The sequence below is a fragment of the Malaya genurostris genome, chromosome 1 (assembly GCF_030247185.1).
Source record: "Malaya genurostris strain Urasoe2022 chromosome 1, Malgen_1.1, whole genome shotgun sequence".
Taxonomy (NCBI): domain Eukaryota; kingdom Metazoa; phylum Arthropoda; class Insecta; order Diptera; family Culicidae; genus Malaya; species Malaya genurostris.
In genome coordinates, this window is record NC_080570.1 from 125542650 (window position 1) to 125643656 (window position 101007).

Below are 101007 nucleotides of genomic sequence, written 5' to 3' on the forward strand. Positions count from 1 at the left end.
ATATATATATATATATATATATATATATATATATATATATATATATATATATATATATATATATATATATATATATATATATATATATATATATATATATATATATATATATATATATATATATATATATATATATATATATATATAACAGGGCTGAAAAGTCACCACTTGTGGCTGAACACCCAATTTAAATCTTAATAATTTAATTTTAACTCATATTCCAATAAATAGTTATTTTAAAAAAAAAAAAAAAAAAAAAAAAACAAGTGGCAAGTGAACATTACTAATTATGAAATCATCCAGCATTCAATGGTAGTGTAATTGTGCGAAATAGTGATCTTGTTTTGAGACGAATCGAATTGTAAATCTTGAGACGAAAATGTGTCCTAAATTGAAAAGTGAGTTTATTTTGAATGAAAAACAAAACGATCACCGAAGAATTTAAAACCATTTCTTTCGATGGAAAAGTGTGACAACAGCTTTTATAATCATTTTAAAACATTTCACAGTTTGGTTCAGGTAGGTTGTAAAATATTACTCATGTTCAAAGTGAAGGGATGAGATGGAAATAGGACCTCAGATGAAATAGGGAGCCGTTACCCTATAACAATTCCCGGTTGATTTTTCAGAAGGCCATAAGAGCAAGTGACAGTTTCTCTTCGTTCACTCTCTCTTTCGATTATTGTGATGTGATTTAAAAAGATTTTCTTGGATTTCACAGTTCAGTTTGAAAGTCTAATTCAGGGGTTCCCAAACTATTTTGGGTCATGGACCCCTTTACTAAAATTAACTTAGGCCTCAGACCCCCATTAACAACTTCCTTTGAAAATTCAATTTCTTACTTTTTAATATTGATGTAAAATACTTACCAATTTCTACGGATGGTCGAATGAACACAACTTTTTTAGCATGAATATTTCAAATAACAACTTATATCAAACAATAGGGAGTCGATTTCTAGACCTCGTCGACCCTCATAGCCAGTTTTCGTTTACGTCGACCCCCGTAAAAAGGATGTCGACCCCTAGGGGTCTATATCGACCACTTTGGGAACCCCTGGTCTAAAGTTTCGAGCATCATTCTATGCAAAGAGACAGGTAAAACCGCTTGGTAATTAATAGAAGAGAAAGTAAACAAAGAGAAACTGTCACTTGCTCTTACGGTCTTCTGAAAAATCCACCGAGAATTTTGAAATTTATACAGGATTTTGAAAAAAAAGGTTTGAGCCTATATATCTTTCGTCTGTGATGATACGATAAAACGAAATTTCTTATAATCTGCTCTGTTTTGGCTGTTTGAATTCGGCACTACGAAATTTATAACAATATTAAAATAAAAGCATTTTATGAGGTTCATGATAACCGATCGGGTTCATCAAGGCATAAAGTTGAAGTGTATTGTTATGAAAAGCCCAATTATTACTATTCCTGTTGTCTATGGAACTATCATGTATTAAAGTATAAGTTTTCAAAGAATTACATAGATGTGTAGGTCATCAGTCGACCACAACAAGTATCTTGCCACTTGAGCCAATTAATTCTGTTTCCTGACTCATTCATTACATGTTTAATTGAAACGCAGTCAATTCGTTGACCTGTTATTTGAGTCATACAAATGCAATGTTCAAATTCATCATAAATTTGTTTAAATTTGAAAAATCCAAACTAATCGTTTGTGATCATCTAGGATTTCTAAATTTTAGTAGAAAAAAACCATAAACTCACTTTCATCATACTGCTTGATCTAGTTAGTTAAAATTTGAAAATTCTAAAACTATAAATTGTTGATATCTACTCGCCAAGCGTGAACATAAAGTATCTCTCATTCTTTTAAAAAGTCATGAGAAATGGTAAAATATTGTTCATTTATACTTTACAAACTAGATATTTTTGGTGAATATCTTACAAGTTAGTTGTAAATCCTTATAAGATAGGTCTGACAGTTCGCTTTCACATCTCATCCAAGTCAGTCGATAAAACAAAACCGCTTACGTTCGGGACAGAAGAAACCAAGTACAGTATTGTGTAGTGAACAATATAACGACCTCGAAATGAGTGAACCAAACGAACAAAAGCACACGAAAGAATACAATTGTTGTTGACTTCAAGCAGTGCAAAATTCGACCTTTGATACGAGAACTTGAAGGTTTGCTTATGAAGCAAATGCATATTGACATTAAACGTGTGCATTTACTTCAATGCAATAAGACAAATAATGTTGTTTACATCCATTTTTATAGAGTTGGATGCAATTCGATTCGCAAAAGACAATAATAATGTACACTATGTTAAGCATGAAAATATCAAGTACAAAATTCCAGTATATATGGAAGATATATATTATATTCGCAAAACTATGTCCCAATACGGAGAGATTCTCTCTATCGAAAAAGAAAAGTGGAAGAATTTTTTTCCCGGTATTCTAAATGGCGTACGTTTGTTACGCATGCGCTTGAAGAGGCCTATACCTTCTTATGTGACTTCCGGCCAGGAAACAAGAATTCCGTGCAAATCACTTGTTACCTTGTATATGCCTCTCAATTCTCCCAGGAGGAAAATGGAAGCTCCTCTCCCCTTAGAAAAAGGGTGACAACGAGATCCAACTCAAAAAAAAAAATATCTAAAAAATCGGCTCAATCGGCCATGTAAAGCTTGTACGCAAATAGGCCTGAATAAAAATATCCTTTAAATAAAAAAAAAGATAGGTCTGAGTATTATTCAGTTCTTTCATAAATGATAGTTGCAATCAGCTAGGTAAAAGATTGTAATCATGCCAAAGGTTTTGATCTGGAACAATGAACAATCTCGCAATAAGCGAGAAAATTAATTATAAGAGCAGTTTGCCCCTCTGCACTCAACCACTGAAAATATTTCGAATTTCTATGTGTCGCTTTTGCACGATACCAAACACTGTCAGCTTAAAGCGAAATCAATTTTCAGTTCAGCAACGCCATCGCACGGTATCATATTCAACATATCATGTCAATCGTATGGGTGCGAAGTGCTACTAGTTTGACGCTGACAAATTTGACATATCTCTCCCCCAATTCTATGTATGAGATTCGATGCGGACTCGCCTGAGGGCGCCATGCGCGCAAATAGAATGTTGCCAATGATTTGTTCGGGAAATGTGAGAGCTGGTTATCTTGTTAATATGATGTTTTTGACGATACGCTTTGTGCGACGATTCGTTTAATTCATTCGGTTGAAAATTCGCGCACCTTATTTTGGCACTGCATTTCACCTAAATGCTCGTTCATACCAAACAAATGTTCAATTTTGAGCTATTTGTGGCTATTTCATAACACTGAAAATTTTATCATAAATTGCTGACCTAATTTTTGATGACATGGAGAAAAAATTATGTTGCTATTCGCGATTAAGTTCTACCCATTCTTGTACAGGGTAAATTTTGAAAAATTACGACAAAAAATGTTGAAATTATAACTAACGACCAAATGCACCAGAATGAAACATAATCAACCATGGTTTCAAACACAGTCCGAATATATTTCGAACTCGTACAGATTATTTCGGGAACCTTTTCGAATGTTTGATTTTGCAAACGTCAGTTTTTCCTCACTCTCAGTCGGATACTTTCCTGAAACAGCAGGCCACATTAGTCAGCCATTCTCTCGCGAACGGTGCCACGGATCGGATTGAAGAAAACTGTGAAACACTGCATCCTTCACAAGTAAAAATCTCAAGCAAACAGTATATGTGTACTGTGTACTGCAATGTGGCTTTCAATCGGACTAGACACAGAACAGATAAAAAAGCTGGATTTTCCATCGTGATTCTTCTTTCAGTATAGTTCATATTGTTTTCAAAGCTTGCAATTGCCTAATCATCCGAACAAGTGCGAAAAGTATTTCTGTTTGTGCTTGATAGTGAAGCAATGTTGAGGGAGTGACAAACAATGGATGGACAGTGGATAAGCAATCAATATTGTGCATTTGTTTCGTAATCCGGTTCTATAGGACATTTCAAACGCCATTGTGAGGATTTTCAATGTTTTCTTCTTAGTGGTTTCATCGCATCCTTTTTACGACTCACTACTACACTGTTTGGGAGGGAGAGTGCAAAAGGGATAAAGTTTGGAAGGAATCCGAAACATTTGTAGTAAGGGCTGGATAAGACTGAGAGAGCCGATAAGTGTAAAAGCAAAAGGCGAAGAGAAAGCGCAGAACAGTGAGAGTGTAGTTCTTCGTGCTAAAAGGGTGGTGGGTGGTAACTGATGATGTTCGTTCGAATGGGATAACAATTCCAGAAACGGGAGAGAGTGATTATTTTCCTTGGTTACAACTCACCGAAACTCGTGTGTGTGTTTCAGTGCTGCCAGATTTTCACCCGATGTTTGCGCTTCGGGCTCAGTGTCATTAGACTCGTACCACTAACCATACAATTGACCTGTATCCTAAGTTCTTTTCCCATTGAAAACACTCGGTTCGGGCTCTTTTCGTGCAGTCGAGCATTCGAGCGTGCAAACCAATAACAGATTAAACTTTACAAAACTATTTCAATGATCAAATTTCAGTGCAAATATCAATATCGGGAAATTGTCTTAACATTAATGATTATTCGAGCTAGCGACATTCGATTTTGTGCTGCTTTACACCATTTTTATGATGAAATAATGTGGATAAGTAACTTGAAATCGAACACGGAAAAGTTAAGCAAGTTTGAAAGTATCACAAAAATTATCGACTCAATGGGAAAGCCTTATATACCATTCGAAATTCCAATGTGTAATTACCGAAATATCTGAAATAATTTTTGTAGATATAATCGAAAGCTCACCCAGCTCTATAGCCTATAATTCAATTTTTCTGACCCGACTTGAGTAACGCTTGCATTAAAAAATGGACTTTTTTCGGATGGTGATTGAAAAAGCTTTTCCATTTTACATGGAAGGCAAACATTTAAGCTTACTTGCAAAAAAACGCTCTTGTGAGCGCCTTCCGGCAGTTAACCAGAACATTCGCCATGGCATGTTTTTGAGTTTTTCCTTCGGTTTATTTATCAATTTCTCCTCAGGTTCAGTGGCAAAATTGTTGGAGTATATCTTACGCTTCAGGTTGACTTCCGGCAAGCATTTCGTACAATAAATCTCCCCGTTCATGGCCAATCCAGCGTGAAAAAAGATTGGCATTGACATCCATTTCTCGCTGATTGTCAGCCGCCTCATTAAACATAACTCAAAATTGAGTGACACACCACTCAAACTCATAAAAAATGCACGTACTCTAAACTTGAGTTATCACCTATCTACTCATTTTTTAAGTGAAGGGACGAAGCTGTTAAAATTTGAATATATTTTACTTGCAATAAGAAAAAAATATTTTTAATTAATTTCACACAGTTCACAATTTGAGTTCCTTGCACTCATAATAAAGACGTTTATGTTTACATACAAAGTCATTCCACAAACGAATTTCCAGACATGACAGTCACGATCTTTTTTTGGCGCACATCTACGGTCCTCCGTGAAGTGAGTTCCCATCATCACATTCATAATGCAACTGTCAAACCGTGAGAACCCTTTCGATTCGTTATTCATTTGTATATATTGAGATTTTATGGCACACTTTGGTTGAGATGATAACGATGCAATTAATCTCGCGCTCAAACAAGCGGTGAGTGCGGTCATTTAAGAAAGTACCGGGAACGAACCAGATTTTGTTTTAATATTTGTAGGCACATACATGTCTTTATTATTTATCTTTGGTCATTCTTCTTTCTTTTGGGAATGGGAGGCCAAAAAAAGTGATTGAAACCGTTTCCTTTTGACTGGTTTGGAGTCGAAATAGAACGATTCGGATATTCTTATGTTGGACTTCTCGCTTAGTACAATTGAAACCAAAAAAATCTATTGAAAACATCTATGACTGATGATTTATGGTTTCAAAACCCCCAAATTCAAATTGAAAACTCAAAGCTCACTCTAATGTATGAATAAATGCGAGAGAAATCATGGCTTGAACAAATTTTACTCAAATCCATCCTCAAATTTTGACAAATTGTTCCCGTTTATGAATTTGAGTAGTCGCCAGTCACGTACCCAGAGGGGAGGGGGGGGGGGGTGTTCGAGGGGCCCTGGCCCTTCCCGAAATCAAAAACAGATATATGATTATCTAGAAGATCTCAGACATGTGTTACAGAAATAACAAGACAGTAAACGTAAAGAAATGTAATACAATAACAGTTCCAGTGGAAAAGTTTAAAGTGTCTGTTAAAAACATCCGTAAAAGGCACACACAGCTATATATTTTGTCGTGAATACGACTTACTTTACTATGGGGCGCCTTTTCAAAATTAGCCATATGGAAGAATGGGCAGAACTTAATCGTGAATATCTCGACTTGTATTAATGGTAGCAACATAATTCTTTCACCATTTCATCAAAAATATGATCAGGAATTCAGGATAATATTTTGAACAGTGTGCGATAACCACAAACAACTCAAAAATTAAGTTTTCTTAAAATTTGAAAACAACGCGGAAAACTCTTTACTTTCGCTTGGGTTTTTCGCGCAAGGACGACGATTTTGAGGTAGTCAGGCACATATCTTCAACTGAATGCGTATAAAAGGGGAACCGTGGTCGAAAATCGATAATTTCTTCTTGTGCGTTGGATGGAAGCAGACGTCGTGGGACCAGCAGCTTCGGAGAGTGCACCTTCTGCGTGGTTAAAAACCTCAAACGCTCAGGTCGCATCTCTCATTCGCTTGCTGGCCATCAAGGCGAGAACCAGCAGCGACTGAAACTGGATTCTGAGTCTGTTATTGGATCTAAATTTAGGTCCTGAACTCAGGGTCCAGTTCTCTATTCCAGACTTCTATTCGGTTCTTCTTAAAACCATAATAATACTCCTAAAGAATTATGCGGAATTTACTTTACTGTACCTCTACACAACCCATTTTTGTCGTGAATACGACTTACTTTACTATGGGGTGCCTTTTCAAAATTTACCCTCTGAGAGAGTGATAAGTTTCTGATCGTGAATATCTATTGTTGTATCTAATGAATCAACATAATACTTGCGACATGCCGACATGGAAATATGATCACAATTTTATGATAAAATTTTCAGTTTTGTGACATAGTCTCAAATAATTCAAAATTAAACTTTTCTGAAATGTTTGGTATAAACGAGTATCAAAGAGGATAATTCATAAGGCGCGTTTGCCTTTCTCGTATTTTTAAAGCTCATAGCTCAGTGATCTGTGAAAGGATTTATATAATCTAACTACCAATAGAATCGAAATTTTTCAATTTAAACGTGTATTGCAAAAGCATTGAAGTATTTCAATAGTACACTATTGAAAAACCTGTCTCATTTGCTCCATGTCAACACCAGCCAATCAGAACGCGTTCCAAGGAAGAGAACAAAATATCTGCTGCTGTACAACAAATCGTCCGGGAAAAATGTTCCGAAAAGTGGTGAATATCGCAGTGAGTTCCTCAATTTGGTCCTTGTGAATGCTAGAAACGAATCCCTACAGCATATTGATAGTTTCTTTCAATAAATTATGCAAATCCGAAATGAAATAATCGACAATAAAATTCTGTATGCGGCTATTTTTATAGCCGTTCGGACCGCCCATTAGTGAAAAAGCTACAAACGAAATCACATAAAAGGAAATCTCTTAACAAAAATTCAATCAGTTTGGATTCAATCGCCACTGCGAGCAGATGTGTTTTGTGTCGTCTGCACGCTTTCGACAAGAGCGATTACGTCACAGCTGCCAGTCATTAGCATTGGGAAAAAACAACGGTGGAGAGCATTGCACAATATCAGCCGTTCTAATGGCTCTAAAAGTTTTCTAAAGAACTATTAGGATTTGTTGTTCGAAAATCGTAGGGAAATATCCTCAGTTTACGGCAAATCAAGAACAGTTTGCTTAGATTTGTGCACTTTTCGCTGTGTGAAACTCACAGTAATCGAGATCAAGTGAAGCCTTCTTTGTTTTTGCGAAAAATGTTCCAGAGTTTAATGTCGTAGAGAATTACGCAATTTGACCTTTCTGAATGCTAGAAACGAGTCCCTCCAGCATATTGATAGTTTCTTTCAATAAATTATGCAAATCCGAAATGAAATAATCGACATTAAAATTCTGTATGCGGCTATTTTTATAGCCGTTAGGACCGCCCATTAGTGAAAAAGCTACAAACGAAATCACATAAAAGGAAATCTCTTAACAAAAATTCAATCAGTTTGGATTCTATCGCCCCTGCGAGCAGATGTGTTTTGTGTCGTCTGCACAGCTAGTTTCGCTTCCGACAAGAGCGATTACGTCACAGCTGCCAGTCATTTGCATTGGGAAAAAACAACGGTGGAGAGCATTGCACAATATCAGCCGTTCTAATGGCTCTAAAAGTTTTCTAAAGAACTATTAGGATTTGTTGTTTGCAAATCGTAGGGAAATATCCTCAGTTTACTGCAAATCAAGAACAGTTTGCTTAGATTTGTGCACTTTTCGCTGTGTGAAATTCACAGTAATCGAGATCAAGTGAAGCGTTCTTTGTTTTTGCGAAAAATGTGAAAAAGGGGAATGCGTACATAATTCATACAATTGATATTCGGAAGTGTTAAGGAACATGTCAGTTGTTTTCGTATTCACGACATCCAGTTATGTCTCTGACATTACCCACCCGCCTTTTTATCTTTGGGCCCCACCTGAAACGAAATCCTGGGTACGGGCCTGGTAGTCGCAACTCAAGCCATGAGTTATGTTCAAAGAGCGTGCTGAGTTGCTTCATTGTTTTTGCCAGCATGGTTAGGGCATGTTCAGGAGTTTTCTAGTTCTAGATGCATAGTTTATGCCAGTTACAAAATTTAAATCTGAATTTTATAACAAGAAAAACTGGCAGCCCCAGCAGTGTTTTACTCGTGTTTCAAATATACAAAAAATATAACGGCATCGTAGACCAGTTTTAAATTTGACAGAAGAACTGGTCGAAGAAATAAAACTAGAACGGCTTGCTGGGGATACGTTTGTTCCAGTTTCTGCTCTATTATAGATCTTCTATATAGAACTTCTAGCTGCTGAATTTGCTCTTAGAGTTTGATTGATATAGCTGTCAAATTTTGTCTGCTATCTCATGGGTTACTATGATTGTTGCTGCATAGGTAGCTTCGTCAGCAGTGATGCCACTTTTCCCTGAGTTCAAATCCGTAGATTTGCTCTATTGAGGCGAACTTTCCGTGTGGAACTCTTTCGACTGACAAATCATCCTTCCCAATAGAGACAACACAATTCACTGAATGCGTTTACATGTTTAGAATGAAAATTAGTAAATACCAAATATAAAAAACAAATCAAAATGTACGTAAAATTAACAGTTTAAAATTCTATGCGATAAAGACAGACCAAAGATAAATAATAAAGACATGTATGTGCTTATAAATGTTTTTGAAAAATGTGGTTCGTTCCCGGTACCTTCTGAAATGACCGCACTCACCGCTTGGTGGAGCGCGAGATTAATTGCATTGTTATCATTTCAATCAAAGTGTGCCATAAAATCTCAATATATACAAATGAGCTACCGAATCGAAAGGGTTCTCACGGTTTGACATTTGCATTATGAATGTATGATGGGAACTTAGCAGTGCAACCAATTTATCACCATTGGTGCCAGTTTCGCGGAGGACCGTAGATGTGCGCCAAAAAAAGATCGTGACTGTCATGTCTGGAAATTCGTTTGTGGACAGACTTCCAAAAATGAGTAATCGGCGACGATAGATGTTTGATAATTAGACACGAGAAAAAAAATATCGCTAACAACGATGTGACATTATTTTATTATTTTAAATAATAAAAAAATAATAAAATAATAAAAATAAATAATAAAAAATGAATAGCCAATAATTTTTTGAAGAAATTATGTCCTTTCCATAATGAACTGATTCCAAATCCGACTAAAACAGCACTAAATTACGATGTTTTCGAATCAGGGGAGTAGCATTCCTGAGCGTAAACATACGCTATCGTCGTATCTGTTGTCCAAAAAACGGACTCTTTGCTCGATCGATGGTAATCTTGGAGGTTCCCAGCGTTTTGGCCACATTTCGTACGGAAACACTCCTTTCTGCGCAAAAATAGAGTTTGTTCAGTTCACTTCGGGGGTTGGCGGTTCAATGCATAGGGCGCTGGTCTTACGAACCCGTTGTCGTATGTTCGAGCCCCGACCTGGAAGGATTCGTAGTGTCAGTAGAATTGTAGCACTAACCATTCACTGGTTCTGTACACTCTGCATCGGCTGCGAAGTCTGTTGAAACAGAAGGTCAAATTCCACTACAGGAATGTAATACCAAGGGTTAGGCTCAGTTCACTTGTGCCAACGTTTTTTTCTAATCCTCGAAATAGTTGTTAAAGTCAATTTCCGGAATAACCTTCACTGCGTGTAGCGGTTCACGTTTGATATCTTCAATCGACTAAAAACGATTTCCCCGGAGCCAGTGGCGTATCAAAGAAGGGGGGCTTCACGAATAGCTTCGCGCAAATGACGCATAACACTCAAATATTATTACTTGTTGACAGTTTTGCCGATCGGAAGGAATTCGGAGTGCACCACATCTCGATAATGAAAGAAAATTGTCAACATTACGTCAACGCGCTCTTGACCCTCATTGAACAACTTGTACCAATCAAAAACACTTGCTCGCAACATACAATTATCACCGAAGGCCTTTTGCCACGGCCGTTCTGAACGTTTCGGCACCACAAATTTGATCCACAAAATTTAATGGAACTTTTTTGTTGAATAATTTCACTCATTGTAAAAATCGCCGATTGCACTTTTAATACTTCAGAAAGACAGACGTATACCGAATACTTTGACGTGACAGTTGGTACAGATGTCACTGACAGTCATACCTAAAAAAGGCGGGTGGGTAATGTCAGAGACATAACTGGATGTCGTGAATACGAAAACAACTGACATGTTCCTTAACACTTCCGAATATCAATTGTATGAATTATGTACGCATTCCCCTTTTTCACATTTTTCGCAAAAACAAAGAACGCTTCACTTGATCTCGATTACTGTGAATTTCACACAGCGAAAAGTGCACAAATCTAAGCAAACTGTTCTTGATTTGCAGTAAACTGAGGATATTTCCCTACGATTTGCAAACAACAAATCCTAATAGTTCTTTAGAAAACTTTTAGAGCCATTAGAACGGCTGATATTGTGCAATGCTCTCCACCGTTGTTTTTTCCCAATGCAAATGACTGGCAGCTGTGACGTAATCGCTCTTGTCGGAAGCGAAACTAGCTGTGCAGACGACACAAAACACATCTGCTCGCAGGGGCGATAGAATCCAAACTGATTGAATTTTTGTTAAGAGATTTCCTTTTATGTGATTTCGTTTGTAGCTTTTTCACTAATGGGCGGTCCTAACGGCTATAAAAATAGCCGCATACAGAATTTTAATGTCGATTATTTCATTTCGGATTTGCATAATTTATTGAAAGAAACTATCAATATGCTGGAGGGACTCGTTTCTAGCATTCAGAAAGGTCAAATTGCGTAATTCTCTACGACATTAAACTCTGGAACATTTTTCGCAAAAACAAAGAAGGCTTCACTTGATCTCGATTACTGTGAGTTTCACACAGCGAAAAGTGCACAAATCTAAGCAAACTGTTCTTGATTTGCCGTAAACTGAGGATATTTCCCTACGATTTTCGAACAACAAATCCTAATAGTTCTTTAGAAAACTTTTAGAGCCATTAGAACGGCTGATATTGTGCAATGCTCTCCACCGTTGTTTTTTCCCAATGCTAATGACTGGCAGCTGTGACGTAATCGCTCTTGTCGAAAGCGTGCAGACGACACAAAACACATCTGCTCGCAGTGGCGATTGAATCCAAACTGATTGAATTTTTGTTAAGAGATTTCCTTTTATGTGATTTCGTTTGTAGCTTTTTCACTAATGGGCGGTCCGAACGGCTATAAAAATAGCCGCATACAGAATTTTATTGTCGATTATTTCATTTCGGATTTGCATAATTTATTGAAAGAAACTATCAATATGCTGTAGGGATTCGTTTCTAGCATTCACAAGGACCAAATTGAGGAACTCACTGCGATATTCACCACTTTTCGGAACATTTTTCCCGGACGATTTGTTGTACAGCAGCAGATATTTTGTTCTCTTCCTTGGAACGCGTTCTGATTGGCTGGTGTTGACATGGAGCAAATGAGACAGGTTTTTCAATAGTGTACTATTGAAATACTTCAATGCTTTTGCAATACACGTTTAAATTGAAAAATTTCGATTCTATTGGTAGTTAGATTATATAAATCCTTTCACAGATCACTGAGCTATGAGCTTTAAAAATACGAGAAAGGCAAACGCGCCTTATGAATTATCCTCTTTGATACTCGTTTATACCAAACATTTCAGAAAAGTTTAATTTTGAATTATTTGAGACTATGTCACAAAACTGAAAATTTTATCATAAAATTGTGATCATATTTCCATGTCGGCATGTCGCAAGTATTATGTTGATTCATTAGATACAACAATAGATATTCACGATCAGAAACTTATCACTCTCTCAGAGGGTAAATTTTGAAAAGGCACCCCATAGTAAAGTAAGTCGTATTCACGACAAAAATGGGTTGTGTAGAGGTACAGTAAAGTAAATTCCGCATAATTCTTTAGGAGTATTATTATGGTTTTAAGAAGAACCGAATAGAAGTCTGGAATAGAGAACTGGACCCTGAGTTCAGGACCTAAATTTAGATCCAATAACAGACTCAGAATCCAGTTTCAGTCGCTGCTGGTTCTCGCCTTGATGGCCAGCAAGCGAATGAGAGATGCGACCTGAGCGTTTGAGGTTTTTAACCACGCAGAAGGTGCACTCTCCGAAGCTGCTGGTCCCACGACGTCTGCTTCCATCCAACGCACAAGAAGAAATTATCGATTTTCGACCACGGTTCCCCTTTTATACGCATTCAGTTGAAGATATGTGCCTGACTACCTCAAAATCGTCGTCCTTGCGCGAAAAACCCAAGCGAAAGTAAAGAGTTTTCCGCGTTGTTTTCAAATTTTAAGAAAACTTAATTTTTGAGTTGTTTGTGGTTATCGCACACTGTTCAAAATATTATCCTGAATTCCTGATCATATTTTTGATGAAATGGTGAAAGAATTATGTTGCTACCATTAATACAAGTCGAGATATTCACGATTAAGTTCTGCCCATTCTTCCATATGGCTAATTTTGAAAAGGCGCCCCATAGTAAAGTAAGTCGTATTCACGACAAAAAAATATTTCGACGAATAAGGTTTCCGAGCGAAATATAATTCAAAGTACTTTTTGCCCACAGTAGTACGAACTGTTCTGATGATCACACCTTCCGTTTTGACCAACTGATTTAGTGAAACGTTAGAAATAGTTCATAATTCGTGCACAATTTTCTTACAATTATCTGGAAAAAGTAAATGCATCAACACTTGAGACACACAGATTTTTAGATTGAAATGTAAACAATAATACACACTAACCATAAGTTGCAATGTTGTATTAAAAAAACAAAGGCGCATCAAAATCGTGCTTAGATTTTCTGGAATTTGACTATAGTAACGATTTGGACCTAAAATCTCCTTTTAATTTGATAGCCCGACTCGTCTTTAGCTTAATGTACGGTTGTAGACGACTCTCCCAACTTGCTTGAACAAAAAAAAACTCTTTTGATGTTTTTACAGGTTCCGGCTTTTGATTTCAGCCCAAATCAGTCTTCCTGTCTGTCAGCAAACGTACACATTTAGAAAATTTCGCAGAATTCAGTCATTTTTTTACCGAATTTTCAACAGCTGAACGTTCGGTAATCAGTTCGGTAATTGAATTGATTACCGATCGTACGGTTATTGCTGAACTGTCAAACAACTACCGTAAACTGTAAGCCAAATGGATATAACTGATTGCTCCTTCGGTATTTTTTGTGTTTGTTCTCTTTTGGTTGAAACTCTGGACTTAAGGATTTCAAAATTTTCAACTTACCATTAGGTTTTTCGGATTCGGATTCCGTTTTTCGCAGAAACGAATGCATAGAACTCCAACCTGTTGTGGAATTATGAACGCCTTCCAAAACAATGCGCAATCCATCGAGTCCACCAGAAATTATCCTCGAACGATTTTTGTTGGCAGCTACTTCAATCCATTCGATGAACCGTTTAAGATTTTTTTCGTTTGGTTAATAAAAAGACACTTACTGAAAACTTTACTAACTGTTTGACAGTTAGTTTCACAACAATAATTTTTCACAAAAGTTCTGACAGTATGATTTTGACCGTACTCGGCGACTATTTGAATAGACCGTATGAATTGTATATCTATCTATAGAATTCTGTATTGAAAATTTACGTAAAACTGATCGTCTGGTAAAAATTTGAATAATTATTATAAAATAAAACTCATGTACCGAAATATAGGCTATTTCTATTGATTACCGAAAGTTCTTGTCAAATATATTACCTAACAAAGGAATTAAATCTTAGTGTGTAACACTTCTATTGCAGTACCAGGATTTAGCATTTTATAGTACAAAACAAAAACAATACTTGAATTGTCCTGGCATGCTGAGATGCCATATAAAAATGTTGTCTAGTCAATTCAATTACAAATCTAGCAGCACAGTTCACCACCCACCCACCACCACCACCACCACCACCACCACCGCAACCATTCCAACGGTGATCAATTCACTACTGGCGGGAAACGAGTGTGCGACCCCTCGGAAAGCAACTCTCACCCATCTCTGAACTTCCTCGCTCTCTCCCTCGCTAAAGGACTGTGTTTCCGTGCAGCATAAATACTTGAGGGGGTTGGTTGGTTGGTTAGCATACTCGACCGGAGCCAACAGGATGGATACCCGTATATATCTATCTGTACATAGCAGAAATATCGGTGACCGAGGGAAGCAGGGGCAGGCAGCCAACATATTCGCAGGCTGGCACCACACTGATGGTGGTCTGGCACGGTTTGGTACCGTATTTGTTGAACCAGTTGTATGCCAGAAAGAGAACAAGTGAGATCAGCAGCAGCAGGGACTTTCTGCATGCTTAATAAAAAGTTCAAATATCGATTTTTCAATTCCATATCCTAGTCTTTTTTTTCGGTCGGTTAATGTGCTCAATCGTTGATTTTACAGATTGCAGTGAATCGTGATGGTTTTGGAATAGGCCAACTGAACTTGTGCGGAAAAAAATAGAAACATAAAAGTGTCATCTTAGTGAGCTCTGAAAATGTGCAACAAGGGCCAGTCTGTAGACCATTCAAACTAGTTGGATATCTGGTGGGGTGGACCTACGAATGACAAACAGTAACTCCGTAGTTCAGTGATTAGGGACTCTCGGACAGAAACAGTAACAGTGAACGTAAAAAACGTAAATCAAACCCGTGTCGAGTCGTCATATTCGAGGATCCGTCTGGTGAAAATGATGAAAGCTGTAATGGTGGATTCCGAAAAGTATAACTAACACCACTACCGAAGTTTTCGCGTATAATGGGGCTCCAAAGTCCAAGGAAAAACAGCATCGAAAACAGTACGGTGTTAAGTGAAAATTCGTCGAAAACTGTCGGCAAATGTGCAGTGTAGGATATCTACGGAAGGCGAACAGTGTTGTGACTCTTTCGGGGAGCCCCGCCAACACGAGCTCCCTGGGACCGTCCTGAAAAAAAACTGTATATATCCTTACAACAGTATTATTTTTTACATGCGGAGTTATATTTTCTGGTGCAATGTGCATATGCTTGAAAATTATTCACACATGCTTGTGTGCTTTTTCGACCCATTCGACACTTGATTCAATCGTAACGACGTGAACTAATTTTCTCTCGGGAACTAATCTATTGATTTTTTTTTGTTTTCCGACTTTTTACTACCATAAATCATCTGTTTGCAGCAGAAAGAACTGCTTGGAAGGCTCACTTTCAGTTACAAAAATTACTCACTCTCGAATGTTCTTGCATTTCAATGACGCATTAGAACTTGTGGGTTTGAAATTTAATATGCTAAAGAAAAAAGTGAACTGCAAGTAAATTTACTTCCCAAATAATGTCGGTTGTTAGTTGCATCAAAATACAGCAACTTCTCGATCGCGAATTACACTTTAACGGCTTTAGAAAATAAAACAAACAAACGCTTACTCGAGAAAGCAAATGAGTAGTTTGCTTATTCAAACTATTGCCGTTTGCTAACAACACTTTTTCCTCATCTCAATGACAGTTTGTGAAATTTTCTCCAAAAGTAAATTAGCCTCCTTTGATTCGAAGAAAGAATCGACCCATTTGCTCACTGAGGACAGATCTCAACGACGCAAATAACGCGTCGGTCAAAACGATCCCGAGCTGACGAAGAAAACAAAACTGTTTTTTGCCAAATTTTATTCAGCAATCTATTGTTTTTGAAGAACAATACAATCGCCCCAACGAAGTGAACATTTCTACTCCACTTTTGTAAAGGTGTTTTTAGGAGGTTACTCTATTGTCTAAAAGTTGTTTTGACGGTTGTAAAGTGATGTCTCTACTCAGTTTTGTTTGGCACATCATCATCACATAAAGAGTGTATCGAAAAGTAGTTAGCTACATTGAATATTGAATAGAAAGCGAAAAAAACATATTTTGACATCAGTTTTCGATATATTGTAGAAAAATTACATTTTTATGCATTTCACTGATTATATTGAAGAGAATCCTTGTTTCTGTGAAACGCTCGCACTTTGGAATTGACATTCTCCATTAAATTCTGCACAGTTACTTTTGTGACTTTCCTGGTGGCAGCTGTCCTGTTTTTTTTTTAACTCCTGCATGTTTTGGGACACTGTACTCTCCTTCCGAAAGTGCCGCTTGACAATTGCCCAATACCTTTCAATTGGCCGAAGATCCGGACAGTTCGGTGGGTTGATGTCCTTTTCCACGAATTGTACATTATTTTTTGACCACCACTGTAGAACGGAGCGTAGTGGGCTGAAGCCAAATCCGGCCAGAATAGATGAGGAGCCTTATGCTTTCTGTACAGTGGCAGCATTCTCTTCTTCAAACATTCTTCCTCGTACACCTTGGCCTTAATTGTGCCCTTCTTGAAGAAAATCGACGACCGCAAACCACAGGTACAAATTGCTTGCCAAACCAACAACTTCTGCCCAAACTTTTCCATCGCCACCGTGGTGTCAGCATCGTCCAGGTCCTGGTACACCGATTTCATTTACTATTGCGGTCCGGGCAGCGCTCGAGAGTCTTCCTTGGCGTAGGTTTCGTCGTCGATTAGGATGCATCCGTCTTTATTCTGTAGATTCCGGTTATACAGTTTTCGCGCTCTTGTTTTGGCCAGAACTTGCTGTACCAGGGACTTTTTCGACACCTTCTGCTTTTGTACGTTTTCAGGGAGTTCCGAACTTTGATCCGTTGAATCATCCCGATGCTGGTGTTGAACTGCTTGGTCAAAACCCGCGTCGACGCCGATGGGTTTTTCCTGATGTACTCAACCACTTTTAAGTCCCGGCCGGACTGGCTGGGACCCGTTTTCCTACCGGATCGGGGCAAATCCTTCATGGAAAGGGTCTTACCGAACTTGTCGATAATATTTTTGACACTGGTGTGGTGCACTTTCACCCGTTTTGCAATTTCGTTGTACGTGACATCACTTTCTGAGCACCAAGTGTGCAGAATTTTCTTTCGCGTTTCCGGATCAATTCGACTCATCATTGAAACGATAAACCGTACCGAAACCAATCGATTGCGCAGCTGTTATTGACATGTAAACAAACATGTCACCGCAAAACACACTGCAAAAATTTTACATTTCAGAGTAATAACTGTTTGAATGTTGCTAACTACTTATCGATACACTCCTTACAAAAGAAAATATTTCTGTCGTTCAGTGTGGATGCACCTAGAAATAAATACTAATGTGGTACAGCGAAAGTTAATACATAAATAATCACGAATTTGATTATATTTCTTAGCAAATACGAGCAAATCACAATCTTGTCAATTTTATTTATCCAGAACTGGTTAAATAGTATCTCAATAATTAATCTAAACTCAGAGTTCGTGCACTTTTATTTGATCCTGGGAGCATTTTACTAAGAATTCAATAAAAGTGCAGAAAACTCAGAGTTTGGGTAAATTATTGAGATATTTTTTTACCCAGATATGGGTAGAAGAGATTACCAACAAAGTTATTCGCTCTTATTTTCCTGTAAGCTTCATAAAATTATAGATAATTTTCCTATCAACTTTCCGAGTACTTCAGAAGTATTTATTTCTCGGTGCATCTAGATTACCGTGTATGGGTTGGTAGAATAATCGGTTATTATTTCTTTAAAAATGAAGAAAGGACGACGCGTTACCGTGAATGGAAATCGATACAGAACCATGATCAATAAATTTTTGTTGCCAAATCTTCAAGATATGGATGTGAACGAAATATGATTTCAACAGGGTGGTGCCACTTGTCATACTGCGGCCGTACAAATCAACTTATTAAAAGAAGATTTCAACGACAACATTATTTCGAGAAATGAACCGGTAAATTGGTCTCCGCGTTCGTTTGATTTGACGCCATTCGATTAAACGATTCAACGTGTATTTGCTGAAATACGCTCTCGAATGCTTGAAAAGGTGGTCGAAAATTTAACCCCTAGAATGACCTTTGTGAAAAATAGCCGTGGTGGCCATGTGCCCGAAATCATGTTTTAATGTTAAAACCAAGAAATTATCTGCCAAATAAAAAACAATGGCCATTTCAAATCGTCTGTTTTATTAAAATTTCAAATCAGCAAGCTATTGAAAAAAACACCCTTTACTAAAAATTTCTCCTTATCCTTAAAAACGCTTCAATCGCAGGGATCGCTTCATCAGTCGATGCAAATCTTTTTTTCCTATAATCTTCTTCTTTAATTCTGACAAGAGTAAATGATGGCTGGGGGCTATTTCTGGTGAAAATGGTGTATGCAGTAGCAATTCGAATTTCCTTTCATGGAATTTGATTAGCTCGACGATTTTCTTGCTGCCTTTCGTTCAAGCCATGTGGTACCCATTTTTGCATCTTTGCATGCACTTTTCTCATGGCTATCAAGTGATCAGAAATCACTGGTTGTGACACATTCAATATCTCAATTAATTATTTTTTTTTTGAGTTGGCGTGCAATTTTGGGTTTGGAAATTTTTTCGACCATCTAGTCGTTGTTTATAACTAAATCACGATGGGTGTTCAAACATTGAATTCTGTCGGACGATAGAGGGTATGCTAATTCAAACTTAGACGAACCACTCTTGAGGGGAATTCACTCCCAAAAGTAGCAATGCTTCGATACAATCGTGCTGTTTGATTTCCAAAGTTTAGAACATACGGTTTTCGAATATCAAAGGTTACATTGTCGCAGATATATACTTCACTTCTGCCTCTTGAAAACGTCGTTATATAATGTTCACGAGTGGGATTTACCTGGAAAAGATTGAGTATTATTCTGTCGGTCACGGACTCACTAATTTCGGAATAATGATCATATTTCGATCTATCGAGGCATACGTAGACAAAAGTCGACAGAATACAACATTCAAATGCGGAATTAAGCCTTCTGTTTAAATTTCGCAAGCGAAAAAGTCAGTGTATAGGAAAGATGTATTATTAATACCTACGCTTCTTCTGACGCAAAGAAACCTTACAGATCGTTTCGATATTTAGTTTCTGAATATAAGTATAAAATTATAAATAACCTTTGTAAGTTTGTGTCCTTATCGATGATAGAAAGGGGAAGCACCGAAAGGCTCTCACTTGCTAGTACGTAACTTTTATTGCAGTATACTTGTTTTACTCCGTTACTGTAGTGGCGCTGCATGTCCCTTATTAACTTAGATTGAAAGCATTCAAAAATGAAAAGTTTAGATACTATAAAGTTAAAACGGCTTGAAATGGCAATGCCCAGCCACATTCGAGAGCAAACCAGGGCTTAAAGACTGTACTGCTAATTCATAAAGTATCAATGTTCTGTTTAAAAAAATGACTATAGGATATTTAAAGACTATGAAATATCCTTTTCGGTGAAAATTATCTCACTATATGTTAAATAAAAGCGAGGTTGCTGTTAAAAAATAATGACAATAGGTTTTTTCGTCTAGATTAGCTCATTCATTGTTACATTGGTAAGCAATTTTTCATGGATTCCAATGCATTAAATTTTTGCGTTTCATTTTTCCCTTTCCAGTCGCTAAACGCTCGAGACTCCGGTGTTTTGAGTCGTAGTTTTCTTGTAGAATTCAACTCTTGTAGTTCACAAATGAACCATTGCTTGGCAGGTGGTAAAATCTTTAAATAGAGTCACTTAGTCTGTAAAACCAACAAAGCTCCGAACCCCTTCTTCGAGAAGAACCTTCAAAAATTGTCCTTAACGAGCATGTTTTACAGCTCGTTGAAGCGATCTCTAAGTGAAGGATATCCAGGAGTGTTTGATGGTCGGGAGTTTGCCAAAGATTCATCTGGTAACTTTTCAAAATACTCCAATATTTCAATTAATTTACAAACAAATGCTAATCCGTCTATATGTTGACACCTTTGGCTTTTACTTTTACAGTAACTTTACGCACAATCAAAGTTGGATTCTTCAAAAAAAAATATTTATTCCTCTTTCTCATCATTTTACTTGCAGCACTTTGCTTACGAACTGCTATGACTTTCGCAAATACTTCGCAATATTTGCTTGCATTAATTTTTTTGCTTCCTCGTGCAAACAGAGAAAGAAATTGATTACCACTATTTTACGTCATTTTACCTTCTAAAGTCCACAGTATCTGAAAAAAATTCATTAGTTTTAGATTAGTATGTCGTATCTTGGGTTCGTACACTTGAGACAACTCTTCAAATAAATTTTATATGTTACTTGAGTGTATCAGAACTCAACTTCAGACGATATGGCGTGAATGTGAAGACGACTTTTTTAAATCCAGCCTCAGGAGATACTCAATAGGTCTGCCGTTTTGATATTTTTTTTATATAAAAAATGTGTTTCCTATCGCCAAACGATCTCTAGGACGAGCAAAACAAATGCTTTTGCCGCTCATCTAAAAACATGCGGGTACTGAACATGTTCGGAACGAACTTTTGGTAACTTGGGTTGTCAAGTTTTGTCATGGGATTATGCCAAATCCGACCAAAACTGCACTGTATCATGTTCACTCGAGAAACCTGGCGCTGGCTCAGGTTGGTTTCTTCAAACAGATAATTCTTTCGAAACTGAGTTAGCATCGACTTCAAACAATCGGTTTGATAGCGAAAAAGGATGGAAAATGAGTTAGGAGACTATTGTTTAAAATTTGGGTTCTAGTCGGCAGCTCGAGGTTCCACCAAATTATTGTCACATTATGAATTTTCGAAAGTACTAATAGGCGAAAGAACACTTGAAATTGACATATTGTAATCGGGTAAAACTTTTGATCTGTAACTTATCTGAAAGCTTCATTGAGCTAGGTTTCGTAGTTCACCAGAAGCAGCCGTACAATTTACGTGTACGTATTCTGGTTTCTACATTCTGCTTTTTCGTCATCGGTTGGTGGGAAGTACGAAATGATCTGAAGTACGAAGCTCATAGGAGCTTCCACGGAAAATACGACGGCTGTCACCATTTTCTTGGGACGTATGCCACAACCTGCACACTGATTTTCTCTTGATTGAGTTCAACTGATGTAATATTTTACAGTAACTTATCTATTTCTTTACACACTGAAATGATTAGCTTAAACATCACATTAAACAAGAGATCCTTTGTATCGGAAACACGTTTGGTTATTCAGCTGTCTCTGCTGGGCACGCTTCCATTTAGTTAACGACTGAGATATTAATTAACCTTGAAGCGTTGGTGTTAGTGAGTATGGCACGTTGATCAAGCTATAGTTGAAGAATTGGTCTTTGGCCTGCAACGTGCAGGTACCTGGAACTGTTTTACAATCTTATGACAACATATACAAAAGAGCTAGAATTCTATCCAAAGGATTCCCACAACGCTATTCGCCTTCCTATATACTGCCGCCACCTGCACTGCCGCTGTCACATTCAATCGGAACAACATAAACAAACAATTGATCATTTCCAGATAACTTTCCTGTTTTGTTGGGATTGCGAGGAAAACTCCCGATCCAAATTCAAGAGAAGTGACTTCACGTTCATCTATTACTTTGCACACTAAAATGGTCAGTTCAACCATCACACTAGACAAGAAATCATCGTCATCATCCTCATCAACAGCAGCTACAACAGCAACGGCACAGGCTTCCGCCGATCAGAGCAGTAATAGTATCATATCCATACCACTAAACGCCAACACAAGCACCAACGGCACCTCCAGCGGTGGCAACGATTGCACACCGGTATCGGCATTGAATCTAAGTGAACAAAAAATTTCGATTCTGTTTCCGAAATGCAAACCCAGGAGTGCTGAGCACTATCAAATGACATCTACCAATACCACCAGTGCTATCAACAATAACACTAATACTAATATGAGCACAATTACCAACAACAGCAAATCAGATATCACAGGTACATCGTCTTCACTGACCACGCCTACTTCGCTAACATCATCGTCTTACGCGTTCAACACCAAATCGTACGGAATGGAATCCAACTCGATCCGTGGTTCTTCGAGCAATAGCCTATCAACGGCGGGTATGGGATATGACCTACTAGCCGGAAAATCGGACCTAAGCTCGCGAATGAACAACAATCACTATGACGGCAGCAGTCGTATCCCAAGCAGGCATACCAGTTCAATGGACAAATACAATTTCTACTACAACAGTCAACCTCCGCCATTATCAACGTCTCCAACGGAGAACAATGCCAATACTGGCGGATGCAATAGTCAATTTCTTCCGTCGGACGAAGACGATGGCGAGGAAGATCCGCGAAAAGGCAGCTATCAACGCCACAGCTACTACGGCGGTCGTCAATCACACTACTACAATCTTCCAAAACAAGATCCCGGGACGCCAAGTAATACGTCTCGCTACCACTGGGATTTGTCACCAAGCAGTGCGCTGCCCTACTCGGCACCGATAGTATCGTCTGGTGCAAAACGTTCGTCAGTGAAACCGTCCTACACCCAGGTTCTACAATCTCCTCTGGAAGACGAAAGCGACGTCGAGGATCGACTGAAGTATTTTAACTATCAGAACGAAATGCACAACAGTAGGACGAACGCAATCAAAACTAGTCTCAGCGAGAAACCAAGTCACGCAAGTGGGATTTACTGCAATTACAAGACTAACGAAATGATCGTTTTCAACGATATCGATGACGAACGACGGCGCGTTCATCCGCAGCAAACGCAGCACGAAACATCAGCTGGAGCAGGACTTCGTGTGGCCGCTGCCGACGATTCGGACCCAGGCACAACCTTCCATCGGTATCCCATGACAGTGGACAGTAGTGCCGGAAATGGCAGTGGAAACAACAATAGCAGTAATCTGACAACCGTCAAGCTACTGGAAAGTGGTTCCCATAAGCAGCAGGCAGATGCTCCGGCTAGTTCAGGATCGAATATCATTGGTGAGTAAATTTCATATTGATATTAGTTAAGGGAAACGATACTTATGGTTTATATAAATGAATTGTTGTGTATACGTCCAATTTGACTATTCAGTATTTCTGCGAACGTGTCATTTTTACTAAAGTATCAATGATTTGTTTGAATTTCACTTAATTTTGTCTCAATGTCTTATTTCGTTGGCTTCTTTCATTGTTGTCTTCACTATACGTCGCCGGGTGTAAATTGAAAATTGGAAAACTGTGTACATTAAAAATTAGAACCGGATTTGTATAATTTAACAAACAATCGATTCAGAAACATTTATGGCAATGTTGTTTCAGTATTTCAATAGCATACTATTGAAAAATTGGTTTGAATCGAGATATGTTTTCGTGAGCCAATCACAGCATGCTATCATGATGTCATCCGTTTAAATTCTCTCGCTCGGCCGACGTTTTCGATCGTTGTTTAGTCCTCGAATTTCTTTTAGTAACAATTCTGCTTCGATCGGTATGGGGAGGATTTACGTCATGCAAGAAAAAGTATCGCTCCCTTCTGCATCGTATGAACCTTCGCACAAAAAGGGAATCTATAAGTATATGCTATCCTTCAATTTATGTTTCAGTTTTCTCAAGCAAAAACTGCATGAAAGTTACATTCATTCGCTCTCTGGATATTCGCTTTTGTATGTGTGCGGTGTGCTGATGTCGTATTCACTTGAGTATATTGAATATCAATCAACAGCATCTTCGGTAGCTAGCCGGCTAATTTGGAACTATCAGCAATAGATTCTTCGTACCTAATTTATAGCGCTTGTATCTCGGTGATTTGTTGATGGATTTGCCACATTTAGCTTTAGTCGAAAGCAGAGCTCATAAAAGTCATTTTCATTGACCTAAATAGACGAAAATGACAAGAAATTAATGTCACTCTCAGCTTCGCCCTTTCAGTCATTTGCTGTTTTCAGTGAAAATCCCCTAGTATGCAGTGTCGATATACAGCCGAAGCTTTAAGAATCGAAAATGACAGAAAAAGGTTTCACAATGACTTTTACCTGTTGCTCCACGAATTTTGAGTAGTATTGGTTTCCAAAGAGGTTCTGGAATGTAATTACTTCGATTTGTCATATTTTAGTCACTCTTTATAGCCAAGCGTCACATATTTTCAATACATCGGTGAAAGAATGAGAATTGAAATTCTGCTGATGCTCCCTGCACACGTTAGTTTGGTTTCGTCTTGTCGTAGAGAAGAGAGTGCCGTTGGCAATTATACTCTCTCATTTTTTGAATGAGAAACGAAAATACTTCGTCTCTCTTCGCTTGTTCTGGTGTCGGTCATTTACGAATGAGACAGTAAAATATTGAAAATGAGGTTGTTGAAATGGTTTCTTTCGTTGAGAATGCATGACAATATTAAGCTCTGGTCGAAAGCATTGCTTCAATATTGTACGCTTAAAAATGGGCTGATTTTTCGTGATCATACTGGAATCGATATTTACGAGCGAAACGGTGGCTTGTAATTGAATTCAGTTCAAAGTGTAGATACTTCTTTTTCATTACACGTGGTTAAACACATTGAACTATCTTTCAGGTTTAAAATTTGATGTTTTAAGTCACTTTTGAACCCCAATTGACGACATCCATTTTATCGAGGTTGTTGGAAGCTTTTGTCATATTATTAAAAATGGATCGTCATGTACTACTTACTTTTACGAGACAAACGCCGTTCATCAAAAAGTTTATATTGGTGTCAATTAGATTGTAGATATATGTTAAAGAATACCGGTGAAAATATTCTACTTTTATTCGACATTAAAAAAGTATATGATAAAAATAGAATAATTCTCAATTTCAATTTTCTATAGCTTGCTAAAGAAATAAACCAAAATACATAAGTTCTATGAAGTAATAGATCCGTAGAAAAGTATAAATCCGTAGATATGCATCAGCGTTGAACATTTTCATGTAGGCTTTTCGGAAACACCAATCTGTGAAGACTTATTATTATTCAACGTATCCCAATAGCATGTATCAAACACAGACAAACTGGATATCATTACTGGATCAGACAAACTGGATACTTCAGTTAATAATATATCATCATAAAGGACGTTCAGGAAATATTCAGGAATATTTCCTGAACGTCCTTTCTGATGATATATTATTAACTGAAGTTTAAAGCTTCCTAAAACTAGCTTTAGGATCTGTAACCATTGTTACCATTAAAATTGCAAAATATCTGGTTTTGGGTAAAATAATGATAGATAACGATAATGGATAGGAGTAAATTTTTAAATATATCGTTGCTATAAAAAAAATAAATATGTATATACAAATACAACCCTGTTGGGTCAGTTCTCCTGATTGGTAGGAGTAGGGCTTAGGGAACTGAGTTGTCGCGGTGCAAATACGAGGGCGGAAATCGTGCAAGAACTGGGACAGTCGAAAAGTGGAATGAATGGTTGGTGATAGGAGAGATCTCGAATTACAGCTCTCTTGGGTTCTGAGCGTGGAAGTGAAAAGGTGGCTACGAGTACAGTTCGATAGTAGCATATAAAGTTCTCGAGTAAAGTGTGTGATTGCGGACGGTCGAACCGGCTAGGAAAGCCCCGATCACTGGGTCCCTATCCGACACCAGTTAACTGTTAAGGATCGGCAAAGCGCCTGTTCTCGCCCTGTCTGGTTTTCTCCAGCACGGCTAACCGTAAAAGAGCCCGGCAGGCTGTCGTCGCGGGTCCGTCTGTCAAGCAACAAACTTCACTCCGCCCGCTAATCCTCAAGGACGACCGTGGGGTCGTACACCCACCCGTGTTGAAACTGACATATGCCCGTGTGCGGCAGAGGACTATCTAGCCACAAGGTTTCGTCATCGCCCGGAGCCATCAGAATTCGTCGATCATCTATCGAACCATCACGTTCCATGTGCGCAAGGAATATCGCTACCGGTACCGCCCTAACCTCACCTTTTAACCATACGATAGGAGCAGTCTAGAGTTAGGCGAATCACGTGGGTAATTATATTATTGTTAACTGCACATTATCATCTTTGCCTGAACCCAGATCCGAAAGCTCCTCCAAACAACTCATATACGACCCTGGGACCCGAGGACCTAAAAAGAGGCCATGTGTTCCCACCCCGGAACGTGCATACCAGACGTTGGGGCTTAGAACCCGTTCTCCTCCAGAACAGGTTAACTTCATCCTCGGGGGCTAAGAGCAGCCGCGTCCCAAGAAGGTAACAGATCCTAGACAGTATTTCACAAATTATTAGCCTATTTTTCAAATTTCAATCTGTTGATGAGAGAGTTTCAAAATTGCATTTTTAATGTCATTATGATCGGTCGTGTCTCGTACACAACCCTGTTATTTTTTTTCGGATTTACAGACTTTTGCAATCCTGTCTGAAGATATTCCGAATTTTTACCAAAACAAAACCAGTCTCCCAGTTGCAACGTCAACGTCAACGTTGCAAAGAAAACAGAGGAGCTGCCACTTGTTCAAACGACCATTTGAAAACTGCCGAGAATTAGATTTTTTATCTTGACGTCATAAATGAACAAGAATTCATTCTTGACAGTTCGGCGGTACTGTTAACGAACTTTAAAGCTTTAAGAAATCGAGGAACACATCTCAAACGATCATCTTTGCACATCGCAACTAATCACCAGAGAAGCCAGATCTGCAGATTTGTGTGTAAATCTGCAGATCTCGTACATAGTGCTGCAGACATTTTTCGTTGTGCAGACTTTTGAAAATCGAGGTTTTTGCACTTTCGTAAAAATTTACAGACTTTTGAAATTGTCGCGACCGTATTTTTTTTCGGATATACAGACATTTGCAACCCAGTTTGAAGATTTTTGAAATTTTTACCTGGCATCTCTGCTAACCACTTTTATTCAGGCTGTGAACCATTTCGCGGTTAATTTTAACTTTTGGTTGAAATATGACACTTGAGCGGTTATTTTGTGTCGAATACTTAAATTTAACTAAAACTGCGACCCGTTTTAAAATTTGACGGATGGAAAATTATTTGGGTTTATTTTCCACTGGAAATAATTTCAACTAAGGAATCAATATTAGGATTTTTATTGCACGTTTTTTTTCGGTGTCAGAAAATAACCATCGACCTGTCAAAAATAATCATGCTCTCCAGCAGGGTTATTTTTGACAACATCAAACTAAGCGTTCGAGTGTCAGATTTGAACCAAAAGTTAAAATTAACCGCGAAGTGGTTCACAGCCTTAATAAAATTTCAAAACAAACCGAATCCAATCGTCAACAAATGTTTTTAAACTCTTTTTAAGCGAGATGGACTGTGAATGGTTATTATTATAAATTTCATTTATTTTACCCCGGTTTTAACTTTTTGGTCATACACCGGGGTTTTTTCAATGCACGCACCTGGAAATCCACCTCCCTGGAGGTGGAGCCCTAAATTTTTAAGAAACATTTTCGACAAAATTTTGTACGGAAGAGTCTGTCTTCAATCGATATATAAGCCACCATTTTCAGTGTAAGTTCGAATTCAAAATTAACAAGAACTTTCTAAGATGGTGGCTGAACCGTCTTACTCCGTCCTATGTTGAAAGTTTCTTCTTCAACATTTCCTATATCCGAGGATTTATCATCTATTGTTATGTGATATTAAGGAAATTTACCATACATTTCTGTACTGGAATTCAAACTAAATCTTTTGAAACATAGGCAAGGGTTACCGTGCCCATAATCATCATATGATTTTAAATTACAGGGTCCGGCACTCGAAGTGTAACCAATTACAAAGGCCATAAATTCAGTTTGGAAAATTACTTTTACTTAATTCAAAGTACAAAATGTGTAAAAATAATACAAAATTCAGAATCAATTCACTTTTGCTCGATATGACCACCTTTTGCCTTGACTTGATGACTTGAGAGAGCGAAGGAGTTGCTTCGTTTGGCCGAAAGCGGTCAATTTCCAAATATTGTATTTTCTGACGAGAAAATTTTTCCAATTGAGCAATTCGTAAACTCTCAAAACGATAGGGTTTACTTGACCGACCGTTCATACGAGAATTTGAGTCATCGATTGGCCACCAGGAGGCAGCACCCGCAACAGATAATGGTTTGGGCCGCTGTAACCGCAGATGGGCGCTCTCCAATCGTTTTCATCGAGCCTGGCGTCAAGGTAAATGCGACATATTATCGGGAAAGTATTCTGGAGGTTGCTTTGAAGCCGTGGGCAGACAAACATCTCGGTGGTAGACCATGGACGTTTCAGCAGGACTCGGCACCGTCTCACAAAGCTCGAGTGAACCAAGAATGACTGAAAAACAACGTTCCGAACTTCATCACGTCCACACAATGGCTCTCGAATTCACTAGATGCGAATCCAACGGATTATTCTCTTTGGGCCATTTTGGAGAGCAAAGTCCGAACTAAAAGATACACCAGTCTCGAGGCGCTGAAAAAAGTTATTGTCCGCGAGTGGGCAAAAATACCTGCAAGTCACATTCGGCCAAACGAAGCAACTCCTTCGCTCTCTCAAGTCATCAAGTCAAGGCAAAAGGTGGTCATATCGAGCAAAAGTGAATTGATTCTGAATTTTGTATTATTTTTACACATTTTTTACTTTGAATTAAGTAAAAGTAATTTTCCAAACTGAATTTATGGCCTTTTTAACTTGTTACACTTCGAGTGCCGGACCCTGTAATCTTTATTTATTGTGAGATCTGTCTCTTCTGTCATCTCTTTTCAATATATTAGTTTATTGTAAAAATATACTAAATACTTGCGTCGCTATAACAAAGCTACGGCACATTTCTCACACTAAATTTTTCCTATGGCCAAAGGAAAGATATTGGACCCGTGATTCGCAACGGCATAAAAAGATCAATGCGACAGTCCCACGACAAAAGAGCCTAACTGCAACCCTTTGTTTACTTTTCCTTTCACGATTTGCCGCACTGATTTTATATTTGACGCATTACTTTTCGCAAAATTATCAAATTAAAACCACAAGGTTTCGATTTATATTAGAAACTTTCGAGAAATTGCAGTAATGACTCTGTAATAATCAAAAGAGAAAGTAAACAAAGAGAGGCTCTAATTTACAGTTCGAATGGTGAAAAATCATCCCGAAGCTACATTGGATAGCATGAAAAGCGGAGAGTTAGGCGTGAACATTTCATAAGGTTTGCTTACTTTCCCTTCTGTTAATAACTCCTTAATCTTCACGTTTACTTACTAAATATTCGTGTAGAATGAAAGAAAATATATTAATTTTGAATTTTGACCAGATTTGTGTGATAACCATGATAATGCAGATATAGTCGAAAGACAAGCTTATCAAGGAGAATCTGTCAATTGCTTTTAGGTCCTTTTGAAATGTTTACATCGAGTTATTCGATGATGACTGAATAAACATATCTCTTTCAGGATGGTCAAAAATAATAAATTTATCGAATCCATCCGACAAATCAGTTCTAAAAACTCAATTGAGAAACCAATTGAAAAATGCTCAATACACTTTAATGGTTAATAATTAACTCATAAACGTCGTCACATTTATTGTTAACATAGCAGTTTTTACCAGTTTAACTGACATATTATTAGCGGCCCTTACACGAGTCATTAAAAATGTCATTACTAAAAAATAATATCATTTTAATGAACGTGTAATGGTGCACTAATGACGAGATTTATAACAAATTTGAAATAAAGGGTGATTTTTTAAGAGCTTGAGAACTTTTTTAAACAATAAAACGCATAAAATTTGCAAAATCTCATCGGTTCTTTATTTTAAACGTTAGATTGGTACATGACATTTACTTTTTGAAGATAATTTCATTTAAATGTTGACCGCGGCTGCGTCTTAGGTGGTCCATTCGGAAAGTCCAATTTTGGGCAACTTTTTCGAGCATTTCGGCCGGAATAGCCCGAATTTCTTCGGAAATGTTGTCTTCCAAAGCTGGAATAGTTACTGGCTTATTTCTGTAGACTTTAGACTTGACGTAGCCCCACAAAAAATAGTCTAAAGGCGTCAAATCGCATGATCTTGGTAGCCAACTTACCGGTCCATTTCTTGAGATGAATTGTTCTCCGAAGTTTTCCCTCAAAATGGCCATAGAATCGCGAGCTGTGTGGCATGTAGCGCCATCTTGTTGAAACCACATGTCAACCAAGTTCAGTTCTTCCATTTTTGGCAACAAAAAGTTTGTTAGCATCGAACGATAGCGATCGCCATTCACTGTAACGTTGCGTCCAACAGCATCTTTGAAAAAATACGGTCCAATGATTCCACCAGCGTACAAACCACACCAAACAGTGCATTTTTCGGGATGCATGGGCAGTTCTTGAACGGCTTCTGGTTGCTCTTCACTCCAAATGCGGCAATTTTGCTTATTTACGTAGCCATTCAACCAGAAATGAGCCTCATCGCTGAACAAAATTTGTCGATAAAAAAGCGGATTTTCCGAATGGACCACCTAAGACGCAGCCGCGGTCAACATTTAAATGAAATTATCTTCAAAAAGTAAATGTCATGTACCAATCTAACGTTTAAAATAAAGAACCGATGAGATTTTGCAAATTTTATGCGTTTTATTGTTTAAAAAAGTTCTCAAGCTCTTAAAAAATCACCCTTTACATCATTACTTAGTCATCATTTAAAATGACATTTTTAATACTCGTGTAAGGGCCGCTATTTGATCAACCATTGCGAGAAACGATTGCAGTAAGCGTGCGCGTCAGACCTGACAAATTTTCACTCCCGTCGAAATTTTTCGGAAATCGACTTTTTCTCATTTATATAGAAAATGTAATGAACGTAGTCTTTGTGAATGTGAATCCTAAGTAAAAATGAGTTCTAGTTTAGTTTTCGTGTGGAGACGTGTGATTCGAATTACGGAACCAATGTTGTACTCATACAGGCTGTATTGCCATTATTACCGATTTTCTGTGTGTTAAATTATCAATTATGTTACATGAAAATAGTGATCATGGAAATAGTACTCCCGACTTGTCAGGAATAGTGTAGCCGGTGAGATTGTTCTAATTTTTATTTAATTTTGTAGCACTTTATGATGAAAACCAACTTTTCATTCTTGATTCCAACTTATACCATGGTCGTATCGCTAGCTTAGAGCGAATCATAGACCTCATACCTACCTAAATCTCCAACTCCGCCACACCTACAGAAGAGAATGATGAGTCGTCGTCTTTCCGGAAAGTAGGTGAAGCAATAACGATGGAGATGGGGACGGCTGGCAATGTATATCATGCTGTGTAGATACTTGAATAAAGTAGAAGATTTTGAGCCCACGAGAGAAGGACTGTCAATTACCTTAATACCTTAGTTGAGATATTTCATGGAACATATAAAAAATGAATGCTGTTCATAAGCAACCTTAATCTGAATAGTAAGAGAAAAGAGCTTGTTTTACCTTTTTTTATATATATAAAAAATAGGTATAGAATTCGCTCAAACTTTCGAAAATTTTTCCGAGGCCCGGAGGGCCGAATGACATATACCAATCGATTCAGCTCGACGAACTGAGCAAATGTCTGTGTGTGTGTGTGTTGTCAACTAAGAGGTCGAGATCTCAGAGATGCCTGGACCGATTTTGATCAAACTAGTCGCAAATGAAAGGTCTCCTCGTCACCCAAAACGCTATTGAATGGTTTTGGGATCGGATGTTTACTTTTTGAGTTATACGAAGTTTTATGTCAAAATTTTTAGTTTTTTGACAGTATCTGTCACAATTGACCTTGAAAACAGAATATGTTTTCAGACTTATGTCGTTTTCGTTTTTAAATTGCACTACACTGGTGTAGCGAAAGCTGCACTGAAACCGTTCGTTTTTACCAATTGCACCACACCAGTGCTACACTTTTTCTGCACCGATACCACTGGTGTAGCACTCATCAAAAGTTTGGTGTAGCTCTGTGCAATGGAATCGTTTATTGTAGTCAATGGTTACTGTTTATGTTTTCGTCATTTTTGTTCGTTTATTCATGCCTCAGTGTAGCACTGCACCGGTGTAGTGCAAATTAAAAACGAAAACGCCATTAGATTCTGCACGGCAATACCTATCCAACAAGCCATAGATTGCTATAATCCATCCATTTTTAACGGAGATATCGAAATTTTTGTGTAAACGACTTTTTCCCATATTCCAGCAGTAGGAGTTTTGAGCGCTGTATGACAAAGAAATGCTTGGGAGCAACGGAAAACACGTTTTTTTATACTGTTACATACAATTGTTTCTAAGTACCAAAAAGACTGTGTACAGCATCTTTTTTCATGGAATTTAGCCTCGGACCGATTTTAGCACGGTTCGTTTTTGGCAACATAATAGTTCGAATATGACATAAATAAACCAGATGATGGCAGATTTTTTTTTAATTAAATTGTTTTAAACTACTTACAGCAATAAATGCTGGAAGAACATAACACCCATATACCATTCGAATCAGTTCGTCGAGATCAGCAAATGCGTGTGTGACAAATAATTTCACTCAATTTTTTTCGGAGACGACTCAACCGTTTTCTACAAACTCGGATTCATACGAAAAGTCATATGCTCCCAAACAAAGTTCCTGAATTATGTTTGGTTCCGACCTCTGGTTCCGGAACTACAGGATGATATGTGAAATGAAATTAAAATTGTGTAACTTATTCTTCTCGTAGATGGCTGAACCGATCTAAGATTCAAATGAAATCTAAGAATCATCTGAAATTCAAATGAAAAGTTTCAAGATTCTATAAATATCTTGCTCTTCAGTCAGATCCAACTTCCGGTTTCGGGGATACATGGTGATCAATATAACAATGTCCATTTCACATACATTAATGAGGTTTATCGGGTTAGCAGATTTGGATAGTCGATAAAAAAAAAATAATTTTTTTTCAGTTTTAGTGGTATTCAGTTGTCGATTCAGAAGACATCTAAAAATTCAATTCGTGCTATGATTTCTCAAAGATGTCTTCTCTGATTTTCAAATATTTTGAAACAAATGTAAACTATGCAGTAACTCAGGTGAATTTATCTGACTTCGGCCATACCGATTTTAGAATACCGGTTCCAGAATAAAATCGTTTCTCAAAGCTCAATCGTTTTCTCAAAAAAAAAAACCCAATCAAATTTCAGAAACAAAAATTCAAATTAAAATAAACTTACATACAAAAATTAATTAATTTTATCCAATTGTGACTTCCGGTTCTCGAATTACATGATGATGAATTTTTAAAATTCAAACCGATATAGAAGATCACAATCCCGAAAACCTTCAAAGTTGGACTCAAAACTGTTGTAATTTATTCGTCATATGGTCATACGAATCGGTTTGGGTTATGCTGGTTCCTGAATACCGGCTCTGGAAGTACCTTAAATTACCGTAAACTCTAAAGTGGAACTTACATATCATGGCATGTTTAATCGATTATCACACTTCTAGATTCAAATTCGATCCGAATTGCAGTTTCGACATTACAGAGTAATGAGTGATTAAAATCTCAAATTGTCGCTTAAAACTACATTAAAATAATGTCATGAAAACACCGAAGAATATTCATGCAAAAAACACATGCGGATTGATAAAAAAAAGGTATCATCTCACTGCTAGGTGGATTAAACACGTTTTTTTTAAAAAAATCGCCTGCTAACCCTATGCCAGTCTAAATACTAACAAAATTCAACTTTGCTCGTTTAAGCCGGTGCAATCCCTCGAGTACTGTTAATTACGACGTCAACGACGACGACGACGACGACGACAACGTTGACGCGCTCGCTCGAACCTCTACTGAATAAACAGCCTGCCGGGCCAGGTGCAGCGAACAAAAAAACGAAATCCTGACTCTTCCGAGCCTTTCACGTAATGCTATCTTTCCCTGGGGGTAGATTATGCGACGACCGGACGGACTTAAAGCGTCTGCGGTTTTCATTGTTTTCCATTTTCAGACGTATTCACCCTAGCGAACGATTACACATGTAGGCCTATCGAGGGTAAACGAACTTTGCGGATTCCATGGTGGGCTTCTTTGTAGGCATTTTGCACCTAATAATAACAACAATAAAAAATAGCGATAGGCTTCCTTTCTCTATGGTACATTAACTCGATCAAGTCAAACATAACAGATCGGACTAAACAAAATTGACACAAGGGAACAAACAATATCAAGAGAAGAATGACTTGTAAACAACATTTTGGTTCCTAATTAGAATCTTCACTCCCTTGTCCAAAGACTTTCAAACGTTGGTGGGTGCTCTGCCGTTATCGATCGAGTTCGAAACTAACCCAACTGCTGTCATATCAAGCATTTCGATAGTCCAACGACAAAAGGGCCTAACTGCAAATGAGAGCCTCTCTTTGTTTACTTTCTCTTGCAAATTTTCTGAAGTTTCTAATATAAATCGAAAGCTTGTAGTTTTACCTTGAAAGTTTTGCAAAGAGTAAAGCGTCAAATATAAAGTCTGTTCGGTAAATCGTGGAAGAAAAAGTAAACAAAGAGAACAAAGGCCCTTTTGTCGTGGGACGGTCGATTTTACAGCAGTTGAAGTCGAAACCGACACACTTCTATGAGTATTGTTCACTGACGTCTACGATTTTCAATGCAGTAAAGTTAAGCTGCATTCACACAAAACATCAAGCCACTCCTAACTTTACTAATAGAGATTGCGCATCCGACATTCATTCAAGAAATCAAAAATAGCTATAAGAATGCAAACATGAATTTTGTCGTATTTTTCAACCCCCACTTGGAAATTGGAAGGATACTTTTAGTTTCAGTGTAATCTTAGCACTAGCCATGTAAATGCCTTGTACTCTTTCGAATTGTGATAGTGGTTTCCAATTCACAAAAAAAACTTACGAATTTCACTTCACTTTTTTAGTGTGAAGAAAAACAAATGCTGTTAACGTTCAATCCTTCGAACAGAATGTGTATAAACTGAACACTTATTTATCAAATGTCTAATCAAAAGTGATTGAGTGATTTGTCTTGTCAGAAACGCAATAAAATTCGAAAATGGAATAAAGCCTAATGTCACTCACAGAAATCGTTACAACGAAAAAGGGTAATATTGAGGAATGACGTCGCTTCAATAACCTCTACTTCAACTTGGAAGTATTTGTTTTACCTTTCATTTTATATATTATCCCCGAACACAAAATTTCAATTCACAACCTTCATAGTTTCTCTTCAGCCAGTAGTAAGGTGAAGGACACCTACAATTTTAAGGGTAGGCTTGTACCTAACCGAAGATAAACATTCATCCATGGTTTGAAACGTAGCCCTGGAGCTATTTGATAATGTTGCAGAGTTTCCTTTCCCTCTTTCATAAGGGGGATTTGTCGTCGGAGATTTCCTACTTTTCAAGATTTTCCATTCGTTTAGGTACCGATCTGCAGATTCTATGAGCGAATGGTTTGAACATTTGAGCCCACCAGTGAAATTAGATAAATTTGAAAAAATCGTATCTATTTAGTATGAGGGAACTACAGGCAGGCTACAAAAATCAAGATGCCAGGTTCACATTCTAAAGCGGCTCATACACGTTCAGTTTTCCGGACAGTTTTTCATGTGAGACGTCATGACTGAACGACTAACTGAAGTGACCGAAGAGTTCATCCGGCCAAACGTCTGGTTTTTCGAGCTCAGTTTCATCCGATTAACTGATCAGTTCAGTCCGTCAGTTTTCTTTTGATCAGAATAATGTGCCTTCATTAAAAAAAACTGATGAAACTGACATGAAGACAAAAATCAAAACAGACCTGACGCCAAACAAGCTCAGTTAAGATGATCGTTCAGTTTTTTATTCCGTCCAAGGTTCATTTGAACTTTCCGGAAAACTGAAGGTGTATGGGCCGCTTAACACTCGCCCTTAACTCACGATGGACAAAAAATGGGTGATCACATTTTTCATGTAAGATGAGCGGTTGTCTTCTAATTGTTAATAGATATGTAAACAAGCCACTGATAGCTGTCAAAACATGAACTTGAGATTCATCGACAGTTATTTCGTGTCGTCATCGTGCAAACCCTAATATGCTGAGCGATTTTGATGGGCACAGAGTATGAATCTGGAATTGGATTTCTGTTCGACACTGTGCATCAGTTGAAGTCGAAGAATTTTCATATTATTTTGAAATGTGAATACAAATTGATACCCGTTGAAATTTCGTTGCATTGTCGGCTTCAAGCCCTTTGTATGTCGATGACAATCATGCCACCAGATATTGAGTGACCACCAGTTCATTTTACATCGTGCCTTGAACTCGTATGTCGGTTTTTTCTTGAGAAACATGAAACAACCCCAGTGTTCAAAACTGACTTTAATTTCAGTTCAATGACGTTCGAAACTTCAATTTTATTTTTTCAAACTTGAATAAAATTAAAAACTTTCTTTGGTATAAACTACCATCACATTCCCAATTTGTAAATAATTATGTCAAGTTAATATAGATTTAAATGTGGCAACCGTGCAAGCTATACCAAATTGAATAAAGCACGCTGTGTGCTAGGCGGGTGCGTTTTCTTCTTCACGTACCGATTTTGCATCACTTTGTATGACAGTTTGAAAGTTTTGCTACTCATCGCCCTATAATTTCGGAACTGGAAGTCGTATCTGGATGAAATGGCACAGCATCCGTCAAGACAATAAGAGCTTTATTTTGAATCATGATTCGTGAAAATCGGTTCAACCGTTGCTGAGAAATCGAAGTGAGTTCCGTTTTTGGAGCTTTTCTTCACTATTGACGTATCCAGATATGAACTTCGCCGCTGAACACAATTTCTCGATAAAAAGTGGATTGCTTAATCTCTTAACCGAGCATGAATTTTGATAGTAAAATTTGCAAGCATTGTTCGTCCGTAAGTCGATTCATAATTAAATTATAGACCAAACTGAACAAGTCCTGGCATTACATTCCTTTTGACTAACAACAAAATCACCTTTTATACAATGAGAACATTTCTTTGGAAGCTGCAAAGGCATCAATGACCAGGTTCAATTGTATAGTTACTAATGCCGTTTTTCATTGAAAAACACTGGTGGCGTGGATTCGAGCAGAAATGCAATATTCTGACGGTGTTTCATTGCCATTTCTGCTCGAAAGTGCAAAATCAGAGCAATCCACGCCACCAGTGTTTTTCAATGAAAAAACGCCATAATACTTTCGCTTCTAAAAATATTACCGCATAAGCGACGTAAGTGTTACTTTTGTAAATTACCCGAACCAATCTGGAAATTATTGAATCTACCTAAATTTGTGACAATGTGCTTTTCGTAAAAAAATGGTATCGATTTATTGGTCCTAGAAAGAACCGATTCGTTAAACTTCTCTGATGATAAACTTCTGAACTTCTGTAAATGTTAAAATCTACATCGAATCATAGACAATCAGTTGAATTACTCTGACTCTCATTTTATAAATTGTACCCATTGTTGCGACTATGCTTTTTCGTTGCTATTATTAGCAACTAGTGGCATAAATACACTGTCGTAACGTTCCGTTCCATTTCCCACACTGAAACAAATGATTTGCTACTTTCCCCAACAAATGTTCCGGATCTGATTTAGTCTCGTTCAACTTATTCAAATCTGGACCACACTAGCGTCGAAAAACAACTTCATTAGCAGATCATAATTCGTTTACCCTCTACAGGGACCCTAACAGGCATCGTCGTCGACTGGTTGACCTATAAACAAAAGGATAGATTGAGGGCAGGCTTCCACTCCACTGGTTAGATGTTTTACAACTCTTACACCCGTCCACGTCCCAAGGCGAGCAAATTAACTTTTACGCCTAGTTTGTATGGAAAACGCCTGTACCTTCCCATTCATCCGAGTGGTGATATTTATGTTTAGTATATGCCCTAAATCGTAGATGGGCAGTATAACGCATCAACGACACTCTTCTGTCATAACAAACGCCGTCAGCTATAGTTAGTTGCTCCGAGACCGTTTGCCATAAACAGCCGTAACATTCAAGACGGACGCATTTTTGTTGAAAATAAAGCCATCATAACAGAACGATTATCATATATTTACCATGAAATAGTTTGTAATCACGCCATACTGGAGCACAATTTATTCAAACGTTGCATTTTTTTTGGCAGAATTTCAATCGATCGCAAGTTTTCCGTACGAAGTATTAACATATAAATATGGTAAGGAGGGGGACACTGTTTGGGTTTGTTCACAGCAAACAATTTACCTCTAACCTTTTTTATCCTTAGCACGAAGTCAGCACTGTCTCTCTGTCAGAAGAAAAAAAATACTGGGAACGTTGTGCGGAAATATCTTGTCACATTTTGTTTCGTAATATCTGGTTATTGTAAGAACACAAAGAAAAGTCCGACAGCTGTGTTTCGAAATCGTTCTATGTTGATTCGATAAAGGTTTTGAGCAGTTTGTAATTTTATATAAAAATTGGACAATTATCCGGGAAAGACGACAATCCGTGATTTTATGCTATAATAATTTTGTTATGACCTATCTTGAATGGATTTGTCAAAATACTATTCATAATTTCAAGAGGTTTTAAAAATCAAAAATTTTAAAAATACTACTGTTGCTTTCGCTTGATGCCAAACCTAATCCAGTTTCCACCCTAGCTGCTGTCAAACCGTTTGTTTGAAGCTAGTTTCGAACCTAGGTTCAACGTTGTTGAACTGAAAATCGAGTCAGTTTCGAACCTGGTTTTTATATGAGGTTTGCTCAAATCCCGGTTGCTAAGTGAGAAACCAACATAGTTTCGTGAATTGTTTGTGTTTGATGAAACTACCCTAGGTCAGTTTCAGTTTGCTCAAGCGAGAACGACATACGTGAGTTTTTGAAAAAATCAAAACAAAACATAGATATTGTTGCCAAATTAGGTTGAACAAAAATTGAAATGTAAATGGTTGCCAGATTATTCGATTTAATTTTTTTATTCGATTGATTTTATTGGATTGTAACAGAATTTCTGCAAGCTTACTAGAATCGACAAGAATAGAGAAAAACTCGACGGGAAGAGAAAATGTCAAGCAGTAGTATTGTGCAAATAGCTGAAATTCGTTCCACTCGAAATTATCAGTATAAATAAATAATATAAAATATTATCAGTATTGCTTATCTCTAAACTCACCACTTAGGCAGAGCATGCAATCCCCGCAGAGTTGGCTGGATTCGTCAATAGGCGAAATCCGTACGTATCAAAATACAATAAATTGAGCTAAAGTCGTGTAGTTCGCCAGATTTCCAGTTACAGTTTGCTTAAAAGGTAATAATTTCAATGTTTTTAATAAGAAAAATTTGGTGCGCAAGTTTAAAATGTCGTTTTTTTATCAAAAATAATCAAGCATTGAAGAACGACAATGAAATTTCGTGTATTCAAAGTATTGGCGCTCTTTGGCAATTAAAGGATACCATCTCAAAGATATCTTTATCTTTCTTTCACATCCATTCATCGTACAATTTTCGTTCATCCTCGAAAGTCTGAAAGTGCTGCTCAGTCAGTGCGCGTCCCATAAATGAAAAGAGATGATAATTAGAATGTGCCAGATCTGGTGAATTTAGTGTGTGCGCTAGAAGATCTCAATCAAACGAAGAAATTGTATCTCAGACGACTTTAGCCAAATGTGAAGGAGCATTGTAATGCAACAGAATGATTATTGCGTCGTTCAAATTTAATATGTTTTTCTCAGGACGACGGTAACTGTTTCTTCGGGTTCCACAAGCTCGCCAGTATTCTACTCCCTTCTGATCCCATCACACATAGCATTGTCCTTTTCGCAAAAAGATTCTGTCTTTTTTCTCATAAATACGTTTATTTTATAGGCACACATAAGTTTTTCTTCGCCGTGACATCCACAATACATAGTACTTTAAACCTAATACATTTCGAATATCGTATTAGTATGTTGGTATTCATTAGTTAATCTAAGCACTGTTTTTATCAAGCGATTTGCTATTGTAAATTACATTAAATAAAATACATTTATTTTGTACATGATCTTATAACTATTTCAGGTTTGTTTGTATCAGTTCATCACTTTTAATAAATGTCATATAGTTGGCTATTGGTTGAACTCATGGAAGAGAAAACAGTCTAACATAAAATAGAACTTAAATTGGAACTCCAATAGACTTAATCAAATGATAAAGAAGTTTCATGTATGTAAGGTCACGACAAGCAAGAATGTCGCGAACTAGGACATTGGATAGTCTACCTTGAGTACACAAGGAATTTATTAGTTGAGATCTGACATCACGATACTCCACGCATGTCCAAACGACATGATCAATATCGCGATAACCTTTGCCACAAGCACAATGATTAGTTTCGGAAAGTCCAATTCGAAGGAGATGTGCATCTAATGTGTAGTGATTGGACATGAGTCTGGACATCACACGAATGAAGTCCCTACTCACATCCAGTCCCCTGAACCATGGCTTAGTCGATATTTTAGGAATAATTGAGTGCATCCATCGACCCAGATCATCTTTATCCCAAGAAGCTTGTCAGCTGGCAAGTGTTCTTTGGCCAGACGCGCTATAGAATTCGTTGAAAGCAATCGGTCTCTCATAAATTTCACCTTCAATAGCACCACGTTTGGCTAAAATATCGGCTCTTTCATTGCCTGGAATGGAGCAATGTGCCGGGACCCAAACTATTGTGATTTGATAATTATTGTTCAATATGTCGTTCAGGCCCTGTTTTATTTTTTGCCCAATAAAAACGGTTCATTTTTGCCAGCAGCATTTGAACGAATTTCAATTGCACTCAGACTTCAATTGCACTCAGACTATCTGTGAAAGATTCGGTCTGGCACTACATGTTGATGGTTGTTTTATTGTTACTCATGATTTTTTGCGCTTTGGGTTCAAACATTATATTCATTTTTCGTTGTCGGTTGCAATTCAGACTGAGCTAATCGTTTCAATATGTCTTACGTTCAATTTGTGTTGAACCGATTTACCAAACTCTCAGGTAATCGGGAAGGGTTTGCCGCGTAACATTCAATTCCTTCACCATCATTTGTCGCCAATAATTTTCGCGTTCTTCCTCAATAGCACTGACATCGCCTTTTACAAATCGCCTTAGAAACCAGCGATCACAAGTTTTATTGATTTGAGCAAGATCTTAACTAAGAATTATATGCTATTCCAATGCTTTATTTCTTTTATTGAACGAAAAAATCATCACATTTCGCAAATGCCCAAAATTCGACATACTTAATTCGAAATAGAAGTATCTTTTTAATAGTTCGTAATCAAGTAAACAATTATGACAAACTACATTTAAAACTGGCACCAAGACTAATACATCAAAAGTCCATCCAAATCCGCACCAGTATAGTCTAATACGCGTCCGAAGTGCATTTAAGTTCGCGTTTTGATGCAGAGTCAGCTTGCGCGATTCCTTGTGACAATCTTTCATCTACTGAATCTCGCCCAATATAGCGCTCAGTATAAATCATTGCGACATTTCCTTCCTCGCGCACTTTCACTTGGTAACCGTATCGGAAGGCCTGCCGCTGTGGAATTTCGGCCAACCCGAAACTCTTGAAACGAAATATTCCATGGTGCAATCTGAAGGAGCAATTGCTCAGAAAAACAATTTTTCAAAACGAAAATTGTTCTCTTCATGCCCAACTCCTAAACAAAATCAAAATCCAAAACAAAATAAAAGACATATCAACTAAATTGCTTCCTTTGTTTTTTTTTTTTGTTGTTTTGACGTAGGACTATGTCTTCGTTTTCTATATAGGGAAGCAAATTTTCAAATAGAGAAATATACCCACACAAACAGTTGTTTTGAGCAATTAGACTTATTTTCAACAGCCTTTAATTGAGTATTTTTTCCCTGTTTTCAAGCCATTTTTATGGATTCCCCTTACAGAGACGACAATTTCGTATTCATAAGTTCGCTTTGTATTTCGCATAGCGCAAACACATGCAATTTTCACCCTATGCGGTTCGTTAATGACGTGGAGAAGGTTGCTATGCGCATCAGAAAGTAAACCTTCTGCGGATTTATTTCATGCGCCGTTCGCTTCGCACGAAGAACAATGATTTTCATAACAATTCCGCTCTTCAATACAGCAGTTTTTTCGTAATTTTTGCAAGCAGTTTTTTAAGCCATTTTCCAACTATTTTTGTTTGGCAGATTTAGAAAGCAGTTTTTTAACAGTTCATTCGAGTGTTGTAAACAGAGTTACCATGTTATTTTTTGAAAAATCTGTCTCTGACTCAAAAACTTATCTGGATTTGTTTGTGTCTAACTATGTACAGGAAAATTTTGAGCAGACTCATCGTCTAGAGCCCAAAGGGTAAAGATCTGGTGAGCTCTGACAAAATCTGACTTGCACTCTGTGCTAATTAACAGGTTGATATTCTGAAGATTTATTCTATGTGCCGTTCGACAAGAATAGAGAAAAACTCGACGGGAAGAGAAAATGTCAAGCAGTAGTATTGTGCAAATAGCTGAAATTCGTTCCACTCGAAATTATCAGTATAAATAAATAATATAAAATATTATCAGTATTGCTTATCTCTAAACTCACCACTTAGGCAGAGCATGCAATCCCCGCAGAGTTGGCTGGATTCGTCAATAGGCGAAATCCGTACGTATCAAAATACAATAAATTGAGCTAAAGTCGTGTAGTTCGCCAGATTTCCAGTTACAGTTTGCTTAAAAGGTAATAATTTCAATGTTTTTAATAAGAAAAATTTGGTGCGCAAGTTTAAAATGTCGTTTTTTTATCAAAAATAATCAAGCATTGAAGAACGACAATGAAATTTCGTGTATTCAAAGTATTGGCGCTCTTTGGCAATTAAAGGATACCATCTCAAAGATATCTTTATCTTTCTTTCACATCCATTCATCGTACAATTTTCGTTCATCCTCGAAAGTCTGAAAGTGCTGCTCAGTCAGTGCGCGTCCCATAAATGAAAAGAGATGATAATTAGAATGTGCCAGATCTGGTGAATTTAGTGTGTGCGCTAGAAGATCTCAATCAAACGAAGAAATTGTATCTCAGACGACTTTAGCCAAATGTGAAGGAGCATTGTAATGCAACAGAATGATTATTGCGTCGTTCAAATTTAATATGTTTTTCTCTGGACGACGGTAACTGTTTCTTCGGGTTCCACAAGCTCGCCAGTATTCTACTCCCTTCTGATCCCATCACACATAGCATTGTCCTTTTCGCAAAAAGATTCTGTCTTTTTTCTCATAAATACGTTTATTTTATAGGCACACATAAGTTTTTCTTCGCCGTGACATCCACAATACATAGTACTTTAAACCTAATACATTTCGAATATCGTATTAGTATGTTGGTATTCATTAGTTAATCTAAGCACTGTTTTTATCAAGCGATTTGCTATTGTAAATTACATTAAATAAAATACATTTATTTTGTACATGATCTTATAACTATTTCAGGTTTGTTTGTATCAGTTCATCACTTTTAATAAATGTCATATAGTTGGCTATTGGTTGAACTCATGGAAGAGAAAACAGTCTAACATAAAATAGAACTTAAATTGGAACTCCAATAGACTTAATCAAATGATAAAGAAGTTTCATGTATGTAAGGTCACGACAAGCAAGAATGTCGCGAACTAGGACATTGGATAGTCTACCTTGAGTACACAAGGAATTTATTAGTTGAGATCTGACATCACGATACTCCACGCATGTCCAAACGACATGATCAATATCGCGATAACCTTTGCCACAAGCACAATGATTAGTTTCGGAAAGTCCAATTCGAAGGAGATGTGCATCTAATGTGTAGTGATTGGACATGAGTCTGGACATCACACGAATGAAGTCCCTACTCACATCCAGTCCCCTGAACCATGGCTTAGTCGATATTTTAGGAATAATTGAGTGCATCCATCGACCCAGATCATCTTTATCCCAAGAAGCTTGTCAGCTGGCAAGTGTTCTTTGGCCAGACGCGCTATAGAATTCGTTGAAAGCAATCGGTCTCTCATAAATTTCACCTTCAATAGCACCACGTTTGGCTAAAATATCGGCTCTTTCATTGCCTGGAATGGAGCAATGTGCCGGGACCCAAACTATTGTGATTTGATAATTATTGTTCAATATGTCGTTCAGGCCCTGTTTTATTTTTTGCCCAATAAAAACGGTTCATTTTTGCCAGCAGCATTTGAACGAATTTCAATTGCACTCAGACTTCAATTGCACTCAGACTATCTGTGAAAGATTCGGTCTGGCACTACATGTTGATGGTTGTTTTATTGTTACTCATGATTTTTTGCGCTTTGGGTTCAAACATTATATTCATTTTTCGTTGTCGGTTGCAATTCAGACTGAGCTAATCGTTTCAATATGTCTTACGTTCAATTTGTGTTGAACCGATTTACCAAACTCTCAGGTAATCGGGAAGGGTTTGCCGCGTAACATTCAATTCCTTCACCATCATTTGTCGCCAATAATTTTCGCGTTCTTCCTCAATAGCACTGACATCGCCTTTTACAAATCGCCTTAGAAACCAGCGATCACAAGTTTTATTGATTTGAGCAAGATCTTAACTAAGAATTATATGCTATTCCAATGCTTTATTTCTTTTATTGAACGAAAAAATCATCACATTTCGCAAATGCCCAAAATTCGACATACTTAATTCGAAATAGAAGTATCTTTTTAATAGTTCGTAATCAAGTAAACAATTATGACAAACTACATTTAAAACTGGCACCAAGACTAATACATCAAAAGTCCATCCAAATCCGCACCAGTATAGTCTAATACGCGTCCGAAGTGCATTTAAGTTCGCGTTTTGATGCAGAGTCAGCTTGCGCGATTCCTTGTGACAATCTTTCATCTACTGAATCTCGCCCAATATAGCGCTCAGTATAAATCATTGCGACATTTCCTTCCTCGCGCACTTTCACTTGGTAACCGTATCGGAAGGCCTGCCGCTGTGGAATTTCGGCCAACCCGAAACTCTTGAAACGAAATATTCCATGGTGCAATCTGAAGGAGCAATTGCTCAGAAAAACAATTTTTCAAAACGAAAATTGTTCTCTTCATGCCCAACTCCTAAACAAAATCAAAATCCAAAACAAAATAAAAGACATATCAACTAAATTGCTTCCTTTGTTTTTTTTTTTGTTGTTTTGACGTAGGACTATGTCTTCGTTTTCTATATAGGGAAGCAAATTTTCAAATAGAGAAATATACCCACACAAACAGTTGTTTTGAGCAATTAGACTTATTTTCAACAGCCTTTAATTGAGTATTTTTTCCCTGTTTTCAAGCCATTTTTATGGATTCCCCTTACAGAGACGACAATTTCGTATTCATAAGTTCGCTTTGTATTTCGCATAGCGCAAACACATGCAATTTTCACCCTATGCGGTTCGTTAATGACGTGGAGAAGGTTGCTATGCGCATCAGAAAGTAAACCTTCTGCGGATTTATTTCATGCGCCGTTCGCTTCGCACGAAGGACAATGATTTTCATAACAATTCCGCTCTTCAATACAGCAGTTTTTTCGTAATTTTTGCAAGCAGTTTTTTAAGCCATTTTCCAACTATTTTTGTTTGGCAGATTTAGAAAGCAGTTTTTTAACAGTTCATTCGAGTGTTGTAAACAGAGTTACCATGTTATTTTTTGAAAAATCTGTCTCTGACTCAAAAACTTATCTGGATTTGTTTGTGTCTAACTATGTACAGGAAAATTTTGAGCAGACTCATCGTCTAGAGCCCAAAGGGTAAAGATCTGGTGAGCTCTGACAAAATCTGACTTGCACTCTGTGCTAATTAACAGGTTGATATTCTGAAGATTTATTCTATGTGCCGTTCGCCGAGAGGCAATAATTTTCACTTGGATTCTATTAATTTTTCGCATTCTAGGGAAATTCTTAACGATCTTCGCCATCGAGTGCTTGATGATCTTGATCAGCACATTCCATCACTAACACCAAAAAATAAAACGGTCGTTTTCAAGACATCCAAAATCCTCAAGTATATTTCGCATAGGTACAAATAAGTATTTGTGGAAAAAACACTAAAACAAAACCGCAGCCTAAACATTAACAAAAAACTAAGAGTGATTCGATAGTTACGAATTGTTACTCTATTAATTTTACTATAATGGTTTTAACAACGGGAAACAATGAGTTTCCATACGCCATGCCATCTGTGAAATATTTGCATTACATTAAGGGGTTTCGTTTTTGGTTCAGAATAACATGGATATCGAATAAAATATGCATTTAATGATACTGAAAACAGCCGAAAATGGCAAATGAAATCTCTAACTTGGAGATCAATTTCTGACTTCGAAATAATACACATACCACAGTGGACAACGGCATAGGAAGTAGAGATCCATAAAATTTTTACTACCTCCAGCAGAATTCTTCCAGATTGGAACGTGTGCGTGTTTGCACCTATTGACGTCAATTCCACCTTTTCATAGCCATTAGCACGGAAGTAACTACCATTCCTTTTTCAATGTGTTTTGGCTTAATGTGAAAGAAAACATCCTGTTGTCTGTTTTTATTGACCGCAACTGACAACAACTTGTTCATTCAAAAATTTAAAAATTGAAATTTTCCATTTAAATGTTATCCGAACACTTTCTAATCATCAGGGTGGCGCTAATAGTCGCTTCTACAAAATTCTTCAACCACGTTCCGTACAAGTTACGCCTTTCACAACTGGGTCAGCAATTAGGAAATGGACCGACAAACTCGATGGTGCCATTTTTTTCATTGGATTGTTTAACGACTCCACATTTTCACCCACCACAAGGATTTCCACTAATCCTCACAGGATTAGGGCTCTATTACAGTGTTTATTAAGGGTATATATTTGCGTCACGTGATTAAAACCAGACTCCCAATTTCAACCCCTATCGAGGGTTTTTTTGCTTTGTCTAATGCCCAGAGTACAGCCCAACCCGAGGACAGTGTGCTTTTTGCGACCAGCATGTTATGCTACTCGAATGAAGTTGAGATAGAGAGAAAGAGGAGTACTGCTTTTGTCGCAGGTTTTTTGTCAGTGCGAAGATAATTTATTCAATATCCAGTCAAATTGGCGGCCTTTTATTCAAATTGCCAGCGCAGTGTTGTTGCTTCTAGAGGATCTGAAAATGGAATAGATTTACCCGTATTCGACATTTACTGTACAGTGAACATTTGCTACAAAATGCACCGAATGAAACGCCTAAAACTGTATAAATCCAATCATAAATAAATGGCAATTCCAAAAAATTGGACTCCCAGTTGCATCTTCGTGAAAAAATGGAAACCTTCACTCGATTATCGTTTTCTGATGAAAGATTCCAAATGAATATTCATTTTAGCAGTTGACTGTAGGCCCTACAATGCCTACTACAGGTTCAATGTAGTTTTCCTCGGAAGCCCAACCGGGACTCAACGGGATAGGCATTTAATTTGAAAATGAAATTGGAAACAGACGGAAAATAATTGAAAATGACTGCACTGTACCGTACGAATGTGCAAAGCTACGTATATACAAAGTAACAAATAACTGCATGACAAATTTCATCACAGCAGGCCTGCTTGTTATCGCTGTCGTTCCGCTGCATTGTGTTTTGGTTGTCACTGCTAAAATGCACCCGAAAAGTGATTCGAAACGGCCTACGAAATTTGTTCGTCGTTCGGCGCAAACGGTGTTGCACAAAAAACACCACCGCATTGGTTCGCAAACTTGTCCAGTTGGTGGAATTGTCATCTTTTCCGGATACATGATCATGTAAAATTTAAATGACCAGTCAGTCAAGCCTTAGTTCTCTTCAATTAACTGTCGTTTCTGTGTACGATGGCATGCATGCCGTGGAACTATTGTTTTTTTTTTCTCTGCAGAATTCAAATCACAGTTCGGATTCGGACTTTGTCATGCACAATGACAGGCTGTGCGTGGCTGATTCGTTTGCTGCTGGTTCCATTGTGTGAGTTAAAACTGAGCGAGGTATTAACTGAACAATTAAAATTTCACGGGGCAACAATTATTCTAAAAGAGCATTGGAAAGACATTTTACAGAGCAACTAGAATCCTATTACCTCGCTTTCATTCTAGAGTATCTGGTGTTGACTTATTTTTACTTAGTTAAAAATAGGGTAGTAAGACTATTTTCGATTATGTTAGGAATAATCTAAAGGCTGACTAAATTGGAACGCACAAAAAGACCTGCAATTCGTGATTCAATAAGTTTAAAATGTCCATCATTGGTTGCTTCACCGTACTTTTATTGACACTTCAAAGTTACAGCATTAGTTCGTTACATTTCTCCAGTTCGAACGAAATCTCAAATCTTCCTCATGTTGGCGCCCGCATTTGCTAGAGGTCCTTGACTATCCCGTCACCTCGTCGAAATCGCTGCAATGAAATTGCTCAGTATTTTTCGATTGGTCGAAATTCCAGACCATTTGGAGGATTCATTTTTCTTGCGGACAAAATCGATCTTGTTGGTAGTAGAGTGCCTATAACCAGAGTGACGACATCTCATCCGTAATTTTGGCAACAATTCAAAACATTCCATTAGCTTTACATTGAATTGACAGGTCGTTTGCTCGTTTGGAACTGGGAGCTGTCATTCCAAACGAACAGCTGTCGCCACTCTGATTATAGTCACTCTAGTTGGTAGTTTACCACTCCAGAACCACCTTGTAGTAATGGCAACTGGTCAAGTCAGGCCAAATGACGAGATAATATATGATTTTTCAGACATTCATCGATGTAAACTTGGGATATCATCGTCGAGGTTGTGACGAATGATTTCGTTTTAGGCCACAACTGCAATTCGCTTGCTAAATCATGGCCTTCTTCGTGAGCTTGTCGGCCAACACGAACTTGAATTTTCCCGGCACACGTCCAGTTGCGATGTAAAACTTTTGACCGAAAAGTTGCTTCAAATCGAGTTTGACGTATGTTTCGTCCATCGATCAAAGTGTGCCTTCGCAAGAAGAAAGTCGCTTAAAGACTATTCCAGAAAGTATGGACGCACTTTGATTTCGCTGTAAATAATTCACAATTGTAAGATATTCAAATTTTATTCGATATACTGATAGTATTAGACTACAATAATAGAACATTATTCTCAACATTTGCTACTTAGCCATTGTAGGCTGTCTGGCGCACCTTCTTGCGAACGTTCCTCATTAAATTCCGTACAGATTTCTTGGCGACAAGTTTTGACACTTTTTTCCAATCTTTTTCGAACATGTTTCCTAAGATGTGCCTTCGTGAATGCCTAAAATTCCTCAATTGGTCGAAGTTGTGGGCAATTCGGTGGATTCATGTGATTTGGGACGAAAGTGACATTTTTGGTAGTATACCATTCTACCGTTGATTTCGAGTAGTGGCAAGAAGCAAGATCTTGCCAGAAGACAACAGGATCCTTGTGGCTTCGAATCATGGGTAGAAGTCGTTTTTGTAAACATTCCTTGATGTACATTTCGCTGTTCATTGAAGCAGTGGTGATGAAGGGTTTCGAAATCTTATCGCAGCTACAAATTGCTTGCCAGACCATAGCTTTCTTACCAAATTTTTCGACTTCAATCGATGTCTCGGACTAGTTTAACACTTGCCCTTCTCGCACCGTATAATATTGTGGTCCCAGCAAGGATTTGTAATCGAGTTTCACGTAGGTTTCGTCCTCCATAATTATGCAGCTCAAATTTCCAGCAAGAATCGTATTTTACAGCTTTCGAACCCTATGCCTGATCGATGCTTCTTGTTTCGGACTAAATTTTGGTTGTTTCTGATCCTTATAGGTTCGAAGATTCAAACGTTCTTTACCACGAAGAACATTTGACTTCGAAGTACCCACTTTTTTGGCCACATCTCGAACTGAAACCTCCTTCTTTTGCTCGAACGCCTTCAGTAAACGTTTATCTAACTGAGGGTTAGCAGGATCTTTTTTTCGACCCGTTTTCGGTTTATCCTCAAAGGTGTTATCCTCACCGAACTTCCTGTGCAGCGCCCTTGGCAAATTATCCTTCGAATTTGCTAATATTGTAGAAAAAGTAGGAAATTGTGAAGGAAACTCTCATATCAGCGTAGCTGCAACCTTCAAGTATAAAATTTGTTATTGAAGCGTGCACATTTTCGAGCATTAGTCATCGCAACGATGTTTAAGAAATTTTGTTATAAAACCATAGACAGTTCCGTCAGCGCAGCAATGTTGTAAAACAAAAACTATTGTTATAAAACCATAGACAGTTCCAAGCATTAGTCAGCGCAGCAATGTTGTAAAAACAAAGTTATATTTTTTTACGGACACTGCCTCTGGCCTAGCGACAGTGGTTTCGGCTTTCGGTAGAACTTCGGGAGAAAGTCGGATGAACTTTCTACTTGAAATCACAAGCTCGGCTTGTACTAAAATCTTCGGGCTTCACCCGAAAGTAAATGTTAGGAGCTTAAAAACCCATAGTTGGGAAGAGTTAGGAACCAGTTCAGTCTCAGAGTGCGCGGAAAATATACGTTAGTCTCGGGCGTCGGCCCGTAGACAAGTTAGGAGCAGTTCAGTTTTACAGAGTGCGGTAACTAGGCGCTAGTCACGGGAGTCGACCCGTGGACAAATTAGGTAGTCTTGCTTCGAGTATTCGGGTTAGTTCAGTTCGGAGTGTAATACAGTAGCCGTAGGAATATGCGTGCATAGGTGAGGTTTGAGTATCAAGTGACCTCAAAATCAAGTAAGAAATATTGTTTATAATGGGATATATATTAGATTTCGGAAGGCACCTAAAGAATTGAGTGAAAGATTGCTGTAATGAGTGAAGATTTAACAGTTTCATGTGCAGGTTTGATATTCACATGCAAAAGAAAAATAGTTAGACACAGCCATTGTTCGTGTTAGGGTAGTGTTGATAATATACGACAACAAAAATATGTGTTGAAGAATAACTTATTTTATTAATGTAAACAAGTAAATGTGGAGACATATATCCGACGAGTTCACCATGAAGTGTTGTGAATAGTTGAAACTCAGAAAAGGTGAATTTCGTGATATTAATCTCAAATACGCGGATGAATCAATACAATGACATAAAAGAGAAACCGAATTGGAGAGTGTTACTCCGTATAGAACTGAAAGAAACATCCTTCTTCGTTATTCCTCTTCCGCCACCGCTCGGCCGGGAGATTGCAAGTGGTGACAGCGATACGTGCTATAGCAGCAAGGACACGCCAGGACTACGAGCGAGGATTTCGGAATTGAGGATGTTGGGCGAAGTTGTATTAGTATGGTGAGTCTCTATTATTTTACTTATTTTTTTTTCTCGTAGTTTTGATTACGTAATGTTGCTACTTATTGTGAGCGCTAAATCATAAAAAAATAAAGATGGCATTAGCGCGAAAATTTTTCTGATTTGTTTAGCTCGCGCTCGCAAGGACCAATATTATTTTTCTAACTACATTACTCACAATCCATCAACTGGTAAACGATATCAGAACTCTTTCTCATGCCTACAGCGGGTTTCTAGAACAGTTATATACATTCCGTTGTTGAGTCATTTGGCAAGCAATAAATTTGTTCAAGTTTCCTTGAAAACTGCGGACGTATAGATTACGCTCACAGTTGATTTGTTTACGTTTTGACCACGGTCAATACGAGCGCAGGTGTTGAAGAAAAAAAAAAACAACACCGCGATAATACTTACAAAAGTGGCCACACTAGCATAAAGGCCTAAGAAGTTTTTTTTCTGCCTTCGTTGAAAAAAAACACGAATATCACGACCAGCGGAACAGTTAGCACTGGTGTAATGATTGTAAGGTCAAGGTGACTATCCGAAACCAACGCGTATGAGCGAAGGAATCGGCAATCTGACGCATCATTTTGCAAATAAGCAAAGGTAGCCGTCTGACATAACAAAACAAGTCAGCGAGCTAGGCACCAAGAGTGCATGCCACGAAGTAGATATTCAAAACGGTGGTGAACCAACCCGTATGGGCGGAGCCTATAGCAAAATGCGTTGCTAGGTAACACACCAAAAACAATCGCGGCCATATTTGCGGCTAAAAGTCGGGCAACCGAAATAAGAACATAGCACGAAAAAAAACGGTATATGACAATAATAATAATAAACCGACATTGACTTTGAGTCGCGTACGGTAAACTATAATGTTAAACCACGAGTATGATACGATGCGCTGTTGAAGCCTATGCCGTCGACCCTTATAACGGAATTAACAAAGACAGTTTGGTTTGCGCACACGGCGGGCATGACAAATTTGAGAGCACCGAGTTGGGCTGGCTCGATAATAAACAAAAAAAATGCCAATGCGAACGAAATTCGACCACGCAGGGCTCGTAGCAGTTAAAGCTTCATATTATACAATGACCAGTAATTTAAAACTAGGTCAAGTTTGTTTACGTGAATGAATGTCGACCATAACCACGGTCAAGAATCAAGATTGTAATTATTTACAGCAAAAATGAATATCGTCCAGGGGGATTCATTTCAGCATTTTCTAAACATACGGCAAGCCAAATAATAATTTTGAGGCTTGACAGAGATATCATAGTACGAGAATCAAATTCAAACAAGCATGGAATTTCAATTCCCTAAAGCGGAAGCACTGCAGTGCATTCCGGAGTTCGATGGAACTACCGAACAGTTAGATTCGTTCATCTATCATATTGAACATTTCGAAAAACAATTCCCAGAAGAGACATCTAGAGACGATCTGATCTACGTAATATTATTGAAGTTAAAAAAAGAAGCAGCAGCTAGATTACTGCACATAAAAGCCGAAAATTGGCCTAAAATCAAAGAAAATCTTATTCGCAAATTTGGAGAAATCGAAAGAATCGAAGACGTTGTTTTAAAAATAGAAACTTTGCGGCAAGAACCCAATGAACCATTCAAAAATTACAAAAAGCGCATAATGAAAATTAAAGAGCAGTTGGACAATTACAATGAAGGGTGCTTTGCTCGGGAATCGCCAATGGAAGTCAGTCTAAGACTACATTGCTTAGCAGGCTTATACAACGACGAATTGAAACGAATGGCACAAGGCCACAAAAAAAGACATTGTATGAGTTACTGGAGTATTTAGAAGAAATTGATATGGAACGAAAACATATCAAAGTACTTGAACATAGACTTCAAGCAACAGAGCTGGGCTATAGAGTCCTTATGAGGAATCAAAAGTTTAGAACTAACGAAGGGTACCAATATGAAAACAATGAGTATCAGCAAAACTACGATTTAATAAATCGGTATGATAATAGAAAACACTACGAAAATAATGTGAAACAATTATGGGTAAACTGCATGACATACAGTAATAGAAAAATATTTCGAAGATTTGATCATAATATCAGGACCAGAAATATGCCTGATCAAATGAGATATGGAGCATCAAGAACTCCGAATGCAAATTTAGCCAAGCAAACACGTAAAATGTAAAATTGGGATCGATACGGGGAGAATGAAAATGGCGATAACAGAAAACCAATGAAGAATGATGTGTACAAAAAACGAAAAGAAGGGATATGGGTCAAATTACATAAGACGAAAGACAACGAATTTATGATGTTGTTGAGATCGGCAAACGAACCAAATAACGAGATGCGGTTGCTGGTAGACACTGGAGCACCTGGCAACTTGATAAGTAGACGAAATGCAGAGTACATGGGAGCATATACAATTAATGAAAACGAAATCATAGAATATTCCGGGGTAACAGGTACTGTTAGAAAAACATTAGGTACCGTAGAACTAAACTTCATCATCGCAGGAAGACTTTTCCAAACGAAGTTTGACGTAGTGGAGAATTTGACTCAAGGGGGTATTTTGGGAATGACATTTATGAATAAGTATGTGACTAGCATACACAATGACCAAGGTTGGATACGCTTACGGAAAATACCTCTAACCTTTGAAACAGAATCATATGAAGCTCATCAGAAACAGGAGAAGAGAGTCGAAAAATATGAGGCAGAGAACAATGTCAAAATACAGGAAAAATACCAAGCGTATGATCAATCCAAGCTTAGTCCACAGGGTACGCAGTGTACAGAAACGACTAAAAATTATAAAGACGTTATTGTGAATTACAAAACAAATAAAAATTTAAATAAGAAACAAATTTATTACTTTTCTGACTGTGGAAAAAGACCCATCCCCTTTTCGTTATTCTTCTTCCGCCACCGCTCGGCCGGGAGATTGCAAGCGTATTGTCGACAGACGGGTTGTCGACCTGTATCTACGGGTTAAAAAAAGGTGCGCGGTACCTCAACAAAAAAATATATAAGTAAACATAAAAACCTCTCGATTAATGGAAAAGTACACGAGATAACATATAGACGAATAAATATATCGCAGAAACACTTAAATGCATAGGAAAAAAAACATAGATTCAATTAATTGAAAGAACATGTATGATATCGAAAAAAAAATTTACGAAGCACAATGCGATTATGGAAAAAAAAATATATACAAATAATAACAATCATAGAATAGACAATAGATCACGTAATGCGTATATAAAAATAATAATGATAATAACAATCATAGAATAGAAAAATGATTACACTAAAGGCACAGAATCATACAAAATGAATAAAAGTTTTTTTTTTGGAGTCCCGAACTGTGTGTGTGCCCGAAAATAGTCGTCGCAGAAGGAAGGATGTCAGTAGCTTAGCCAAGCTACCTAAGAGAACGAGAGGGTGTGATCGGATGCGGTGGCAAGTTGAAGACAAAGGGAACCGGGGAATCACCAAGATGTCAGAAGGAAGAACAGCAGAGCTGAAAAAAAAAATCGAGGCCGGAATTGCGAAAAAATTTAACATGGAAGACGTAATAACAAATCAAAATAATGGCAACGCTACAAATTGCCACATCAACAAGTACAAATGATAACAAAACAAGAAGGAAGTAAATGCAGTCAACACAGTTAAAGATGACTTGCATGGGTATGCCACAACGTTACAAATTGCTACCCCATATTTTACTCAGTGAGCATCGTCAAAAGCTCAACTGAGTACCATAAACCAATATATGAAAATCAAGGTTTATTAATACGTGAAAATTTAAACAATTGGTTGTTTAAAAATACACTACGAAGAAAATAACCACGAAATCAAATGAAATGCATAAAAGCTGCTAGGAGCCGCAACACATTGTATCCAACGAGAAGCCATGATGCGAAGCAACAATACAGAATACCAATATATGAATAATCATCAAAGAAGCTTCATCACATATATTTTTACGGAACTATTATTACTACTGGCAGTAATCTCAATGAGGCCCAAAACGCAAAGGAGTCAATGATCAATTTTCAACTATGCCCAATGAAGCGAGTACATTAACAACGAGAAGCCCTAACACGTATCACCAACACAGAAGAAAAGCTATTAGGAACGAGAACGACACGGAACCCAGAGTCCGAGACTAGCAACCGTTCGATCACCCCACAGATAAAGTAACTATAGAAGCATACCATGGGACAGGATGGCATCAGAGGAGAGCACACACACACGGACCACCGTAAGGTTAGGAAATTTAATTTGCGTATAGCCAAAACATGTAAACAAGTCCGGCAATAGTAATTAGAAACACAGAAATTTGTGATCCAGCTACAAACCTTAATGTTATAAACCAGCGCATTCGACTTGATGTCAACCCTTCAGGTAACATCAAGCTCAGTAAGTAAGGGGGCATGCAGCGCCCTTAGCAAATTATCCTTCGAATTTGCTAATATTGTAGAAAAAGTAGGAAATTGTGAAGGAAACTCTCATATCAGCGTAGCTGCAACCTTCAAGTATAAAATTTGTTATTGAAGCGTGCACATTTTCGAGCATTAGTCATCGCAACGATGTTTAAGAAATTTTGTTATAAAACCATAGACAGTTCCGTCAGCGCAGCAATGTTGTAAAACAAAAACTATTGTTATAAAACCATAGACAGTTCCAAGCATTAGTCAGCGCAGCAATGTTGTAAAAACAAAGTTATATTTTTTTACGGACACTGCCTCTGGCCTAGCGACAGTGGTTTCGGCTTTCGGTAGAACTTCGGGAGAAAGTCGGATGAACTTTCTACTTGAAATCACAAGCTCGGCTTGTACTAAAATCTTCGGGCTTCACCCGAAAGTAAATGTTAGGAGCTTAAAAACCCATAGTTGGGAAGAGTTAGGAACCAGTTCAGTCTCAGAGTGCGCGGAAAATATACGTTAGTCTCGGGCGTCGGCCCGTAGACAAGTTAGGAGCAGTTCAGTTTTACAGAGTGCGGTAACTAGGCGCTAGTCACGGGAGTCGACCCGTGGACAAATTAGGTAGTCTTGCTTCGAGTATTCGGTTAGTTCAGTTGTAAAGAGCGCGCGGTAAATGGCCGGTAGTCTCGTAGATTCGACTCGCAGATAAGTTAGGCCGCCGCGTCCGAGTTCTCGTGTTAATAAACGTTTTCTTTAGTGATATCAATTCGGGTATAAAATCGTTGCAAAGAAGAGAATTCGCAGAATATGTGTGGCAGAAACAGTTTCTGAATAGTGATAAATAGAATCAAATATCGAAGTTGTAAGCTGACTCTAAGGAATAAGATAGATTGTGTGAACAAAACATATAGCACAAGAAGCATAGACCAGTACAGACCCACTGTAGTGACATCGAGAAAAGATAACGAGTGGTAACAGTTTTGCGAAAAATTTGCTACAAGACGTTATTGTGAATTACAAAACAAATAAAAATTTAAATAAGAAACAAATTTATTACTTTTCTGACTGTGGAAAAAGACCCATCCCCTTTTCGTTATTCTTCTTCCGCCACCGCTCGGCCGGGAGATTGCACCTGATTGCATTTCGCACAACTTTTTCACTTACTCCTTCCATTTTTGCTATCTTTCTCAGTGACAGTCCGCGTTCTGTGCACCATTTGTACACAATTTTTCGACGTTGTTCTGCTGAAAGTCCACGCATTTCGAAACAAACTAATGAAAACGAATAAACAACTGCACAAGTGGTTAGAGAAGAGTGTAAACAACAGGACGCAGCCATAAAAATTGACAGATTCTGAACCATTGCGAAATGGCAGCGGTTTTTGGTTGCGTCCATACTTTCTAAGACAGTCTTTAGATGGTTTGACGTTTGGTCAATTCACGTAAACCTTATTTGGTGACTATTCATTCTAGGGGATGTTCGTATAACATTCATTTTCGTCACATAAAATATTCAATTTGACATTTGAAACCATTTTACGTGATTTTTCAAGTAAATCGAACGTGAATGTTGATTTGAGTGTAGTTTTAGTTGCATGTATTCAGAACAAATTCAGCAGTTAAAAGTTCTGTATGGAAGATCTATAATAGAACAGAAACTGGAACAATCGTGTCCCCTGCAAGCCGTTCTAGTTTTATTTATTCGACCAGTTCTTTTGTCAAATTTAAAACTGGTCTACGATGCCGTTCTATTTTTTGTATATTTGAAACACGAGTAAAACACTGCTGGGGTTACCAGTTTTTCTTGTTATAAAATCCAGATTTAAATTTTGTAACTGACATAAATTATGCATCTAGGACTAAAACACTCCTGAACATGCCCTTATTGTTATAGCGTTGAGTTCCGCTTGCGATTCTGTGTCGCTCTATGGTTTTACCAGTATACGATTTCGTTGCAAGCCGTAAAAATTTTGTTATTGTAAAACGGCTTTCTGTAATTGAAACTGAATATTAATCTTATTCAGTACTGTTCTAGTTCTTGATGCATAATTTATATCAGTTACAAAATTTAAATCTGGATTTTTCAACAAGAAAAACTGGCAGCCCCAGCAGTGTTTTACTCGTGTTTCAAATATACAAAAAACAGAACGGCATCGTAGACCAGTTTTAAATTTGACAGAAGAACTGGTCGAATAAATAAAACTAGAACGGTTTGCTATGGGGGTACAACATACCAGAACTAGTTTTAATCCTTCCCATTCCCAAGCTTATTTAACATCAGCAGACGAATGTGAGCAAATTACATTTGATCAAAGTAAGCCTGTCAGAGCATCCAATCGGTTTGTATCTCTTCTCGTGCCGGGCTGCAACCTTCCTCTGACATGTTTCATGTTTGAGAGTGAAGCGTTAGCAATCATTTTGTTCATATGCATTGGCAATATAACGCCGAGCTAATTTAACCTAATGCGCCTCTCTTCGAAATCATCTAAAACAGCCTGTCAGCTGTCACCTGCACGGTAAAGTGTGATTCCAGTCTGAGCTCACAATAATGATCTGACAGTGCTGCATCCGGTGGAGATACTAGTGAGACCCATTAACAAAATTTGTTTAATTAGATCTCAGTTTTCCTAGAGTAAAACATGTTCAAATAATTGTATGCAATTGCATGGCTCAAATTCTGTGCATATTTTCATATCCTCGAAAGAAGTATTTTTTTATGCGTGTGTGAGAGTCACCCTATCAAACACACTTCCACTATCCGTTCCATTCGCAGGAACTCTCAGGCTTCACCGCAGAAGGAATGGCGGGATGCGAATAGGATACATTGTTTGCACTCGCCTTTTAAATTGGATTTCGATATCATTTCTCATTTCCATCGCACCGGCAAGGGTTTGACGCTTGAAGTTGAAGTCGAAGGAAATTTGATATCCTCTCTAACCTCTCCAGCAGTTGCCACTTGAATCTTGGACTAGAGTTTCCGTGATGATGGCAGAGGCAAAAATTACATTTGACGTCAACATCAACGCGTGTCCATTTATCGTCGTAGGGTTGCTATGATTGCTGCCAAGACTGCTAGACTTCAGAACAAATAAGCCGCCTTCGATTGTATAGCTTAATCAAATAAATTACGAAATTCAAAACGATACAAACGTGAATGGAAGGGGTAAATTGATGCGAATAAAAGTTTTTTTTCCCGTATTTCAGAATTCTCAGTAGAAATTAAGATCTTCCGAGTGACGAGCGAACGAAATACCATGCGGCATCTTCAACCCAAACACCGATGTAGATACTGCATCGGTGTTCTTAGAAGGTTGATCCCCTCCTATTAAATTCTAAGTGTGGGAACCCTATCCTAGCCACGAGGCAGTATATTTGCGATTGGGAAAACGAATAATATACTCAATAGGTTGAGGGGGAAAAAGTGAGTCATGTAACTGGAACTACATCCCCTTTCAGAAAAACTAATGTTTCACTGAAATAATACAGTCCACAAGCAAATGGGATTCCCCCTCCCCAAATTGTTACAGGAAAAAAACAAACCATTCACACACTGAACTAATGTTGCAAATATGTTTCTCTTTCCCCTTCCCTACAGAATATGAAGGATCCCCGCGACGTTTCGGATTAAGTCTGAACGAGGATAGTCCGTCGTACTACATTCCGTCAAATTTCAAGCTCAACTTGACTTCCCCATCGCTACTGACACCGCCGCGTCCTGGTTTTCCGCAGCGGGTGATACCGCCGTCGTCGGTAAATAATAATAACACTAGCAGTACGAGTGCGGAAACAACTTCCACGTCAACGAGTAATACCAACAGCACCGTGCACCAGTACCATCCGACGCGGTCACCGACGCTACTTGAGCAGGTCAGTTCGGGGCTCAATGGTTCGGTAACGTTCGACGCCAATGCATTTCTGAGTGAGTTCGACGCCAAACGGGCCGCCATCAGTGCCAGCACAATCGACGTGTCCAGCAGTGGCACTTCGGCTGTAACCTCAGGTGGTCACGAGATCAACAAACTGAACGTGATACGACTGGAGAACGATTACGGCGGTAAGGAGTTGGTAGAGCCTCCGGCAGATGTTCCTACGAAAAGGGCCACCCCCGATATTAAGCCGACGCTGGGACTTACCTGCACCACGGCTGACGATAATCCGACGTTGGGTGCCGGTTCGTTCACCACACCGCTCACTGCCTCGTCTACCTTTGACTATCTGTATGAGTTTTCCGAAACGCGAAAAGTGCTGGAAGAGTTTTTCAAGTGTCCCACCACCGAGGATGTGGAAAAGGCTTTCGAGAAGTTTAGCGACTACAACGAGAGTGGAGATGACGTCGAGAGTCTGGTAAGTGTACAGAGCGTTTTCCCGAGTTACATAGATTGTGCGAAACATTGTCAGCGAGTAACTGGCAGATTTTCGAATTGCTGTTTGCGGACGACGCCCTCGAGTGGCATTTAAATAGACTTGGTAGAAAGCCGTAATAGTTGAAAGCGGCAGCTCGTTAAAATGTCGGAAAATTTTCTGTGTCAGATATTTTTTTTCGCTAGATATGTTTCAGTTGTGATTGTACTTGTAATTTAGTCGAATTGATTGCACTGATTGATATTACTGTAAAACTTCTAAATTGTCTAAATGTTTTTCAAACAATTGACTAAGTCAAACTTTAAGTAGAACGCGAATTATTCGAACTTTTGTTAAAATCTGACAGTTCATTGGCTATTTCCTCGGTTGTAAAATTAAAAGTAAAACATGTTTTTAAAAACAGAGCGGTATATTCAGAACTTTTGAAAATTGGCTTCTGTGCAGTTTGTTTTTATAATCCATAGTCAAAGTGATTACCTTAACAAAAAGTTGTTAAGTTGTTGCCGAACCACAAGCAGAAGCCTTCAAATATAGCTAAATAAAAATACTATATGTTAGAAATTATTCTGTCAACTTAATTTCAAAGGTTTCACAGTTTCGTAGCCTCCCAATAAATTTTATCCGTATCCGACTTCCGGATTCGGAATAACGGAGTAAAATTTACAAAAGGAATTTCAATAAAAGTAGCAATGAAAGAATGAAATTCTAAAGTGTGCACACAAATTTCTAATTATCAGAGACAACTGAACCAATTTTATAAAATTCCTGGATTCAATTCTGATCCGATCTCCGGTTCCGGAATTACAGAATGAAGAGTATTGGAAATTTCAAACTGAGCGGCAATGCAAAACTCGGAGAACTATTTCAAAACTGAGCTTAAATCAATCCAAACGGCAGTACCAATTCCCGGCTTCCATAAACATCGGACACCGTAATAGTTCCGGCTCCAGAATTACAGGGTGAATAGTGTTTGTTGCGGATACTACTTCCAGTTTCGAGACTACAAGGTGTTTTTATTTGTAGATTTGGCTAGTTTACGCCCGAGCAAACTTTTCTGTTTCTACTCAATGAACAAGTATACTTTAGCATTCTCCAGTAATATTTATGATGGTATGACATTAAAACAGGTTTTTTATGAAATTAAAAAGACTGCTATGAAATTTTATCCAAATTCAATTTCTGGTTCCGGAATAGTATGGTAAAGTGTGCCTTAAAATATGCACTTGATTTCCTTAAATACTGCTGTACCAACTCGCAAGCTTAGATTAATATAAAAGAACTCATAGTCTCATAGGCTGCTATTGTATTATGCCCTAACTTCCGGCTTCGGAGTAACGAGGTACAATGTGATCAAAAGCAAAAAAAGTGCCTACGATTTTTTCGGGAAGCGCTGGACCAATATTCGCATACTAAGATTAAAATTAAAGGTAACATGAACTGCTATTGAATTATATACAAACCCAGCTTCCCGTTCCGATGCAAAAGAATGATAAAAATTCGCTCCATTTCCGCGAACACCGATGAACCGATTCATTCAAATTTTTTTTAAATGTTAGGTCTTATGGTGACATAGTTTACTGAAAAATTTTATACGGAACCGACTTCCAGTTTCGGAAATATAAGATTCAACCCGTCATTGATACAGTGCTAAAAACTTTCAATATTGTAAGTGTTGTTTCACGATTTAACTAAAATATCTGTTGATTTCGAAATAACCATTTAAGCAAACGAAATTGCTGTATTCAAAGGCTGTCATTTGGTGAAGAACATAGACGGCAAAACGCAGAACAAAAAGCCTCTCCATTTCACCAGAAACGGTTTTAATTGAAAATTTTCAATGGCAAATGAACGTCATTCATGTCAGTTACGTAGTGGCCATTTCATGTAAGTGAAAGTATTCAGAAGAATATAAGAGTTAATTGTAAAACACGTTCTCCATATATTAAATAGATATTCCCACATTATAAATGTTTTAATTTCATCTGCGTGTAATGTATTTTAAAACAATTCATGTTAATGTAAACGCTTAGCTCTGCTGAAGTGAAGTCGTACTACAGTTTCATTTCTATACACGGAACGACCGGAATCAGCATTTTCGCGAAAAATTTAGTTGATTTGCTGATTTTCGTTAGTTATTTTTTGAGACAACTAAAAAAATCTTACTTTTGCTAATTTAGATTTTTTATTCTCATTTCCTTAATAATAATAAAATATTTGCTGAAATGACTATTTTTTTTAGTTGAATTCACAAATTAAACGTGCTGTCATTTCTTAGCTAAGGCACATTTCATTTCCATTCAACTAATTTTTTAGTTGAATTAAAGAAATAAAATGTTGTTTTCAACCAATATGAATGGTTGAATTGGCTTCTGCAATCTGCAGCTATATGGCGCACTGTCACCGAAACGCTAACACCGTAATGACTACTAGCCACTAGATGGCACACTACTGCCGAAAAAATTTCAGACGCGGTTGTCTTTTCTATATTGGCAGGTACAAATACGATGTTGTATTGGAGAAAAAGACATAAGCGAAACATAAACATCTTTTTGAATTTTTTTCTTCTAAATCACTGTTTTCTTCATTCTCACTGAAAACTTTGAGCACTCGGAAAACAAAAACCGAATACAAGTAGTACACCGGACGGCGCAGCTCGGAAGGTTTGAAGATACAAAAAAAACTTCGTCACAATTAGAGTGAAATATTCGAAATTCACTTCACTGTTCCGCTTAAAAACATTATTACGCACAATCGCTTCAAGTGCGCACAAATTCTGAATAAATACGATTTCCACTAACAGTTTACGACATTTTTACATATCGGTTTAGAAATTTAAATAAAAATATATCGAACACATGCGAAAAACATCAAAACAATTTTCAAGCAGTTTCAATAAAACTGTCCTTTTTAGCTTTTTAATGGATTGTTTTGCTTTGACACTTCTCATGAGTTTTTGGCTAATAAACTTGTTAATAATACCCATTTCAGTTTTGTTTTCTTTGTGCTGTCCTTCAGTAATGATGGTGATAGATAAATAGAAACAAATTTTCTGATTTTAATAACAAAATTAGTTGTCAATGAGAATTTCGTGTTGGATTGAAATATTGCTGGTTTGTGTCCAGGATATTCACCAACTAAACACATTCTCTAAAAATAAGAGTTTTTTCAGCAAGGTAAATTCTCAATTTTAACTAATTTCATAGTTATTTTGGAAATTTTGTTGTTAAAATCAACTAATTCAAAAACAGTAATACGAATTAGGCGCAGAGCTAATTTCGGTCGTTCCGTGTATAATCTGTGAGTTTAACGATAAAGCTATAAACAGCTACTTAGGCCAAATTTCGTTGTTCACGCAGTGAACGAATAGCCCCCGGAAGAAACTAGTAGTAAAAAATGTTTATTGCAATAGGCGTCTTAAGTTCCAATAACTGAATAATTGATTAGAACAACTGAGACATTTTTTACTTTCATGCATACAGGTAACTTTGCTGGAATTGTGTCATTATTAAGTTGCACGAGTGACACCTCATTGAATCGTTTCATTTTCCGCTCAGTGTGTATGTCATTGCTGAACTGTAACGATTCATTGCTTGTTTGTGGTGCGTCTCTTTGATGGATATCTTTGCTAAACTGCCAGCACGATAAATCAAAAATGACAGTTTAATTAAAACAACAAAAGATTAGTTGTCTCAAATTTTAACCAATCAAATTCAGAAAAACTACTAACAGTTTAGTTGTTTTGCGATCGCTGGCTGTTCCGTGTACATTCTTGAAAACGGAATTAGAAATTCTCTTCAGCAAGCCATTCTGCACATGAAAGAAAAATTTCCTAATGCCCTGTGAATATTTTGCTGGTGAATTCTCTCTTTCGGGAATTCAAATCTTTTGTTGTATTTTTATATCATTTGTGAGTTTAGTGTTAAAGCTATGAGCAACAACTTAGGAAACATTTCGTAGTTTAAATTGTGAACAATTAGCTGCCCCCGAATAGACTAACAGTGTAAAAATATTTATTATAATATTTATTGAGAATAACAGTGAAAAAATATGTATAATAGTTATGCCAAATTTAAAAAAATCGAATTCAGAAAAACAACTGACATTTTAGTTGTTTTGCGATCGCCCATGTATTTTGAATTGTAGTCGTTTTCATTTTAATTTCATACGGATCCGACTTTCAGTTCTCGAATTACAGTGTGATGAGTGAAAAAACTGCAAATTTAAAAAGTTGCCTTCATAGAGCGAAGATGATCTGATTTATCAAACATAGTAAATTAATTCCTCTAGTTTATAGATTTTGTAAGTTGAAGACTACACAAACTCACATCGAATATATTGGTTCCCGGAATCCAGTTTCGGAAGTACCGAAAATAGCGATAAAAAACATCAAAATGGAACTAACTCACTTTTCTTCGCGACGGCTGATCCGATGTTCTCAAATTTTGAATCAAATGAAAGGACTGACGGTTCTTTATACACATTTCGAAAAAATCTTATGATTTTACATCTTATATGATGCACATAAATGGAGCGTCGTATTTCAAATTTATATCCAAGAACATGTAAAATTGTGTGATTCGAAAATTACATGACTTGAAATCGAATGAAATGAAAAAAATAAAACATCGATAGCAATGGCACGACTTGAACCGAGAAACATTAGATCACAGAGCACGCCAGTTAATCGACTGAGCCACAGAAACACATATCTGCCTAATGAATAATTGATACATATAAATTCATACAGCGGCACTTGGTAGCTGAGTGCAAATTACACTCGGAGACTATGAAACTCTGTACGAATGGAATATTTGACAAGTTAAGTAGTTATGAATTGTATCGTTTGTAGAATTATGTCACCTGTAAAGTGCAAAATTTTTTCTGTACTCAGCAATATTGATGAAAATACAAGTCACGTGATAAAGACATCATTACACCACTTAGTAGATTAAAGCAGGTTTACCTTACCCAATGTTTTCAAATTTTCGGCTGATGGCGAAATTCCATTCGGATTATTTTGGTGTACTGGAGTCCGCATTCATGCGGAATTTTCGTTATTATTTTATTCGAAATTCATAATGAATTGTGCAAGGAATTTCAAACGAAATGTTTTCGTTCGTTTCGTTTAGGTTCGATACTCATTCCGAACTGGATATGTGCCCAGGAAAAATTAAATTAACACGGTAATGTGAAATAAGCACCAATTGAATAAAAGAAAATTGACACTCAAAATAATAATCACGTTATAGTTACGTGAAAAGTTGTGTGAATATTTACCACCCTACTTTTTACGTAGTGGACTGGCATTTAATAGCTGTTTAATGCATAATCCAGTAAAAGTGACATGTTTCATAGGTAAAAGGTAATGTGCTGGAATGGTCCGGTCGATGTAGTAAAAACTGTAATTAAATACACGGAACGACCGAAATCAGCATTTTCGCGAAAAATTTAGTTGATTTGCTGATTTTAGTTAGTTATTTTTTGAGACAACTAAAAAAATCTTACTTTTGCTGATTTAGATTTTTTATTCTCATTCCCTTAATAATAATAAAATATTTGTTGAAATGACTATTTTTTTTAGTTGAATTCACAAATTCAACGTACTGTCATTTCTTAGCTAAGGCACACTTCATACCCAGCCAACTAATTTTTTAGTTGAATTAAAGAAATATAATATTGTTTTCAACCAATATGAATGATTGAATTGGCTTCTGCAATCTGCAGCTATATGGCGCCCTGTCACCGAAACGGTAACACCTTAATGACTACTAGCCACTAGATGGCACACTACTGCCGAAAAAAATTCAGACGCGGTTGTCTTTTCTATATTGGCAGGTATAAATACGATGTTGTGTTGGAGAAAAAGACATAAACGAAACGTAAACATCTTTTTGAATTTTTTTTCTTCTAAATCACTGTTTTCTTCATTCTCACTGAAAACTTTGAGCACTCGGAAAATAAAAACCGAATACAAATAGTACACCGGACGGCGCAGCTCGGAAGGTTTGAAGATACAAAAAAACTTCATCACAATTAGAGTGAAACATTCGAAATTCACTTCACTGTTCCGCGTAAAAACATTATTACGCACAATCGCTTCAAGTGCGCACAAATTCTGAATAAATACGATTTCCACTAACAGTTTACGACATTTTTACATATCGGTTTAGAAATTTAAATAAAGATATATCGAACACATGCGAAAAACATCAAAACAATGTTCAAGCAGTTTCAATAAGACTGTCCTTTTTAGCTTTTTAATGGATTGTTTTGCTTTGACACTTCTCATGAGTTTTTGGCTAATAAACTTGTTAATAATACCCATTTCAGTTTTGGTTTTTTTGTGCTGTCCTTCAGTAATGATGGTGATAGATAAATAGAAACAAATTTTCTGATTTTAATAACAAAATTAGTTGTCAATGAGAATTTCGTGTTGGATTGAAATATTGCTGGTTTGAGTCCAGGATATTCACCAACTAAACACATTCTCTAAAAATAAGAGTTTTTTCAGCAAAGTAAATTCTCAATTTTAACTAATTTAATAGTTATTTTGGAAATTTGTTGTTAAAATCAACTAATTCAAAAACAGTAATACGAATTAGGCGCAGAGCTAATTTCGGTCGTTCCGTGTAACATTTCTCGCAAATAATTACACTACTCACACTTTGAGGGCCACTGTTCGCCATTTACAAAATCGAGTTTTTCACACCGGAAATTCACGTAAACCTAATGTGATGACTACTCTATTCATTTTAGGGGATGTTCGTATAACATTCATTTATTTCAAGTAAAATATTCAATTTGACATTCTTCATTAAATTCTGCACAGTTACTTTTGTGACTTTCCTGGTGGCAGCTGCCCAGTTTTTTTTAACTCCTGCATGTTTTGGGACACTGTACCTTCCTTCCGAAAGTTCCGCTTGACAATTGCCCAATACCTTTCAATTGGCCGAAGATCCGGGCAGTTCGGTGGGTTGACGTTCTTTTCCACGAATTGTACATTATTTTTTGACAACCACTGTAGAACGGAGTTGGCGTAGTGGGCTCAAGCCAAATCCGGCCAGAAGAGAGAAGGAGGCTTATGCTTTCTGTACAGTGGCAGCATTCTCTTCTTCAAACATTCTTCCTCGTACACCTTGGCGTTAATTGTGCCCTTCGTGAAGAAAATCGACGACCGCAAACCACAGGTACAAATTGCTTGCCAGACCAACACCTTCTGCCCAAACTTTTCCATCGCCACCGTGGTGTCAGCGTCGTCCTGGTCCTGGTACACCGATTTTGTATAATATTGCGGACCGGGCAGCGCTCGAAAGTCTTCCTTGGCGTAGGTTTCGTTCTCGATCAGGATGCATCCTTCTTTATTCTGTAGAATCCGGTTATACAGTTTTCGCGCTCTTGTTTTGGCCTGAACTTGCTGTATCAGGGATTTTTTCGGCACCTTCTGTTTCTTGTACGTTTTAAGGGAATTCCGAACTTTGATCCGTTAAATCATCCCGATGCTAGTGTTGGTGATGGCTTTTTTCTGAAGTACTCAACCACTTTTAAGTCCCGGCCGGGCCGGCTGGGACCCGTTTTCCTACCGGATCGGGGCAAATCCTTCATGGAAAGGGTCTTAGCGAACTTCTCGATAATATTTTTGACACTGGTGTGGTGCACTTTCATCCGATTTGCAATTTCGTTGTACGTGACACCACTTTCTGAGCACCAAGTGTGTAGAATTTTCTTTCGCGTTTCCGGATCAATTCGACTCATCATTGAAACGATAAACCGTACCGAAACCAATCGATTGCGCATCTGTTATTGACATTTAAACAAATATGTCACCGCAAAACACGCTGCAAAAAATTAAGCCTTTTCAGAGTAATAACTGTTTGAATGTTGCTAACTACTTATCGATACACTCCTTAGAGTGCCTATAACCAGAGTGACGACAGCTGTTTGTGTGGAATGACAGCTCCAAACGGGAACACGACCTGTCAAATACAACATAAAGCTAACGAAACTGCCATCATTTTGGATTAAATGTTTTGAATTGTTGTAAACATTTACGGATGAGATGTCGTCACTCTGGTTTCTACGATGATTTGAGAATTCAATTCAAATGCTTATGTATTCTTCGTATTCTGTCGGTTATAGAAAAAAGAGCCAAGCTGACGGTCTCCCGCAGAGCTGAAGAAGTTCTTGGGAGTTGTTTCGAATTAGATTTGCAGTTTTTTTTTTCTCGGGAAGCAGGAATCGTCGTTTATTGTTCGAAAGATGATGAAAAATTCGGACATAGTACCGAAATATTTCTGTTGCTCAACAGTGCGTTTTCCGCGCAGTTCCCTAGTTTTTAGTTTTTACATACGTGCTAAAAAAAATACTTATTTGAACTTCTGATTGCAGTTTTGTAGCTTTGCTCAAGCTAGATATGTTAAGTATACCTATTGCATGATGTGATAGGCTGGAAGTATAAATGGGAAGTTCTAAATGTATTTCTCCCTACTAGGCAAGAAATGCGTTCATGATGACACTATACTCGAAACAGTGCATACAATAATTAAAATTATAGACTTCGTTAAGGCCAAATTGAGAATACTTTCGAAGGTTCATTCTCACGAACAATAGTTGAAATAATGACATACATCTTGATAACTTGAAAACACATTAAAAGGTTATTCACCATTTGCCAACCATAAATCCATTCGGGATTTCCCATTTCCCACTGATTATTAACCTAAATTTCCGTTTCCTCTTTCTCACTTCCGCCACGCAGGATATCCACTATGAATACCCGGCTGAGTTGGACAGCAGCGCATTGGAAACGACCTACATCGGAGGAGCCGGTTCAGAACTGCAGTCGCAGCAGCAGCAGCAGCATCTACAGCAACAACCAATACTGGCAACAACACCGACCGGTGTTGTTAACCCCGGCAGCAAACAGCAGCGTGACCATACAGCTTTACCCACTGTTGCAGTTTGCCACTCGCCAATTAATAATAATAATAGCGAGGACGATGAGGACGGTGCGGACGAGGATGAAGTGGATGACGGTGAGGAAGATGGTGACGAAGATGAGGAGGACGATGATGACAATTTGGGGGTTGGTGGCATCGGAAACAACCTGAAATATATGATCAATGTGAATAATGAACCTAGGATCAAAAACGGATACAGTAGCTTCCGGAAGAAAAAACAGGAGAAAAAATTAGCAGTAACGAATGTGTCCCCGGAGCACTATCCCAATGGAGCGAATAATAATGCAAACGTTGACGGTGAGGATGAGGAAGAAGTTGACGTCTATAGTGCGAATCAGCATCATCGTGGCTACCATCATCAGCAACAACAGCAACCACATCGATTACAGCAACAAGCTCAGGAACAGCACCATCCGAATCCGGGAAGCGCACGCCAGCAAGCACTCCTGCAACAACAACAACAACAACAACAACAGCAGCAGCAGCAGCACTATTCAGGACAGTATCAAGATCACGAGCGACAGTTCAGTTTGTACTTGGATCCCGGAAGTCGTGCCAGCAGCTGTGATGTGATTAACGAGAGCAGCATCGACACGGCACAGTTCATTCCGAACGGAAATGGGAAAAAGCTTAAGGAAAGCGGTAACGGTAACGGCAACGGAAAGAAACCGTTAACTCATAGACACAGTAAAAATTTCAACTACTCGCCGGATACGACCGACTATGAAAGTAACTGCGGAGATTACGATAGCGAAATTTCGCTGAAATATGGCAGTGAGTATGGTATGATGGCTAATGGTGGCAGCGGAATGATTTGTGACGATCTCAACAACGGTGTAATCACAACTTCCACGGGAGTGAATTCCTCTTCGGTAATGATCAACGATGGCTATAACAGTGTCCAAACTTCGATGGGCGGTGGAGGCGGCGGAGGAGGAGGAGGAGTGAACAACTACTGCCGGTATTACACAAGCATGCCGGTTCTGGAGGACGGTCTATCCAGTGGGCACGTTTCGGACACGGAAAATAATAATCCTGTTGCATTGCCGACACCGGATTTGATCAACAGCAGCCACAAACTGCAACAGGTGCCTAATTCGTACAATCTGCTGGCTTCACCCACGAATCACACAATGAAATCGACGAACTCGTCACCGGTAATAGCGACCCAAAATAGCAACATGGACAATCTGTACGGATGCAATGGAATCAGACTAAACGGTACGCTGAACTCGAGCAATCTGCAGAACAACAAGATCTTCAAGAACCGCGATCCGGAATTGGAGTCCTTGTATACCATAAGTGAGTATATTATTGAGTTATATCTATAATTGTTAGTTTGTACACCCTCATTGAACATAACCCAAAATTGAGTGACACACCACTCAAATTCATAAAAAGTGCACCTTTCTACTATCTACTCATTTTCGAGTTAAGGGACGAAGCCGTCAAAATTTGAGTATTTTTTACTTAAAATCAGAAAAAAATATTTATTTTTTGAATTTGAGTGAGTTTAACTCAAAATTTGAGTTCCTTGCACTCAAAATAAAAAAAATTCTTCGTTAATGTTTATACATAAAGCCACCTTTCTTTAAAATGGGAAACGCAAAAAAGTGATTCGAAACCGTTTACTTTTGACCTGTTTGGCGTCAAAATCGAACGATTTATTTATGATTGATGATTCCTGGTTTCAACAACCGGATCTGGAAACGGCAATTAAAGACTGTCCCAGAAAGTATGGAAAGCACTTTGATTTCGCTGTAAATAATTCACAAGTGTTAGATATTCAAATTTTATTCGATATACTGATAATATTAGACTACAACAACAGAATATTATTCTCAACATTTGCTACTTAGCCATTGTAGACTCGCTGGCGCACCTTCTTGCGTTCCTCATTAATTTCCGTATAGACTTCCTGGTGACAAGTTTTGACACTTTTTCCAATCTTTTCCGACCTGTTGAATGGTTTCATCTGCCGAGACATTTTTCCTAAGATGTGCCTTCGTTAATGCCCAAAATTCCTCAATTGGTCGAAGTTGTGGGCAATTTGGTGGATTCATGTCTTTTGGGACGAAAGTGACATTTTTGGTAGTATACCATTCTACCGTTGATTTCGAGTAGTGGCAAGAAGCAAGATCTAGCCAGAAGACAACAGGATCCTTGTGGCTTCGAATCATGGGTAGAAGTCGTTTTTGTAAACATTCCTTGATGTATATTTCGCTGTTCATTGAAGCAGTGGTGATAAAGGGTTTCGAAATCTTACCGCAACTACAGATTGCTTGCCAGACCATAGCTTTCTTACCGAATTTTTCGACTTGAATCGATGTCTCGGACTGGTTTAACACTTGCCCTTCTCGCACCGTATAATATTGTGGTCTCGGCAAGGATTTGTAATCGAGTTTCACGTAGGTTTCGTCGTCTATGATTATGCAGTTCAAATTTCCATCAAGAATCGTATTGTACAGCTTTCGAACCCTCGGCTTGCTCGATGCTTCTTGTTTCGGACTACGTTTTGGTTGTTTCTGCTTCTTATAGGTTCGAAGATTCAAACGTTTTTTAGCACGAAGAACATTTGACTTTGAAGTGCCCACTTTTTTGGCCACATCCCGAACTGAAACCTCCTTTCTTTGCTCGAACGCCTTCAGTATACGTTTATCCAACTGAGGGTTAGCAGGACCTTTTTTTCGACCCGTTTTCGGTTTATCCTCAAAGGTGTTATCCTCACCGAACTTCCTGATTGCATTTCGCACGGCTTTTTCACTTACTCCTTCCATTTTTGCTATCTTTCTCAGTGACAGTCCGCGTACACAACTTTTTTCTGCTGAAAGTCCACGCATTTCGAAACAAACTAATGAACACGAATAAAGAACTGCACAAGTGGTTAGAGAAGAGTGTAAGCAACAGAACGCAGCCATAAAAATCGACAGATTCTGAACCATTGCGAAATGGGAGCGGTTTTTGGTTGCGTCCATACTTTCTGGGACAGTCTTTAAAAACGACGTATTCTTACATTCTCATATGCGGTAAGAATATTCCGAGACTGAAAACGCATTGAACTGCAAGACATATTTTTTCCACTCAAATGTTTGAAAACTCAACGCTTAACTAATGTATGAATAAATGCGAGAACTCATGGCCTCAGTAATTTTACTCAAATCCATACTCAAATTTTGACATATTGTTCCAGTTGAGGGAGAAAAGAGAGCGTGTAAATAAAGAATATAAGGTTACCATCTGCACGAGTCTCGAAGTAGCTTCCGGACTTACAAAATATCATCTACTGGGCCGCAGCACGATCGTCGACTTTTAAAGATTCATATCGTTTCAACGAGATACGCTTACCTATCGTACCCTGAAAAAGGTGAAAAGGTCAACTCAGAGATGTCCTAGTTGAACTTTGTGTGATCTTGAACCTCTGTATTCTATATTGCATTCAGACTTATCCTTAAATTCGCATATCTTCTTCTGGCATTGATAGTATTGGATAAGGATCAAACTGAACGGCTGAAAGCAAAACTCGGATAAGTGCAACTCAGTTTGCAAAACTCGTTTAAATATGTTTAAATGCAAAAATCGGATAAAACCATTGAGGGCAAAAATCGTACACTTATTTTGCAAATGCAAGAATCGTTTAAAAACACTTTTTTTTGCAAAAACCGGACAAAAACTTCACCGGTTCTTCCTAATCAAAAGTATTTATCCGGTTTTTGCATTCAAAGTTTTTACCAACTGCCACTGTGGAAGCGCAGCATAGGTCAAGTTGCCCGTAACATACATACGTAACATCCATGTCCGGTTTTTGCTCTTAATGTTCTCATCCGGTTTTCGCATTAAAAAAATACTTAAACAGGTTTTTTAAACTAAAATGTACTTATCCCAAAGATAAACTCAAGATTACAATGTCGCATACAATTAATTGAAAAATGTTGGGTCAGTAATCGTGAACCAGTTGGTTCAGTAATAATGTAATTTTATTAACCCTCCGTTAACAAGCGTCGACTAGTTCCGACAAAATGCCATGGAAACAATACAAGTTAGAAAGGGAGCAAACATATGTTTACATTCAGCACATCATGATTTCTTGCCACAACTGACTTTGATCTTTCATTGGATGAGGCAATAACAAACTAAATAAATTCTAGGTAATGGTAAGTAGTAGTTTTCACTTTCTTATTGTAAGAATCACTGGATATAAAGCAAAATTACTTAATATCGTTCATACTGTAACTTGATATTTTTCCAAACATAAATAATCATTGTCATAGTTACGACACATTTAGTGATCAGAGGCTTGTTCTTTGCTTCAAAAGACTGAAACTGACAGTGAACCGAGCTCATCGAGGGGTCCTATTCAAATGATACAAAAGAAATCGCAGTCTACTCTATTTTGGGTTTATCTTTGATTATCCGACTTTTGCATTCAGTCGTTCAAATATTATTTGAACTTTCTTCAACGCGTATTTTTTTGCACTCACTCCAATTACACGGTTCTGCAAAAAAAGTAATACACCCGAGAAATGACATCGTGAAGGTCGAACCCGTAGCTAACTCCTAACCGGGGAAATTATTTTACCAATTAAACTACCCTGAAGAGAAAGTCAAATTGATTGGACGAAACTTCGAGTCCCGTCTCTGCGGTAACATTTTCACGGTTTTCATTACATCATTATTTTCATATGTCAGTTTTTCAATCTGTTTCTCCGTTAGATACGGATAATATTAAAACTATTCAAACGCTACGAGGCAGAACGAATTGTGATTTTCTTCAAACTAACGCAGGTTAAAGTTGGATGGTCTTATAAGTTAATGATTTGAAATCATAAAGAGTGTAGTCGGGTTTGCATATACAAACATAAATAAAATTGATATAAGCTGTTTGAAAGGGTTATAAGGTTGGAGATGGTTTTCCCAAAATTTTACCCTTTAATTGCCCTATTTGTGGTTTTCATTTCATTTAAATTTTTTAAAACCTCTAGCAAAAAAATTGAAAAAATCAGGAATATTCTAGATGTTATGGGAAACCTTTCTGATTTGTTTCAGCTTTTTTCAAAATTTATTTCATGCTAAAAATATTCAAAACTAACTAACAATTTTGGTACCATTTTAGATTTTACATCAAAAATAAATCATTTATGCGTAAATTACGCTATATTATTTTCAGATTTTAAAAAAATGTGAACGGATATTATATCGGGAGCGGGTCATTTCGCAGAAAGCCATTTCGCCGAAAGTTGTTTCGCCGAAAGGGTCATTTCGCCGAAAGGGTCATGTCTCCTGTATGTTATGTCTCCTGTACAACTGATGTGGCGCAGCCTCATAACCGAAGCCAAGATGGCTCGGCGGCAGCCTCCGAGCCGACGCCAGCTCTTGCATACAAACCTGTAACCGCCTCATTTGCCCGGTCTACTCAAAACTAGGTTTCTTTGTTTGAGTTGGGTCCGAACGACCGTTAGCGAGGTCGGACAGCACTTGAACCAAAACGATGTGGCGTAGCCGCATTAGATATTTTTTTCATTCTACCCTAATAAACGGAAAATAACACATACATTTGCCTGGTATATAGAAATTGTTTTGATGCTTAGTAGCTAATAGTCAACAAGTTTTCTTGAGAACTCCGTTCTAAGGTTCATGAATCAAGAGTACAAGAATCAATTTTTATTCAAGAAGTACAATTGTAAGTCAACAAACCTGGCGTTAACGCTATCATATTTCATTTGTCTTTATTTTAAATAAATTCTAATTACGATTTTAAGACGATTTCAGGATTCGGCGAAATGACCCATTCGGCGAAATTGCTTTCGGCTAAACTGCTTTCGGCGAAATGGTATTCGGCGAAGTGGCCCATTCGGCGAAATGGCTTTCGGCGAAACGGCTTTCGGCGAATCGGATTTCGGGGAAATGGCTTTCGGCAAAATGATCCTGATCCATTATAACAGACTTTAAAAAAAATCAATCGAAAAGCCATGCGTCTCCATAAATTTATCATCAGATGGAGCCGCATGGTATTTATTTCTGAAATCATTCACGACTCGCCTTCAGAACTACATACGATGCGTTTTCATCTACACCTTGAGTTCAGGTGTTGGGTATTGAAGTAATTATTAATTATTAGCAATAATGTAGGAAATGCACTAGTGAACATGTGACTGCCAGATGACGGTTGTAATTCATAAGGAATCAGTGAGGACATGAATCAAAACCTATGAATTGACAAATATCGCGCACAAATATTACCATCACTGAAATGATTTTGTAAATACTGTTGCGCTTGTGTTGTCGACTGAACATAATTCCCATTATCACAATTTTCGAGTGGGGTTGAGAATATTTTTTGAAAAATCAGCAAATCGTTTAAATTCGTATCAGAATATTTAAAAAAAAATCAACATTTTACTTTTTTTATTTATTCGACTAGTTTTGTATTACTTTAAAACATATCCAACTTCAGTGTAAATTTAAACTGAATACGCACTAGTTTTGTGTGACTAAGAAACAAGAATCCTTCTTTATTTCATCAAAGTCTTAATTTATAGTCTGTCTTCTCCTGAGCTAGCTAGTTATTTTATTTACTTTACAATTAGTGAGAATCTAGGTGGGAGGAGTTAGAACGCGCAGTGTAAGTCAGGTTTAACCAATGGGATCAGTTGTATAACGTCGGGCATCGTATGTTTTGTGAGTAAGAGAGAAAATAAGCTTCTTGATGAGAGTGAGCGGGTGTGATACGGAGAGGAACGGGCGATAGCATGTTGGGTTATTCTCGTGAGTGTCGGTTTGAGTGAGTGTGTGTTCTTGAGTTACTTGTCGTTCTAGTTCTTGCCGGTTGGTATTCAATTGTGGGCATGAGGGGTGTCAAGGAAAGGGGAAGTGTCACAGTAGGTCAGGTCTGTTTATTTTCAATGCAGCTTAATGCTTCCTCATTTCGGTCGTCGAAATTTATGTCTACGTAGCTCCTTTCTTTGGGTCAGCGTAACGTGCCTTCATGTAGGTTGCCTTCATGTAGGTAATGTATTTGTTTTATGTAGGTTTTTGGGTTTTCGTGGAATGGTGTCGAGTGGAAATTTGTCAAGTGCGTGTTTTATGGAAATTTGTCAAGTGCGTGTGGTCTGGGGTGTGAGAAAGATTTAGTCTTGAATATTTTACATGGTCTGAAATGTGTGAGAAGATTTAGTGTTAAATGCTCATATTACATAAAGTTTTTGGAGAGCCCCATCGAATTCTTGCAACTTCATCAAACACATTTTTGTACAGGATGCAACATATACATTAATTCTTTTTTTTTATTAGTCTTAAGTTCGATGCAAAAAAAATGGTTTGTGCGAAAAACACATATTTTCCATTTATCTGGAGAGTAAAATAAAGTTACGAGAGTGATATAGATTTATTTTTGTTTCGATTATTAAATATTCAGTTTTTTGTGTTACACATATTCTTATTTGTTCCTAAGCGAAATATTATTTGAGAAATTCGGATGCCTTGAAAAGGATAGTTTACAGTTTAAAGTTGACCGAGCTGCGGGTGTTCAAAACTTGAACACTGTTTATACGATCTTATTACCCGTATTTTAAATAAAGAGAACCAAGACGTATTCCTACGTCAAAAACCCTTCATCAAGCCCTGCCGACTCCTTTATTTCTACTAAGTTATAACACTAATCAACTGTTTCTCATGATATTTGCGATACCACCAAGTACACCAAGTACGAGAGGGAGTACAATAATCAGAACTGGTATCGATTCAGATTCATGAATCATTGTTACTTCAAAGTTGTAGAATTTGGTATATTTAAATAAATTATATAATAAGAAGTAGTCCCAAAGATTCAAAATACCACAATCATGTTTCCTAATATTCCACAGATACCATCCAATCAACGCCACCTCCACCGGCACCCGCACCTCACCGGAAGTCCTCATTAGACTGTGACACCCAGTCGAACCTACAACAGATGCACACAAGCCAGCAGAACGCTTCCGATGTGCAGTCAGCTCTCAAGGACATACGGACATGTCTGCAACGCACTAAAGTTTCGGCATCTCCAACACAACCTCACCTTGGCTGTCAATCTTTATCACAACAACAACAACAACAGCAGCAGCAGCAACAACAACAACAACCCATAGTTAAAAATTACGAGAAGCATTCTATGGTAGCTCCTGATAAGCTGGACTCACCGGTTCCATCCATCTCTCCCGTCTGGATTCCCCGTCCACGCGATAGTAAACTCGTAAACAATGCATCGGTTGGACTGCTCCTACCCACGACGCCAACCACGGGTGGAGCAACGGAACGATCGGCCAATATGGCTTCCGAGAAGGACTCCCTACTGCATGGGACTAGTGCAAAGAATCTGAGCGCTCTTGAAGACGACGAGGACCCCGATACGGACTTAGAGACTGACCGACTACTAGGTCACCAGCGTTTAGATGATCAAGGCTTCTACGATGATAACAGCAATAGTTGGGCCGATCGCAGAGCACGATCTCTATTGCATAAACTGTCGCCTAAGCAACAAACCGGAACGGGAGCACCATCTGGTGGAACTGCACTGTACAGCAGTAAATCCAACAGCAATCAAGGTTCTCTTCTACGGCAAGGCCTTTCGACACTGCTTTCGCCTACGAGTGCTGTTCCGGCAACATCACAGCCAGGTCAGTCTCTACCGGAAATCGTTACCTCTACCAAGACATCGCCGGCATTACTCAGCGGTCCGAATGGCCCGAGTCTTAACAGTAGCAGCCTGAACAGCAGCAGCAACAGTGGAAATCTAATTAATCTGAACGGGCCAAACGATACGGTAAGTGCGCTGACTCCGGATCACAGTCGGCAGACTTCACCGAACAAACTGGACAGCAAAGCCAACGAGAGCGCGAGTCCAGCCGGTTCCAACAATTCCAAATCGGATACGGACAAAAAGAAGAAAGGCAAAAATAAGGAAGGTGAGTTAGTGATACTCGATCAAGAGCACATAACATATATGGAAACTCAAACAAACACTGATAAATTTTGTACCTATTCGTTTTATTTTTGCGAACTATCCAAAAACTGATTAGTTGAAAAAGGATTGGAGATGTCGGTGAAGATTGACTGAGATCAACTGAAGATTAATTTCTAATCAAACAAAGCTCGACTTTAAATATTTGTTTTTTTTTCTCGGTATATTTTTCGTTTATCTCTTAATGAGAAATCAAACATTTTGCAACTTAGCTCGTTTCAACACTCGGTAAACGGCTATTTGAAGTAAAGTTTTCATCATAAAAATCATTACTTTTGGACAGAATTTTCCATATATGTTGTGCGTTTTAGTAACTTTTTCTGAAGCGATAATTTAACATTCATACCAAAAAATGCTTTCCCGGATAATACTTAATTAAAACCGATTCCCATCGTAAGTAATAATGTTAAAGTTAGATAAGTTGTGAAATGCTGAGTTATTTTTTTCTCAGAATTCCAACAGTACTCATCGAAGGAGTTCTATTCCGTGCTCGATATCTGGGCTCGACGCAGCTGGTGTGCGAAGGTCAGCCGACTAAATCGACACGAATGATGCAAGCCGAAGAGGCAGTTTCCAGAATAAAGGTAACAAGCCCATGATTTTCAAAGTTTTCGATTATGTAACTTTTTCTTTCTCTTTCAACGGAAACGTGACACTATTTCAAATTATAGGCCTTGGTAAGTTAATTTCTTTGTACCTTAGCCAGAGCCATTAAACCTAATTCTGTCTATTCTACCTTTTTTTCAGTCACCAGATGGCGAACCTCAACCGAGTACCGAGGTGGATCTGTTTATATCGACCGAAAAGATCATGGTTTTGAACACGGACCTGAAGGAAATCATGATGGACCATGCGCTCCGTACCATCTCCTACATTGCGGACATCGGTGATCTGGTCGTGTTGATGGCACGGCGTCGGTTCGTACCGCAGGACGTGGATTCCGGTGATTCCGGTGGAGGTGGAAACACGACCCAAACCGGCAATCAACCGCTGGGATCGAATCCAACGGGGACAACGCCCCCGCAAAAGAGTATCGCCGGACCGAAGGGTAATCGTACGCCGAAAATGATTTGTCACGTGTTCGAAAGCGAGGAAGCACAATTCATTGCTCAATCGATTGGACAAGCGTTTCAAGTAGCCTACATGGAGTTCCTGAAGGCCAATGGAATTGAAGATCATAGTTTTATGAAGGAGATGGACTACCAGGAAGTGCTCAACAGTCAGGAAATTTTTGGTGACGAGTTGGAGATTTTTGCCAAAAAGGAACTTCAGAAGGAGGTGGTTGTTCCTAAAGCAAAAGGGGAGATTCTGGGAGTGGTCATCGTAGAGTCCGGCTGGGGATCAATGCTTCCGACTGTAGTTATAGCGAATCTAGCATCGTCTGGCGCAGCGGCACGATGTGGTCAACTGAACATCGGTGATCAAATAATTGCCATCAATGGACTGAGTTTAGTAGGATTGCCCCTTTCGACCTGCCAGAGCTACATCAAAAACACCAAGAACCAAACGGTCGTCAAGTTCACGGTGGTTCCCTGCGCTCCGGTTGTCGAGGTTAAAATTAAACGACCTAACACAAAGTACCAGCTTGGGTTTAGCGTCCAGAATGGAGTGGTGAGTAGCATTATTTTACTTTCCCGCGGTGAAACGAATATGTTCATGTTCAATTTTCATCCGTTTTCACAGATTTGTAGTTTACTTCGCGGAGGAATTGCCGAACGAGGGGGCGTTCGAGTGGGCCATAGGATTATCGAAATCAACAATCAGAGCGTTGTTGCTGTCCCACATGAGAAGATAGTGAATCTACTGGCGACGTCAGTGGGAGAGGTAAGATCATAATATTCATAATCGGTTCTATTTCCCAAGAAGTTTTGTGAAAGTGTGCTCCAACTGCATCTTAATCTTTAATATACGACTTACAAGAAGTTTTCAATTAATGACACACCCATTGAACTGGAACTGAATGCTGCGAATACTTCGGGATTTCGTTGCTAAAACTAGTGATTTCCATAGTGCCGTGTATTAGAATTATACCGCAGTCAGTGTAAGGTATAATTCTACTGGTTGAATGGAGTGTGTATTTTTTTTTTCAACTATCAACGGAATGAATGAACGGATGGGACCAATCGGTCTGAATGATTCTTTTCTGCTTAGTATTCACTTCAACTAGTTCAGTCATGTTTAATAGTTTGCGTTTAGCGTGCACCCAGAAGTGAAATGCTAAAAATAATTGAGCATGGTGCCCACATATCCCGAAAGTAAATATCGCCTATAAATAATGTATAATTACGCTCTTTTAGACCTATCGTCTTCACATTCAAGAGTTATGAAGTAGTATTTAACTTTGCTCATGAATGTTATGAATAGTGCTGAAAATACGAAACCTATAGGCTGTGAAGGCAATGTTTGACAGATCACTTCTGATATATAGAACAAAATTAAAATGAAATGAACGGTGTATTAAAAGTTACTTTGATTGCGATATTTTTTTCATTGCGTTCATGACAATGAATTTAAATTAGCTGCACATTATCTTTTCTCTCCGGGAAAGTTAGAATGTAAAAGAAAATTATCATTTTTATAAATGGTCTATGAATTAAAAGTGCATATACTAAGCGATCTGCCCCTTGCTGTGAACTGTTTTGCGAATAGTTTAAACTTTTAGTCAAAATTTGAAATTTCGATATTTATTTTCTTAAAAGTAATTGAATTTCATTGAACAGACCAAAATTCGACAAATAGAAAGTTTGTATAGCACTGAAAAATGTTAATAAATAATATGATAAGTGCAATACAGTAAGCAAAAGAACAAGTTACTTATTTCTTAGCTCTCGTTGAGGCGAATTACAGTTTATTCATATACTAAATTGTTTTGTTATGAAGCATTTATTTATTTATTAAACAACCTGATATTGTATATTTATAGCACCGAAACCGTAATATTTCAAATCAAGAAATTGTAGTACATAATTCGGAAATGTTGGTAATATTCTAGAACTAAAATTAATAATTTGTTTAGTTCTGCGTGCACATTTCACACACATTCATATAAATATATATGTTCTCATCCGAGTTAGTATCAGATTGCAATTCTAAACCGTATTTTCAGCTTATTTTTTCGTGCAGTGTATATCGAGAAATGTTCCATATATTTGGATTTGTTTGGTTCAGTGTACTGATTGGGAAAACTATCACATGTGCATTAAAAAATTTGTAGTGTATTAGTAACCTTATTTGCCACCGCACTTTACGGGGTGTCTCTCGTGAATCGCAAGAGTGATCCATATTGATATATAGTATATTTGCTATAAATTGCCAAATAAACTATAAATTACCATCGAAAGTCCAAAACTTCTGGGCCAGCATTCAGGGACAACAATGCGAAAATCCCTCTCACTTCTTGAATAAAACAATCTCATGGCATCTGATTTTTTTTATTGTCACAAGAAACCTCATTTCAGTAGGACTGTTTACATCCTCGTAAGGCAACTTGGTTCACAATTAGGCAAAAGTAAGGCAAAGTATATGTAAACAGTTCTACGGAACTGACAAGGACGAGCCTAAGTTAATTTGTGTCGTCGCGATAAAAAATATGAGAAAGGCAAAAAAAGTTACTTGAATACAAATAAACATTTTCACAGCAATAAATGCAATTTCCATTCAAACACTTGATCTATTTTTGAGACCTCGATGCGGGATCGATTTTAGACATTTCGTCCGGAATGATGTATTCGAAGCAAACGTGGACCGTAGCTCGGCAACTTACGGGATTTTCATTGCGACCGCACACAATTGCTTTTGAATTTGCTCTTCTTTCAACGCCACCTTCTGTGCCTTAATATTATATTATATTATTGAATAAAAAAAAAACGCCACCTTCGATGTAAAAGCTTGTAGTATTACTAAGAACTGATTTTATACAATGAACTACATACGTTTGGTCATTTAAGTGTTAGCCAACTTTTGTGCTAGGGCACATAACCGTTTTTATTATTTTTACTTTTCGTCTTTGACTCATCAGTGCAGAGCAGTTCAAATTGAACTGCTTAATGCTAAACTCGGTAGTTCAATTTGAACCACTAAGCAGACGTAAAGTTTAGAGTAAGAGTTTAGTATTAAGCAGTTTAATTTGAACTGCTCTGCACTGATGAGTCAAAGACGAAACGCAAAAATAACACATACGTTTATCAGTTTGAGAATTTTTTCACGCGTTGACCAGAGTATTTCCAGAGATTCAGAGGGGTGTTCAGATTTGGTCGCGAACAAGTGAACCAACTTGATTATTCACCGCAATTTTGCAAAACGTTCAACTTCGTTCCGCAAAAGTAACAAAGTTGGGTTGCCTATTACAGAAATTCTCCAACAACGGCGATTGGAATATTAAAATTTTACAGTTTTTTCAGCTCATGTACTCTAGGCTCTATTTCATCTGTGCTCCTATTTCCACCTCGGGTTGGCGGTTCAATGCATAGGGCGCTGGTCTTACAAACCAGTTGTCGTATGTTCGAGTCCCGACCTGGAAGGATTCGTGGTGTCAGTAGAATCGTAGTACTAACCATGCAATGGTTCTGTACACTCTGAATCGGCTGCGAAGTCTGTTGAAATGAAACAGAAGGTCAAATTCCACTACAGGAATGTGTAATACCAAAGCTTTCCCGGGTAGGTGTAAATAGCAAACAAAGGTCAAAATAATAACAAATTTTACCATCATATCTTGGCTTGATGTTTCTGTGTTGTCAGAGCGATACTTGATATTTTCGTGATATTTTATCAAGGGATCAAGACATTATACAATATCTGTTCAACATCAAAATTAGTTATAATATCTTATTTCGTTATTGATGAGCTATTTCAAATAATTTGACCCAGTAGTATTATCTTCAAATAAAATACCATTGAATAAACTGCATCAGAATCAGATAAGAGAAATACTTAAGATATTACTCTATTCTAAATGCTAGAATATAAAATAATTAACAAATTCATCTTCTATAAATATTTTGTTCTTGGTTTGATATTACAATGACAGAAGTTTTTATTTTGTTGCTATTTTCTCATGCAGGCTTTGTTATGATTTTTGATATTTTAACTCTTATTTCAAACTAAATAATGTTAATTTCTACCATTGAGATGTTTGATTTTAATGACAGAATTTGTTATTGGTTTGCAAATCACTTCTACCCGGGTTCCTATTTCCATCTCATCTCTTCATCTCATAACTTTGAACATGAACAATAGGGTAACAGAGGTATGTTGGCCCACTTTGAGATTGATTTTATTTTGGCCCACTTTGTAAAAATATCCACCAAATGCAGTAATATCTTCGAAAAACCCTTCCGCAATAGGTAATTTAATGTGATTAGCTTCAAATTGATGCAACATGGGGTACTTAACATCGATTAAATCCATACAGTTTGTTAGGTGGGCCAAAATATATGAAGTGGTCAAAATACCTCTGTTATCCTATCTTTCAATGTACATGAACCAAACTGTCAAATGATTTAAAATGTTTATTTAAGTTTCTGTCGCACTTTTCCATTGAAAAAATGATTTTAAATCCTTCAGCGATCGTTTTTTCCATTTCAAATAAACTCAATTTTCAATTTTGGAAACGTTTTCGTCTCAAGTTTTACAGTTCATCATGTTTCTGAATATTTACTAATCGATTCGTCTCAAAACATGATCACTATTTCACACAATTACACCACTATTGAATGTTAGATGACTTCATAAATAGTAATGTTCACTTGCCACTTTGTTTTCATCTCCTTTAGTATCGCAAGGTTGCCAAGTTTTCTCATAATGTTATACAACAGATTTTATTTTTCTTACTTTAAATTGTCATCAAATATTTGGTATACGTGACATTAGTTTAATTATATTATTGATATTTCTATTTCAATAAAACTGTTTCGGCTTCGAATATTACTAGAAAGTGCGTGTTAAATACTAAAGAAAGTAGCACTGGTTTTATTCCGATCTGTGTATCATCGACTGTGCATCTGATATTTTCATATTTTTAAAATGGCCAATCCAGATTAACCTTACGGTAAAATTTTGAAAAGTCCATTTAGATGAAATTAGGAACATTTAAGAAGTGCTTTTAAGTGTTTTTTTTTAATATAAGTTTAATTTCCCAGAAATGTGAATCGATTTTCAACGTTTGGCAAGGCAGAAATATGAGATAATTATAGTGATTTTAGTGGCTAAATCAGGTTTTTGAGGTAACATCCTTACAAATGTGATGAAATAGGGAGCCGTTACCCCATAGGTAACAAATGCGTGTGTAAACTACTCGAAAAGTGCAAGATAAAAATTCCGATGTAAAATTTCAATTTGTTTCGACAGGAACGGACAATTTTGACGTGAACATTTTAAAATGTCACATAAACAAATGAGAGTTTCTCTTTGTATGATTGCCCTTTTGTTAACAACTGATTATTTCTCAAATTTACTTACTCCAATATTCGGGTTGAATGACACCCAAAATTTTCATTTCGCTATTGGATAGGTAATAGACATAATGGATAATGGAGAGAAAGTAAGCAAATAGAATCTGTCATTTGCTTATGGGCCATTTTGAAATGATCACATCAAATTGAATGGCTAATGCACCGCTCTTACGAGAGATGCCATTTATACAGAATTATCTGTATTTTACAGATTTTTACATACGCATACAGAATACAGATTTGATACAGATTTCCTAAATTTAATACGAATCTCCCAAGAAGCAAAATTAAAACTTTTTCGTATGAGCAATCTATTAGTATTTGATTGCAGTGACGAGAAGCAAAGTCTTGGTCTCATTGAATCTACCATTCTACAGCCATGTTGGAATAACATCTTTCAACATCATTGTATTGTTGAAATTTAATTTTATTAGTGAATACTGATAAATACAGATTTTTTATAGAGAGTAATACAGATTTCCTATGAAAATATCTGGCATCTCTGGCTCTTACTGATTTTTGCTCGAAATAAAACCCAATCCAGTTTCGACCCCAACTGCTGTCAAATATATAGATTTGACAGTAATTGGGGTTGGAGCCAGTGCTGTCAACTGTTTTTTCCAAAAATCTGTATTTGGCGGAAAAATCTATCTGTACAATATCTTTCTCGAAAAATCAAACATCGATTGAGTGCGGAAACTGATTTTGCGACCAAAAAAAAAAAGATCACTCGACCTGGTTTACCCCTATGGAATCCAACACAAAAACTGAAAATCGGTATTTATCTGTATGAGATTTTGAGAGAGCATATCTGTATTCCTGTATCGAGTCCAAAAATCGGTATAAATACCGAGAAATCGGTAAAGTTGGCAGCGCTGGTTGGAGCTGGGTTAATTTTGGCTTCAAGCAAAATCGACACTTTCATGGTTGGGGTTCAAACAAAGACAGACTGTTGCCCCGGTTACACTTATGCTGGTCGCCAGCCTACTGAGGCAGGTAGACTATGGAACCAGCACACTACCAGCATAATGTAAACACTTACCAGCAGCTGGTTGTTGCCAGCATGGAAATGTCTGATGGATCTGAATTCAAAATGGCGACGAAATGAAAATATTCTACTTCTTGTGCGTATTTCATGATTTTTCTCAATTTAAAGCATTCGCTCGCGTAAAGTGAGTTAATATTAAAATTAGGAAAGACGATTTTTCAGAACATGTTTATCAATTTCCACATGTAAGGAAATTGATTTCCACATGTATGGGAATTGACTTAAATATCTAAAGAAAAGAGTTTACATAATATAGGGGAGACTGGGACTAAATCGGACACTTTTGGAAAATTTAAAAAAACATCCATTAGAATCCATCCGGTTTTAAGCGTTGTGTAGATTCAGACTTCAGTTACAATTCCCAAGTCGTGCAGAACTGACCAATGTAAAATTCAATAATTCTGGAACCGCGGGGCTAAACTGGACTCGTTATGAGCAAAACCAGGCTATAAAGCTTTACACAAACATAAGAAAGGAATACAATGGAGTGCCAAATCTCGAGATACCTATATTTTAACCCTTCGTGAGACTGACGTCCCAACCTCCAGCAAACTGACGTCTGTCTGTCACATGAAAGCGCGTTTAACATGTCCACCCCTGGATCGAAATGTTTGCAGATTTATAAGATATTTCAGCTACCCGGTCTAGCCCCGGTCTTACCTAATAATTTCTTGAGTTTCGTGAGGGGGAGGGTGTACTGAAGTTTTCTAAAATGTTTGGTATGAGCGAGCATTAGGGTGAAATTCAGTGCCAAAATAAGACTACATGAATTGAACGAATCATCGCACGAAGCATATCTTGCAAAACCGCTCACTAGTAAAACTGGTACTAATGATTATAAACCATGAGTTCCACTATACGGGGCCGGGTGTCAATTAAAAAAATCGAGACTAGCCTTTTTCTGCCATAATTTTTAACATAATAATATAATTTAACTACCAATAGATTCAGAATGGATTTAACTTAAACACGTACTGTGTACAAGTGTCGTTTTATGATTTCAATAGTACACTATTGAAAAATCGGTTTGAATCGGCTTATTAAGTTTTCACGAGCCAATCACAACATGCCATAATGATGTCATCCTCTTGATTTCTCTAACCAGGGATTTCGGAAGAAAGACAAGATTCTTTTCTTAGCACATGTCATCCCTGTTTTTTAGCACATGTCAATCCCACAATATTTTAATTGATATATTCAAATAGAACTGAGTAAACGGGTATTTCATAGCCATAGAATTTGAAAATCTTGTGAAATCTGCAAAATCTGGCAAAAGATCTGGTGTGTTAGAGCGTTTGTCGAAATGAGAAAAATCTGGCATATGCCAGCAGAGATGGCATTTCACCAGAGTTATACACGCTAGAGTCAGATTTTTGCCACACCGAGGATGAAAAAAACGAAGCACCGCACAAAGAGGAAAGCGCACTTCTTCTCAGTGTCGAATAGACAGCATTTGAGTGTGTGCTTGTGGTTAAAGCAGCTGGCGCGAGTGAAACACATTCTCTTCGCATGAATCGCTCACACGCGCTCTCGTCTAAATATACCCAAGTGACCACTGGCGCGTGAGGGTGAGCGAACACTTCTGTGAACTTCAATTGATAGAGAGTAGATCTGGCCTTGCTATGAAAAATTTGCAAGGAAAACCGAAAATTTTACGATAAATTGTTTTATTTTGCTGATTTTGCGTGTCCACGCTTCATCTACGAAAACCATACAGCAGAGTGCTCACCGGCGTGTACACCTCTGTGAAAGTATCTGCATCCACCTCAGCGAATTTATTAGCTAATGCTCTAGCACTTTGGTGCGATTCAGTGGAAGAGGTAAAAGGAAATAAACAAACGCACTCATGATGCGTGCACACTTACACAACAGTGGTGTATAAATGTGAAAGAGAAGAGCTCTCGTTGAAATTGCCAGTGCGAGGGGAGAAATTTTGCTTGCTCTTCGTCACACAGAGGAGATAGACATCTCTGTATGCCAGATATATTGACAATTGAATAAGATTGGCAACTTTGCCTCTATCACAGTCGACGTTTTTGATCGTTGCTTCACACCTAGCATTACATTCAGTAGCTGTTCTGCTTCGGCTGGTATAGAGAAGCTAGTATAGTAACTAAATACTACCATAAATAACGACTCAACGAGTAGGTTCCCAAAAGTGATCGTTCAACATAATTCAAATCCCAAGATAGCTGTAAATTTGGCTCCGGTTTGCCCATTTTTTTTTTTTTTTTTTCAAATTTCTACATATGGACATTTTGGAACGAGTTTGACGAGTAGGTCTTTAAAAATGATGTATCAAATGACTGTTTAACACAAGATGGCTTCCACTTTATCAAGCTTATTACAAATTCTTACAATATTGATAGTTTTAGAACGAGTATGACGAATAGATGTCAAAAAGTGATGTATTAATTTTCAAATCCAAGATGGCGTTTCCGGGGTTGTCAAGTAGGGTTTGAAAATAGATATTTTTGAGTATTTTAAAAACCAAGGTGGTGATTTCCGGCTTGTCAATATTCTTTAAAAATCTCACATTAGGTTTGACCCAAGTATTGGTTGATATTATATACAAACATTTGATATCTCAAGTTAATTACTAAAAATAATCTACATTCCAACAACAAGTGGTAATGGTAGCGATCACGAATAATATTCTGCACAGAATATTTCCAGTGCTTTGTAAAACAATTCTAGTTTAAAAGTTTTTTTGTTTTGGATGCGGTCTTATAATGAATTATTTCTTTTATTTTCTTTACTTTCGTTGTGTGTTATCATATTTGATATTGGATTTTCCATTACTATATGTTTTCTATTTAGCCTTAATTTTAACCCGTATTTGTCATTCGCTGGAGTTGATATCGTGCTATATAAAAGCACCGTTTCATTTTCAGCGAACCAGTGTTATTTGTATTCACGTCAATCCGGTTATGCTTCTGACATTATGCACCCGTTTTCTTTTTTTGACCGACCGTTAATGGTACCGGTTGCTATGCTTGCTGAATTTATCACCTGACCTCCAAGTACTCCTTGACAAATTTGTCGAACTTCTTCGAAACACGCAAGGCTGGACTTGCGACGAAAAACTGTAGACCGGGAAATTCCTGAATTGGCAGTCAAAAAGAAAAACACAAATCGTTTTTTTGCCGATTTCAACTAATTCAAATTTGAATTGAGAAACAGCTTTTTGTGTCCTCATTCAAGATGGTAGAAACATATTATTTGAGGGAATGTACAGAAAAAAATATATAGAATATAGAATAAACCCAGGAAAATAGATTTAGAAATACTTTTAGCTTCTGTAGTCCTTTTAAAAGTAGCATTGTTTTAACAGCTTATTTTTGCAAATAAGTACAAAATATGACCATAAAATTTATGATTTAACGGACTTTCTTTCAATTCCTTGATTACTAAAGTACAAACACCCATTTGCATTTTTTCGATTTACTACTTATGCAGAATGTTCGATTTACATAGTTCTTTTCGCCAATTGTTATCATAGACTCACGGACACGAGATAGAAATTTGTCAAAATACATTTAACTGAACGTTTGACGATAGAATTATGCTGCATTGAAAATTACTGATGAACGATACGTTATTTATACAATCAGCACTTGAAATTGTCATACACTGACATTGACATTCGGTTTCTTCTGCATTGACAAAGAGTCACTTTGCTCGAAACGATAACATAGTAACCATTGCTTTTTCTTTTGCAGATTCTAATGAAAACCATGCCGACATCGATGTTCCGTTTGTTGACCGGCCAGGAGAATCCCGTTTACATCTAAGGCAACAAACATTCCACAAATGCTACTGCATACTATATCAGCTTATGTTTCCTGTCATGTAATAAATTCAAACGTTATTTCACTACTATTATCTACACACACAAGCTACTGAATTATAACAGCAGAACAGCCAAGTCCTACTACTATTACACTGTGAAATGCTACTGAATCGAAGATCGAGTAAAATGTGGATCTGACCGATCTGACAGATAAGGGAAATAAAAACTTATTGGAATTTACTCACGCCTTGGCCTTGCAGTTGTAATTGATAAAATTAAAGAAAAAGAGACACATACAAACACACACACACACACAATGAGCACAAGAGAAGCGTTTCACTGCAATTGATATTAACTAAGTGCATGGCTTTTGTACCGGAACGTGTGGGTGTCAGCGCATCCATTATGAGAACACTACGGAACGTAACGCAACACGCTATAACCAAAGAAAAGTATCGGCGGGAAGCAATGTAAAGAAAAAAAACCCGCGAAATTGAAACAAAAGAAAATAAAAACAAAACAAATGAAATGTAAAATACAATATATTTTTTGACGGTGTTTAACGATAAGCTAAACAAAAAACTAAAAAAGCACGAGGCAATTTGTGGGAGGCTTAAGTCTGTAACATTGACATCGCATAATACTAATGTCAGCAACGTAAAAGTATCAGCATGTAAAAATGCATGTACGTATTCAAAAGCTAACCTCGGGCGTACAACAGTCCGGAAGGTGAGGTTGATGTAGATGAAAAGTCTTCAATTTGACGTGGTCAACATGCTTCTCCGCTATACACTTAAAAAAAACTTTTCTCTATAGTTGACAGGGTCCTGTTATATTTTTCTAAGTGATTTGAATCGCTCCATCCATTTTCGTTCGAACTAACAACAGAAGAAACAACAACAAAATAAACAACAGGGGAAAACATGGCTACGAACATGAATCCGCTGAATGAACAAAAAAATGTAGTCAGTTTTGCATTGTATATTGACTTTACACTGTTACGGATCAGAAAAGCAGAACAAATTGAAGCTTTTTATATATAGGTTATGAGAATATACACAATAATATGTAGATAGGTTTGCTGAATCCCGAAATTGAATAGCCAAAAATGATTGGACCGTCCTTAAGATGTAATCAGGATAACAACAAAAAAAAACTCTGAGAGTCATTTCCAAGTTAGAAGAATTCATACAAAGGAGTCGAGCTAGAATCAAAACGACAGGTTTTATTCCCAAGATTTTCTGTTCGTTTCCAAGGTTACATAAACAACCATATTGTTTTGTAGACATATCAACTGTTTATCGCACTGGTTTTTTTGTTTTGTTCTATACAACAGAGATGGATTTTTCCTCCATGTATTCACATCTTAGTATAATCGTTTTTATGAAACATAAGTTTCGAAACCTGACATAAGTATTGCATCAGTAAATGAAATTTAAAACTAATCTTCTAATTTTCTACTACCCTGAAAAGAATACAAGCTTTGCCTGATAATCAACTAAACCAAACATAGCCACTATTAGTACTTGCACCTGTGTATAACAAATAAAATGCTTATTTTTCTGTTAACGTGCATAAGTGTCAATGTGAGAGTGTCCTTCATTTAACCATCATTGAATGATCTAAATGTCCTTCTCTAAGAGCGTTTTGTTACAAACTTGAACGGAATAGTCGTATTATAGTGTTCCGACAGATTTTTGTGAAAATCCATGCATATAAATATTTTGTAAACAAAGTAGCATTAAAACCCGTGCAGCAGAACAGGAAGGTCGTCCTTCGTTAAGAAAGCATATATATAAATAATAACAAAATAAAAAAAAGAAACCCTTAACCAGAAAATGCACTTTTTATGCGCCACTCACCCGCCCGCCATAGGATCAATGACAGCCAGTAATAATTCCTTAAACAAACTCTAGTCGATAGTAATGCATAGTTTATCAAGTATTTATTCCAGTAACGAGCAAGAAGAAAGTAAACACAAATTGAACTAGTCTGCTAATACGAACAAAAAAAAACATATTTACAATACATTCGAGGCATGTAAAATCAACAACAGAAAGGAAGCGATATTTTCAGTAAGCAAAAAAAATTGTAAACATTTAAAAAACGGCCCAACCAGATTTAACCCTGAACCCTGATGATGAGGGTGAGGAACACGGACAGAACGAGTAAATTCATGTTATCTTCGGTCTACATGGCAGGACAGGATACATTAGAGCGTCACTCAAGCAAGCAACGGTAAGAAGAAAAAAACCAATGCAAAAAAAATGTGCGGAAAAAAACCGGCACCTTAACGTAATAACTGCTAATTGAACTATAACAACTACTACGGAAAATGTATATTTATTCCAAAGCAAAACAAATATATAAAATTTTGTGATGTAAAATTCTCAAACGTGTGTATTATTTGGTATTATCCAATTGTCATGAGTAAAAAATCATGAAATAAATCATTTCATCTGCTCATGAAATCATGACTATAATTTATAATTTTACGATAACTCTTTTTCCAAGAAAATGGTCGCACGACACGACGGATATCACTTAGAACCTTCTGAATCAAATAATCATGTGCGAGTTAGTGTGGTAGATTAATTGAAAGATTAAAAGCAGATATAGTAATACAAACACTACTTAAACTGGGTACCTGATTTTGAGAAATACTTCTTTTTTTATTAGTTTGAAATTATTGATTCATCGAGTGATAACGAATTAACTTCACATATGGTCATGAACGGACTAAGCACGACATCGTCACTCGAAATAAAGGAGTGTAGTTTTAATTACACTTCACTCCGTAACCGAAAGTCGGATCCAGATACAATTCGAAGGCAGCTGATTTCGAACGTGAGACCTTTCGTTTGAATCTAAGTTTGCGAAATTCAGTTTAGGCGTGTTTGATAAGAAGAAAACAGTTTCAGTTTTGGAAATTTTCGATCATTATTTCTTACACTTCGGGAAGCGGGAACTTGAAACTTGGAATCAGTTCATTTGGCAAGCAAACAAATAAAACACTAGTTTTTTTATATATTTAGAAGAATTTTTTCGTTTTTTTTTTGCGCGGTCACTTTAAATAATGGTGTACCATAATTTTAACTATCTTTCATTTGAATCTTAGTTTACGAAATTCGGTTTAGGCGTCTTTGAGACAAAAAAAGTTAGTTCCATTTTAGAGTTATTTATAAATCGCTACAGCCGAAATCGGTTCGTTTGGCTAGCAACTAAATCAAACTATAATTTGAAACAGTGTTGACCCAAATTTAGAAGAATTTTTCCGTATATAGCATCGTCACTCTAAATAACGGTATGAGATTTTAAACACACTTCACCCTGTAATTCCGGAACCGAATGCATTTCAACAGTAGTCTATACAACCATACATTCTTTCATTTGAGCCTAAATTTGTTAAAAAATGATTAGGCATGTCTAAAAAAATGAAATAATGTTTTTGACCACTATTTCCGGTAGTTTTTTTTACTTATCATCCTGTAATTGCGAACCCTCAGCTCGAATCAAGATAAAATAACGGCCTCATAAGGCCTTTCATTTGAATTTAAGTTCGTTAAAATCGATTCAGTTATCTCTGAGAAAATTGAGTGCATATTTAATGCAATTTATCGCATATATCATCATATAATTCTGGAACTGGAAGTCGGATTCGCATAGAATTCAATAGCATTCTATGGGAAAAAAGACCACATATATATTGTACACTCACTGACATTTTGCTATCTCGATGAACTGATTAGAATGATATACGGGTCTCTGTATAAAAGTCAATTATCACAGTGACTAAGTGAATTTCTATCTTAGAAATGCGTTCATAATAACATTTCATTCCATATTTGAAATCATTTGTTATTTCAAGACACAATACCCGAATTTATACTGAAAGGAAGACCAAAGATAAATAATAAAGACATGTACGTGCATATAAATATTTTTAAAAAATGTGGTTCGCTCCCTGTACCTTCTGAAATGACCGCACTCACCGCTTGGTGGAGCATTGCATTGTTATCATTTCAACCGAAGTGTGCCATAAAACTCCAATATATACATATGAGCTACCGAATCGAAAGGGTTCTCACGGTTTGACATTTGCATTATGAATGTATGATGGGAACTCAGATATTTTGTGTCGAGTAGTTAAATTCAGCTAAAACTGCGGCCCATTTCAAAGTTTGACGGATGGAACGTCATTTGGATTTATTTTGCACTGGAAATAATTTTGACTAAGGAATTGATGTTAGAATTTTCTTTGCAAGATTTTTTTCAGTGTCAGAAAATAACCATCGATCTGTCAGAAATAACCATGCTTTCGAGCAGGGTTATTTTTGACAACATCAAAATAACCAGATTTCAACAAAATCTTAAAATTAACCACAAAATGGTTCGCAGCCGAAAACAAATTCATTTCATATTTCTCAAAATCAGCGCAGTTCTCGCAAAATTACATTCAAAAAGATGTAAAATTATGCATTTTGAAAATTACAAGGCTCAAATCCAACTCTCGGTTCCGAGATTACACGGTGCAAAAAAATGAGAATATATACACTAACTTTTCGCAATACTAAACCGATTTTAACAAACCGAGATTCGAGAGGAAGGACTTGTGGTTTCATACAGAGTTCCAGAATTTTATTCGAATCCAACTTTTGATTCTGAGTTTGGAGGGTGATACGCACACCTAGAAATAATCGAGTAAATTTACGTCTTCTGAGTCCCGGGTTGGCGGTTCAATGCATTGGACGCTGGTCTTACAAGCCAGTTGTCGTATGTTCGAGCCCCGACCTGGAAGGATTCTTAGTGTTAGTAGGATCCATAGTACTAGCCATGCACTGGTTCTGTACACTACGAATCGGCTGCGAAGTCTGTTGAAACAGAAATGCCAAATTCCACAAAAGGAATGTAATACCAGGACTTTGCTTTTGAGACCGACATATATGAGCCTCAAAAATAACTCAATTTTACAGTAAATATAACTTATATAACATTGAATTCGTTCTGACATACTTTTAAGTGTTAAAACATGTAAATTTACACATTTGCATGAAATATGGGCGTATATTTAAATCATTCTGGTAACATTCAGTCGTTTCACGGATTACGTTCTATGAATTGTGTCATATATAGATTTGCTTTACCTGTGAATCTCATAATTTTTTACTGTGCACACTTAAAAAATGTTACATCTTTATAGATGCACATAAAAGGAGCGTCGCGATTTACTTACATTCACAATACAAAGCATTTAAAGATAAGTCATATCATTAACTTCACAGTTGTTTTAGCTGAAACTCACATCGATACAGACGCAAAATATATGTTTACATGTTAGTAGATGTAATATTGTGTCATCACCGAAGAAACTACGGCATACTTGAATTTACGTCAAGAGTAAATTTCATTTTTTCTAAGAGTGTGCGTACAATAAACATAAAAATATGTGCACTAACTTTCTCGGAGATCGCTGAACCAACAAACTTAGATTCAAATGAAAGGTATTAAATGCCATAAAAAATTCCTGAATTTGATCTTTATACGTTATCCGATTCCGAAATAAAAGGGTGATTAGTGAAAAAAATGAATCTAATGATGTTTTTTCATAAATGATTATGTACAAAAATTTCTCTTAAATCTCTCCAATTTATATATGTATCTTGTTGGAAAATGTCCAAATAGTCTCTCTTCAGTTATTCCGTTCCCCATATGAATTACAAGGTGATTATGGCTTAAATTTTGAGAGCGCTGTTTGAGAGCGACAAAGCGAAAAACGGGGCAAAAAAAAATCTTCTAAATTTGCCAAAACACTGTTTACAACGATTTATTTTAGTCTTTGTTAATACGTAGAGCCGTCTTGAGCTAGTTTTAATACGATCAGTATCTACACGTCACATCATTATGTTCATATGTCAGTTTTTCCATCTGTTTCCCCGTTAGATACTGATCGTATTAAAACTGTTTACAAATTAAAAAAGTTTTATGCCCAAATATTCAAGATTCATTGCAAAGCGTTTTGTAGAATCCTCTTGTAATAAATAAAAAAAGGCCATCAACGCCATTAAATCATGCAGGTTTTTTATTTAATTTAGATTCGACTCTTGGATCCAGAGTTACAAAGTGTTAAATGCAAAGATTTTATTGGAGGAGGGCCATGCAAAAAGAATCGGATTCTTCAGAACTAATTAGCAAAATCATCTAGATAGCAGATCTTGTTTGTTGGTGACCAACACTTCGATTTGAAGGAGACGGTTAGACCTGTTAGACTCTTGGAAATCATGGAATGTTTTCGAATTTTCTTGGGATTCGACTTTCAATTTCGACATTATAAGATTAGAAATAATGAAAACTTCCAACCGTTACGATGCAAGGGACGTAGATAGTCTGCGAAAATGTGCTTAAAGCTGCTACAATTCGTAGGTCTTGTCAGTTGATGGCCAAAACAGTTGTAAAAAAACTCCTAAAAACAGGAAATCATTTTTCAGGAACAGATTAACCGGATTTCAGAAACTTCAGATTTAAATTGTTTTATGGTTCCATAGATGGCCCATGAGATTTTAGACGGATACGACTTTCGATTCCGGAGTAAAAATTGCTAATAATTTTTGGCCATCATTTAAAATGACAACAAAAATGAGCAAATATATTTAAAACTGATCCAATATATAAGGCTTGTAAGTTTTGCTATTTCAATAGTTATTGGAAATAGTATTGAAAAATAGCTGGAACTAAAACAGCCTTTTGTCGCTGTAATCACTATTAGGAATGCGGAAAAAAATATTTTCATTCATATTGCCCACCCTACGGGCATTGAAAATATCGCAGTCATTATCTATCAGTAGCGAGTTTTTTTATGAAAATATAATAATTGAATCCTGCACTCATCACTTCGGTGTCGAACTGAAGTGTAGTGGAAATTCAGCATCGGAATATCATTGAAAACTCTTCTCATTTTCGATTATTTATTTAGCGATATTTCTGTAAATGAAAATTCGTCATCAAGATTCGCTGACACAAAAAAATCACTTGTGAACTTCAAGGTTCTGAGTTTTGTGTGAACTTCGAGGTTCTGAGTTTTGAGTGGATTTTTCAGTCACTGAGTTTTTTTTGAAAATCTCTTGAACTGTTTTTTCACGAGTGGATTCGTTGCCCAACAACGCGGTTCTATTCTATGGGGGGACGGGTATAGCGTGATGGGTAAGTCGATGCCCTTTCACGCAGCCCACTTGGGTTCGATTCCCATCCCCGCACATAGGGTCAGAAAAATTTTCTGGCCCGAAGAGGCGAATGACCTTAAGGTTAAAACCTCTATAATCGGAACAAAAAAAACGCGGTTCTATTGCTTCACTAGACCTGATTTCTTCGTACATAACTGAATATTTTTCAGCAAGCTGTGACTCACTTGAAAGTTATTATCGAGTCATTGATTGAACTCGAGGATCAAGTGACTGACACTTCCAATTACGGAGGTATAGTAGCATAAGTGATAATTCGATATACCGCAATTTTATTCTATCAGCTCATATTTCTCGAAGAACCGACCAACGATCTTAGGCTCATCTGATAAGCTACTATTGAATCTTTAATCATGTTCGAAGATCAAATGGTAAACTTTTCCAGTTCCGAACATATAATGGTAAAAGTGTCAAAACCTGCACCAAAATTTCTCAGAGATGACTGAATCGATTTTCACAAACTTAGATTCAAATGAAACGTCTTGCAACCTTATAGAACAAAGGTCTTGCAATCTTATAAATATTGAATTTTATCCGGATACGATTCGACTTTTGTCGTGACTTACTTTACTATGAGGTCCTTTTCAAAATTTATTCTCTGAAAGAGCGATAAGTTTTTGATCGTGAATATCTCTTGTTGTATCAAACATATCAACATAATTGTTGGTATGCCATAATCACAAATAATGGTTGGTTCAGGTCCAGAAGTCAGTTCTAGTTACAGTATAAAGAATTTAGTTCAATATTGAGTCAAATGCGGGACGTTTACTTTTAGAGAAGATCGATTGCATCATCCTGCTGCTGGCCGTTTGCATTGGAACAAAATACAATGAAACTATAAAGATTACTTCTTTGAAAATTGGAGATCAAAATTATCAGTGTAGTGAAAATCTAGAATAGTTTGATTAGCTTTCGCAGTGCGAAATTCGCACCAACTGATTGTGAATAAAGCCAGCATTTGACTGCTTCGCGTTCGAGAAAAATGCTCCGAACAGTGTTTAATATCGAAGATATCTCCACAATTTGGCCCTTTTGAATGCCAGAAATGAATCTTGCACAGCATTTTGATAATTTCTCTCACTGAAATGTTGTTATTATTTTTTTTTACTCTCATTTGTTCCGCACTATTAAATTTTGTGGTAGAGAATATTTTCGTCAACAAGTCAATCTATAATATAAATGCACCGTTACAATTCTGGAAGCGAATCAGTAAATGTTGCGAAATTCACACAATCAACTAATACGAACGATTATCACTTTTATTCGTATTCACGTCTTCCAGTTAAGTCTGTGACATTACTCACTCGCCTTTTTTATTTCTATACATGACGATGCACAAACGAATCAAATTCTTTAAACTAGCTATCGATTAGTTTTGTTGCGCATGCCCTGTTGACCAAACGAACCGACTTCGGCTATACCGGTTCACTGTTCCCGGTTTCGCACGTACCAGAAATAACGGTCAAAAACTCCAAAACGACACTCACTTCATTTTCTCAGAGATGGCAAATTCAAATTTCTCAAACTTAGTCTCAACTTAAAGATCTTCTAGAACCATTTACTTGAGGTTCAGGAATCACAGGGTTAAGCTTGTTTAAATTCTTAAACTGTCATAAGAGCGACATTGCAAAATAGGGAAAACATCTTCTAAATTTCGCTAGAAAAACTGTTTCAATTAAAAAAAAGGCTATTTTAGGTTCGACCCGCACACACTTTCTTGTTTCTAGTTAAGAAGATAAAATTAATAATATAAGAAAGGCATCATCACTCTACTAAGTGGATTAGAACCGATTTTGAAAATTGCGAATGGATAGCAGAGGTTTCCTGTAAAGTTTTGGGCTATCGATTTTAATGTTTTATATTATTAAATATATTTTCTAGTTTCAAGAATACCCTTTCAATCGACACTGTGCCTCATCTCGAGCCGGCAGCAACGTTGAAATGCTCTCCAACCAACCAGTTTGCGATCATTCCGGAAACGAAATCTGTTCTTTATCACCAGTAGCAGCTCGTTGTAAGACATGTGCCCGTCACCGTCGGCGTCAAACATTGCGAACACGATGTCGATCAGATGATCCGTCAAGGTCGATCCGGAGAAAAGTTTCACCGCACGCGAAAATTCGTCCTTCGAGATGGTGCCATTCACCGAGTGAAAAATTCGCATCGCCAGTGCGAAATCCGCTAGATTGTGCAGTACACGACAAAATCGTTCGAATTCCTCGAACGAAACTAAGCGACGGTTTGTAAGATTGTCGATTCGTCGAAGATATGTACCGTACTCGTGGGGTTTAAGTTGCGTGTAACGCAGTAATATCCTGGCGAAGTCTTCGTCTGTTATTTGGTCACCTCGCTGTGAGTACCGCCCAAACTCGATTTGTAGTATTTCTTTTTGCAGGCTTTCCATAAAACAACTGAACTGCTCGTAACTCATTGTTCTGGATCCGTCCATTCCGAAAAAGTGAATCTGTATTGTGGTAGGAAGAGCACCGTAGGCTTCGGAAGTAGCACCTTGTTTCGGTTCGAGTCGTTTCAAGATTTTTCTAGTGTTTTCATCTGCTTTCCTATCCTTAAACGATTGGCCAAGTAGTTGATGAATGATCAAAAATTCTTTCAAGTCCACGTGGTGATTACCATCCCTGTCGAACATATTGAACGCGATTCGGAATCCACTTTGAGGCTTTGTCAGTACCGACAACAGGAATAAGTACTCCGTGAAAGAAATAATACCTTTATCGGAAAGCATTCGGAACAACTTTGAGCTGCTTTTCCCCACTGGCGGTACAGAATCGTGAAGTTGCCAAATTTCATCATTCGTCAATATCTTTCGCCTCAAACATGGTTTCGGATCGCGTTCCAGAACCGACTCTAGGAAATCCTGTGGTGTCATGTAAATTTGTCGACCACATTCGACGGAAGCAAAACTCAGAAAACGCCGCTCTCTGTCCGTTAATCGTGCCGCCGTTTCTTGAGATCTAACACCCTCACTATAATTGTCTCGACGTTCCTGTCCATCCCGAGCTCTAATGTAGCTCAACGCAGCCACAAAACCGCTTCCTACGACGCAGACTATTCTAATGTCAGCTGTAATCATATCGAGACTTTAGCGTAACGACAGTATTGTGACACTTTACAGTCAATTTTCATGGCATATTAAGATTTGTGATACTGCGAAATGGACTACGATTATCCTAGTCAAGGGTTACTGTTTATGTTTTCATAATTTTCGTTCGTTTATTCAGGTCATGGTGTAGCACAGAACCGGTCTAGTGTAATTTAAAAATCGAAACGCCGATTTCTCCAGCACATTTTGTTGCCGAAGTTCGGCCATATAATTTCTAATCAGTAAATATCAAGTATACCGAAATCAACTAGTGCGCTTGCCGATTAATTTAGTACGAATGAATAGACCGTCTAGATTCAAGAATTATGTTTAAAAAGTGCGCGTGTATTTTTTGCATGCAGTTTCTTTAGATCGTTGTATTCCTGTAACTGTAACTTGCACAAATACAGTTTCAGAGGAGAAGTGGTGGGAAATCAATCTTAAACAAATATACACTGCAACAACTGGTTCAAGAATTAGAAAACCAACCGGGAAAACAAAAATTGAAGAAACAACATTGTCAATATTTTTGAAAAATTTTTGTTTGAAAAAGTGTTAATAAAACCAACATTTTATTAGTGGAATTTTAAAAACTAAGAAAGTAATAGCTAAAAAAAATTTCAGGCATTTACAAAACTCCAAGCTCTTATTGAAAATCAGCCAATTAAACTCTAAAATACGGTTTTACGAATGAAAAACAATAAATTTGCTCGTAGTAGGGGAGACCGGGGCTAGACCGGACATGGGATTAAACCGGACAGCTTAAAATATCTTATAAACAAACAATTATTTCGATCCATGGATTGACTTTGTTAACGCGCTTTCACGTCACATTCAAACGTCAGTTAGCAGATGACACTGAGTGAGTTCAGTTTGGGGCCAATCATGTTCGTGTTA

The 101007-nt window shown here is 37.4% G+C and overlaps 2 protein-coding genes across 9 annotated transcripts; one reads left to right on the plus strand and one right to left on the minus strand.

The window, feature by feature from the left end:
- Positions 1-3591: 3591 nt before the first annotated feature.
- Positions 3592-92170, plus strand: LOC131425693 (uncharacterized). Of its 8 annotated transcripts, XM_058587765.1 has the most exons (10): positions 14556-15558; positions 22105-23558; positions 59767-60515; positions 69289-70792; positions 77350-78429; positions 78948-79069; positions 79157-79162; positions 79233-80096; positions 80169-80309; positions 89705-92170. In XM_058587765.1, exons 2-10 carry the CDS (start codon positions 22199-22201, stop codon positions 89774-89776), a joined length of 5898 nt encoding a protein of 1965 aa, XP_058443748.1. In that variant the 5' UTR covers positions 14556-15558; positions 22105-22198; the 3' UTR covers positions 89777-92170. The 8 variants fall into 8 exon arrangements, 1 of the variants encoding a protein (XP_058443748.1); XR_009229015.1 differs by lacking the exons at positions 80169-80309; positions 89705-92170 and adding an exon at positions 3592-3693 and having other exon boundaries at positions 15165-15558; positions 78948-79162; positions 79233-79367; XR_009229018.1 differs by lacking the exons at positions 80169-80309; positions 89705-92170 and adding an exon at positions 3840-3858 and having other exon boundaries at positions 15165-15558; positions 78948-79162; positions 79233-79367.
- A 6737-nt stretch (positions 92171-98907) lies between these two features.
- On the minus strand, positions 98908-100101 carry LOC131428074 (calcium uptake protein 3, mitochondrial-like). Its single transcript, XM_058591730.1, has one exon. It carries the CDS (start codon positions 100099-100101, stop codon positions 98908-98910), a length of 1194 nt encoding a protein of 397 aa, XP_058447713.1.
- Between the last annotated feature and the right edge of the window lie 906 nt (positions 100102-101007).

What these genes read in the sequence shown, in the direction of transcription:
- LOC131428074 (XM_058591730.1), bottom strand. Translation starts at nt 100,101, where the DNA reads ATGATTACAGCTGACATTAGAATAGTCTGCGTCGTAGGAAGCGGTTTT.
- LOC131425693 (XM_058587765.1), top strand. Translation starts at nt 22,199, where the DNA reads ATGGTCAGTTCAACCATCACACTAGACAAGAAATCATCGTCATCATCC. An exon ending in GAAAGGCAAAAATAAGGAAG is followed by an intron (nt 78,430 to 78,947) that starts GTGAGTTAGTGA and finishes GAATTCCAACAG; the next exon opens with TACTCATCGAAGGAGTTCTA. An exon ending in TGGCGACGTCAGTGGGAGAG is followed by an intron (nt 80,310 to 89,704) that starts GTAAGATCATAA and finishes TTTCTTTTGCAG; the next exon opens with ATTCTAATGAAAACCATGCC.